This window comes from Coregonus clupeaformis, chromosome 34 (genome assembly GCF_020615455.1).
Source record: "Coregonus clupeaformis isolate EN_2021a chromosome 34, ASM2061545v1, whole genome shotgun sequence".
Taxonomy (NCBI): Eukaryota; Metazoa; Chordata; class Actinopteri; order Salmoniformes; family Salmonidae; genus Coregonus; species Coregonus clupeaformis.
In genome coordinates this window covers 17045238-17178019 of record NC_059225.1, presented here as the reverse complement: position 1 = coordinate 17178019, position 132782 = coordinate 17045238, and the positions used below count along the sequence as shown (strand labels likewise).

Here is a 132782-nt window from a genome sequence, read left to right as displayed (position 1 = left end):
CACATAGAAGGCAATTATGAACAGAAGAGAAACTCAGAACAGGTGTTTCATACTGCTATAAAATCAGTGGAGCGGTTGAAGTATACTGTTGCTGAATGAACAACGAACTACAGTAGATCATCCAGTCTTGGAGGTAGCTACACAGACCCGGATCGCATTTTAGTCCAGGAGTAGGTGGCTTAGCTTGGTCTTTGTCAAGAAACAGATGAGTATGATGCTAGAGGTTGCTTACCTGCTGGACTGTTGTGATTGGACGACAGGCGAGAAGGGGACACGTGCCCATTGGTGAGTGGCCTTGTCCCGGTGATGGTAAGCGAGGTCATGACTGCTGATTGGAGGGTAGAGTCAGTTGCACACTTGGCACACACACAGCGGCCAGAACTAATGCTTAGGCTTTTGCTCAGTGGGCTCAATTTTACACACGCATGTGACAAGGTTACGATTCCATAGCAATCTGTTTTCTAAGTTTGATTTCCGGTCAGTAAGACATCAAATCCCCTAGACGATTCCTGACCCTGTCTGTGTGTGAGGGGGAGAGACACACATCCAGCTGACCTGGGGGTCATCCCTCCATGTCAGGATCAGACAGCCATCTCTATAAACCTGCTGTCAACCTGCTGTAGCTAGAGGTCAGAGTTCAGGGCATTGTGTGTGGTTTATGTCTGTCTATCTGAAACACTGTCAATCGATATATAAACTACAAAACAAGAGGGTCGTGTCTACGCTCAAACACACACATACAGAGAGATGCACACTCACTATACTTGCACACTATACGCACACAGCACGCAATGAGCTAGTGTTTTTTACTTTCACAAGATATGTAAATGTAGGTAGATGCATTCCTCCTGATTCTCCTGATTCCTGCAGGCCGCCGCAGAACAGCAGTAACAAATCAAATCAGCCTGAACACGACTGCAGCAGAACCGTACAGAGAGAGTGATAAATGCCGGAGAAACAGAGTTTGAGAGTGGAGGGATGCCAGAAAGAGAGAGAGAGACCAATGGGATAAGTGAATGTTTTCGACTGTCTTCGAATGGAATTTAAGTCCCTCCATCTGATAAACTTGACCTCTTTTTATTTTAAATTAGCTTATTTTTGGTAATGACAGTTTAATCCATATCTGCATGGTTTGTCTATGAATTTAAGTCACAGACGAGCACATGTACCAGGCATACACCCGAAAGCACTGCATTACGTCATTATTTACATCAAAGTAAACAGAGTTTACGCATGTCTGGCCAGTGGTCTCTGTCTCTCGCACTCTCTCTCTCTCTCTCTCACACACACACACACACACACACACACACACACACACACACACACACACACTGACGTACATAAACACATACAGGCCCTCCAGAGGTTTATTCATAGACAGAAAATAGCGCTGAGGGAACATCAGACAACAAATAATAATAATAATATGCCAAAGCGACTTACAGTCATGCGTGCATACATTTATTTGTGTATGGTGGTCCCGGGGATCAAACCCACTACCTTGGCGTTACAAGCGCCGTGCTCTACCAGCTGAGCTACAGAGGACCACAATGTCACGGTTTCGGTCGAGGCTGCTCCTCCTCCTGGTTCGGGCAGGCTTCGGCGGTCGTCGTCCCCGGAGTACTAGCTGCCACTGATCTATGTTTCATGTTCGTTTGGTTTTGTCTTGATGTTGTACACCTGTGTCTTGCTAGTCCTCGTTAGTGTCCTATTTAGTTCTCGTTGTGTGTGTTTGTCTTTGTGTGTGATTGCTCTTCTGTTTCGTGTTGGAGCTACGTACTTCCCTCCAGTGTTTTGGAGAGGTTTTTCGCACATGTTAGTGCGCCATTTGTTTGACGCCTGTGTGCGCCGTTATTTCGCCTTCGGGCTTATTGTGCTTATTTTCTACGTGAATATTGCACTAAAGTCTTTTGGACTGAGCTTCTGCGTCCTGCGCTTGATTCATGCACCACACCCACCTTCAGCACCCCTTGACACACAAGCTATAACAACATGCTGTTATATCAGCAGAAGGGTCTATGATAAAGATGTTGGGGGAAATACTCCCATAATGGAGAGCATAAAAAGGTTGAAACAGACCCACTGACAAGAAAGAAGCTGAGGGGCACACAGGCTTTACATTTTACATTTACATTTTAGTCATTTAGCAGACGCTCTTATCCAGAGCGACTTACAGTTAGTGAGTGCAAACATTTTTCATACTGGCCCTGGAGTAGGGCTAAAGAGAAGGGTGCAATTGTGACCCACAATTCGGGGAGTTCCTGCATGTGGGCATTCCTTCATCTGCAAGAATCCCTCTTTATACTTCTATTGGTCCATTTTTAAGCTAGGACAAGCGAGAGGTGGGGCGCACTAGTACAGTAGGTAGCATAACATTGGATTCCAACTGCCGATAAACCCCACAGAAGACGAAGAAGAGGCAAGGGCGACAACGGTAGAAAGTGTCCTTCGCTCCCGCCTGTCGGGCACTGTTTTCCTGCAGTTGTGTTAACGATGGTGAGGGCAGGTGATCAGTGGCGGCTCCTGAAAAAATTCTCAGGAGGGGCAATTTTTCTGATGATTTAGGTGACCTACACACGTGCACGAGTCCGTGCACGCGATTCCAGATATCTTTACCTCTGAATAAACTGCCTTTATTATACCATATCCACCCTGTCCAAAGTCTCTACTTGGTCTCAGTTCTCCAGTAAACTTGTGATTATCAACAGTACACAACGGTAACAAACAATTGGGGGAACTCACGGGGCAGATAGTAACCACTTAAAAGGAAGCGATTCCCAAACCTTCCATAACAAAGCCATCACCTACAGAGAGATGAACTTGGAGAAGAGTCCCCTAAGTAAGCTTGTCCTGGGCCTCTGTTCACAAACACAAACAGACCCCACACAGCCCCAGGACAACAACAACAACAACAACAACACAATTAGACCCAACCAAATCATGAGAAAACAAAAAGAGAATTACTTGACACATTGGAAAGAACAAACAAAAAAACAGAGCAAACTAGAATGCTATTTGGCCCTAAACAGAGAGTACACAGTGGCAGAATACCTGACCACTGTGACTGACCCAAACTTAATGAAAGCTTTGACTATGTACAGACTCAGTGACCATAGCCTTGCTATTGAGAAAGGCCGCCGTAGGCAGACCTGGCTCTCAAGAGAAGACAGGCTATGTGCACACTGCCCACAAAATGAGGTGGAAACTGAGCTGCACTTCCTAACCTCCTGCCAAATGTATGACCATATTAGAGACACATATTTCCCTCAGATTACAGCGATCCACAAAGAATTCGAAAACAAACCCAATTTTGATAAACTCCCTTATCTACTGGGTGAAAAACCACAGTGTGCCATCACAGCTGCAAGATTTGTGACCTGTTGCCACAAGAAAAGGGCAACCAGTGAAGAACAAACACCATTGTAAATACAACCCATATTTATGTTTATTTATTTTCCCATTTGTACTTTAACTATTTGCACATTGTAACAACACTGTATATATACATAATATGACATTTGAAATGTCTTTATTCTTTTGAAACTTCTGAGTGTAATGTTTACTGTTAATATTTATTGTTTATTTCACTTTTGTTTACTATCTACTTCCCTTGCTTTGGCAATGTTAACACACGTTTCCCATGCCAATAAAGCCCTTAAATTGAATTGAATTGATAGTAAGGTCGCAATGACACAGAAAGCAGTTCAATGTCGGGGTACAGAGTCGCTCTCTTACCAGGATCGCGGTCCGCTCTGACCAGGGTGAAGGTGGCCGGCTCCACTTCTCTGTCCGGGACTCATCCAGCCAAGTCTCCCAGCTGTATTGGGATTCAGCTGCCAGCAGCGTTTTCATTATTTAGTCCGTTCGTAGCGGGTATGTACACGATCAACAAGATCAGTCCAAAACCAACCACTGGAAATCCATGGTTGGCAGAATGTTTGTAAACTAAGTCTACAAATTAAAAACATAAAATAACGCCGCACTGCAGGTCGCAACATAGACGCTGATAGCCGCCATTGTCTTAGTTACGTTCAACGTTACGTCACGTATGACGAAAGCGCGTAAGTGCAAGCCCACAGACACCCATAGAGAATGTATTGAAAGCTTTGAAATGTGAAAAAATAGATTTTACATGACAGGCTATGAGAGACTTCTGGGCGATTTTCAACTTGACTGAAATCGCCCCAAAAACGGGCGGGGCCATTTGAAGCACGACTTTAGCCTGATTTGACATTTAGTGGCTGGCAGATCAGACGTGAACACTGATAACTGCTGTTGCCGTGATATAATTGATTAGAAAAAAAATCCCTTCCTTTTCCCGTTTGGCAGTGCGTCGCCCATATCGCCCTATTGAACAAGCCGTCCCTGCAGGTGATAATACCAACATTCAAAAGTGTCACACAAGCATGATGATGTAGTACTCAAGGCAGGCGTTCATGCAGGAACCAATGAGATGCTTGAGGCGGGGGGGCGTTCATGAAGGAACCAATGAGATGCTTGAGGCGGGGGGGAGGGGAGGGGTGTTCATGAAGGAACCAATGGGATGTTTGAGAGGGGGGGGGGGCTGCAATCACACACTACTGGGGCTAGAGGCAAACAGGGGCCACATACATGGTTATACCTGGAGAGGCAGTTGCAGCACAAAGTTTGGCTCCATAAAAATATTTGGCTGGCTATTGTAGTCCCCTATGTAGTCATTTGGTCATGGTGCTGCACACATAGAAGGGAATGAGAAAAGAGAGCACTATAATTCCTGAAGCCAATTCAGGATTAATTTAAACGCAATTTACAGGTTCTTTCAGACTTCCATTTCACGCAGAAATCGGATTATATCATATTTTCTCCCGGTTCTCTCTCGATCCCCCTTTCCACGGCTCCAAATCTCTCCCCAGCGAGCCTTTGGGCATACATTTTTTTGGCTAATAACGGTTATGAAAACGCACACAACATTTTTACCAAGGTCTGAGAGCCTATTGAAAATGTGCTGCGCAAGATCTGCGGGGTACATGGCACGTGCAGTGAGCGGAGACAATTGAGTCTCATCGGAACAGAGGCACCAATTAAACGTTCACACATGCGCGTGTCAGATCCTATATGTTGCCCTGGATAAAGAAAATAATGTGACAAGGGTTTGTTCATGCTACATTTCTGAAGCAGTGAGAATATAAGAGAAGGGGAGAAGATAAGTGAACAGATCTCCATCCCAGTAACCTACAGCTCGACTTGGTTTGGCTCAGTAGTGTGAAAAGTGTCAAATACAGTGGGGAAAAAAAGTATTTAGTCAGCCACCAATTGTGCAAGTTCTCCCACTTAAAAAGATGAGAGAGGCCTGTAATTTTCATCATAGGTACACGTCAACTATGACAGGCAAAATGAGAAAAAATAATCCAGAAAATCACATTGTAGCATTTTTAATGAATTTATTTGCAAATGATGGTGGAAAATAAGTATTTGGTCAATAACAAAAGTTTCTCAATACTTTGTTATATACCCTTTGTTGGCAATGACACAGGTCAAACGTTTTCTGTAAATCTTCACAAGGTTTTCACACACTGTTTCTGGTATTTTGGCCCATTCCTCCATGCAGATCTCCTCTAGAGCAGTGATGTTTTGAGGCTGTCGCTGGGCAACACAGACTTTCAACTCCCTCCAAAGATTTTCTATGGGGTTGAGATCTGGAGACTGGCTAGGCCACTCCAGGACCTTGAAATGCTTCTTACGAAGCCACTCCTTCGTTGCCCGGGCGGTGTGTTTGGGATCATTGTCATGCTGAAAGACTCAGCCACATTTCATCTTCAATGCCCTTGCTGATGGAAGGAGGTTTTCACTCAAAATCTCACGATACATGGCCCCATTCATTCTTTCCTTTACACGGATCAGTCGTCCTGGTCCCTTTGCAGAAAAACAGCCCCAAAGCATGATGTTTCCACCCCCATGCTTCACAGTAGGTATGGTGTTCTTTGGATGCAACTCAGCATTCTTTGTCCTCCAAACATGACGAGTTGAGTTTTTACCAAAAAGTTATATTTTGGTTTCATCTGACCATATGACATTCTCCCAATCCTCTTCTGGATCATCCAAATGCACTTCAGACGGGCCTGGACATGTACTGGCTTAAGCAGGGGGACACGTCTTGCACTGCAGGATTTGAGTCCCTGGCGGCGTAGTGTGTTACTGATGGTAGGCTTTGTTACTTTGGTCCCAGCTCTCTGCAGGTCATTCACTAGGTCCCCCCGTGTGGTTCTGGGATTTTTGCTCACCGTTCTTGTGATCATTTTGACCCCAAGGGGTGAGATCTTGCGTGGAGCCCCAGATCGAGGGAGATTATCAGTGGTCTTGTGTGTCTTCCATTTCCTAATAATTGCTCCCACAGTTGATTTCTTCAAACCAAGCTGCTTACCTATTGCAGATTCAGTCTTCCCAGCCTGGTGCAGGTCTACAATTTTGTTTCTGGTGTCCTTTGACAGCTCTTTGGTCTTGGCCATAGTGGAGTTTGGAGTGTGACTGTTTGAGGTTGTGGACAGGTGTCTTTTATACTGATAACAAGTTCAAACAGGTGCCATTAATACAGGTAACGAGTGGAGGACAGAGGAGCCTCTTAAAGAAGAAGTTACAGGTCTGTGAGAGCCAGAAATCTTGCTTGTTTGTAGGTGACCAAATACTTATTTTCCACCATAATTTGCAAATAAATTCATTAAAAATCCTACGATGTGATTTTCTGGATTTTTTTCCCTCAATTTGTCTGTCATAGTTGACGTGTACCTATGATGAAAATTACAGGCATCTCTCATCTTTTTAAGTGGGAGAACTTGCACAATTGGTGGCTGACTAAATACTTTTTTCCCCCACTGTATGTCTATTCTATTCTCTCCTGCTGCATCATCCCTTCTCTGATGGGGACGAAAGGGTCCGCATACATAGGTTCGGTTTGCTCCTAGCCAGTGGCGACCCGTCATTCAGGGGGGGTTGCCTGTTTTGCATGTTATTTTGGCATTAATACGTGTCATATATCAGTTTGCAAACAATGTAGAAATTAATTAAAAATCATTGAGTTAATAAAGTTGCATACAAACATGGTTTCTTTTTTGCTTCCTTGAGTAAGGCAGCTCCAAAATGCAGGTGTTTCAGCCTAGCTCTGTGCTTTTTGTGGTGGTGGGGCAGCCAGCAGAAAATACAGAGTGTAGGGGTTGGTAATGTTCTCTAGTTGTGCAGTGATTGGCTCAGTGTTCTGTCACTCATGGGAACACTATGTCACCGCCAAATCTAAGGGTAGAGCTCGAAAAATTCAAGCCCCTTGGGTGCTGCCATAGAGTTACATTAGAAGTGCCCATCCAAGAAGGTTCAAGGTCATTGGCCACAGATAAAAAGAGCAAGTTATATCTACAGTAGCTTTGATTGGACTGATCATGTCAACATCATACTGTAACGATTCCGGCAGCCTGAGTCGGTTCCTGTATGTGTATTAGTTTTTCTGCTCGGGATCTCCAGTTTCCCGAGGGTTCTGGAACGCTCCCTGCCTGGTTGCCGGGCTACGTTGCTAGGCGGGAGCTCTCCTGATTTCCACACCTGCATTCCATCAGCAATCTGCACACCTGGCCCTGATCATCACCTTCATAAGCTCTGACCTGACATCCATTCCCTGCCGGATCGTTAGCCATGAACAGTATGTTTATCAGCGGATCAGTCCTAGAGCTTAGAGCATTAGTTTTGTTGTTTTGCACCTTGTTTGCTGGTTGTATGCTTACCTCCGTTTTTGTTCTCCCTACAGTCACTCGTCCGGAACCTTCACCCAACCTCTGCCTGATGGTCGGCGGCTGCCGAGCCATCATTGGACCAACCACTGCACCCTCTACAACTCATCCACGCCGCCCGCTCTGTTCCCTGGATTATTCAACATCACCCGTGGATCAGTTAAATAAACACTCACCTTTGACACCACTTACCTTGTCCTGGTCTGCTTCTGGGTTCTGGCTTAGTAAACCGTGACAGAACGATCCGGCCAGTATGAACCCAGCGGACCTGGACTCTGTTCGCCATGCCATTTCCCATCAGGAGAAGATGTTGGGCCATCATAGCACGGAGCTACAGGAGATCGCGTTGGCAGTTCGGAACCTTTCTACCGGTCTGACGGAGGTCCAGAACCAGCGCAAGTTTCCGGTGGAGGATCCACTACCGGTTTCACCCATCTCGCCTGCCGCTTCTGGAGCTGTGTCCTTCCGTGAGCCCAAGGTTCCGACGCCGGATAAATATGAGGGGAGCTGGGAAGATGCCGTTCTTTCCTTATGCAGTGTGGGTTAGTGTTCGATCTACAGCCCTACTCTTATGCCACAGACAAGGCTAGGATAGCCTTTGTGATTGAGTTGCTGCGTGGTCGAGCGCTGGAGTGGGCTTCAGCCGTTTGGGAACGACAGGACCCCTGCATGGCTTCATACCAGGGGTTCACGGCCGAGATGAGGAAGCTCTTCGACCATTCCGTCCGAGGGAGGGACGCAGCTAGGCGCCTGTTTTCGCTTCGCCAAGGAACTCGCAGCGTGGCCGACTTCGTGATCGAGTTCAAGACGTTGGCTGTGGAGAGTGGGTGGAATGAGGAGTCTCTGCAAGCGGCCTTTTACCAGGGTCTGTCGGAGCAGCTCAAGGATGAGTTGATCTCCTATCCGGAGCCTAGTGACCTGGACAGCTTGGTAGCCTTGTCTATTCGGGTGGATAATCGAGTCCGAGAGCGAAGGAGGGAGAAGCAATGGGTTCCGTCCAATCGATCAGCTTCTCAGGTTCCAGTCGGGTCGGTGATTGGACCAGAATACGTCGATCATCGTCCACCACACAGGATTAGTGGAGAGGTCCTGTCTCCCGATTCTGAACCAATGCAAGTAGGGCGGCACGGGTTAACCAAGGAGGAATGCCAACTCAGACGTAGGACTAACTGTTGCCTCTGCTGTGGTGGTTCGGGACATTACCTCGCCACCTGTTCCCGGCGGTCGTCAAACTGCGCGGCTCGCTAAAGTTGGGAGGACTTTTAGCGAGCCAGTTTCGACCTCTCAATACCTCTGTCAGACCCCGTTTCCCGGCTACCCTTATGAACAGGAATCAGAGCTTAGCGATTAACGCTTTTATCGATTCAGGTGCCGATGGAAGCTTTCTTGATGCCGAGTTGGTGGAACAGCTGGGGCTTTCCAAGGAGCAATTGCCGGAAGCCATTGAAGCGACCACTCTGAACGGCAGTAGTCTGGCACGTATCACGATGAGGACTGAACCGGTTAAGATGCTGTTGTCGGGGAATCATTCTGAGATGATTTCATTCTTCATTCTGCCGTCTTCCCATGTTCCTCTGGTCCTTGGATACCCCTGGCTGAAGGAACACAATCCCACGTTCGATTGGGTGACGGGCAAGGTAACGAGTTGGAGCCTTGATTGTCATGCTAACTGTCTCAAGACTGCCTGTCCCCATTCGGTTCCCAGTCAGGTGATTGAGGCTAAACCCCCAGATTTGTCCCTGGTTCCCGAGACATATCACGATTTGGGGGAAGTGTTCAGTAAGCAGAAGGCTCTGTCACTCCCTCCCCACCGACCATATGATTGTGCCATCAACCTGTTCCCTGGAGCTGTCTACCCCAAGGGAAGGTTATACAGTATCTCCCGACCTGAACGTGAGGCTTTGGAGACCTACATCAAGGAGTCCCTAGCTGCTGGTCTCGTTCGTCCCTCGTCATCACCCCTGGGGGCAGGATTCTTCTTTGTGGGTAAGAAGGATGGCTCTCTTCGACCGTGTATTGATTATCGGGGGTTGAATGACATCACGGTCAAGAACAAGTATCCCCTGCCCTTGATGAGCTCTGCCTTCGACTCCTTACAGGGTGCTACGGTGTTCACCAAACTAGACCTACGCAATGCGTATCACATGGTCCGGATCAGAGAGGGGGACGAGTGGTTGACGGGTTTCAATACACCGATGGGTCACTTGAGTATCAGGTGATGCCGTTTGGACTGACCAATGCTCCAGCGGTATTCCAGAGTATGGTGAACGACGTCCTGAGAGATATGATCGGTCTCTTTGTGTTTGTTTACCTGGATGACATTCTGATCTTCTCGAAGGAACCTTCCGACCACGTCCAGCATGTCCGGCAGGTTCTGCAGCGATTGTTGGAGAATCGCCTGTTCGTGAAGGCCGAGAAGTGCGAGTTTCACGCCCACACGACATCCTTTCTCGGGTACATCATCTCCAGGGGAGAGATTAGGATGGACCAGGAGAAGGTTAGAGCGGTTCTGGAATGGGCCCAGCCCGGTACGAGATTGCAGCTCCAGAGATTTTTGGGGTTTGCGAATTTCTACCGCAGATTCATCCGGGATTACAGCCGTGTGGCCGCTCCGTTAACTGCCTTGACTTCCAGTATCAGGACCTTCAAGTGGAATCCGGAGGCGGATCGAGCGTTTCTGGATTTGAAGAGACGATTCACCAACGCACCGATTCTCTCTCAACCGGACACGGCCCGTCAGTTCGTCGTTGAAGTGGACGCGTCTGATGTGGGAGTTGGCGCCATCCTGTCGCAGCGATGCTCCACGGACAGTAAACTCCATCCCTGCGCCTACTACTCTCGTCGCCTTTCGCCTGCGGAGAGGAACTACGATGTGGGCAACCGGGAGCTTCTCGCGGTGAAACTTGCCTTGGAGGAGTGGCGCCACTGGTTGGAGGGGGCGGAGCAACCGTTTATTGTCTGGACTGACCACAAGAATCTTGCTTACGTGCAATCGGCTAGAGCGTCTCAACTCCCGTCAGGCCAGGTGGGCGTTGTTTTTCGGACGATTCAATTTTTCCCTGACGTTCCGACCTGGATCTAAGAACGGCAAGGCGGACGCCTTGTCCCGGATGTTCTCCAAGACGGAAGAGAGTGGGTCCAAGACCGAGACAATTCTCCCCCGGAACTGCGTCGTGGGAGCAGTTATGTGGAAGATTGAGGAGGAGGTGATGGCGGCCCTTCGGACGCAGCCCGGTCCCCGTAACGGTCCACCCGGTCGGTTGTTTGTGCCTGAGTCGGTTCGTCCTGCTGTCCTCAAATGGTCCCACGCCAGCAAGATGGCTTGTCACCCTGGCGTGGCTCGGACGATGGCGTTTCTTCGCAGACGTTTTGGTGGCCTGCCATGGCCGAGGATACTCGGGGTTTTGTTGCTGCCTGTCCAGTGTGTGCGCAGAATAAGAGTACCAATCGGCCCAGCTCTGGACTACTTCACCCCCCTTCCTATTCCCCGGCGACCATGGTCGCATCTGGCCCTGGACTTTGTCACTGGGTTGCCCTCTTCTGAGGGGAACACGGTCGTTCTGACTATCGTGGACAGATTCAGCAAGTTCGCCCACTTTGTGCCAATTGCCAAGCTTCCCTCTGCCTCGGAGACGTCCGAGATCCTGGTTAGGGAGGTTTTCAGGGTCCACGGTTTGCCCAGTGATATCGTTTCCGACCGTGGCCCTCAGTTTACCTCTGCTGTCTGGAAGTCCTTCTGTTTGGCCATTGGAGCTACAGTCAGTCTCACATCTGGTTTTCACCCCCAATCTAATGGTCAGGCGGAGAGAGCCAACCAGAAGATGGAATCCACGCTACGCTGCCTTGTCTCTTCCAACCCCACCTCCTGGGTCTCTCAGTTGCCTTGGGTTGAGTATGCCCACAATACTCTCCCTACATCTGCCACTGGGATGTCTCCCTTCCAGTGCCTGTATGGCTACCAACCTCCCTTGTTCCCTTCTCAGGAGAAGGAGCTCTCAGTGCCCTCTGTTCAGGCCCATATTCGTCGTTGCCACCGGACCTGGCATCGGGCCAGAAAGGCACTCCTTAGAGTTTCGGACCGGTATCAGCTCCAGGCGAATCGTCGCCGGATCCCCGCTCCCACCTATACCATCGGAGATAGGGTCTGGTTGGCCACACGGGATCTTCCTTTACGGACTGAGTCTAGGAAGTTGTTACCGAAGTTCATTGGTCCGGTTGTGGTGGAGAAGGTGATCAATCCGGTGGCAGTTCGACTCAAACTACCGAGGACGCTCAGAGTCCATCCCACCTTTCATGTCTCCTGCCTCAAGCCTGTTTTCCTCAGTCCTCTGTTGCCTCCTCCGCCTCCTCCTCCTCCTCCTCGGATGATCGGAGGTGGTCCTGCCTACACGGTGCGACGCATCATGGATTCCAGACGGCGGGGCCGGGGTTTCCAGTATCTCGTGGACTGGGAGGGGTATGGTCCTGAAGAGAGGAGTTGGATTCCGCGGCGACAGATCCTAGATGCTGACCTCATTCGTGACTTCTACCGCCTCCATCCTGGCGCTCCGGGGAGTCCGCCCGGTGGCGTTCGTCGGAGGGGGGGTACTGTAACGATTCCGGCAGCCTGAGTCGGTTCCTGTATGTGTATTAGTTTTTCTGCTCGGGATCTCCAGTTTCCCGAGGGTTCTGGAACGCTCCCTGCCTGGTTGCCGGGCTACGTTGCTAGGCGGGAGCTCTCCTGATTTCCACACCTGCATTCCATCAGCAATCTGCACACCTGGCCCTGATCATCACCTTCATAAGCTCTGACCTGACATCCATTCCCTGCCGGATCGTTAGCCATGAACAGTATGTTTATCAGCGGATCAGTCCTAGAGCTTAGAGCATTAGTTTTGTTGTTTTGCACCTTGTTTGCTGGTTGTATGCTTACCTCCGTTTTGTTCTCCCTACAGTCACTCGTCCGGAACCTTCACCCAACCTCTGCCTGATGGTCGGCGGCTGCCGAGCCATCATTGGACCAACCACTGCACCCTCTACAACTCATCCACGCCGCCCGCTCTGTTCCCTGGATTATTCAACATCACCCGTGGATCAGTTAAATAAACACTCACCTTTGACACCACTTACCTTGTCCTGGTCTGCTTCTGGGTTCTGGCTTAGTAAACCGTGACACATACTTTCAAAATCTTAGCTAGCAGTCATGAATCAAGTCGACAATCTACTGGCAAATCCTTTTTTATCCTTGTCATATGTCAACAATGAGTGGTTTGGAAGGAGTCAGTGGCTAACTGCAAGCATTGCAAAGCAATCACTAGCCTGCTATTCAGTGGATTGGCTGTGGGGTCCCAAGTCTGGGTTTAAGGGTCTCTTTTCCAAGCTTAAAATGATAAACACTCAACATTGGCCATGCTGTCAATCCAGCATGATTTCTGCCACGCTCAAAACAACTGTTAACACGGAACTGGGAAATCTGACTTCAGTGAGATCAAGACAACTGGGAACTCTGGAAAAACGAGGTCAGACTGGGAAAATATGTTTTGAACGGTCATCCAACAAGTCGGGAACTTGGGCCTCTTTCTAGAGCTACAACCTGAAGATCTCTGACGTCATCATGATTCGACCTTGTTTTTTTCAGAGTTCCCAGTTGTCTTGAAAGTGTCATAAATCCAGAGAATGCCAGACTTTGATGACAAAGTTTAATGACAAAATTTGCCCACGAAGGACTGCCATGACACTTTCCTGTTCAAGTGAGCACAGCACAACAAGGTGAGTCCAAAAATGTATTGTATGCTGCTGCATAAAGGATGTAATATGCATTTACATTACATTACATTTACGTCATTTAGCAGACGCTCTTATCCAGAGCGACTTACAAATTGGTGCATTCACCTTATGATAGCCAGTGGGACAACCACTTTACAATTATTTTTTTTATATGCCAGGGAGATATGTATACTGTAGCTAAGAAAGTAATACTAACAGTATGTTGTGTAATAAGCTGTTAGTAGCCCATGTGCCTCACCCTAATTATTTGGTCTATTTCCCCCTCATAACTTAGCCTACTGTTCTGACTTGGTGGTGCACAAGTAGCCTATAACCTGTTTTAGAGAAATGTAATCATCCAATATTGTAAGAGCTTTCATTGTCTGCTTATATGCCCCCTTTATTTATCTTACGGTTCTGATTTGGTATACAGGGAGAACACTGTAAGAATGGCCCATGTTCTGAATTCTGTCGCTGTACATTTCAAAGGTGCTGAACAAATAGTTATATTGACTACGTCCGTCCTAGCTCGCTCATTAAAGTCTTAATCGAAATTACGGATTGCCTCTTATCCGCTTGTTGTCCCCTTCTGCCATAGTTTGTACATCTCAATTGTCAGTAGAAACCACATTTGTTTAAGCAAGTCAGCCATATCAGCTATGTTTTTTTTAAGGCAGTAAATGAGGCTGAATTAACTGTTTCGCTGCCAGACAATGCTCCCCTGATAGCCAGGTGTAGCAGTTGTAAGGTGTTGGGACTGCTGTTGGGACTCAGCTTGTAGGCCCTAACAGTTTGTGGGCACCGTTTGTCACCGTTATAGCGCAATTAATGTATTGTTTAGTGTTGTGTTGTGGCTTTGCTGGCATGCATCCCCCAAAAATTGGTTTGTTTGCCCGCCCCACCTAGATTTACATGTTAAAATCGCCACTGCTCCTAGCAGAACTAATTTTGCTACTAGGCGAAGTGAACATCAGTGCTCACATACTCCCTAAAGACCTTTGCTTGAAAAACAATTAAAAGCGGCCATATTACTGTTGTTTGTCTCTTTTGAGCAACAAGATCTCCAGAAACACTTCCTCAAAATAGTCCAAATTAATCTAAGATAAATCAAGAAATCTCTAATTAATTTGTATGTTTTGCCAATGAGTTCTTAGTCGCACAATTTTTCATCTAACTAAGATGTTTGATGCAGTATTTGTCAGTGAAAAAATGTGCATGAAAACTAATCGTCTCTCATTGAATGACAACAAACACTGCATTGAAGAATCCTGTCCATAGTTCCCACTCCTACTAAGAGTAGCACTGTTGACCAATCACTGATGAAGGGGCGTAGACTTCGGCTACCGAACTTCGACTTGCCTCAATAAAAATGTTTGTGTGCATGAACAGCTGAACAAAAAAAAATTTGCAGAACACCAAAACAAACAACAATGCAACCAATTGTTGTCATAATACATGCACAAACTGTTTCGACTGGGAAGTATACGGTGAGCTTTACATGTAAAGGACTTCACGCTGCTTGCTTGACAAGTACCGCTTCCTCCTGATACGGCTCATACTGAGGCTCCAACCCAGGACCTGTGCTTTGCAAGCAAACGTGACCGCTCTCCCGAAGCATTTTACCAGTCGCGCCACGTGAAAAGCTAGCTATTCGGAGGTGCAATTGGATACACTTCAGGCTGAGGGGTACGTTTTACACATCCCCGTGTGCTACATTCACCCCTCAAACGTACGCAACAGCGACCGAAGCATTGAGCTGAGCGCTACTGTACATCCGGGTCACGGCACCACTGTAAAGGACTTCACGCTGCTTGCTTAACGAGTACCGCTTCCTCCCGATTCGGCTCACACCGAGGCTCCAGCCAGGATCTCTGCTTTGCTAGCACACGTGAACGCCCTCCCGAAGCATCTTACCAGCTATTCCGCGGCGCAAGTGGGGGACACTTCTGGCTGAGGACTTTCCCCAAGTGCTACATGCAAACTTCACAAATATAATGACCAACAAGAATGTTCAATTCGAAAAATGTATCTGTATTACATCAACATCTTTGTATTACTACTTCATTGTGTAATGTAATATATATAATAACCCTGTGGATAAGGTTTAGACAATGTTTGAATGTGGCCCAGTGGCACCACCTTGTGGTTGATACATACACGCACAGATTACCATCTTTCCTAGGGAAGAAAATAACTTAATATTAAATGCAATTTATAAAAGATAATGTCAAGGCCATAGAATTAAGTTATTTATTGGAAATCCCCATAGTCAGCCTTCAGACATATTACATTGTTACACTGGCCGTGGTGTTCAAGACAGTCCAGTGATCTTTAGCTAGCCTGGTCCCATATACTATATGTGTTGTAGCCAACTCCTCAATAGATGTGAGGTCTTACATGACATCTTAGACATTACAGTAAAGGAACAGAGGAATTGACTAGGGCAGCAACAGACACAGGTTGACATTGATTGTCACGAATCTTGCCCTGGGAGGTAGAACTGAGCAATTTCCACTAGATCATGGATAGGCAACTCCAGTCCTCAGGGGCCTGATTGGTGTCACACCTTTGCCCCAGCTAACATACCTGACTCCAATAATCAACTAATCATGATCTTCAGTTTAGAATGCAATTAGTTTAATCAGCTGTGTTTGCTAAGGATGGGGAAAAGTGTGACACTACTCCAGCCCCCGAGGACTGGAGTTTCCCATCCCTGCGCTAGATGAACCAACTGCAAAGTAAAAATTGGCTATATCGTAAAATGTATGAAAACAAAACTGTGCTTTTTGGTCTTAATTGGAAGTTTGGGTCAGGCATTAGGGTTATGATTTTGTGGCTGTTCCAGTTAGAGACCACTGCCTCCATGACAAGATTCATGACAATAAATTCCAACCTGCACAAGACGGGAGCACCAGGCTAGGTAGCAGTTAGCTTTTTTCTCTGACAGACGGGGGTTTGTCACAAAGCAGGACCAAGGAGATACCAGACAAATAATATTCCTTAACATTCTAAAATAAGTTCATATTTTCTAGAAATAGGCATGGTATAATTGATGAGACAACCCATATTCAAGAATAGCTTAGGACATTTTTTTAATGACCTTGCTTAAACTGAGTGATGCTTTGTGACATCCCTCTGGTAGTGGGATCAAAACATAAACCCAACAGACAAACACACATGGGGAAACAATAGAAAAATGCAGACACTGTTGAAAAACAGAATGGGGGGGGTATAGCCTTCATTTAGGCATTGATCAATACAAACAAATCATTCTGTAATTGCAAAATGTCTTCGGAATACAATATAGAATTAAACAAATTAACATTCCAAAGGATACAGAGGCAACTTCAGGAGTAATTAGTGTTTCGTAATCAATAAAAATCCTATCTAAACTAATATAAAGAGTGATGTTAACTTTCAACTACTATGATACAGACCGCAAGACCAAACATAAAATGGTTTATCTTTTTATTGCAAATCCAGAGATTCTGTACTTGTAAGTAATTTCCACTCTGTGTGAAATCGATATAAATACATTAAAAAGATAACGTAAGAGATTGTGAGCAGCTGCAGTCATGGTATCAATGAGAAAGTGGGAGGGTCAACCTCCTTGAAATGTGGTGTGTATGTGTGCGGGGTACAGAAGTACTGTGTTGATTTTCGGATGTGTTGATTTTCGGCGCAGAGGGGAAAATCGCACCATCCCCTCTGGTAGAAGGTCCTTAGATCTGAAGAAAGAGAGGGGAAAGGAGAAAACAGAATGAGACGGAATTAAAAACACACTTCTAAGTTTAATCTTCCAGAAAACAATACAAATATAGATTTAACACTTACATCATCTATGTCCTCGTCATCATCTGCGATGTCATCGAACTGGATGTCTTCATCGTCCCCGGGACCAAAGGTGTCTGTTTCATTGATCTTGGCTAAGAGAGGGAGGACACAGGAAGAGGAGGAGTCAGAGAGAGAACAAGAAAGTGAAAACAAACCCAGGGATTGGGCAAGAAAGAGAGGTCAGCGGTGGTTATCATGGGCTGTGTGCCTCAATAATTTCAACTAGCTTCCTTTCCACATCGCCTCTCCTACATGACCACTATACGAACCCCATTAGCTGTTACCGTAGGGACAGCTACTCTTCCTGGTACTCACCGTGCTCTGGCAGTTCTCCGTAAGCCTTCAGACTTCTGGCCTCGTCTGCATTGTACTTCAGGATCACATCAGCTTTGTTGTCCTATAGGGGAGAGAGAGAAACCCAAACCTATTTTTATGATATTGACAAAAATGCAGACACCCTCTACAACAACAGCAGTGGTATGTTGCTGGTCATCTACCTGGTAATCTCTCAATCCCACCAGGACGATATCTGATGTGTTAATCCACACCTGAAAGAAGAGAGGAGAGAAACCACATCATAAGAATGCTTTTATGAGGAATTAATCAGATGAATGGATAACAATCTATAGGTTTGGTTAATATAATTAAATTCATTAGAGCCACTACAGACCGTAACAGTGTAACAGTTGACAGTCCATAGTGAAAAAAGCTTTGAGTCAGCATCAGTCAGGTTTTCCTCTGTGTATCAGTGTGTGAGTGTGTGTGTATGACCTTTTTCCTGAGTTTTCCTCGGATGTGGCAGAGCCGCTTCACTCCGTCAAAACACATGGCTTCCAACCTCCCATTACCCAACATCTTAATCACCTGGGCATACTCTACAGGAGAGAGAGAGACTCAACATCACAGGAGAGGGACACACCTACATACAGTATGTACTCTACAGCACAGGAGAGAGGGGGACACTGCCCTCACTGAATATGGCCACGCTGATCATTATGTTTGAATGCCTACACCTTCAATACAATACGTCTGCTCTAAAACAGCGCTCTATTTCTATCTGCATTCCAGAACCCTGGACAAAATGGAGCTGCACATTCTAGCTAGAGCACTGTTAGGAGCAGTTTAGGTATTCTACACAGGGAAGAGACTGGCAGTTCTTATTTTACAACATTAAAAGGAGTCTTATTTTAGAGCTGGTGTGGGTGCAGGCTTTTTCTCTAGCCAAAGCAGTAGCACACCAACTAATCAACCAATCATAGTCTTCAACAAAGACCTGGTTAGTTTAAATCAGCCATGTTACTGCTTTGCTGGAGCAAAAACCTGCACCTCACACAAGCCCTGGCAGAGACCCCTGCACTCACCCTGCCCGTCCTCTTTGAACACCAGCTCTCTCTTCTCGGACTCGTTCTCATTCTTTCCACGTCTACGATTCTTTCCTCCCTTACCTGGGAAAGAGAGAAAGAAATTCAGTCATATTAGACCACTTTTAGTCATTTAGCAGACACTCTCACCCAGACTGTATAAAGTGCTTTTAGAATGTATTCACACCCCTTGACTTTTTCCACATTTTGTTGTGTTACAGCCTGAATTTTAAAAAGCATTAATTTGAGATTGTGTGTCACTGGCCTACACACAATAACCCATAATCTCAAAGTGGAATGATGTTTGTAGAAATGTTTACAAATGATTTAAACATGAAAAGCTGGAAGGTCTTGAGTCGGTAAGTATTCAACCTCAACAGTACAGAGTTAAATATATAAACTAGAAATAGTGGCATGAGGAATAAATACAGTGAATAACAAATAAAGAGTAAAAATAACATGGCTATATACAGGAAGTATAAAATAACATGGCTATATACAGGGAGTAGAAAATAACATGGCTATATACAGGGAGTACCAGTACTGAGTCGATGTGCAGAGGTACGAGGTAATTGAGGTAGCTATGTACTGTACATATACAGTGCCTTCGGAAAGTATTCAGACCCCTTGATTTTTTTCCACATTTTGTTAAGTTTTTTAAAAATGTTTTCCTCATCAATACCCCATAATGACAAAGCAAAAACAGGTTTTTAGAATGTTTTGCTAATTTATAAAAAATAAAGTATTCAGACCCTTATCTCAGTACTTTGTTGAAGCACCTTTGGCAGCGATTACAGCAGAGTCGTCTTGGGTATGACGCTACAAGCTTGGCACGCCTGTATTTGGGGAGTTTCTCCCATTCTTCTCTGCAGATCCTCTCAAGCTCTGTCAGGTTGGATGGGGAGCGTTGCTGCACAACTATTTTCAGGTCTCTCCAGAGATGTTTGATCGGGTTCAATTCCGGGCTCTGGCTGGGCCACTCAAGGACATTCAGAGACTTGTCCCGAAGCCACTCCTGCGTTGTCTTGGCTGTGTGCTTAGGGTAGTTGTCCTGTTGGAAGGTGATCCTTCGCCCCAGTCTGAGGTCCTGAGCGCTCTGGAGCAGGTTTTCATTAATGATCTCTCTATACTTTGCTCTGTTCATCTTTCCCTCAATCCTAACTAGTCTCCCAGTCCCTGCCGCTGAAAAACATACATATATATATATATATATATATACACACACACACACACACACACACACACACACACACACATATATACACTGCTCAAAAAAATTAAGGGAACACTTAAACAACACAATGTAACTCCAAGTCAATCACACTTCTGTGAAATCAAACTGTCCACTTAGGAAGCAACACTGATTGACAATACATTTCACATGCTGTTGTGCAAATGGAATAGACAACAGGTGGAAATTATAGGCAATTAGCAAGACACCCCCAATAAAGAAGTGGTTCTGCAGCTGGTGACCACAGACCACTTCTCAGTTCCTATGCTTCCTGGCTGATGTTTTGGTCACTTTTGAATGGTGGCGGTGCTTTCACTCTAGTGGTAGCATGAGACAGAGTCTACAACCCACACAAGTGGCTCAGGTAGTGCAGTTCATCCAGGATGGCACATCAATGCGAGCTGTGGCAAGAAGGTTTGCTGTGTCTGTCAGCGTAGTGTCCAGAGCATGGAGGCGCTAACAGGAGACAGGCCAGTACATCAGGAGACGTGGAGGAGGCCGTAGGAGGGCAACAACCCAGCAGCAGGACTGCTACTTCCGCCTTTGTGCAAGGAGGAGCAGGAGGAGCACTGCCAGAGCCCTGCAAAATGACCTCCAGCAGGCCACAAATGTGCATGTGTCTGCTCAAACGGTCAGAAACAGACTCTATGAGGGTGGTATGAGGGCCCGACGTCCACAGGTGGGGGTTGTGCTTACAGCCCAACACCGTGTAGGACGTTTGGCATTTCCCAGAGAACACCAAGATTGGCAAATTCGCCACTGGCGCCCTGTGCTCTTCACAGATGAAAGCAGGTTCACACTGAGCACGTGACAGAGTCTGGAGACACCGTGGAGAACGTTCTGCTGCCTGCAACATCCTCCAGCATGACCTGTTTGGCGGTGGGTCAGTCATGGTGTGGGGTGGCATTTCTTTGGGGGGCCGCACAGCCCTCCATGTGCTCGCCAGAGGTAGCCTGACTGCCATTAGGTACTGAGATGAGATCCTCAGACCCCTTGTGAGACCATATGCTGGTGCGGTTGGCCCTGGGTTCCTCCTAATGCAAGACAATGCTAGACCTCATGTGGCTGGAGTGTGTCAGCAGTTCCTGCAAGAGGAAGGCATTGATGCTATGGACCGCCCGTTCCCCAGACCTGAATCCAATTGAGCACATCTGGGACATCATGTCTCGCTCCATCCACCAACGCCATGTTGCACCACAGACTGTCCAAGAGTTGGCGGATGCTTTAGTCCAGGTCTGGGAAGAGATCCCTCAGGAGACCATCCGCCACCTCATCAGGAGCATGCCCAGGCGTTGTAGGGAGGTCATACAGGCACGTGGAGGCCACACACACTACTGAGCCTCATTTTTACTTGTTTTAAGGACATTACATCAAAGTTGGATCAGCCTGTAGTGTGGTTTTCCACTTTAATTTTGAGGGTGACTCCAAATCCAGACCTCCATGGGTTGATAAATTTGATTTCCATTGATAATTTTTGTGTGATTTTGTTGTCAGCACATTCAACTATGTAAAGAAAAAAGTATTTAATAAGATTATTTCATTCATTCAGATCTAGGATGTGTTGTTTAAGTGTTCCCTTTATTTTTGTTTGAGCAGTGTATATATATATATACATACACTGCTCAAATTTTTTTAAAGGGAACACTTAAACAACACAATGTAACTCCAAGTCAATCACACTTCTGTGAAATCAAACTGTCCACTTAGGAAGCAACACTGATTGACAATACATTTCACATGCTGTTGTGCAAATGGAATAGACAACAGGTGGAAATTATAGGCAATTAGCAAGACACCCCCAATAAAGGACTGTTTTTGCAGGTGGTGACCACAGACCACTTCTCAGTTCCTATGCTTCCTGGCTGATGTTTTGGTCACTTTTGAATGCTGGCGGTGCTTTCACTCTAGTGGTAGCATGAGACGGAGTCTACAACCCACACAAGTGGCTCAGGTAGTGCAGCTCATCCAGGATGGCACATCAATGCGAGCTGTGGCAAGAAGGTTTGCTGTGTCTGTCAGCGTAGTGTCCAGAGCATGGAGGCGCTAACAGGAGACAGGCCAGTACATCAGGAGACGTGGAGGAGGCCGTAGGAGGGCAACAACCCAGCAGCAGGACTGCTACTTCCGCCTTTGTGCAAGGAGGAGCAGGAGGAGCACTGCCAGAGCCCTGCAAAATGACCTCCAGCAGGCCACAAATGTGCATGTGTCTGCTCAAACGGTCAGAAACAGACTCTATGAGGGTGGTATGAGGGCCCGACGTCCACAGGTGGGGGTTGTGCTTACAGCCCAACACCGTGTAGGACGTTTGGCATTTCCCAGAGAACACCAAGATTGGCAAATTCGCCACTGGCGCCCTGTGCTCTTCACAGATGAAAGCAGGTTCACACTGAGCACGTGACAGAGTCTGGAGACACCGTGGAGAACGTTCTGCTGCCTGCAACATCCTCCAGCATGACCTGTTTGGCGGTGGGTCAGTCATGGTGTGGGGTGGCATTTCTTTGGGGGGCCGCACAGCCCTCCATGTGCTCGCCAGAGGTAGCCTGACTGCCATTAGGTACCGAGATGAGATCCTCAGACCCCTTGTGAGACCATATGCTGGTGCGGTTGGCCCTGGGTTCCTCCTAATGCAAGACAATGCTAGACCTCATGTGGCTGGAGTGTGTCAGCAGTTCCTGCAAGAGGAAGGCATTGATGCTATGGACCGCCCGTTCCCCAGACCTGAATCCAATTGAGCACATCTGGGACATCATGTCTCGCTCCATCCACCAACGCCACGTTGCACCACAGACTGTCCAGGAGTTGGCGGATGCTTTAGTCCAGGTCTGGGAGGAGATCCCTCAGGAGACCATCCGCCACCTCATCAGGAGCATGCCCAGGCGTTGTAGGGGGGTCATACAGGCACGTGGAGGCCACACACACTACTGAGCCTCATTTTGACTTGTTTTAAGGACATTACATCAAAGTTGGATCAGCCTGTAGTGTGGTTTTCCACTTTAATTTTGAGGGTGACTCCAAATCCAGACCTCCATGGGTTGATAAATTAGATTTCCATTGATCATTTTTGTGTGATTGTTGTCAGCACATTCAACTATGTAAAGAAAAAAGTATTTAATAAGATTATTTCATTCATTCAGATCTAGGATGTGTTATTTTAGTGTTCCCTTTATTTTTTTGAGCAGTATATATATATACACACACACCTTAGACAGGTGTGTGCCTTTCCAAATCATGTCCAATCAATTCAATTTACCACAGGTGGACTCCAATCAAGTTGTAGAAAAATCAAGGATGATCAATGGAAACAGGATGCACATGAGCTCAATTTATTATTATTTTATAGATTTGCAAAAAAAAATACAAAACTGTTTTTGCTTTGTCATTATGGGCTATTGTGTGTAGGTTTTTATTTTTATTTAATCAATTTCAGAATAAGGTTGTAACGTAACAAAATGTGGAAAAAGTCAAGGGGTCTGAAAACTTTCCGAAGGCACTGTATGTAGAGGTAAAGTGACTAGGCAACAGGATAGATAAGACAGTAGCAGCAGCGTGTGGTGAGTGTGAAAGTGTGTGTGAGTGTGTCGCATCAGTATGTGTGTGTGTGGGCGTATCTAGTGTATGTGTGTGTTGGGGTGTCAGTGTAAGTATGTGAGAGTGTGTGGGTAGAGTCCAGTGTTAGTCCATAGTCAGTGCAAGAAAGTTAGTGCAAAAAAGGGTCAATGCAGGTAGTCCGGGTAGCCATTTGATTAGCTATTTAGCAGTCTTTTTTAGAAGTATTATGGCTTGGGGTAGAAGCTGTTTAGGGTCCTGTTGGTTCCAGAGTTGGTGCATCGCTACCACTTGTATGGATGATTTTCTAGTACATATGTTGTAGAATGAAACGCCTATATGCCTTAAATCAGGGTTCTTCAATTCCTGTCCTGGAGGGCCGAGACACATCTGTTTTTCATCCTCTCCTTCTAATCAGGGGCTAATTCAGACCTGGGACACCAGGTGAGTGCAATAAACTACCAGGTAGAAATAAAAAAACAGAAGTGTTTCGGCCCTCCAGGACCAGAAATGAAGAACCCTGTTTTAAATGTGTATGGATTAAGAACCAATTAAAGGGTTAAAACAGAGCAGAGACATTTCTTTAGTGCAAATGCTGTGCTTCTGATAAAGAATGGTTCCCTCTAACTCCCCGCAGCTGGTCTGGGTATGTCAATGACATGTGACGGAGATAAAACTTCTTGTTGTAACTGTGTGGAGATTGGAGTAACAATGGAACTAGTGTTATCACTTGTTTGTGCTTATGACCTGACACACATAGCCACATGCACATAGTCACAAGGAAAAACCATAGTGGCTCAGGGTCCTTGGAGGATGGCTGTTGGGTAAGGCTTAAATGTATGTCATGGACATGACATGTGTAAACCATGTTTAAGTATTAATTGATATGTTTTATAATGTGTTATGAAATGATAAGGGTAAAACAGAATGAACATGATTGATACTTTGTACTCCAGATGCATGCCTGGATAGTGAATATAGTCAATACAGAGTGTGATTGTTCTTTAACGTACGTATGTATATAATTTCTTGAGTCACGCCACCAATATAATGAGATACAGTGGGGGAAAAAAGTATTTAGTCAGCCACCAATTGTGCAAGTTCTCCCACTTAAAAAGATGAGAGAGGCCTGTAATTTTCATCATAGGTACACGTCAACTATGACAGACAAATTGAGAATTTTTTTCCCAGAAAATCACATTGTAGGATTTTTATGAATTTATTTGCAAATTATGGTGGGAAATAAGTATTTGGTCACCTACAAACAAGCAAGATTTCTGGCTCTCACAGACCTTTAACTTCTTCTTTAAGAGGCTCCTCTGTCCTCCACTCGTTACCTGTATTAATGGCACCTGTTTGAACTTGTTATCAGTATAAAAGACACCTGTCCACAACCTCAAACAGTCACACTCCAAACTCCACTATGGCCAAGACCAAAGAGCTGTCAAAGGACACCAGAAACAAAATTGTAGACCTGCACCAGGCTGGGAAGACTGAATCTGCAATAGGTAAGCAGCTTGGTTTGAAGAAATCAACTGTGGGAGCAATTATTAGGAAATGGAAGACATACAAGACCACTGATAATCTCCCTCGATCTGGGGCTCCACGCAAGATCTCACCCCGTGGGGTCAAAATGATCACAAGAACGGTGAGCAAAAATCCCAGAACCACACGGGGGGACCTAGTGAATGACCTGCAGAGAGCTGGGACAAAAGTAACAAAGCCTACCATCAGTAACACACTACGCCGCCAGGGACTCAAATCCTGCAGTGCCAGACGTGTCCCCCTGCTTAAGCCAGTACATGTCCAGGCCCGTCTGAAGTTTGCTAGAGTGCATTTGGATGATCCAGAAGAGGATTGGGAGAATGTCATATGGTCAGATGAAACGAAAATATAACTTTTTGGTAAAAACTCAACTCGTCGTGTTCGGAGGACAAAGAATGCTGAGTTGCATCCAAAGAACACCATACCTACTGTGAAGCATGGGGGTGGAAACATCATGCTTTGGGGCTGTTTTCTGCAAAGGGACCAGGACGACTGATCCGTGTAAAGGAAAGAATGAATGGGGCCATGTATCGTGAGATTTTGAGTGAAAACCTCCTTCCATCAGCAAGGGCATTGAAGATGAAACGTGGCTGGGTCTTTCAGCATGACAATGATCCAAAACACACCGCCCGGGCAACGAAGGAGTGGCTTCGTAAGAAGCATTTCAAGGTCCTGGAGTGGCCTAGCCAGTCTCCAGATCTCAACCCCATAGAAAATCTTTGGAGGGAGTTGAAAGTCCATGTTGCCCAGCGACAGCCCCAAAACATCACTGCTCTAGAGGAGATCTGCATGGAGGAATGGGCCAAAATACCAGCAACAGTGTGAAAACCTTATGAAGACTTACAGAAAACATTTGACCTGTGTCATTGCCAACAAAGGGTATATAACAAAGTATTGAGAAACTTTTGTTATTGACCAAATACTTATTTTCCACCATAATTTGCAAATAAATTAATTAAAGATCCTACAATGTGATTTTCTGGGGGGTTTTTCCTCATTTTGTCTGTCATAGTTGACGTGTACCTATGATGAAAATTACAGGCCTCTCTCATCTTTTTAAGTGGGAGAACTTGCACAATTGGTGGCTGACTAAATACTTTTTTTCCCCACTGTAAGTGACAGAGGCCCCATTTAGAGAAGAGCACGTAGCACTCGTGAGTAAACAACATGTGACACCGAAGGATGTTAATCAGTGATGTACATATAATGTAGTAACTGTGTAGGTTGTATAAGCATGACTTGTGTCTGTATAAAAGGAGAGCTCCGGGTCAGGGCAAGCAGTTGCTCCATGGACCAGCTCGGCTTTGTTACGCTTTAATAAAGTATATTCTGAATTCACAAGCTCTGGTTTTTTGAGAGATACTTTTGAGTTAAATATTTCTACCACACTTGCCGTGCAGTAGCAGGGAGAACAGGCTCTGGCTTGGGTGGCTGGAGTCTGACAATGTTTTGTGCCTTCCTCTAACACCACCTGGTATAGAGGTCCTGGATGGCAGGGAGCTCAAAAACAGTGATGTACTGGGCCATACGCACAACCCTCTTTAGCACCTTGCGGTCGGAAGCCAAGCAGTTGCCATACCAAGCAGTGATGCAGCCAGTCAAGATGCTCTCGATAGTGCAGCCGTCGAACTGAGGGCCCATGACAAATTTTTTCAGCCTCCTGAGGGGGAAGAGGCGTTGTCGTGCCCTCTTCACGACTGTGTTGGTGTGTTTGGACCATGATAGATCGTTAGTGATGTGGACACCGAGGATCTTGAAGCGCTCAACACACTCCACTACAGCCCAGTCGATGTGAATGGGGGCATGCTTGGCCATCCATTTCCTGTAGTCCAGGATCAGCTCCTTTGTCTTACTGGCGTTGAGGGAGAAGTTGTTGTCCTGGCACCACACTGCCAGGTCTCTGACCTCCTCCCTATAGGCTGTGTCATCGTCGTCAGTGATCAGGCCTAACACCAATGTGTCGTCAGCAAACTTAATGGTGGTGTTGGGAGTCGTGCGCGGCCACACAGTTGTTGGTGAACAGGGAGAACAGGAGGGGACTAAGCGCGCATCTCTGAGGTGCCCCCCGTGTTGTTGGCTATGCTCACTACCTGGGGGCGGCCCATCAGAAAGTCCAGGATCCAGTTGCAGAGGGAGTTGTTCAGTCCCAGGGACCTTAGCTTAGTGATGAGCTTCGAGGACACTGTTGTTGTTGAACACTGAGCTGTGGTCAATAAACAGCATTCTCATGTAGGTGTTCATTTTGTCCAAGTGGGAAAGGGCAGTGTGGAGTGCAATAGAGATTGTATCATCTCTGGATATGTTGGGGCAGTACGCAAATTGGAGTGGGTCCAGGGTGTCTGGGATGATGGTGTAAATGTAAATGTAAATGTGAGCCATGACCAGCCTTTCAAAGCATTTCATGGCTACAGATGTGAGTGCTACGGGGCGCTAGTCATTTAGACAGGTTACCTTCGCTTTCTTGGGTACAAGGGACTATGGTGGTCTGCTTCAAACATGTAGGTATTACAGACTGGGTCAGGGAGATGTCAGTGAAGACACTTGCCAGCTGGTCAGCGCGTGCTCCGAGTATGCCTCCTGGTAATCTGTCTGTCCCAGCAGCTTTGTGAATGTTAACCTGTTTAAAGATCTTAATCACATCGGTTACGGAGAGCGTGATCACACAGTAGTCCGGAACAGCCGGTGCTCTCACGCATGGTTCAGTGTTGCTTGCCTCGAAGAGAGCATAGAAGGCATTTCGCTCGTCTGGTATGCTTGTGTCACTGGGCAGCTCGTGGCTGGGTTTCCCTTTGTAATCCGTAATAGTTTGCAAGCCCTGCCACATCTGACGAGCGTCAGAGCCGGTGTAGTAGGATTCGATCTTAGTCCTGTATTGACGCTTTGCCTGTTTGATGGTTCGTCGGAGGGCGTAGCAGGATTTCTTATAAGCGTCCAGGTTAGTGTCCCGCTCCTTGAAAGCGGCAGCACTAGCCTTTAGCTCAGTGCAGATGTCGCCTGTAATCCATGCCTTCTGGATGGGATATGTACGTACGGTCACTGCGGGGACGACGTCGTCAATGCACTTATTAATAAAGCTGGTGACTGATGTGGTAAACTCCTCAATGCCATTGGATGAATCCCGGAACATATTCCAGTCTCTGCTAGCAAAACAGTCCTTACGAATTGAGTGTGTCACTGGTACTTCCTGTTTGAGTATTTGCTTGTAAGCAGGAATCAGGAAGATAAAGTTATTAATCTCTGTACCCCACACATACAGATAATTGTAAGGTCCCTCAGTCGAGCAGTGAATTTCAAACATAGATTCAACCACAAAGACCAGGGAGGTTTTCCAATGCCTCACAAAGGGCACCTATTGCATATCCCTTTGAGCATGGTATAGTTATTAATTACACTTTGGATGGTGTATCAATACACCCAGTCACTACAAATATACAGGTGTCCTTCCTAACTCAGTTGCCGGAGAGGAAGGAAACTGCTCAGGGATTTCACCATGAGGCCAATGGTGACTTTAAAACAGTCACAGAGTTTAATGGCTGTGATAGAAGAAACTGAGGATGGATCAACAACATTGTAGTTATTCCACAATACTGTCTTTCTATATGTGAATTATGTGAACATAACATGGTTCAGTCTGCTTTCCAACAGACACTGGGAGACAAATTCACTTTTCAGCAGGACAATAACCTAAAATACAAAGCCAAATGTACACTGGAGTTGCTTACCAAGACGACATTGAATGTTTCTGAGTGGCCTAGTTACCTTTTTTTATTTTTTTATTATTATTATTATTATTATTATTATTTTTATCAGCTTGAAAATCTATGGCAAGACTTGAAAATGGCTGTCTAGCAATGCTCAAAAACCAACTTGACCGAGCTTGAAGAATTTTTTAAAGAATAATGTGCAAATATTGTACAATCCTGGAGTGCTAAACTCAGAGACTAACCCAGAAAGACTCACAGCTGTAATCTCACATTATTTTTTAAATTATTCAGGCTGTAACAACAATTTCAATACATTTGCAAATATTTATAATAACATGTTTTCACTTTGTCATTATGGGGTATTGTGTGTAGATGGTGAGAGAGAAAAAAAGTTACATTTAATCAATTTTGAATTCAGGCTGTAACAACAAAATGTGGAATAAGTCAAGAGGTATAAATACTGTAATGAAACAGGCAGAGAGCGCGTCCTCGCGCTAGTTTACAACTCAGCGTTTTACAGGAACGCGCTCAACGGCCAAGCATGTTCGTGGGTGCAAGGTCGGTTCACTTCTGAACCAATGTAATGAAACAGCCAGGGGGCAGGTCTCAAACCCTCAACCTTCTAGCCCGAAGTCCAGCGCGCCATCGACTGTGCCCCAAAAGCATGCTCGCGTGGCAGAGTCGATATCCGCGCTTATAAACCCAGGATCGTTACAATACTTTCTAATGGCACTGTAAGTGTTTTTAACTACAGTAGCTATGTAAGGTAAAGCGTTTGAGTTTCCACTTGACCTGTGATTATCGAGCCCAATAGCTAGCTAACCTAAATACTATTTTAGGGTGTGATGTGAACCCCACATTCCTCTCTCCCTGTATCATCACAATCTACAAGAGGAACATGTGACTATGTTTTACAGGAATACAGAGCGCAGATATGCCATATCTCCTAACGTTACTACAGCCAGTACTTGAAACCTTCTTGTTAAATTTCTTCTGGCAAATGTAACTAGCTAGTTGACTGTGGTGTGAATGGGTTTGTTGTACACTGAGTAAATAACGTTATCTACCATCAAAATGCCGGTGTTAGTACCGTGATTGGCTAGCAAACCGGCTAGCTAGCTAAACGACAGAATTATATTAATTTGAGCCACTTCCCACAGTAAAATTTAACAAACAAAAAAGACAATATTGCGAGCTGGCTGCTGTAAACTTCACTTAGCTAGCTTGTACGTAACATGACTTCTGAACATGAACTCTAGCTAGTTAGTTGTTAACTTGACATTATGCTGGTTAGCTAGCTAAACTAGTAGTCTTTAATTCATTTGTGTCACGTTTTCACTACGTGTAGCTAACGTTAATCAGAGATGCCGGACACAGATAGCCACACATTCCGGGAAAAGACGGCAATTCTAACACTTTACCTTTATTCTTAGGCATCGTTTTTTACAGCTCAGATCTTCTTTTCGCCCCGTGGTGATGTGTTGTCGCTTACTGTTGTATGAACAATATTGAGAAAGAATAACGGGCTAATTTCTCCCGATACAATTCACGTAAAACCAATTCACAGCTGGTGTACTGGCATGCGCATTGTCATTTCCTACAAAATTATAAAGCTTTATTTACACATTGTGAAACAGCAAAACACTAGAGAACTGGAGCTATGCTAGCACAGAGTTTGTTTAATTTCCCTTTGATGCTAGCTAGCTACTGTCTTTATTTGATCATATCCGTTTCGGAAGGCAATAATAGTACACCTTTAAATTGTATTATGTTCATTTGAAAATATATGTGTAAATGTGGAATGGGCGAACTTTCTTGGCAATGTGAATGGACCACAGACACAGTGGAAACATATGGAACGTCTTTTACTAATCTTTTAACATTTTAAAATTATGGAACTGTGTACGTGTTTAGAACAATCAAACCAATCAATTCAATATACATTTTATATATTAATACATTTGAGGAAAATAATATAGCCTAGAGTAAATGGTCGTTCAGTAGAAACACTCCACTACAGTAGGTGGCGATCGTGCACATTTTCTGATGCTAAAACAGAAGAAGTTGCAACCTGCTAGCTATTTTAGCAATCCATGAATTAGCATTTTGGTAGCTGATTGTGGTTGATTGTACACATATCCAGGGATATTTCTGAATTCACCACTGTTCAAACGGCATAGCCAGATAGAGATAAAGTGGAAAGTCAACGTGCGGATAATAATTATTTACTCAACACTGTAGATAGCTTAGCCACAATGCTAACTAGGTTGTTGTTGCTAACAGTTGGCTAGCAGAGAGAGCAACAATCTGGGTCAGTGTGCAAACGCAGCTGTCACCTTGGTGACGACAAAATTAAGACCTAAAAAGTATATAACATTTTGGCTCTGTTTCATGAGAAAATAACTGGCTAAAGAAAATAACGCAATGGAAATCCATAGATGCATTGTTAGAGGATGCGCCAATAAATCGGACGCAATTATTCATTACAGTTTACCAGAGGAGCCACAGAGACGTCAACAGTGGCTACAGTTTATCAATGCAAGCAACTCAGGAGAGAATATTCCAGATGTTTCCCGCTTATGTGGCGACCACTTTACAGAAGAGTGCTTCACAAAACTTGATCTCGGTTTCACCACGAGGTTGATATTAAATCTTGATGCAGTCCCAACGATTTATTCCACTGATAAAACATCGGCGTATCGGCAACACACAGTGAGTATATTTGCACTAAGAGGCTAGCCTACAACTTTGTAAATGTGTATGTGTTTTTTGAAACGTAGCTAATTTAACATTGGACCCAACCTAAACTAGTGTGTAGGCTACTGCATCAAATACAGTATACTACAGGCTAGTAAGTTAATCAAAGATAGTATACTATAGGCTAGTAAGTTAATTTTGTATAATTTCAGCCAGTAGTTTTTAAAGTGGTGCTCACGAGCCAAAAGTGGTCCACGTTTTTTGTGTACTATGTCATCCAATTGTGTACAACGTCATCCATTTTGTGTGATATGTTAAGAATTTTGCTATTTGTATGATATCATATGAATTTTGCAATTAGTGTGATCTGTTACAAATCCAATTTGTGCAATATGTTTTGAATTTGTTGTGCTTAAGATCCCGGAGTGTATCTTTAATCAAGACAGTATGCTGAAAAGGTTATAGATCTTTTCCATGCAAAAGGACCCATGATCACCAACATGTGAAGTTAATAGGATCATGTCCAATTGGGTGTCAAATGAAAGCTGAGTCTATATTTTTGAGAAATTAAAGGCCCACACCAGAGGGCAATGCCGGCACTAATTCGATGTAATTCCAGTCCTATAGCGGAAATTGTCCTTTAGATTCCACCTCCGAAGAATAATGGAGGCAGCCAGCTTGGCTATGGCTGGTTCTGGAGATGGATTTGTCATAAGCATGTAGAGAGAACTTTGCCACAGATGGATAGGGGAAACCACTATCTTTGACTTTGCCATCTATTGTTATCGCCAAAGTTTTGGCCGCAAATTCTTAATAGAAAGAATAAGATGAAGCTCCGGTAATATGAATAGCCAAACTATTGAACGGTTTGGACTAGAGACTTATTTTTCTACATTGTAATGGACACGGTGCAACCTTTGGTAGGCTCATGAGGCCATGGTTCTCACAGCTAGGGGAAGTGAAATGAGCCTCCTGTAGCTCAGTTGGTAGAGCATGGCGCTTGCAACGCCAGGGTTGTGGGTTCGATTCCCACGGGGGGGGCAGTATGAAAAATGTATGCACTCAGGAACTGTAAGTCGCTCTGGATAAGAGCGTCTGCTAAATGACTAAAATGTAAATGATAGGCTACGATGACTTTGCTCGTGATGTATGTCGCAAATTATATGTAACAACACCCTGAGCGCATTTATTTATTTTTTGTCATTTTAGCAGACGCTCTTATCCAGAGCGACTTACAGTTAGTGAGTGCATACATTTTCATACTGGCCCCCAGTGGGAAACGAACCCACAACCCTGGCGTTGCAAGCGCCATTCTCTACCAACTGAGCTACAGGGGACACAAAGCGAAACACCAATACTTGATTGAACAACAGCACAAAATAGATGAACAAGTTTGTGGAATCTTCTTTCACGGCTGCCTTTTCATTATACACTGAACAGAAATATAAACACAACATGTAAAGTGTTGGTCCCGTGTTTCATGAGCGGAAATAAAATATCGCAGAAATGTTCTATACTCACAAAAGCTTATTTCTCTAAAATGTTGTGCACAAATTTGTTTACATCCCTGTTAGTGAGCATTTCTCCTTTGCCAAGATAATCCATCCACCAGACAGGTGTGACATATCAAGAAGCTGATTAAATAGCATGATCATTACACAGGTGCACCTTGTGCTGGGGACAATAAAAGGCCACTCAAATTTGCAGTTTTGTCACACAACACAATGCCACACATGTCTCAAGTTTTGAGGGAGTGTGTAATTGGTATTCTGATTGCAAGAATGTCCACTAGAGCTGTTGCCAGAGTAAACCGCATCCAACGTCGTTTTAGTGAATTTGGCAGTACGTCCAACCGGTCTCACAACTGCAGAACACGTGTAACCACGCCAGCCCAGGACCGCCACATCCGGCTTCTTCACCTGCGGGATCGTCTGAGACCAGCCACCTGGACAGCTGATGAAACTGTGTGTTTGCACAACTGAAGAATTTCTGCACAAACTGTCAAAAACCGTCTCAGGGAAGCTCATCTGCATGCTTGTCGTCCTCACCAGGGTCTTGACCTTACTGCAGTTCGGCATCGTAACCGACTTCAGTGGGCAAATGCTCACCTTCGATGGCCACTGGCACGCTGGAGAAGTGTGCTCTTCACGGCTGAATCCCGGTTTCAACTATACCGGGCAGGTGGCAGACAATGAACATAATTGCATTTTATCTATGGCAATTTGAATGCACAGAGATACCGTGACGAGATCATGAGGCCCATTGTCATGCCATTTATCCGCCGCCATCACCTCGTGTTTCAGCATGATAATGCACAGTCCCATGTCGCAAGGATCTGTACACAATTCCTGGAAGCTGAAAATGTCCCAGTTCTTCCATGGCCTGTATACTCACCGGACATGTCACCCATTGATCATGTTTGGGATGCTCTGGATCAACGTGTGTGACAGCGTGTTCCAGTTCCCGCCAATATCCAGCAACCTCGCACAGCCATTGAAGAAGAGTGGGACAACATTCCACAGGCCACAATCAACAGCCTGATCAACTCTATGCGAAGGAGATGTGTCGCGCTGCATGAGGCAAATGGTGGTCACACCATATACTGACTGTTCTTTTGATCCACGCTCCTACCTTTTTAAAAAGGTATCTGTGACCAACAGATGCATATCTGTATTCCCAGTCATGTAAAATCCATAGATCAAATCACATTTTTTTTGTCACATACACGTGTTTAGCAGATGTTATAGCGGGTGTAGCGAAATGCTTGTGCTTCTAGCTCCAACAGTGCAGTAATATCTAACAAGTAATAACTAACAATTTCACAACATATACCTAATACACACAAAACTAGTAAGGAATGGAATTTAAGAAAATATACATAGATGGACTAAGATACAGTAGAATATTATAGAATAGAATGCAGTATATACAGTTGAAGTCGGAAGTTTACATACACCTTATCCAAATACATTTTGGATTTAAACTCAGTTTTTCAGAATTCCTGACATTTAATCCTGTCTTAGGTCAGTTAGGATCACCACTTTATTTTAAGAATGTGAAATGTCAGAATAATAGTAGAGAGATTTATTTCAGTTTTTATTTATTTCATCACATTCCCAGTGGGTCACACGTTTACATACACTCAATTAGTATTTGGTAGCATTGCCTTTAAATTGTTTAACTTGGGTCAAACGTTTCGGGTAGCCTTCCACAAGCTTCCCACAATAAGTTGGGTGAATTTTGGCCCATTCCTCCTGACAGAGCTGGTGTAACTGAGTCAGGTTTGTAGGCCTCCTTGCTCGCACACGCTTTTTCAGTTCTGCCCACACATTTTCTATAGGATTGTGGTCAGGGCTTTGTGATGGTCACTCCAATACATTGACTTTGTTGTCCTTAAGCCATTTTGCCACAACTTTGGAAGTATGCTTGGGGTCATTGTACATTTGGAAGACCCATTTGCGACCAAGCTTTAACTTCCTGACTGATGTCTTGATGTTACTTCAATATATCCACATAATTTTCCTTCCTCATGATGCCATCTATTTTGTGAAGTGCACCAGTCCCTCCTGCAGCAAAGCACCCCCACAGCATGATGCTGCCACCCCCGTGCTTCACGGTTGGGATGGTGTTCTTCGGCTTGCAAGGTGCCCCCTTTTTCCTCCAAACATAACGATGGTCATTATGGCCAAACAGTTCTATTTTTGGCTTCTTCCTTGCTGAGCGCTCTTTCAGGTTATGTCGATATAGGACTTGTTTTACTGTGGATATAGATACTTTTGTACCTGTTTCCTCCAGCATCTTCACAAGGTCCTTTGCTGTTGTTCTGGGATTGATTTGCACTTTCTGCACCAAAGTACGTTCATCTCTAGGAGACAGAACGCGTCTCCTTTCTGAGCGGTATGACGGCTGTGTGGTCCCATGGTGTTTATACTTGCGTACTATTGTTTGTACAGATGAACGTGGTACCTTCAGGCAAACTTCCGACTTCAACTGTACATATGAGATGAGTAGTGCAAGATATGTAAACATTATTAAAGTGACTGTAAACATTATTAAAGTGACTAGTGTTCCATTTCTTAAAGTGGCCAGTGATTTCAATAGGCAGCAGCAGCCTCTAATGTGCTAGTGATGGCTATTTAACAGTCTGATGGCCTTGAGATAGAAGCTGTTTTTCATTCTCTCCGTCCCAGCTTTGATGCACCTGTACTGACCTCGCCTTCTAGATGATAGCGGTGTGAACAGGCAGTGGCTCGGGTGGTTGATGTCCTTGATTATCTTTTTGGCCTTCCTGTGACATCGGGTGCTGTATGTGTCTTGGAGGGTGGGTAGTTTGCCCCCGATAATGCGTTCGGCAGACCGCACCACCCTCTGGAGAGCCCTGCGGTTGCGGGCGGTACAGTTGCCATTCCAGGTGGTGATACAGCCCGACAGGATGCTCTCAATTGTGCATCTGTAAAAGTTTGTGAGGTTTTTAGGTGCCAAGCCGAATTTCTTCAGCCTCCTGAGGATGAAGAGGCTCTGTTGCGCTTTTTTCACCACACTGTCTGCGTGGGTGGACCATTTCAGTTTGTCAGTGATGTGTACGCCAAGGAATTTGAAGCTTTCCACCTTCTCCACTGCGGTCCCGTCGATGTGGATAGGGGGGTTCACCCTCTGCTGTTTCCTGAAGTCCAAGATCATCTCCTTTGTTTTGTTGACATTGAGTGAGAGGTTATTTTCCTGGCACCACACTCCCAGACCCCTCACCTCCTCCCTGTAGGTGGTCTCGTCATTGTTGGTAATCAAGCCTACTACTGTTGTGTCGTCTGCAAACGTGCTTGGCCACGCAGTCATGGGTGAACAGGGAGTACAGGAGGGGGCTGAGCACGCACCCTTGTGGGGCCCCAGTGTTGAGGATCAGCGAAGTGGATATGTTGTTTCCTACCTTCACCACCTGGGGGCGGCCCGTCAGGAAGTCCAGGACCCAGTTGCACAGGGCGGGGTTCAGACCCAAGGCCTCGAGCTTGATGATGAGCTTGGAGGGTACTATGGTGTTGAATGCTGAGCTATAGTCAATGAACCGCATTCTTACATAGGTATTCCTCTTGTCCAGATGGGGTGTGCAGTGTGATGGCGATTGCATCGTCTGTGGATCTATTGGGGCGGTAAGCAAATTGAAGTGGGTCTAGGGTGACAGGTAAGGTAGAGGTGATATGATCCTTGACTAGTCTCTCAAAGCACTTCATGATGACAGAGGTGAGTGCTACAGGGCGATAGTCATTTAGTTCAGTTACCTTTGCTTTCTTGGGTACAGGAACAATGGTGGCCATCTTGAAGCATGTGGGAACAGCAGACTGGGAAACGGAATATGTCCATAAACACACCAGCCAGCTGGTCTGCACATGCTCTGAGGACGTGGCTAGGGATGCTGTCTGGGCTGGCAGCTTTGCGGGGGGTTAACATGCTTAAATGTCTTAATCAGGTCGGCCACGGAGAAGGAGAGGCCACAGTCCTTGATCGTGGGCCTCGTCAGTGGCACTGTGTTATCCTCAAAGTGGGGAAAAAACTAAATACTGCCAAGTTTCCTAAGAGCTAGTCGCGAGGCTGCCATATTCATCGGCGCCAGGTATATTATTAGGGCCTAATGAATTTATTTCAATTGACTGATTTCCTTATTTGAACTGTAACTCAGTCAAATCTTTGAAATTGTTGCATGTTGCGTTTATATTTTTGTTCAGTGTAGGATAGACACTTGTGATTTCTAGCTGCATCAATCAAAGCAGTGGAGTGTGGTCAAAACCATTTATTTTAGGGCGACGGGGGGAGCGGGGTTCCAAAATGCAATCATATCACATGCAATTTTACCATTTATAAAATTGTATGTTTTTTTTTTTTTTTACAGACTAGCGCAAACATAAGTGAAACGTGTCAAATTATCCAATTCATTATGATTATTTGCTGGTAAAATAAAAAGTGGAGGTGCAAAAATATGTTTGCACCCCCATATTTTCATTTGCTCCATGGCTCAGGCAGCCAAGTGTAGGCTACAGTAAAAAGCTTTGCCAGAGACAGAAGAGGAAAAGAGACATCCCATTCGCTGTTTTTTTTCTGGTTCAATGTAATGAACTAAGTAGACCAGACCCAGCTGCTATTGCATTGGTGTCTATAGATGGGTTGGCTGACAACGTCACGAAAACAATTTGCGCGCTTCCATGGGGCAGAAGTCTGCCTGTTCTTGTGATTCTGGATAGCCAGATAACTAGCAAGAATGACAGGAATGGCTGAAGGATTGCAATATTTACCTGGAGCTAACCCTGCAGATAGCTCTACTGGGTGATAGTCAATAGTCAATCGATCAATAATATAATAATACTTTTAGCAAAAAACAATATTTTCAATTTACAATCTGTAGAAACAATGAGAATATAAGGGTTCAGAACTTTTGTGAAACATCACAGTACAGTTAAAAAATATATGGCAAATAGAAATCCAAATCCAAAGCACCCCCACAGCATGATGCTGCCACCCCCGTGCTTCACGGTTGGGATGGTGTTCATCGGCGTGCAAGTACCCCCTTTTTCCTCCAAACATAACAATGGTCATTATGGCCAAACAGTTCTATTTTTGTTTCATCAGACCAGAGGACATTTCTCCAAATAGTACGATCTTTGTCCCCATGTGCAGTTGCAAACCGTAGTCTGGCTTTTTTAATGGCGGTTTTGGAGCATTGGCTTCTTCCTTGCTGAGCGGCCTTTCAGGTTATGTCGATATAGGACTTGTTTTACTGTGGATATATATACTTTTGTACCTGTTTCCTCCAGCATCTTCACAAGGTCCTTTGCTGTTGTTCTGGGATTGATTTCCACTTTCCGCACCAAAGTACGTTCATCTCTAGGAGACAGAATGCGTCTCCTTCCTGAGCGGTATGACGGCTGCGTGGTCCCATGGTGTTTATATTTGCGTACTATTGTTTGTACAGATGAACATGGTACCTTCAGGCATTTGGAAATTGCTCCCAAGGATGAACCAGACCAGCTCTACAATCTTTCTTCTGAGGACTTGGCTGATTTCTTTGGATTTTCCCATGATGTCAAGCAAAGAGGCACTGAGTTTGAAGGTAGGCCTTGAAATACATCCACAGGTACACCTCCAATTGACTCAAATTATGTAAATTAGCCTATCAGAAGCTTCTAAAGCCATGACATCATTTTCTGGAATTTTCCAAGCTGTTTAAAAGCACAGTCAACTTCTGACCCACTGTAATTGTGATACAGTGAATTATAAGTTAAATAAATCTGTTTGTAAACAATTGTTGGAAAAATTACTTGTGCCAAAACTATAGTTTGTTAACATGACATTTGTGGAGTGGTTGAAAAACGAGTTTTAATGACTCCAACCTAAGTGTATGTAAACTTCCGACTTCAACTGTATATGTATGTATGTGTATATATATGTACAGTGAGGGGAAAAAAGTATTTGATCCCCTGCTGATTTTGTAAGTTTGCCCACTGACAAAGAAATGATCAGTCTATAATTTTAATGGTAGGTTTATTTGAACAGTGGGAGACAGAATAACAACAACAAAATCCAGAAAAACGCATGTCAAAAATGTTATAAATTGATTTGCATTTTAATGAGGGAAATAATTATTTGACCCCTCTGCAAAACATGACTTAGTACTTGGTGGCAAAACCCTTGTTGGCAATCACAGAGGTCAGACGTTTCTTGTAGTTGGCCACCAGGTTTGCACACATCTCAGGAGGGATTTTGTCCCACTCCTCTTTGCAGATCTTCTCCAAGTCATTAAGGTTTCGAGGCTGATGTTTGGCAACTCGAACATTCAGCTCCCTCCACAGATTTTCTATGGGATTAAGGTCTGGAGACTGGCTAGGCCACTCCAGGACCTTAATTTGCTTCTTCTTGAGCCACTCCTTTGTTGCCTTGGCCGTGTGTTTTGGGTCATTGTCATGCTGGAATACCCATCCACGACCCATTTTCAATGCCCTGGCTGAGGGAAGGAGGTTCTCACCCGGTATATGGCCCCGTCCATCGTCACTTTGATGCGGTGAAGTTGTCCTGTCCCCTTAGCAGAAAAACACCCCCAAAGCATAATGTTTCCACCTCCATGTTTGACGGTGGGGATGGTGTTCTTGGGGTCATAGGCAGCATTCCTCCTCCTCCAAACACAGCGAGTTGAGTTGATGCCAAAGAGCTCGATTTTGGTCTCATCTGACCACACACTTTCAACCAGTTCTCCTCTGAATCATTCAGATGTTCATTGGCAAACTTCAGACGGGCATGTATATGTGCTTTCTTGAGCAGGGGGACCTTGCGGGCGCTGCAGGATTTCAGTCCTTCACGGCGTAGTGTGTTACCAATTGTTTTCTTGGTGACTATGGTCCCAGCTGCCTTGAGATCATTGACAAGATCCTCCCGTGTAGTTCTGGGCTGATTCCTCACCGTTCTCATGATCATTGCAACTCCACGAGGTGAGATCTTGCATGGAGCCCCAGGCTGAAGGAGATTGACAGTTCTTTTGTGTTTCTTCCATTTGTGAATAATCGCACCAACTGTTGTCACCTTCTCACCAAACTGCTTGGCGATGGTCTTGTAGCCCATTCCAGCCTTGTGTAGGTCTACAATCTTGTCCCTGACATCCTTGGAGAGCTATTTGGTCTTGGCCATGGTGGAGAGATTGAAATCTGATTGATTGATTGCTTCTGTGGACAGGTGTCTTTTATACAGGTAACAAACTGAGATTAGGAGCACTCCCTTTAAGAGTGTGCTCCTAATCTCAGCTCGTTACCTGTATAAAAGACACCTGGGAGCCAGAAATCGTTCTCATTGAGAGGGGGTCAAATACTTATTTCCCTCATTAAAATGCAAATCAATTTATAACATTTTTGACATGCGTTTTTCTGGATTTTTTTGTTTTCTGTCTCTCACTGTTCAAATAAACCTACCATTAAAATTATAGACTGATCATTTCTTTGTCAGTGGGCAAACGTACAAAATCAGCAGGGGATCAAATACTTTTTTCCCTCACTTTATGTGTGTGTGTGTGTGTGTGTGTATATATATACAGTGGGGAGAACAAGTATTTGATACACTGCCGATATTGCAGGTTTTCCTACTTACAAAGCATGTCGAGGTCTGTAATTTTTATCATAGTGTGATGTCACGAGAGGCTGTGTCCTGGAGGGACGTTACATCCCCCTGAGATGGCTGCAAACCCAGACAGCTATGGCTCCATCTGCTGGTATGGTCGGGAACTCCACCCCTCTATGGCCAATCTTCCCACGCAGCTGAAACAAATCAGGAGCTGATGAGCTGAAGGTTTGGGGAAGGGAAGAGACACACTGAGGGAGTGTGTGGGGGGTGAAGAAACACAGTCTCCAACCTGGGCTCTCTGGAGGACAAGAGTGCTGCACGTCCACTTCCATGAGGAATATAAGGATTTGGAGATACTTACCTTTGGGAAATACTCACCTTTGGATATATGCACCTGTGGAAATACGTGTGGGACATTTGGAAGGACGTTTTGCTGGGTTGGCCACTAGCTGCAACGTCCGAATACAGTAAGACTGGGGAAACGTTATTTGAGCGAGGAGAGTTATGATTTTGGATGTGGAAGAGACATCCCTGAACTGTTAACCCTTAAAGAGCCACCAGAGAACAGAATTGTGTTATACTTTCGTTAGTTTCCCAAGACCTTTAATAAAATCCTTGTTTTGGTTGAACCTGGTCTCCTTGCACTACTTGGGCAATCCCGCTGAAAGCTGTGTAGCCTCTCGTGACATCACAGATGGTGGAGAATACAGGCACGCTCAAGCGTTAATAGTGCATGTCAGAGGAGGATACCGAAGGTTTGATCACCCAGTTTTCCAAGTTGGCCGTAGGCTCCCCGCCCGACTGAAATGGAGGACATATTGAAAGCCCTTGTTGCTGGCCAGCAAGCCCAGATGCAAGCAAACGTGGCTCTCTTGGAGGAGCAAAAGAAAGCCAACCTTCTGAAGGCAGAGGAATTGCAGTTGCAGAGACAGAGGGTGGTCCAAAATACCCGCCCAATAAAGGCAAGTGACTTTATATCTAAGATGGGAGCTACCGATGACATTGAGGCATACCTGCATGCATTTGAGGCCACGGCCACTAGGGAAGCCTGGCCCAAGCAACAGTGGGTTGGTCTGTTAGCCCCCTTTCTAACCGGGGAAGCGCTGAATGCTGTCCGGGACCTGGGCCCTGACCAGGTTACTGACTATGATGCCCTGAAGTCTGAGATCCTCAGCAGATATGGACTCACAAAGTTTGGTATGGCCCAGCGCTTTCACAGCTGGACCTTCCAACCAGACCAACCTCCTCGGGCGCAGATGCATGAACTTGTCCGAATCGCAAGGAAATGGCTGGATCCGCAGAGGAATACAGCAGCGGCGGTGGTGGAGGCCGTTGTGGTGGATCGTTACCTACGCGCCCTGCCTTATGAGGCAAAAAGGTTCATCAGTCAACAGGCCTTGACCACGGCTGATCTGACCGTGGAAGCTGTGGAAAAGTACCAGGCCACAGCGGAGATGCTGAATGCTTCCCGAAAAGACCCCAGGAGGGCGGCCCCACCACAAATGGGAAGAACCCGTCCAAAGGACCCCCAAGGTATCGAACCCAGCCACGTCAGGACTTATCCCGGCTCCAGGGGGAGCCAGAAACCAGGCGGGTCCAAGAAGAGTACACCAGGAGGGGGAAACTCGACAGTGTTACCGGTGTGGGGAGATGGGACATATCTCCTGGCAGTGTGGGAAACCAGCCGATGAACCTATGCCCACTGCGGAGTCCTCCAGCTCAGCACCCACACACCGTTTTGCCTCGCTCTTGGGAGTCGTAGATGGCGGCCCAGATCGACCCCCCACCTGCCCGGTAACTGTGAATCACCATGATGTGGAGGCCTTACTGGATTCTGGTAGCCGGGCCACCCTGGTGCGTAAGGATTTGGTGGGCCCAACGTGTCTGACCCCGGGGAAAGTCCTCCCAGTTTCCTGTGTCCATGGGGACACCAGAGAATACCCCATTACTGAACTTACAATGACCAGCACACGGGGAACCATACACACGACGGCGGGGGGTGGTTGATTCCCTCCCCGTCCCTGTCCTAATTGGACGAGACTGCCCAGCCTTTTACCCACTCTGGAGAGAGTCTCAGGAGAGGATAACCCGAGTACCTCGGAAACGGAGAGGCAAGACTCATCCTGGGAAGGCTCCGGTGCAATCCTCCGAGTTACTCACTCCCGCCCGGGTTCTGATAGGGATGGCAGGTGCCCAGACCGACACAGAGACGGAGCTACAGAATCTGGACAAAGAACTGTCTGGTCTGAAGGGGACCGCTGAGAGGTATCGTTTGTTAAAGCAACAGTTAGACATGAAGACAGAAGAGTTAGATATCCTCCAGGCTAAACTCCAACAGAGCTCCTTCCCTAAGCAACAGGAGGAGCTGGAGAGGCTGCGCAGGACCATCGAGGAGTGTGAGGGAGACCCTGCGCAGTAGTAAGGAGGTCCAGAAGAAGGCAGAGGAGAAGTACAAGGTGTTGGAGAACAAGATGAAGAATGCGGAGGCAGAGAGAGAGAAGGAACTGAAAGCTGCTCAACAGAAGCTAAACTCTGCTAAAACCAAGGCTGATGCGTTCAGTAAGAAACTCAAGGAGAGACAACAGGAGGCTGAGTCCCTGGTCCTAGAGTTGGAGGAGTTGAAGAGAGAGCAGTCTGGCAAGCACCACGGCAATGCGGACGCACTCTCCCGGCGTGATGCCTTCTTCGCTGCCTTTACCCCGACGAGGACGTCGGTCCCGAGGAGGGGGATGTGTGATGTCACGAGAGGCTGTGTCCTGGAGGGACGTTACATCCCCCTGAGATGGCTGCAAACCCAGACAGCTATGGCTCCATCTGCTGGTATGGTCGGGAACTCCACCCCTCTATGGCCAATCTTCCCACGCAGCTGAAACAAATCAGGAGCTGATGAGCTGAAGGTTTGGGGAAGGGAAGAGACACACTGAGGGAGTGTGTGGGGGGTGAAGAAACACAGCCTCCAACCTGGGCTCTCTGGAGGACAAGAGTGCTGCACGTCCACTTCCATGAGGAATATAAGGATTTGGAGATACTTACCTTTGGGAAATACTCACCTTTGGATATATGCACCTGTGGAAATACGTGTGGGACATTTGGAAGGACGTTTTGCTGGGTTGGCCACTAGCTGCAACGTCGAATACAGTAAGACTGGGGAAACGTTATTTGAGCGAGGGAGAGTTATGATTTTGGATGTGGAAGAGACATCCCTGAACTGTTAACCCTTAAAGAGCCACCAGAGAACAGAATTGTGTTATACTTTCGTTAGTTTCCCAAGACCTTTAATAAAATCCTTGTTTTGGTTGAACCTGGTCTCCTTGCACTACTTGGGCAATCCCGCTGAAAGCTGTGTAGCCTCTCGTGACATCACAATAGGTACACTTCAACTGTGAGAGACGGAATCTAAAACAAAAATCCAGAAAATCACATTGTATGATTTTTAAGTAATTAATTTGCATTTTATTGCATGACATAAGTATTTGATCACCTACCAACCAGTAAGAATTCCGGCTCTCACAGACCTGTTAGTTTTTCTTTAAGAAGCCCTCCTGTTCTCCACTCATTACCTGTATTAACTGCACCTGTTGGAACTCGTTACCTGTATAAAAGACACCTGTCCACACACTCAATCAAACAGACTCCAACCTCTCCACAATGGCCAAGACCAGAGAGCTGTGTAAGGACATCAGGGATACAATTGTAGACCTGCACAAGGCTGGGATGGGCTACAGGACAATAGGCAAGCAGCTTGGTGAGAAGGCAACAACTGTTGGCGCAATTATTAGAAAATGGAAGAAGTTCAAGATGACGGTCAATCACACTCGGTCTGGGGCTCCATGCAAGATCTCACCTCGTGGGGCATCAATGATCATGAGGAAGGTGAGGGATCAGCCCAGAACTACACGGCAGGACCTGGTCAATGACCTGAAGAGAGCTGGGACCACAGTCTCAAAGAACCATTAGTAACACACTACGCCGTCATGGATTTAAATCCTGCAGCGCACGCAAGGTCCCCCTGCTCAAGCCAGCGCATGTCCAGGCCCGTCTGAAGTTTGCCAATGACCATCTGGATGATCCAGAGGAGGAATGGGAGAAAGTCAAGTGGTCTGATGAGACAAAAATATAGCTTTTTGGTCTAAACTCCACTCGCCGTGTTTGGAGGAAGAAGAAGGATGAGTACAACCCCAAGAACACCATCCCAGCCGTGAAGCATGGAGGTGGAAACATCATTCTTTGGGGATGCTTTTCTGCAAAGGGGACAGGACGACTGCACCGTATTGAGGGGAGGATGGATGGGGCCATGTATCGCGAGATCTTGGCCAACAACCTCCTTCCCTCAGTAAGAGCATTGAAGATGGGTCGTGGCTGGGTCTTCCAGCATGACAACGACCCGAAACACACAGCCAGGGCAACTAAGGATTGGCTCCGTAAGAAGCATCTCAAGGTCCTGGAGTGGCCTAGCCAGTCTCCAGACCTGAACCCAATAGAAAATCTTTGGAAGGAGCTGAAAGTCCTTATTGCCCAGCGACAGCCCCGAAACCTGAAGGATCTGGAGAAGGTCTTTATGGAGGAGTGGGCCAAAATCCCTGCTGCAGTGTGTGCAAACCTTGTCGAGACCTACAGGAAACGTATGATCTCTGTAATTGCAAACAAAGGTTTCTGTACCAAATATTAAGTTCTGCTTTTCTGATGTATCAAATACTTATGTCATGCAATAAAATGCAAATGAATTACTTAAAAATCATACAATGTGATTTTCTGGATTTTTGTTTTAGATTCCGTCTCTCACAGTTGAAGTGTACCTATGATAAAAATTACAGACCTCTATATGCTTTGTAAGTAGGAAAACCTGCAAAATCGGCAGTGTATCAAATACTTGTTCTCCCCACTGTATGTGTGTAGATATATATTTGCGCGGGGAAAAAAACATGGGGGATTGGAAGTGATGCAGACAATTACATTGATGGAAGTTGCAATATAAAAAATACAAATACAAAAAGAATGACAAACTGCCATGTGGGGAATCGTAAGTGGCTTGTTTCATCTTGTTATTTATATACACTGCTAAAACAAATTAAGGGAACACTTAAACAACACAATGTAACTCCAAGTCAATCACAGTTCTGTGAAATCAAACTGTCCACTTAGGAAGCAACACTGATTGACAATACATTTCACATGCTGTTGTGCAAATGGAATAGACAACAGGTGGAAATTATAGGCAATTAGCAAGACACCCCCAATAAAGGAGTGGTTGTGCAGGTGGTGACCACAGACCACTTCTCAGTTCCTATGCTTCCTGGCTGATGTTTTGGTCACTTTTGAATGCTGGCGGTGCTTTCACTCTAGTGGTAGCATGAGACGGAGTCTACAACCCACACAAGTGGCTCAGGTAGTGCAGCTCATCCAGGATGGCACATCAATGCGAGCTGTGGCAAGAAGGTTTGCTGTGTCTGTCAGCGTAGTGTCCAGAGCATGGAGGCGCTACCAGGAGACAGGCCAGTACATCAGGAGACGTGGAGGAGGCCGTAGGGAGGGCAACAACCCAGCAGCAGGACCGCTACCTCCGCCTTTGTGCAAGGAGGAGCAGGAGGAGCACTGCCAGAGCCCTGCAAAATGACCTCCAGCAGGCCACAAATGTGCATGTGTCTGCTCAAACGGTCAGAAACAGACTCCATGAGGGTGGTATGAGGGCCCGACGTCCACAGGTGGGGGTTGTGCTTACAGCCCAACACCGTGCAGGATCTTTGGCATTTGCCAGAGAACACCAAGATTGGCAAATTCGCCACTGGCGCCCTGTGCTCTTCACAGATGAAAGCAGGTTCACACTGAGCACGTGACAGAGTCTGGAGACGCCGTGGAGAACGTTCTGCTGCCTGCAACATCCTCCAGCATGACCGGTTTGGCGGTGGGTCAGTCATGGTGTGGGGTGGCATTTCTTTGGGGGGCCGCACAGCCCTCCATGTGCTCGCCAGAGGTAGCCTGACTGCCATTAGGTACCGAGATGAGATCCTCAGACCCCTTGTGAGACCATATGCTGGTGCGGTTGGCCCTGGGTTCCTCCCTAATGCAAGACGATGCTAGACCTCATGTGGCTGGAGTGTGTCAGCAGTTCCTGCAAGAGGAAGGCATTGATGCTATGGACTGGCCCGCCCGTTCCCCAGACCTGAATCCAATTGAGCACATCTGGGACATCATGTCTCGCTCCATCCACCAACGCCACGTTGCACCCCAGACTGTCCAGGAGTTGGCGGATGCTTTAGTCCAGGTCTGGGAGGAGATCCCTCAGGAGACCATCCGCCACCTCATCAGGAGCATGCCCAGGCGTTGTAGGGAGGTCATACAGGCACGTGGAGGCCACACACACTACTGAGCCTCATTTTGACTTGTTTTAAGGACATTACATCAAAGTTGGATCAGCCTGTAGTGTGGTTTTCCACTTTAATTTTGAGGGTGACTCCAAATCCAGACCTCCATGGGTTGATACATTTGATTTCCATTGATAATTTTTGTGTGATTTTGTTGTCAGCACATTCAACTATGTAAAGAAAAAAGTATTTAATAAGATTATTTAATTCATTCAGATCTAGGATGTGTTATTTTAGTGTTCCCTTAATTTTTTTGAGCAGTGTATCTTGTTATGTTTTGAGGTGTTTTGACTGATTTCATGTAAATGCTAATATGGCTAAAATTCACTAGCTAGCTAGCTAACCAACAACTGTAACCATGTATTTGAGAGACAACAAGTAGTCGTTGTGCAAATTGATTTATGTTCTCAATAAACATTGGAGACGAAATATAGCTTACATGTTGTCAACAATCTAAGCCAACCTAATCTGTTTTGCCCCATGGTGGTGCGCGCGTCGTTTTTGTTGCTAAACAACCAACCCGTCTATGGAAGACGTTAAGTAGACCGGAACTGACCATTTTCTTCAATGGTAAATGGCCTGAGTGAACTACACTATGTGACCAAAAGTATGTTGACACCTGCCTATCAAAAATCTCATTCCAAAATCAAGGGCATTAATATGGAGTTGGTCACCCCTTTGCCACTATAACAGCCTCCACTCTTCTGGGAAGGCTTTCCACTAGATGTTGGAACATTGCTGCGGGGACTTGCTTCCATTCAGCCACAAGCGCATTAGTGAGGTCGGGCACTGATGTTGGGCGATTAGGCCTGGCTCGCAGTCGCCGTTCCAATTCATCCCAAAGGTGTTCGATGGCGTTGAGGTCATGACTCTGTCCAGGCCAGTCAAGTTCTTCCACACCGATCTCAACAAACCATTTCTGTATGGACCTCGCTTTGTACATGGGGGCATTGTCATGCTGAAACAGGAAAGGGTCTTCACCAAACTGTTGCCACAAAGTTGGAAGCACAGAATCGTCTAGAATATCATTGTATGCTGTAGCAATAGGATTTCCCTTCACTGGAACTAAGGGGCCTAGCCCGAACCATGAAATACAGCCCCAGACCATTATTCCTCCTCCACCAAACTTTACAGTTGGCACTATGCATTTGGGCAGGTAGCCTTCTCCTGGCATCCGCCAAACCCAGATTTGTCCGTCGAACTGCCAGATGGTGAAGCGTGATTAATCACTTGTGTGCAGCTGCTCGGCCATGGAAACCCATTTCATGAACCTCCCGACGAACAGTTGTTGTGTTGACATTGCTTCCAGAGGCAGTTTGGAACTTGGTAGTGAGTGTTGCAACCGAGGACATGGTGGCAAAACCCTTGTTGGCAATCACAGAGGTCAAACGTTTCTTGTAGTTGGCCACCAGGTTTGCACACATCTCAGGAGGGATTTTGTCCCACTCCTCTTTGCAGATCTTCTCCAAGTCATTAAGGTTTCGAGGCTGACGTTTGGCAACTCGAACCTTCAGCTCCCTCCACAGATTTTCTATGGGATTAAGGTCTGGAGACTGGCTAGGCCACTCCAGGACCTTAATGTGCTTCTTCTTGAGCCACTCCTTTGTTGCCTTGGCCATGTGTTTTGGGTCATTATCATGCTGGAATACCCATCCACGACCCATTTTCAATGCCCTGGCTGAGGGAAGGAGGTTCTCACCCAAGATTTGACGGTACATGGCCCCGTCCATCGTCCCTTTTGCTGCGGTGAAGTTGTCCTGTCCCCTTAGCAGAAAAACACCCCTGAAGCATAATGTTTCCACCTCCATGTTTGATGGTGGGAATGGTGTTCTTGGGGTCATAGGCAGCATTCCTCCTCCTCCAAACATGGCGAGTTGAGTTGATGCCAAAGAGCTCCATTTTGGTCTCATCTGACTACAACACTTTCACTCATTCAGATGTTCATTGGCAAACTTCAGACGGGCAAGTATATGTGCTTTCTTGAGCAGGGGGATCTTGCAGGCACTGCAGGATTTCAGTCCTTCACGGCGTAGTGTGTTACCAATTGTTTTCTTAGTGACTATGGTCCCAGCTGCCTTGAGATCATTGACAAGATCCTCCCATGTAGTTCTGGGCTGATTCCTCACCGTTCTCATGATCATTGCAACTCCACGAGGTGAGATCTTGCATGGAGCCCCAGGCCGAGGGAGATTGATAGTTATTTTGTGTTTCTTCCATTTGCGAATAATCGCACCAACTGTTGTCACCTTCTCACCAAGCTGCTTGGCAATGGTCTTGTAGCCCATTCCAGCCTTGTGTAGGTCTACAATCTTGTCCCTGACATCCTTGGAGAGCTCTTTGGTCTTGGCCATGGTGGAGAGTTTGGAATCTGATTGATTGCTTCTGTGGACAGGTGTATTTTATACAGGTAACAAGCTGAGATTAGGAGCACTCCCTTTAAGAGTGTGCTCCTAATCTCAGCTCGTTACCTGTATAAAAGACACCTGGGAGCCAGAAATCTTTCTGATTGAGAGGGGGTCAAATACTTATTTCCCTCATTAAAATGCAAATCAATTTATAACATTTTTGAAATGCGTTTTTCTGGATTTTGTTGTTGTTATTCTGTCTCTCTCACTGTTCAAATAAACCTACCATTAAAATTATAGACTGATCATTTCTTTGTCAGTGGGCAAACGTACAAAATCAGCAGGGGATCAAATACTTTTTTCCCTCACTGTATAGTGTATCTTCATTTATAAACTGGGTGGTTCGAGCCCTTAATGCTGATTGGCTGATAGCCGTTGTATATCACGGGTATGACAAAATATGTATTTTTACTGCTGTAATTACGTTGGTAACCAGTTTTATAATGGCAATAAGGCACCTCTGGGGTTTGTGATATATGGCCAATATACCACGGCCAAGGGCTGTATCCAGGCACTCCGCGTTGCATCGTGCATAAGAACAGCCCTTAGCCGTGGTATATTGGCCATATACCACACCTCCTCCTGCCTTATTTCTTAATTTTCCACCATCTTTGCTGTAACCAAAGGTTATGTATTATATTGCTCAGCTCAGTTGCGACTCGAACTTTGCAGGTGTTTCTGATTAATAAATAATGCCATGCTAGTGGGTGGTACATTTCAAATAAAACCTAGCCCTGAAACAAAACCTAGGCTAAAAATTATTTACACATCATTTCATAGGAAAATACAAGGCATTGACATTAATTTTCACGAAGCGGGCAGTTCCAGTTTGTCACTTCAAGCCCATACATATATATATAATACTTTGACTAAAATGATGACTTATTGACTTAAATCGTTGTGCAACATCATGGGTAAGCTCTGGCCATCGTATTTCAGTTCGAAAAAGTGGCATTCTACTGATGTGGCCTTTTAAGGCATATATGCATTTTCCATCCTAAAAAGTTTGGAAGAAGCAAAGGCTTTGATTTCTGGTCAAACAGATGAAAAAGGGGTCTTAGGAAACATCTGCCAGAAAAAGTATTAAAAGGTATTAGAAATACATCAAAATACAATCATGTTGAAGTAAAGACCCCTGCAAACTAATGTCAACACTTATATTTAGTTTTGGCAAAATGTTGCCTTGTGTAAGTTTAAGAAACTTGTCCTTGTGCCTTGAAATTCCATTACCAAAAACTGTATCTTGAAGATATTTTCTAATTTCTCTCCCTCATAAGGAGGGAGGATAATGAAAGTTCACAGAAGTAACAAGTAAAGGTAGACCTATCAATTAGTTATAGTGTTTTTACTGAAATCAATTTAGTTTGATTTTTTTGTTTGATAGGAATTTTTAATTGATTAGAACTTGAAATCCGTTACCAAATCAGTAACGGAATTTCCGAAAAATCTGTAATGGAATTTCGGCAATTGAATTGGCTACAATGGGAAATCATAGTAGTCAGAAACCACAGTTGGGTTCACAAGTTTGGACAGTACAGTAAAGAAAAGTACACTAATGTACTGTACTCATATACTGTGCTGTACTTCATCTGTACAAACTTGTGAAACATAGACGTCTATGATTGGTTCAGATTTGGTCTGGTCCAGTCTTAATCCGGAGCAGATATTTTACAGGTTTTAGATATATAAAAAACAGAGCTTTTACTGAAATGATTTTACCAAACGTTGCATCTGCACAGTTCTTCCAGTAAAGGTGTTATGGTAAAAATTGGAATTGCCCTATAGTAAAGAAGATGGTGGCGCATTGCTCCAAACATTTGCCGGCAATTAAGTAGTTCATTTCTTTCACCTTTCCCACTCTACACCACCAACAAAACCATATTTTTTGTTCTTATGGTATTTTTTAGTTCTTATTCTTAATGGCTATCTAAAATTGTCTTCCAGGCCTAGCCTACAGTTTCTTAAACCAAGTGTAGCCCAAACACTATAACTTTAATTTAATCATTTTGCCTCTAAATTAAACACTTCTTGTTCATCTCACAGGTGTCCGCTGAGAGTGCAAAGGGGACTGGGATGTTGGAAGTAAAAACGACTGGCATCAAGGAGGAGCCGGTGGACAGGGAGTTGGACTCGCAGGTGAATCGCTCAAACAATTTGTTGGGTTCAATCAACAAGTCGTTTAGTTCAATCAAAGAGGAAAATGTTGGGGAGGATGAGACCATTGCAGGGAGCTATGACCAGATTAGAGTGGTGGAAATAGAAGACTCAAACACAGGAGAGAGGAAGGAAGAGGGAGGAGAGTATGGGATGGAATACTCACACTCTCACCCAGATGAAGGAGAGGAAGGAGGCTATGATGCCATGGTAACAGAGATTGACAGGGAAGAGAGGATGAAGGAAAGGAGCAGAATAAAAGAATGGATGATGGAGAAAATGAATGTGACGGAGCATGAGGTGGAGCTGTTTGTGATAGAAAACTCAAATCCGGAGGAGGAGGAATGGAGAGAATATGTGGTAGGGGAGGAGGAGGAGGAGGGATGGAGGATGGAGGAGGGGGGAGAGATGTGGGTGAAAAAGGGGAGACGGAAAAAGCTTCCGGGGCCGCAGTGGTGGAGATGGGAGCAAGAGAGGAAGAAAACAGAGGAAGATGAGTGGAAGATGATTGCAGAGAGGGCGAGGGAGGAAGAGAGGGAGAGACAGAAAGGTCAGACTGTGGAGGAAGAAGAGAAGAAGCGAAAGAAGAAGAGAGTGGCAGGGTTCCGCTGCCCACAATGCACCAACACCTTCCAGTCCCGAAGCGAGTTAATGGAGCACAAGACCGGCTGCTGCAATGGTGAAAAATACACCTGCCCAGTGCCACTCTGCCCCAAACACTACACAACCAAGAGGTCCCTGAGGACTCACATCCGCTTCCACCGTGTAAAGGATGACAAGAAGAAGAAGAAGGCCTTGGAAACTATCCAGAAAGCCCAGGGAGCCCAGGAGCAGAAGACGAAGGCCTATGATGCTTACTTGAAAGCCCGGGAAACCCGGGAGCAGCAGAAAAAGGCTTATGATGCTTACCTGACAGCCCAGGTGCAGCAGAATCAATACCAACCCAGCCATAAGAAGAAATTCTTCTGCCCACTCTGTAACATATACTACAGAAACCAGACCAGCCTGGACAAGCACTCTCGTTGTCACACCAGTGTCCACAAGTTGACATTCCGCTGCTCCTTCTGCTCCCTGGATATCCTGCGAAAGTACACGACGAAAAAGCACTACGACACGGAACACCCGGGCAGGGTCCCACACTGTGAGGAGTGTGGGAAAACCTTTAACTCCATCGACAGCTTCCTAAAACATCAGGTTAGACACTTGTCCGTGACTCCCTACTACTGTTATGAGTGTCGTATCTACCAGCTGACCCAGAGGGGCCTCACTGCCCACCTGAGAAACCACTCTCTCAGACGCAACCAGGAGCAGCTGGACCAGCAGTCTAGCAAACTCAACATACCTGACAAAACAATGAATCATAGTACAGCCCCTCTGAAAAAAAATAGCTCCCCTCTACACAACAACCCTGCCTCTCTACAAGATGATAACGTCCATCTACAAGACATTAAAGAAGAAGAACTTCTAACCATAGAATCTCAATCTAGTTCTGTGTTTTAACCCCTCCCCTTTGTCCGATAACCACACCCCTCCTCTGACATGGAAAACTGACCTGGGAACTTTATCAGTGAATATTTCTGTACATGAGAACACTGAGCCTGGGATCAAATCCTCTAACTAGAGAACATCTAGTACTTGGTTGTTACAGAAGATGAACTGTTTTATCGATACAGACCGAATGGGAGAAATTACCTCCAAGCTAACTGTTATTTAGAGGTAGTCTAGGTTGGTGACAACAGGATCCTTATTGGATATCCGAATGAAGCCCACTTGTGCAGTATTTGTACAGTATACTGTTTTTCGATTGTAACACCAGTGTTCCACTAGTGTATACACCCTTATGTAAACTAGGGAAATGGTGTTTCCATAGCTAGTGCTGACAGTAGTAGCATAATCAACAATCTCTGCATTATCAAAACAGTTGCTTTGTGAGAAGGTGTTAAAGTCCACAGTTAGCCATTGTTCTGTAAATGTCAGCTGAAAAGTACCAGTGGCCTGGCTTTGGCCCCAGGTGAGAGCAGGTCCGCCGGAGCCACCCCACGTAGATAGAAACAGAAAAGACTGAGCCATATGTACAGTATTTGTTCGTCACTGTTACCTTGAAGGCCATGTGTCTTTTAAAACATTGTAAGCCCTTTATAAGCCCCATAATATCCTACATTATATGCATCTTCTCTTCTATCCTTAATTTCTGTCATTCATATAGAGAGAATTCAGTTGAATCTTTTGTATTCTATACATTTAGATCTATAGTTGTCTTACACAACATTAACGGTAAGTAGCTTTACGTAAAATGTGATGGTCACATTTATAAAATGTAATTTAGTGCTTCTGAGTTAAACATTTATGTTGGTATAGAGTATATTATTAGACCATACCTGAGCCTATGAGGTTTAACCTCTTTTCGTTCTGGTTCTGCACTTTTCTCTTTATCAGCGTTTTGTTTATTTCCTACAATACTCCAGGGTTAGTAGTACAGCACTATGGGTAGGGTTTGTGGGTGCAACATACCCATAGAAATGTATTGTATAGAACAAATACTTTGTCAAACATATGGGTTGTCTGTCATGAGGTTTAGTGTCATCTCTATTACATTTCTATCTGCAACACTCTGAATGTTTCACCTCACTGAATACACCCCATCTAGTCCCGTGTAGCTCAGTTGGTAGAGCATGGCGCTTGCAACGCCAGGGTTGTGGGTTAGATTCCTACGGGGGACCAGTACGAAAATGTATGCACTCACTAACTGTAAGTCGCTCTGGATAAGAGCGTCTGCTAAATGACTAAAATGTAAAAAATGTAAATGTATACAGTAGGCACTCTCTGGTCCAATAGGAAGAAGAGAGAACTCTCTCTGGGCCAATAGAAAGCCAAGTGAACTTTCTCTGGCCAATAGAGATTAACGCGAATGCCACTGTAGCCCTGCCCAACAAGGAGCCTTTTGATGTCGACTGGTTCCATTACTGATGCTTTGTTCTCTACACTATTGACATGTTCTGTCTGAATAAAAAGCCTTTCTATGGTATTTACTGGTCAGTGAAAAACACACGCAGTCATATACTGAAGGTCTTTTTATTATGTTCAATACAAAGTCCTACTGTGACACCAAAGAGAGGAGACGGTAGCAGCAGGGGGGAAGGGAAGGACTCTATCTCCACAGGGACAGTGGAAAGAGAGTGGGACACAAAAGGCCGGTTTCCTGGACACAGATTGTGCCTATTCCTGGACAGATTATCCATTGAAATTGCTTTTAAGTCTAGGACTTGGCGCAATCTGTGTCCAGGAAACCGTCCCAAAGAGAGAAGCAATGCATCTCATCTACTCTCAAAACAACACCATACAAACGTCTCAAACACACAACCTTACAGCTAAGCACTGTTAACAGTCAATCAGAAACGGAAAGACTGTGTGTGTTACAACACATCCAGAAGAGATCGAATAGGTAGTTCACCACTGGTCCAGGATCAGATTATTCGCTCAATAATACCGCTACAAATCATTGATAGCTACAGTTTTCTTCATTCAATTAGACAGACAGCGCTTTAAAGGGATTGACAAGAAGTCAGCATGTGCCAGCGGGCCCAGACAGTAACATACTAACATAGTAACACAACTGTCATGTCATTCCAGACAGCAGGTTAAATTCATCATAAAATATCACGTCCGTTCTATTCACACATTTCTACATCCAAGGGCCTCTCCCACCCCCACCTGTGTGCTTACATGACTTAGTTAATGGACTTATAAAATGCATTGTATTTCATCTCCTAGAAACCTGAGTTGCTCTACTAGTACATTAGTGACAGTTCAGTGCCAGACTCAGACACTTCACAGCTTCATCCACACACATGCCTTCAAATGCTCCTCGGAACCGGGAAATACAGTGCCCTCCGTAATTACTGGGACAGTGAAGTATTTTTTTCTTCTTTTGGCTCTGTACTCAAAAAGTTTGCATTTGAAATCAAACAATGACTATGAGGTTTGAGGGTGTTTTCATTCAAATCGGGTTAACCGTTTAGAAATTACAGCACTCTTTGTACAAAGTCCCCCCATTTTAGGGGATAAAAAGTGTTGGGACAAATTGTATTAAAAGTGTATTAAAGTAGTCAAAGTTAAGTATTTGGTCCCATATTCATAGCACGCAATGACTACATCAAGCTTGTGACTCTACAAATTTGTTGGATGCATTTGTTGTTTGTTTTGGTTGCGTTTCAGATGATTTTGTGCCCAATAGAAATTAATGGTAAAGAATGTATTTTGTAATTTTTTTAGTCACTTTTATTGTAAATAAGAATAGAATATGTTTCTAAACACTTCTACATTAATGTGGATGCTACCCTGATTACGGATAATCCTGAATGAATCGTGAATAATGATGAGTGACAAAGTTACAGATGCACAAATATCATACCCCCAAGACATGCTAACCTCTCACCATTACAATAACGGGAGGTTAGCATGATATATGCGTCTAACTTTCTCATTCAGAATTATCCATAATCATGGTAGCATCCACATTAATCCGCATTCTATTCTTATTTACAATAAAAGTGACTCCAAAATGACAATACATTATTTACCATTTCTATTGGGAACCAAATAATCTGAAACACAACCAAAACAAACAGCAAATGCAAACAGCAAACACATTTGTAGAGTCACAAGCTCTAGGCGTGCTATGAATATGGGACCAAATACTTCACTTTTAACTACTTTAATAATACACACATAAGTGAATTTGTCCCAATACTTTTGGTCCCCTAAAATGGGGGGACTGTGTACAAAGAGTGCTGTAATTTCTAAACGATTCATATGATATGGATGAACATACTCTCAAATTAAAGCTGACAGTCTGCACTTTAACCTCAGTCATTTTTTAAATCCAAACTTATTGAGTATAGAGCCAATAGAATAAAAAAATGCTTCAGTGTCCCAATAATTACAGAGGGCACTGTATAAGGCAGCAACATGCACACTGGGCAATCCACAGACTCGCTGCCCAGCTAACCCCCGCTTAACACTGGTCCAGAATAAGGTTTACCTTAGTGTCTGTAGAGCTGAGTTGGTGTGGACAGAGTAGGCTGTCCACTGAGCCATGATTGGACCTCATTCCCGTCACTCTGATTGGATGTTGTGGCTGACTGGGAGGAGCTTGTCTCAATATAGGGGGCGGGGTCAGTGGAACTATATTTGCTCTCACTCTGATTACATCACTAGTTTTGTCCCTGTCTGATGACTCGGTCACTAAAGAGGCTACTTAAGGTTTACACACAGAGCTACAGTTATACAGTTCATCATAAATTGGGTCTTAAATGCATATGCAGGTATCTCTTAAATGTTCCCAGAGGTACATACATACATACATACATACATACATACATACATACATACATACATACATACATACATATATATATATACAGCACATTCATGTTCCTGACACGTGTCTCTTGAGTATCTAGAGGCAACGCTGATTGTACAAAGCAAAGACTGGAGAGACGATACAATGTTAGAGTGGTCACCACTAGCCCTGGTCCAACAGAGCTACAGGCTGTAGTTCCAGCCCTAACAGGTTCTAAAGCCTGCATACTCTGTATCTCTCCAGCACCAGGGGTGGACACCACTGGGTTAGTTCATAACAGAGCAGGGTCAGGGGGGTCCCAAGTGCATCAGAGTTCTGTCCAGGTCACCTGAGGGACCAGGTCTGCCCGTCTGTGAGCAGAGCTCCGGCAAGGTTATATGTCTGAGGTGAAAGGTTAAAGGTCAGAGGGCAGTGGATGTGAGTTTCTTCACCCCCCTCCGTTGGGCCAGAGTAGAACATCCCACAGGGTCCAGGACAGGTGGGACGTTCCTGTTGAGGGCAGAGTAGGTGGCTGCCATGGCGCCCTGCACAAATCAAATCAAACTTTATTTGAAGTCATTAAGATATTGCAATACACATCCCTGTATATGAAAAATACAGTAAAATATAGTGAGACATAGTGTGTGTGTTACCTTGACCAGGTGTGGAGCGTCCTGTCTGGTGAGTGTGAATTTGGGCAGCTGGTTGCGTTGTGTTACCCAGGGATGACGCAACACCTGGCCAGCTGTCAAACGCTGGTGGGGGTCCACGTGTAACATCTTAGACACCAGTTCCTACAGGTCAGAAGTCAAAAACATTACAACATTATCACCCATTGAATATCGTGTTTGAATGTCGGTAACATTCCCTTGGCTTCGGTGTGTGTGTGTACCTTGGCCTCGGCTGAGACAGAGTTCCAGTATCCTCCGGTCAGAGAGAACTTCCCGCTACCGATCCGAGCCAGGATCTCCTCTGGAGTGTCCTCTAGACCATTGGCAAATGGAGTGAACCTGGAGAGGAAAGGAGAGGAGAGAGAATGGTAAACAATTGCGAATACACAAATAACCATATTCACACAGATAAAACACACACACAGCCTTACCCTGTCAGCATGGTGTAGAGTAGGACTCCTAGACTCCATATGTCACAGGCAGCATCATAACCCTGCTTCTTCAACACCTAGAAAACACATACTGTATGATTAGTGGATGAGAGGGTACACACACATAGAGAACATCTGAGGTTGAAAGAGAGAGAGAGAGTGTGGCATGGTACGTACCTCTGGAGCTACAAAGTTAGCGGTGTAGCATGGTGTCATCAGCAGGCCGTTCTCAGCTCTCAGCTGCTTGGCGAAACCAAAGTCACAGATCCTGATGGACTCAGCGTTCCCACTCTCATCCACATACAGGATATTACTGGGCTTCAGGTCCCTGTGCACCACCTGGAAAACGATCAACCGATCAGTCAATCACACCCACATCGACACATTGAAAGATAACTATGTATGCTGTAAAAATAAAGTATTGAGGCTCAGAAATGTATCAAAGTCCTTGAACGACACACACACATGAAACACACTCACCCCCTGTACGTGTAGGTATTCAACAGTCTTGGTGATGGTGTATAGGACAGCGCTAGCCTCCCTCTCTGAGAAGAACTTCTGCCTCAGTATCTTATCCAGCAGCTCTCCTCCCTTCATCAGCTCTGTGACCAGATACACTGTCCTGCCGTCATCAAACACCTACAGCAGAGACAACAGGGTTATAGCTGTACCTGTGTGTGTGTGTATGTATATGTGTGTGTGTGTGTGTGTGTGTGTATGTATAGTGTGTGTGTGTGTGTGTGTGTGTATGTATATGTGTGTGTGTGTGTGTGTGAAACTCACGTCCTTCAGTGTGATGATGTTGGGATGTTGTCCGTATCTCAGTAGAATCTCCACCTCCTCCGTTGGATCTCTCTTGGCCTTACTGATGATCTGGATGGAACACACACAATGTGTTGGAGTTGAAACCAAGACCAACTTATGTATGTATGGGTCTGAATACTAATGCTCAATGGGCAATATCAATGCTTTCTGCGGTGTGTGTGTGTGTGTCTCACCTTGACTGCGTACTCCATGCCAGTGGTCTTGTGTATACAGCGTTTGCAGACGGAGTATGATCCCACTCCTATATCCTCCTTCACTTCATACGCTTCAGAAAACTGGGACACATTTCTGTGCAGCTGCTACGTAAACATGAGCGACACAGATGTGAAACTACACATAACAAGACTGTGTGTGTGTGTGTGTGTGTGTGTATTCGTGTGTCTGTTTGTAAGAGCTCTGCTACCCGACCTGAGCCCTGTTTTTAAAAAATCAATAACTAGGATACGGGTCAGGCTTGGATATCATTTTCAAGAATGATTAAATTGATCACCAACATTTTGAAGCTGAGCGATTTGCTCCCTCCTGCTCTGCTGCTCAGTGTCTCTGCAGTCATAACTTATGATCATAAAATGGTGTCGCAAATTGCTTCAACCTCATAAAATACAAGATCAACCTCGGAAAATATAAGACAAGAACATTGTCTGAGTCGACAGGAGATATTATTTCACAGAAAATAATTATATTCTGTGAGTTTTGTCAGAATTTAGAGTAGCCAAGCGGAGCCGTTGCTATCGATACTCACACGCAGAGAGCGCATGGAGCAGCGCAAGTAGAGAGCGGGGGACAGACAAAGATGAGCAGCTAACGGACAAAGTTATTTCTGATTTCGGGTTCGGGCAGGGACGGGCCTTAAATTTGGCAGAAGCAATCTGGCAAGGGCAGGGTAAGGCCTGAATGTCGCGGGCATGGGTAGGGCTTACATTTCATGCTTGTGCAGGGCTCTAGGTGTGTGTGTGTGTGTGTGTGTACCTGTACTATAGCAGTCTGTAGTGGTTGTGCCTCTTCCTCTGTTGTTATGGCTACGAAGCTGAATCCTCGGAACAGCTGGTGGGCGTTGGCACTGGGTGGAACCCCTGGGGAATCTACACACACACACACACAGAAGACAAGCAAGTGGTTGAACTTCAACTGATGAATGAGTAATTGACAGATGGATGGATGGAGAGAAGAATGTGTGTGCATGCGTAAGCATGTGTGTGTACCTTTGGGTGTTTTAGCGGTGAACTCTGGGTCGAAATAGAAGGTGTCGTCAGGTCGTCCCGTAGCAGGTTTGAAGGGAGGGCAGAGCTCTCTAAGGAACAGTTTCTACAAACAGAGATAGAGGACACATTAAATAGTCTATACTGACACTACAGCGTCTGAAACGCAGTGAGAAGAGACATCACATCACACACTCACGTTCCAGTCTATGGTGCAGTAGAAGTGGTGTCTCTTGATCTCTTCCACTCCGTCTGGGCCGGCTCCTACAGAGAACAGAACAAGAAGTTACACTTCAGCACAGATCTAGGATCATATTAACTCCTTACCTTAACCATTAGGGGGAAAGCTTAACCCTGCCCTAAGATCAGATTGTGTTACCTAGCCTGTTAGTAGGGTTGCGTTTGAAAAGGTTCCTCAGGAGACTCTGGGCTTCGGAACTCAGAAACTGTGGCATCCCCAACTTAGCCCTGAGGAGAGGGACAGAGAGAGAGAGAGGGAGGTAAAGAAAGACAGGTAGGAATGCAGAAGAGGAGAAGGCAGTGATAGAGGGGAAAATAGAGAACATTAGAGTGTGGATATTGACACAGTCATCATATATCAACCTGTATTCAATCTGATTGAATGCTGAAGTCCATTCACAGTAATACACACAGGAAACTAACTCAGCGTTTTACAGAAACGATCTCAGCAGCCGAGAGAGACAAACATTCTCAGCATTTTCCACTGAGAGAGCGATACATGATTCTCTGTGTTCAAATATCTCTCACCCATTCCATCTCTCTCCCTTTTCTGCACCCTTCCATCTCTCTCCTCCTCCACCCTCCCTCTCTCTTACTCTACTTATCTCTCTCCCCCTTTCCGTCATAAACGTCAAACATTCCACTTAGCTAGCTCCATTATCTGCTTTTATCACTCTTCTAGTCTGTCCATCCATCCTGCCCTCCTGCTGAGCGCTACAAATACCTCCTCTAATATTAATCCCCCACTCTTTTCCCCTGGGCTGCCTCAGCATTTCAACCTGTGGTCCACGGACCGTCTGCAATTAAAAAATAAATATTTGTTTTCTTCCAAAAATAACAACAATTGGGATTGTTAACGGTATTATAAGCAATTTTACATTACTTTTTTTCTAATGTTAATAATAGGCCTTTAATCTGTTACATTAATTGATAACATTGGTGGTCCTCGAGCTTTTGACAGTGATTTGGTGGTCCCCGGAACAGAAAAGGTTGGGAACCGCTGGCACAGAACACACACACACACTACTCCAGTGAGATAATAATGGTCAAATGGTCAACCTTGTCAAAGAGACTCACTTAAGGATCATGGTCATGGTCTCCTTGCGGTCTTTCCCCTGGAATGGTAGCGTTCCGGTCAGCATCTCAAACTGGGATAGAAGGAAGATATATATTTTTTTATCACACAAACAACCTAACTACAACCTGTAACACAACACAAATAAGGAACTGGTAAATAAACCATATAAGGTTTGTGGCCCCGCCCCTCTCACCATTAGCACGCCGTAGGACCACCAATCAGCGCTGGTGGTGTGGCCTCTCCTGTTGACCACCTCCGGAGCCATGTACTCCACCGTCCCGCAGAACGAATAGGCCTTGTTCTCATGGTCTATAGACTCCTTACTGAGTCCGAAGTCTATGCGCACACACACAAACACACAGAGAGAGCAGTAAGCCTTGTTCTCATGACTCCTTACTGTCTGCAGTGAGAATACACACATGATCCATACAGTACACACACACACACAGGTCTGATATTGCCCACCTGTCAGCTTGATGTGTCCCTCCTCGTCTAGCAGAATGCTGAAAGGACACAAATTGATCTTTAGACAAAGATACTAAACAACACACACAATCTGAGTGTGTATGTGTGTTTGTGTGTGTGTACATGTGTGTATGTACTTCTCTGGTTTGAGGTCTCTGTAGATGATGCCCAGGCTGTGGAGGTGGTCCAGGGCCAGAGCCAACTCTGCCAGGTAGAACTTCACATCCTCCTCTGTGAACATCACCTACACAGGAGAGAGGAGGGTGAGACACACACACACACACACACACACCTCTAGACACAGACACACAGAGGCAGGTGAAACACACACACACATAAACACACACACACCTACACACAGAGGAGGGTGAGACACACACACACACACACACACACCTCTAGACACAGAGAGGAGGGTGAGACACACACACACACACACACCTCTAGACACAGAGAGGAGGGTGAGACACACACACGCCTTCACCTCTTTAGACAGTCGTGTGAAGAGGTCTCCTCCTCGTAGGAAGTCCAGGATGAGGTAGAGTTTCCCTTCTGTTTGGAATGCTGAGGAGAGACATCTGATTGGTTACCAGAGGACTTATGTTGTGATTGGCTACCTCACTGTAGTACTAAGCTGTGATTGGCTAACTCACCATAGTGCAGTTTAACGATGAAGGGATGGTTGACCTCCACCAGAATGTCTCGCTCCATCTTAGTCCTCACCCTGTCACGCACTGCAACACACACACACACACAAACTAATTAAACATACATACAGAGCATACGTCCTTCTAGGAACAAACAACTCACCTCATCTCTTTCCCCTCTACCTATCCCTCTCCCTCTCTTTCCCTCGATCTATCCCTCCCTCTCTATCTCCCTCTTGGCATGGAAGTCATTTGTCCAGATGGATGAGTAATTGAATAAAGGAGGGAAATGAAAAAACAGAACAAGAAAAGAGGAGGAAGAGGAATGGAGAGAGAGAGAGAGAAGAATCCCTCCACTGTAAGTGACTATGTGGTGTGTGTACGGTCTGTAGCCAACAGATGGTGATGGTGTTCTCTCTGAGATAAAGCAGTCCTCTCACACACAGGGCTTTCACGTTTCAAGATGACGGGCCATTGTATTTCAATAGAGGGGGAGACCCAGGCCTAGAGGTTCATGGGGGTTTGTGATGATTACCTAAACTTTTGGGGAGGCGCTGCTAACCTCAAACTTCAAATGAAATGTGGAACTTTTCACCACTCCAACGTCCAACCCTTCGGTGAAGCCCTGACAGTACGTCACACTGACATGATTCCAGAAGAGCAGAGTTGACTTTCTCTGCTCTGAAAACACCTCTCCTCTACCTCCCCTCTCTCTGTCCAACTCACCCCCCTTCTCCATCTTTCTTTCTCTCCCCCTTTCTGTCACTCTACCTCCCCTCTCTCTGTCCAACTCACCCCCCCTTCTCCATCTTTCTTTCTCTCCCCCTCTCTGTCACTCTACCTCCCCTCTCTCTGTCCAACTCACCCCCCCTTCTCCATCTTTCTTTCTCTCCCCCTCTCTGTCACTCTACCTCCCCTCTCTCTGTCCAACTCACCCCCCTTCTCCATCTTTCTTTCTCTCCCCCTCTCTGTCACTCTACCTCCCCTCTCTCTGTCCAACGCACCCCCCCTTCTCCATCTTTCTTTCTCTCCCCCTCTCTGTCACTCTACCCCCCCTCCCGCCATACAACTCTCTCTCCCTCCCTTCTCTCCATTTACGTCTACCTCCCTCCCCTCCCTCCATCTACCTCTCCATCCCTCATTTATTTATCTTTCTCTCCCGCCTCTCTCTCTACCTCCCTCTCTCTCTACCTCCCTCTCTCTCTACCTCCCTCTCTCTCCATCCCCTACCTTTCAGTGTGGCTTTCTTCAGAACCTTCATGGCGTAGAGCTGTCCTGTATCTGGACCTGTAGTCTTCTTGACCAGGAACACCTGCACGCACGCACGCACGCACACACACACACACACAGATAGAAGAAAACATTTATTCTACAGTGTTTTTGTGTGCATGGCAATCAGCACTGGGGAAAAAAGGTAAAAGATGAATGACACATGAACACACACACACAGACACACACATAATCGTTAAATTCATAAAGATGACAAGGTGTGAAGGGCCCTTACCATGTGGTTGCTATAGCAATGCTCTGTCATTAGGATAACTAATCGAGACATCAGTGGAAGATGATAATCAAACGCTGACGACACACAGACACACACACACACACAGGCAGACACACACAGGCAGACACACACACCTTTCCGAAGGAGCCTTGTCCTAGGACCTTGAGGAGCTCGAACTGTCGAGGGTCACCCTTCTCTGACCCCTCCTTGGTATGGTTGGTGATGTTGATCTCATTGACACTCTCCTCCTCCTGTTGGATAGATACACACACATACTGTATGTTATACACACACAATACACTCCAAATTAAACTTAGACACACAGTAAACCAACGATGGACAGCTAACCCAGCAGTTGCCATGGTGCCACCCCCAATCCTCCTGCTACCTCCCAGTGACTAATGACTTCTCACTGTGTGTGTGTGCGTGTGCGTGTGCGTGTGCGTGTATCTTTCACTGTCTCTCCTCTCCCTCCCCATCACTCATTCTAGCGCCCCTTCACCTCTCTCAGGGTTTTGCCCTGTCCTTCTCTCCACCTCTCCCTGAAAGCCAGAGAGAGAGAGAGAGAGAGAGAGAGAGAGAGAGAGAGAGAGAGAGAGAGAGAGAGAGAGAGAGAGAGAGAGAGAGAGAGAGAGAGAGAGAGAGAGAGAGAGAGAGAGAGAGAGAGAGAGAGAGAGAGAGAGAGAGAGAGAGAGAGAGAGAGAGAGAGAGAGAGAGAGAGAGAGAGAGAGAGAGAGAGAGAGAGAGAGAGAGAGAGAGAAACAGTAGGAAAGAGATGTGATATCACTCTCCACCTATCCCTCCGCACACCCCCCCCAACTCCACTTCACCCCCTCCTGTTTCACAGCTCATGTCATCAAAGCCCAAGTAGGGAATTTCACACCTCTGTATGCAAATGTGTACACATCTCCAGACCTCACTAACAGGATGAAGCTCTTATACGGCCAAAAAACACTCATATGAGCATACAGTACCAGTCAAAAGTTTGGACACACCTACTCATTCAAGGTTTTTCTTTATTTTGACTATTTTCTACATTGTAGAATAATAGTGAAGACATCAAAGCTATGAAATAACACATATGGAATCATGTAGTAACCAAAAAAGTGTTAAACAAATCAAAATATATTTTATATTTGAGATTCTTCAAATAGCCACCCTTTGCCTTGATGACAGCTTTGCACACTCTTGGCATTCTCTCAACCAGATTCATGAGGTAGTCACCTCGAATGCATTTCAATTAACAGGTGTACCTTCTTAAAAGTTAATTTGTGGAATTTATTTCCTTCTTAATGCGTTTGAGCCAATCAGTTGTGTTGTGACAAGGTAGGGGGGTATACAGAAGATAGCCCTATTTGGTAAAAGACCAAGTCCATATTATGGCAAGAACAGCTCAAAAAAGCTAAGAGAAATGACAGTCCATCATTACTTTAAGACATGAAGGTCAGTCAACACGGAAAATGTCAAGAACTTTGAAAGTTTCTTCAAGTGCAGTCGCAAAAACCATCAAGCGCTATGATGAAACTGGCTCTCATGAGGACCACCACAGGAATAGAAGACCCAGAGTTACCTCTGCTGCAGAGGATAAGTTCATTAGAGTTAGTAGCCTCAGACATTGCAGCCCAAATAAATGCTTCACAGAGTTCAAGTAACATGGTCAAATTGCTGCAAAGAAACCACTACTAAAGGACACCAATAAGAAGAAGAGACCTGCTTGGGGCAAGAAACACGAGAAATGGATATTAGAGAAGTGGAAATTTGTCCTTTGGTCTAGAGTCCAAATTGGAGATTTCTGGTTCCAACCACCGTGTCTTTGTAAGACGCGGTGTGGGTGAACGGATGATCTCCGCATGTGTATTTCCCACCGTAAAGCATGGAGGAGGAGGTGTTATGGTGTGGGGGTGCTTTGCTGTTGACACTGTCTGTGATTTATTTAGAGTTCAAGGCACACTTAACCAGCATGACTACCACAGCATTCTACAGCGATACGCCATCCCATCTGGTTTGGGATTAGTGGGACTATCATTTGTTTTTCAACAGGACAATGACCCAACACACTTCCAGGCTGAGTAAGGGCTATTTTACCAAGAAGGAGAGTGATGGAGTGCTGCATCAGATGACCTGGCCTCCACAATCCCCTGACCTCAACCCAATTGAGTTGGTTTGGGATGAGTTGGACCGCAGAGTGAAGGAAAAGCAGCCAACAAGTGCTCAGCATATGTGGGAACTCCTTCAAGACTGTTGGAAAAGCATTCCAGGTGAAGCTGGTTGAGAGAATGCCAAGAGTGTGCAAAGCTGTCATCAAGGGTGGCTATTTGAAGAATCTCAAATATATTTTGATTTGTTTAACACTTTTATGTTTACTACATGATTCCATATGTGTTATTTCATAGTTTTGATGTCTTGACTATTATTCTACAATGTACAAAATACTACAAATAAAGAAAAACCCTGGAATGAGTAGGTGTGTCCAGACTTTTGACTGGTAGTGTATATAACATTCATATGAACATTTTCAACATACGTTATGTACATTATAGCATACACTGAGTGTACAATACATTAAGAACATCTTCCTAATATTGAGTTGCACCGCCTTTTGCCCTCAGAACAGCCTCAATTCGTCGGGGCATGGACTCTACAAAGTGTCGAAAGCCCTCACCCTCTGAATAGCGCAGATACCCAATCTATGTCTCAATTGTCTCAAGGCTTAAAAATCTTCTTTAACCTGTCTCCTCCCCTTCATCTACACTGATTGAAGTGGATTTAACAAGTGACATCAATATGGGATCATAGATTTCACCTGGTCAATCTATGCCATGGAAAGAGCAGGTGTTCCTAATGTTTTATATAGTATGTACATTATATTACCCTTATGGACTTCTGTATTGACCTTGTCATATACTGAACATAGATATATATCATGCTAGTGTAGCTATGTTTATGTTATGAGTATCAGTGCCGCCTGGATCTGTAGTAGGGGGAGTTTCAGTTGGACACACGGAGATCTGGACACACACTATGTTGAGATATTTCCGTCTGTTTGAAGTGTGCGTGTGTGTGTTTGTGTTTGTGTGTGTGTGTGTGTGTGTGTGTGTGTGTGTGTGTGTGAGTGTGTGTGAATCACACCGCAGATGGAGGATCAGAGAGAGGCGACAGGATGCTCATGTAGCACCTCTTAATCACAGGATTAAAAAATGTACCGCTATAATCAAATCAAATTGTATTTGTCACGCGCACCGAAAACAACAGGTGTAGACTTTACCGTGAAATGCTTACTTACCAGCCTTTTCCCAACAATGCAGAGTTAAAAACAAAGAAACATTTACTAAATAAAAAAAGGAAATAGTAACACAATAAAATAACAATAACGAGACTATATACAAGGAGTACTGGTACCGAGTCAATGTGCAGGGGTTAGAGGTAGTTGAGGTAATATATACATGTAGGTAGGGGTAAAAAGTGACTTGGCAATCAGAATAGATAACAAACAGAGTAGCAGCAGCGTATGTGAAGAGTGTGAAAGTGTGTCAACAGTACAGTGGGGAAAAAAAGTATTTAGTCAGCCACCAATTGTGCAAGTTCTCCCACTTAAAAAGATGCAATATTTCTGGCTCTCACAGACCTGTAACTTATTCTTTAAGAGGCTCCTCTGTCCTCCACTCGTTAACTGTATTAATGGCACCTGTTTGAACTTGTTATCAGTATAAAAGACACCTGTCCACAACCTCAAACAGTCACACTCCAAACTCCACTATGGCCAAGACCAAAGAGCTGTCAAAGGACACCAGAAACAAAATTGTAGACATGCACCAGGCTGGGAAGACTGAATCTGCAATAGGTAAGCAGCTTGGTTTGAAGAAATCAACTGTGGGAGCAATTATTAGGAAATGGAAGACATACAAGACCACTGATAATCTCCCTCGATCTGGGGCTCCACGCAAGAACTCACCCCGTGGGGTCAAAATGATCACAAGAACCACAAAAATCCCAGAACCACACGGGGGGACCTAGTGAATGACCTGCAGAGAGCTGGGACCAAAGTAACAAAAGCCTATCATCAGTAACACACTACGCCACCAGGGACTCAAATCCTGCAGTGCCAGACGTGTCCCCCTGCTTAAGCCAGTACATGTCATTTGTGCATTTGGATGATCCAGAAGAGGATTGGGAGAATGTCATATGCTGAGATGAAACCAAAATATTACTTTTTGGTAAAAACTCAACTCGTCGTGTTTGGAAGACAAAGAATGCTGAGTTGCATCCAAAGAACACCATACCTACTGTGAAGCATGGGGGTGGAAACATCATGCTTTGGGGCTGTTTTTCTGCAAAGGGACCAGGACGACTGATCCGTGTAAAGGAAAGAATGAATGGGGCCATGTATCGTGAGATTTTGAGTGAAAACCTCCTTCCATCAGCAAGGGCATTGAAAGATGAAACGTGGCTGGGTCTTTCAGCATGACAATGATCCCAAACACACCGCCCGGGCAACGAAGGAGTGGCTTCGTAAGAAGAATTTCAAGGTCCTGGAGTGGCCTAGCCAGTCTCCAGATCTCAACCCCATAGAAAATCTTTGGAGGGAGTTGAAAGTCCGTGTTGCCCAGCGACAGCCCCAAAACATCACTGCTCTAGAGGAGATCTGCATGGAGGAATGGGCCAAAATACTAGCAACAGTGTGTGAAAACCTTGTGAAGACTTACAGAAAACGTTTGACCTGTGTCATTGCCAACAAAGGGTATATAACAAAGTATTGAGAAACTTTTGTAATTGACCAAATACTTATTTTCCACCATAATTAGCAAATAAATTCATAAAAAATCCTACAATATGATTTTCTAGATTTTATTTACTCATTTTGTCTGTCATAGTTGACGTGTACCTATGATGAAAATTACAGGCCTCTCTCATCTTTTTAAGTGGGAGAACTTGCACAATTGGTGGCTGACTAAATACTTTTTTCCCCCACTGTATGTAGTGTTTTTACATTTTTGTATTTTTATATTTTTTTTACCCTTATTTTACACGTAAGTTGACTGAGAACATATTCTCATTTACAGCAAGGACCTGGGGAATAGTTACAGGGTAGAGGAGGGAGGATGAATGAGCCACTTGGAAGCTGGGGATGATTAGGTGACCATGATGGTATGAGGGCCAGATTGAGAATTTAGCCAGGACACCGGGGTTAACACCCCTACTCTTACGATAAATGCCATGGGATCTTTAGTGACCACAGAGAGTCAGGACACCCGTTTAACGTCCCATCCGAAAGATGGCACCCTACACATGGCAATGTCCCCAATCACTGCCCTGGGGACCAGAGGAAAGAGTGCCTCCTACTGGCCCTCCAACACCACTTCCAGCAGCATCTGGTCTCCCATCCAGGGACCGACCAGGACCAACCCTGCTTAGCTTCAGTGTGTGTGAGAGTGTGTGGGTAGAGTTCAGTGAGTGCATAGAGCCAGTGCAAGAGAGTCAGCGCAACAACAAAAAAGGGGGTTAATGCAAATAGTCCAGGTAGCCACTTGAATAACTGTTCAGCAGTCTTATGGCTTGGGGGTAGAATCTGTTCAGGAGCCTTTTGGTCCCAGACTTGGCAATCCGGTACCGCTTGCTGTGCGGTAGCAGAGAGAACAGTCTATGACTTGGGTGGCTGGAGTCTTTGACAACTTTTAGGGCCTTTCGCTGGCACCGCCTGGTATAGTGGTCCTGGATGGCAGGGCGCTCGGCCCCAGAGATTTACTGGGCAGTACGCACTATCCTTTGTAGTGCCTTACAGTCTGATACCAAGCAGTTGCCATTCCAAGTGGTGATGCAGCCAGTCAAGATGCTCCAATGGTGCAGCTGTAGAACGTTTTGAGGATCTGAGGGCCCATGCCAAATCTTTTCAGCCTCCTGAGGGGGAAGAGGCGTTGGCCTTGCCCTCTTCACGACTATGTTGGTGTGTTTAGACCATGATAGGTCCTTAGTGATGTGGACACAGAGGAACTTGAAGCTCACGACCCACTCCACTACAGCCCCATCGATGTGAATGGGGGCGTGCTCGGCCCTCTGCTTCCTATAGTCCACGATGAGCTCCTTTGTCTTGCTGACATTGAGGGAGAGGTTGTTGTCCTGGCATCACACTGCCAGGTCTCTGACCTCCTCCCTATAGGCTTTGTATGCGTCTCTGTGTGGGAGTAACGGTGATCTAGAGTTTTTTCGCCTCTAGTTGCACAGGTGATAAGACGGATTTTAGTTTTTCTGCATTAAAATCACCAGCCACTAGGAGCACCGCCTCTGGGTAAGCAACACCAGCGCTCAACATACACAGGCACGCACACACACCACACACACACACACACAAGCACACACACAACCCCTCTTCTCTTCTACAACCACATCATTACTGTTTAATACCACCACAAATAGTGTATGCGTGTGTGTGTGTGTGTGTGTGTGTGTGTGTGTGTGGTTAAACTAAAGAGAGTCTATTCCAGCCTCCCCAGATCACTATAACTCAATCCCACTGTGGCTGCATGGGCCAATTCATTTAATTACATTAATTCAACTAATTAAGTGATCAGATCTAATCAAGCATCATTGTAAGGAAAAGAAGCCTGAAGACAAGATCAGAGAGAAAGAACTACACGGAGAACAGCAGCATCAAACACAAGAGAACAATTTTAGATGAAATGTTCTCTATCTTCCATGGAATAATCAACATCCATACACAAACACACACATAGTACCGAGGCAAGTTTTAGTCCTTGTCAGCTTTAGGACAGACAGTGGTAACCCGACACACACACTCCAGCATAGAGTTGCTGTACCCACACACACAGTCCTGTACTTACAGCCCCCTGGGGTTCGGAACACCCCCATCCTGCCCTAGTAAACAGACCCCAGTCCCGCTCCTTCTCGGTAGAGTTTCCAGTGCAGTTCCTGGTAAGGTCTCCAGTAAAGTTTTGGATCAGTAGACATCCTAGGGCCTTGAGTCTGCTAGTCAGAACACCCAGAGACAAACGCACTGCTTTGGCCTCAGTCATACCTAACCACACACTGTCCTTCGGATAGCTATGCACTGGATGTGTGTGTGTGTGAGAGAGAGAGAGGTAGAGTGGGTGGAAAAGTAAGAGGGAGCATGTTGGAGTGTGTGTGTGTGTGAGGGAGGTGTGTGTGTGTGTGAGACTCAGTCAGGGGGAACACCAGAGATCCAAACTGGGATCCCCCCTAAACCCCTCCTTAACCTCCTACCCTTAGCTTCCATCATGTGATCTGGAGATCCCCACCAAACACACACACACACCATACTGTACACGAGGACCAATGCCTGACTCCCACGTACTGCAAAGAATGCACACACGTGTCTCAGAATATGAGAGCGTAGCTGGGATTACAGACAGCTGTTGTGCGAGGCCTATCACCTTCCCCATGAGTGCTACCTCACTAATTGTCCCTGCACAACAAGAACCATGAGTCCTGTGGTTCCTCTGGGGGGACAGACCTCTACAACTAAACAGCTCAGTCTGAGACAGTCTAACCTACTAGTTCTAAACCACACTTTCTTCACTTGAACAGTGAGACTAGTGAAGATATTAAATACATTACTGTAGTGAATACAGTGTGTAGAAGAATAGACTGATAAAAGTAGTACTACAATAGTACTAGAGCATCAACAGCTCTGGAGCTGGTCTTTCTGTATTAAGCCTCCATGGATGTGTGTCTGTGTCTGTGTGTCTGTGTGTGTGTGTGTGTGTGTGTCTGTGTGTCTGTGTGTGTGTGTCTGTGTGTGTGTCTGTATGTGTGTGTCTGTGTGTCTGTGTGTGTGTGTGTGTGTGTGTGTGTGTGTGTGTGTGTGTGTGTGTGTGTGTGTGTGTGTGTGTGTGTGTGTGTGTGTGTGTGTGTGTGTGTGTGTGTGTGTGTGTATACGTGCATGTGTGTATTAGGCTCTAAGTCACTGTGTGGCAGTGGCTTCCATGGATTGTGAGAGAGGAATTCCAGGCAATCTGTGTCCCTAAACCACTTATGCAACCAAATGAACAGTGCACATACAAGCGAGGACACGCGCACACGCACACACACACACACACACACACACACACACACACACAGAGGGCTGATTGATGTGCATACTTGGGCCTAGGTTAGCAGCACATAACACATCCGCTAGGCTAGGTCTTTGGACACCGTCTCAGATAACACACACACTGTCCTTAGGTAACTGTTCATGGGGTGCTCTACAGACAGCGATAGGTTAACTAACAACCAATCAGAAAGGCAGCGAGAGAGGGCGAGAGAGATTATTAAGTATTGATGATGAGGAGCAGAGAGAGGACAGGTCAGCATAATTTACTCAGAAACTTAATTTATCTGAATTAGAATTCAATCTCTGCCGGCTCGGCCCCATTCCATTCTGACTGAGTGGAGCCTCCACCATGTTCATTACACCTATCCACTACTATTCACAGATCTGTGCAAGAAATGGAACACAGAACTAACACACGTTATACAGCAGGTCGGAGAGAGAGAAAAAACAGAGAGAGTATGATAAAGAAATAGACTGAGCGAGACAAAGGGAGAGAGAGAGAGACAGAGAGAGATAAAGAGAACAGGGGGAACCCCACAGTGCAGTGATCTACACTGGCTCTATTGTTCTTAGTCTGATCTCTGATCTCTCTCTCGTTAGAGAAATTACACTGGTATTACTATTCTCTCTCTCTCTCTCTCTCTCTCTCTCTCTCTCTCTCTCTCGCACTCTCTCTCTCGCGCGCGCGCTCTCTCTCTCTCTCTCTCTCTCTCTCTCTCTCTCTCTCTCTCTCTCTCTCTCTCTCTCTCTCTCTCTCTCGCTAGAGAAATTACACTGGTATTACTATTCTCTCTCTCTCTCGCTCTCACTCTCTCTCTCCCTCTCTCTCTCGTTAGAGAAATCTCACCGCTTCATCTGTTGCCAGCGGCACTTCTTAGGTCAGAGCAAGCCTCGTAATTATATCACACACACAAGTACACACACACATGCCTTTGTCTTAACAGAGAATAAGAATGTTTGCCCTCACCCAAAGAAAGAGACACTGAATGTGATTGCTTGGGAAACTAACACAGTCAGTATGAGAAAGCAAACGCTAACCGTTTGTGTGTGCGCGTGTGTGTGTTGCCAGAGCCCTACCCGTATATGGTTGTGTCTGATCCAAGACAAAAGCATCTTCAGCATTGTCCTCATATCACACACACACATCCACAAACGACGACGGAGAGAAACACATACCCAAGCATTGACAGGCCACTGAGTTCGAAAATGGACAGAAAGAGGAACGCATAGGAGTCTAAACACACACACACACAGAAGGAAGGTCTGCCCAGGAAGAGCCTACAGCTGCTGGTCACCGTGGTGATTAGAGCATGTCCTGTCCTTGCTCCCCTGGCAACCACATCTGCACAGGAACACACACATAATTCCTCAGAGGCTTTCCACTACCTCACACAAACACACCCACACCCCCACACCCACAAAGATACAGCGTTCCAATAGATATAAACATAAAATCCTACACAACAACCATGAAGATACTCAAAATATATAAACAGTATGTAAACTGTATACTGTATGTAAACTGTATGTTTCACTAGCACAGACTGTAATATGTTCCGGGATTTATCCGATGGTATTGAGGAATTTACCACATCAGTCACCGGCTTCATTAATAAGTGCATCGACGACTTCATCCCCCACAGTGACCGTACGTACATATCCCAACCAGTAGCCATGGATTACAGGCAACATCCGCACTGAGCTAAAGGCTAGAGCTGCCGCTTTCAAGGAGCTGGACACTAATCCGGACCCTTATAAGAAATCCCGCTACGACCTCCGACGAGCCATCAAACAGGCAAAGCGTCATACAGGACTAAGATCTATTCCTACTACGCCGGCTCTGATGCTCGTCAGATGTGGCAGGGCTTGCAAACTATTACGGATTACAAAGGGAAACCCAGCCGCGAGCTTCCCAGTGACGCGAGCCTACCAGATGAGCTAAATGCCTTCCATGCTCGCTTCGAGGCAAGCAACACTGAACCGCGCATGAGAGCACCAGATGTTCCGGACGACTGTGTGATCACGCTCTCTGTAGCTGATGTGAGTAAGACCTTTAAACAGGTTAACATTCACAAGGCTGCAGGGCCAGGATAAATTACCAGGACGCGTACTCAGAGCATGCGCTGACCAGCTGGCAAGTGTCTCCACTGACATTTTCAACCTCTCCCTGACCCAGTCTGTAATACGTAAATGTTTCAAGCAGACCACCACAGTCCCTCTGCCCAAGAACGCCAGGTAACCGTTCTAAATGACTATCGCCCCGTAGCACTCACATCTGTAGCCATGAAATGCTTTGAAATGCTGGTCATGGCTCACATCAACAACATCATCCCAGACACCCTGGACCCACTCCAATTCGCATACCACCTCAACAGATCCACAGATGATGCAATCTCTATTGCACTCCACACTGCCCTCTCCCACCTGGACAAGAGGAACACCTATATGAGAATGCTGTTCATTGACTACAGCTCAGTGTTCAACACCATAGTGCCTTCCAAGCTCATCACTAAACTAAAGGACCCTGGGACTGAACACCTCCCTCTGCAACTGGATCCTGGACTTCCTGACGGGCCACCCCCAGGTGGTTAGGATAGGCAACAACACATCCGCCACGCTGACCCTCAACACAGGGGCCCCACAGGGGTGCGTGCTTACTCCCCTCCTGTACGAACACCGTCTCCCTTAATGTCAGCAAGACAAAGGTTGAGAGCTTCAAGTTCCTCGGTGTCCACATCACTAAGGATCTATCATGGTCCACACACACCAACAGAGTCGTGAAGAGGGCATGACAATGCCTCTTCCCCCTCAGGAGGCTGAAAAGATTTGGCATGGGCCCTCAGATCCTCAAAAAGTTCTACAGCTGCATCACCGCTTGGTATGGCAACTGCTTGGCATCTGACCGCAAGGCGCTGTAGAGGGTAATGTGTAAGGCCCAGTACATCACTGGGGCAGAGCTCTCTGCCATCCAGGACCTCTATACTAGGTGGTGTCAGAGGAAGACCCAAAAAATTGTAGAATACTCCAGCCACCCAAGTCATAGACTGTTCTCTCTGCTACCACATGACAAGCAGTACCGATGCATCAAGTCTGGAACCAACAGGATCCTGAACAGCTTCTACCACCAAGCCATAAGACTGCTAAATAGTTAGTTAAATAGTTAACCAAATAGCTACCCGGACTCTCTGCATTGACCCTTTTTGCACTAACTTTTTTTGACTCATCACAAACGCTGCTGCTACTGTTTATTATTTATCCTGTTGCCTAGTCACTTTATTCCTAGTTATATGTACATATCTACCTCAATTACCTCATACTCCTGCACATCGACTAGGTACTGGTACACCATGTATATAGCCAAGTTTTCATTACTCATTGTGTATTTATTATAACTTTTATTATTACGTGTTATTACTTTTCTATTATTTCTATATTTACTTTCTCTCTGCATTGTTGGGAAGGGCCCATAGGTAAGCATGTTACCGTTAGTATACACCTGGTGTTTACGAAGCATGTGACAAATACAATTGGATTTATTTAAACGCTAGCCATTACTGGTGTTTTGTGTGTGTGTGTGTGTGTGTGTGTGTGTGTGTGTGTGTGTGTGTGTCTGTTTCCTGTCTAGAGGTTAACTTCCTGCTGATGGTACAGAAACAGAATCCCCCTGCATCTCCATGACAACAGACATCCCTCTATCACCACTTGAGGAAGAAAGAGGGAGTATCAGAATTACGCTCTAAATTTCAACAGTCTGGTTTTTTTAAAAGGCAGAATTTGTAGGGGAACAATACCTGTATTCTCAAAGTGTCTTAGAGCAGGAGTGCTGCTGGGATCAGTTTTGTCCTTTAGATCATAAGTATCTGGACGTGGATCAGCACTTACTCTGAGACGCTTAATGAATATAGGCCCAGAGTGTGACTGTGACAAGGTCATGTTGATTCAGATGGAGTGGTTCAGTAGATATCTGGCTCTGAGGGACAGGGGGATCCCTGGGTGGGGCTCTGGGGGACAGGGGGATTCATGGGTGGGGCTTTGGGGGACAGGGGGATCCCTGGGTGGGGCTCTGTTTGGCCTATGGCCCCTCACTTCCTCCTTTGCCCTCTCCTTCTTTCTCTGCGTCCGTCTCCTCCCTCTTTTTCTCTCCCTTTCCTCTTTCTTCTCTCCCCTGTCCCTCCCTTCCTGTCTCTCTCTCATAACTATCCTCCCTCTCTTTCTCCTCCCTCTTCTCTCGAGCAAAAGTGTCTGAGGGAAACTCCTAGAAAACCCCTCTGACCGTGTGCGTGTGTGTGTGCATGCGATATGATTGTTCTTAGAGAGTGTTCCGTTCAGGAAGTGTGGCGCCTGATACAGACATTGCATAACAATCCCACAATGCTTCACTCTCATGAAGAGCCCAATGCCGGCTGTCCCAGAATGTGCGGACCAACAGACACACTTGCACATTTACACACACAAACACACGAGTGCGCTAGTCCAGTGACCCTGCCCTTCAGAGGACTGTACCATGTCATCCTGACAGCAACCAGATGGGGGACATCTCTCTCTCGCTCTCTAGCTTTACCTCACCCTCTCTATCAATCAATACATCCACCTCTCTAGCTATCTCTCTCTCTCTCTCTCTCTCTCAATCAATACGTCCACCTCCCTAGCTAGCTCTCCCTTTACTACCACCCCCCCCCCTCACTCTCTCGCTCAGTACTGTGTTACACAATTAAATGAAAAAGAATATAGACAGAGAGTGTGTGCATTGCGTCATCCCCAGGGCAGTAATGAGCATGCATATGGCAGGTCCTTGCTTATGGGACAGGCTCATAGAGTGCGTGTGCTAGCGCTTGTGTGCGTATGCGTGTGTCTGTACCTTTGTGTGTGTCTCTTCACAGTCCCTGCTGTTCCATAAGGTATATTTGTATCTGTTTTATACATCTGATTCTACTGCTTGCATCAGTTACCTGATGTGGAATAGAGTTCCATGTAGTCATGGCTCTATGTAGTACTGTGCGCCTCCCATAGTCTATTCTGGACTTGGGAATTGTGAAGAGACCTCTGGTGGCATGTCTTGTGGGGTATGAATGGGTGTCCGAGCTCTGTGCATTCAGCTTGAAGTCAATCTCTCCTCCACTTTGAGCCATGAGAGATTGACATGCATATCATTAATGCTAGCTCCCCGTGTACTTTTAAGAGCCAGCCGTGCTGCCCTGTTCCCCATTTCTGGCATCTGACCATGACTGAACAGTAGTCCAGATCTAAGAAGGTGAATTTAAGTGGGACTACACTGCTCTCATCACCCCACAGGGGATCATCGACACGGCTGATTAGCCGTCCTCAAAAGACCACTTCCAAAACGAGTGAAAGTAAACAGACAACTAAGAAGAAAGACATTGTGACCTCTTGTGGACAATTTGAGCCTTACATCTAAAAGGCCATCCGAAAGAGAAGGCCCAAACGACCCCTTTCCACGAAGGCCTTGTTCCAACAGAGATACACGACGAAGACCTCCAACACGTAAATACATGCATTACTTTTCTTCCCAAACGGGCAGCAGTTCGTGGCAAAGTATTAGGATTACTGTGAGGGTAGGTCCATGTGTATCCAAGTGTTTTCTCTCTCTCTCTCACTTTAACTCGCCATCTTTTGTAACAAGTGTCATATTGTGTTAGTCCACTAGGGACCCGTTTTCATTGCATTAAGTTTCTAATCCCTACCTATACCGTGTTTGTATCTTGTGTAATCATTTTTAATTAGTTAGTAAATAAATAATTAAATCAATTTGTGTGGTACAGAATGATCAGTAAGACCTGGGTTCGTGCAGACTTAAAGAGTCTACGACTTTCAGAATGAGACTGATATGAGGTAAATGATTAATAAATGACTATTAAACGATAAGAGATATCTAGATATCTTTAGAGTTAATTTGGGAAACGGTAACTCGTTAAACAACGTTTTCTGTGGTGCCCCAATGAGTTAATTGTTACATGATTCATTTAATCTAGTAACAATTAAACATAGTAGGTAATTATTCGATAAATAATAGTCATCACAATAATGAATGTCACATCACGACAATAGTGTTGTTAAGGCAGAGCAGCGCTTTATTATGGACAGACTTCTCCCCATTTTAGCTACTGTTGTATCAATATGTTTTGACCATGACAGTTTACAATCCAGGGTAACTCCAAGCAGTTTAGTCACCTCAACTTGCTAAATTTCCACATTATTCATTACAAGATTTAGTTGAGGTTTAGGGTTTAGTGCATGATTTGTCCCAAATACAATGCTTTTAGTTTTTGAAATATTTAGGACTAACTTATTCCTTGCCACCCATTCTGAAACTAACTGCAGCTCTTAAGTGTTGCAGTCATTTCAGTCGCTATAGTAGCTGACGTGTATAGTGTTGAGGCATCCGCATACATAGACACACTGGCTTTACTCAAAGCCTGTGGCATGTTGTAAGTAAAGATTGAAAAAAGTAAGGGGCCTAGGCAGCTGCCCAGGGGAATTCCTGATTCTTCCTGGATTATGTTGGAGAGGCTTCCATTAAAGAACACCCTCTGTGTTCTGTTAGACAGGTAACTCTTTATCCACAATATAGCAGGGGGTGTAAAGCCATAACACATACATTTTTCCAGCAGCAGACTATGATCGATAATGTCAAAAGCCGCACTGAAATCTAACAAAACAGCCCCCACTATCTTTTTATCCTCAATTTTTCTCAGCCAATCAGTCATTTGTGTAAATGCTGTGCTTGTTGAATGTCCTTCCCTATAAGCGTGCTGAAAGTCTGTTGTCAATTTGTTTACTGTAAAATAGCATTGTATCTGGTCAAACACAATTTTTTCCAAAAGTTTGCTAATGGTTGGTAACAGGCTGATTGGTCGGCTATTTGAGCCAGTAAAGGGGGCTTTACTATTCTTAAGTTGCTAAATTACTTTTGCTTCCCTCCAGGCCTGAAGGCACACACTTTCTAGTAGGCTTAAATTGAAGATATGGCAAATAGGAGTGACAATATCGTCCGCTATTATCCTCAGTAATTTTCCATCCAAGTTGTCAGACCCCCGGTGGCTTGTCATTGTTGATAGCCAACAATCATTTTTTCACCTCTTCCACACTCACTTTACGGAATTCAAAAGTACAGTGGTTGTCTTTCATAATTTGGTCAGATATACTTGGATGTGTAGTGTCAGCGCTTGTTGCTGGCATATCATGCCTAAATTTGCTAATCTTGCCAATGAAAAAATAATTCAAGTAATTGCCAATATCAGTGGGTTTTGTGATGAATGAGCCATCTGATTCAATGAATGATGGAGTCGAGTTTGCCTTTTTGCCCCAAAATTTCATTTAATGTGCTCCAAAGCCTTTTACTATCATTCTTTATGTCATTTATCTTTGTTTCATAGTGTAGTTTCTTCTTTTTATTTAGTTTAGTCACATGATTTCTCAACTTGCAGTACGTTTGCCAATTGGTTGTGCTGCCAGACTTATTTGACATACCTTTTGCCTCATCCCTCTCAACCATACAATTTTTAAATTCCTCATCGATCCAAGGGGATTTAACCGTTTTTACATTTGATTGATGGCCCTTTGAGATCTAGAACAATCTGGCTAGAAAACACACACACACACCACTCTCCGAGGGTGTCTCAGGGGGAGTTGGGATATGCAAAAAACTAATTTCCTATTCACACATGAGTATAATACACACTTGTACATGTATGAAATAGGACTACTATAAGCACCCACCAAATTATGTATTATTATTATTTTACACGTACATATATGCACGCACAAAAGCACACACACACACACACACACACATATGTCTTATGGTTGATAAAGGCTGAATAATTGAAGATAAGGGTGTTAAGACTGACTAGTCGCTGAAACACCTGACTGCATAGCCCCCCCAACATTTTTTGGGGGGGGTATGATATATATGCCTCTGTAACTTTCTCACTCATCATTATTCACGATTCATTCATGATTATCCATAATCATGATCAGGTCCCGTGTAGCTCAGTTGGTAGAGCATGGCGTTTGCAACGCCAGGGTTGTGGGTTCGATTCCAACGGGGGGCCAGTATGAAAAAAAATATGTATGCACTCACTAACTGTAAGTCGCTCTGGATAAGAGCGCCTGCTAAATGACTAAAATGTAAAAATGTAAATGATAGCATCCATGTTAATGTAGAAGTGTTCAGAAACATATTACATTCTTATTTCCAATAAAAGGGACTCCAAAATGACACAATACATTATGTAACATTCATTTCTACTGGGCACACAACCATCCGAAACAAAACCAAAACAAACTGCAAATGCATTCAACAAGTTTATAGAGTCACAAGCTTGATGTAGTCATTGCGTGCTAGGAATGGAACAAAATACTAAACTTTTGAATGAATGTAATACACTATAAGTGAATTTGTCCAAATACTTATGACACCTTCAAATGAGGGGACTAGATACATAAAGTGCTTACATTTCTAAACGGTAAAACAGATGTGTATGAAAATAACCTCAAATAAAAAGTGACATTCTGTAATGTCACCTCATATAAAACATTTGATCTCAAATACAAAAGTATAGAGAGTACAAAAGTTTTAGCTTCACTGTCCAAATAAATACATAGGGGAGAGAGTGTGTGTGTGTGTGTGTGTGTGTGTGTGTGTGTGTGTGTGTGTGTGTGTGTGTGTGTGTGTGTGTGTGTGTGTGTGTGTGTGTGTGTGTGTGTGTGTGCGTGCGCGTGCGCGTGCGCGTGTGCGCGTGTGCGCGTGCGTGCGTTGGCGTTTAAAGAAGCCAGAGAAAGTCAGTCCAGATGGCCTGAGAAGATTAAATACCATCTGCCAGCGAGCGCTGGACACACAGCCAATCCCTCTCTGTCTCTCACGGACAAATGCATGCACACACACAAACTATAATACACATTACATACACACTCTGCATAGGGACTACAACACACAGGGTCAAATACACACAATTTAAGATGTGCTTGATTTAGCCTCTTTTGGGACAGTTCCATTGTTTCCATCATACCAGGCGATCCAAATCAAGTGTTTGAAAGAATTTGACATACATAAATGACCCAGATCTGACACACAAACAAACAGATACATACAGATACACACAGATACCCCTCGATGTCATGTGTGTGTGTGACTCTAGGGACATTAGTAATAATACCTGCTTAGCTCTTCTCAGATGGCAGATCTATAAGCCATCTCCTCTGCATTTAAATATCTATACATACAGCTGACACACATACATTTACATGCTACTGTTATTTTACTGCTGCTCTTTAACTATGTGTTATTGTCCCGAAGCAACTCCTGCGTTGTCTTGGCTGTGTGCTTGGGGTTTCTGTCCTATTGGAAGGTGAACCTTCGCCCCAGTCTGAGGGCCAGAGCGCTCTGGAGTAGGTTTTCACCAAGGACCTCTCTATACTTTGCTCCGTTCATCTTTCCCTCGATCCTGACTAGTGTCCCAGTCCACAGCATGATGCTGCCACCACCATGCTTCACCGTAGGGATGGTGCCAGTTTTCCTCCAGATGTGACGCTTGGCATTCAGGCCAAAGAGTTCAGTCTTGGTTTCATCAGACCAGAGAATCTATTTTCTCATGGTCTGAGAGTCCTTTAGGTGCCTTTTGGCAAACTCCAAGCAGGCTGTCATGTGCCTTTTACTGAGGAGTGGCTTCCGTCTGGCCACTCTACCATAAAGGCCTGATTGGTGGAGTGCTGCAGAGATGGTTGTCCTTCTGGAAGGTTTTCCTATCTCCACAGAGGAACTCTGGAGTTCTGTCAGTGACCATTGGGTTATTGGTCACCTCCCTGACCAGGGCCCTTCTCCCCCGATTGCTCATTTTGGCCGGGCGGCCAGCTCTAAGAAGAGTCTTGGTGGTTCCAAACTTCTTCCATTTAAGAATGATGGAGGCCACTGTGTTCTTGGGGACCTTCAATGCTGCAGAAATGTTTTGGTACCCTTCCCCAGATGTGTGCCTCGACACAATCCTGTCTCTGAGCTCTACAGACAATTCCTTTGACCTCATGGCTTGGTTTTTGCTCAGACATGCACTGTCAACTGTGGGACCTTATATAGACAGGTGTGTGCCTTTCCAAATCATGTCCGATCAATTGAATTGACCACAAGTGGACTCCAATCAAGTTGTAGAAACATCTCAAGGATGACCAATGGAAACAGGATGCACCTGAGCTTAATTTCGAGTCTCATAGCAAAGGGTCTGAATACCTATGTAAATAAGGTATTTCTGTTTTTTATTGTTAATACATTTCTAAAAACCTGTTTTCGCTTTATCATTATGGGGTATTGTGTGTAGATTGATGAGGACATTGTTTATTTAATCCATTTTAGAATAAGGCTGTAACGTAACAAAATGTGGAAAAAAGGAAGGGGTCTGAATACTTTCCGATACACTGTATGTTTATTTATTTTCAGTTTTGTACTTTAACTATTTGCACATCATTACAACACTGTATACATACATAATATGACATTTGAAATGTATTTTGTGAGTGTAATGTTTACTGTTAATTTTTTTAAAATTGTTATTTCACTTTTGTTTATTATCTATTTCAATTGCTTTGGCAATGTAAACATATGTTGCCCATGCCAATAAAGCCCCTTAAATTGAAATTGAATTGAATTGAGAGAGAGAAGTGTGTAGGCCCCGTGTAGCTCAATTGGTAGAGCATGGCGTTTGCAACGCCAGGGTTGTGGGTTCGATTCCCACGGGGGGGCAGTATGAAAATGTATGCACTCACTAACTGTAAGTCGCTCTGGATAAGAGCGTCTGCTAAATGACTAAAACTGTAAATGTAAATGTAGACTTACGTTACAGGACATAGAATCGTCCTCTCCAATAGAATCCTCCAGAACATGTCGATGGGCATCCTACAACAACACAATAAAGAACTATTAGTTATTGTAACATGTCCATTTTATTTAAGGTCAACACAATTTCTAAATACCTGGTGTTGCTAGTTGTAATGAATCCCAAAGAAACAATGTTGTAATTTATTACTGTGTCATTACCATTTTACCACATAGCTAAATACTTGGGAATGGATGTACTGTCAAATATAGTGAAACTGTTGAAGTGATTTTGTACTGGAGCTGTAAGGTCACATGCTTCTGAATATGAAAGTGATTGGATCAGTCAGAATAGACTGAGGCTGTAACATTATCATTATTATTCATAATAGTAGCACTTATCATTATTATTACTTAGTTCAGTGCAGCAGTAAGCCTGATAAACATGTAACAGGATGATTGAAAGATAAAGAGAGGGAGAGAGAGGGGGGGGGAGAGAGAGAGAGAGAGGGAGAGAGAGAGAGAGAGAGAGAGAGAGAGAGAGAGAGAGAGAGAGAGAGAGAGGAGATGACAGGAGAGGGAGACAGAGAGGGAGAAAATGTGAGATGGAGGGATATGAAGAGTGGAAAGACAGAAAGTCATCTCACAGCCTCTGTCATGAAAGGGTTAATGTCTCTCTGTCATGGTTTACTCTGTTTCTCTCACACACAGTGTATGTGTCTAATGGACCAGTATTGCCTGAGGGCTGAACAGTCTAAAAGTCTACCTGCTGCCGATACTCTACGATTGTTCACTTGCTTACATGAGTAGGAATGATTGAGTGAGTAAATTAGTGAGTGGATGAGTGAGTGAGAGTTCTGTTGTGCCCTAGAAATATTCTGACAACTTCCCTTAACTAATCTCCCACAGAGCACAGAGAACACACACACATTTTTAACAATAATCTGTTCTTCCTCTGGTTATGGAGCATGAGAGACAGAGAACAGAGAAAGGGATAGATAGAGAGCGGGGGGCTGTGTACAGTACACTAGGGTATAATTATGAATCAGTTGTGAATAAGAGGATGTCTTCAGACATTCACACGCGGGCGACTCTACTCACTTCTCTTTAAACACGTCACGCCTGCTTTAACCGCATCATCCAGGAAACACACATGCCCGCTGAAAGCCGCATCCTAAATCGTGTGGTCTGTCGGATGACCGCCCCCTCGCCTTTCTCTATTATCCGAGGCTCAGCAACTTATCCATTTGGTTTTAGTAGCCAGCCTCAGCCCCGTGGTGCTACGCGTTTGCTTATATCTATGAAGTGCTGCTCAGAGACAGTCAACGTGACGCTTCAATATAATAATCTGTTCACATCAATTCACACAGACAGTATTCTGGTGATGGAAATTAATACTCTCTCTCTCTCTCTCTCTGTGTCTGTCTCTCTTTCTCTCTCTCTCTCACACACACACTCACTCACCTCGCTTGCCGCCCGCCCCAGTGACATCTTCTGCCAGGGATCTGGCAACTGTGCCAGGGGCATCTTGGCGCTCGAGCTGTCCTGGTTTCCTCTGATCTATTCTAGTGTTGTCTATTAGTTAGAGCGCTAAAGCTTCGCTCCAGACAGGACTGTAGGCAATCACTGTAGTAACCTAAAGCTCTGTTCTATTCTAGTAGGCTATCGCGTTAGCCCCGTATCAGAAGACAAGGAGTTTCTAAAGCAGGGGCCGTCCCTTCTTTCTCTAGCGGAATAATGTTCACTACATTACACTAGCTGAGCTACGTAACGCCTTTTACGGAAACTGTCTCGCTCTCCACTTTCGCCCTTGTGTCACTATGGCGTGTTTCCACTGCTTATTCTCTCTCTCTCTCTCTCTCTCTCTCTCTCTCTCTCTCTCTCTCTCTCTCTCTCGCTCTCTCTCTCTCTCTCTCTCTCTCTCTCACTCACTCACTCACTTCCGTTTTGTCCCAATATGGCGCCGGGTGTCTTACCTACCTATCAGACTGCCGAGTCACGCCTGCGTCCTCTTTGGGGGCGGGGCCCGCTTATAACCGGAGTACCGGACACCTCATCCAAGCAGGACACAGGCAGGTGAGGGGGCTTTCTCTAGGAGTTGCGCTCTAGCCGGGATGGGCACGTGAGACAGCGGGGGAGAAGAGAAGAGGGACTTTATTATATGGTGAAGGTGGTGCTTTGTAGGCTAACGGTTCTGTAACCATGAAGAGCCCACAGCCAGAGTGCAGAATATGACTGATCAACACAGAGCTATTCAGGAGATGAACTGAAATATGCTGCAGGTTGTGTGTTGAAAATGATCTATGATATAGATAAGGCTATAATAATTATATGATGTAGATAGGCGAATCATAGGCTTTATCATAGGCTACAATTTGCCCCAACATAGTATACCTTAATATTAGCAGTTTAATTGCCACCCTTGACTTTGGAGGGGTCTGTCTCTGACTGTATGAATCGTTTGTCACCAGTTAAAGTTTGATGTTGGAGGTCCTTAGGAGACTGCTTTATTATGAGCTATTTCTAGTCTATCCACTGTATGGGCCCTATGAAGGATAATGAGAACCATGAACTGACACAGAGTCATTATCTGTGATTAAAGAGGTGTGTGTGTGTGACTGAAGATGTGCCGTGGGCGGGAACAGTATAATTACAACCCAACTACACCAGAGATATTTATACTGGACTGCCAGACTGAACTTGGTGACAGAACATTAATCTCTGTCTTCTCTCCTCAAGATACAGCTGGACTGTCTGGGCATGGACTAGCGCTGTGGTGACATCTGCTGGTAGATGATGTTTTAGATTCATGGATGTAAAAGGAACTGGATAGGTGGAAGCAAAATTGTTCCATCTGAGTAACTAATCTAATCTGGTACATTATTAGTTCCATCTGAGTAACTAATCTAATCTGGTACATTATTAGTTTCATCTGAGTAACTCATCTCATCTGGTACATTATTAGTTCCATCTGAGTAACTAATCTAATCTGGTACATTATTAGTTTCATCTGAGTAACTCATCTCATCTGGTACATTATTAGTTTCATCTGAGTAACTAATCTCATCTGGTCCATTATTAGTTTCATCTGAGTAACTAATCTCATCTGGTCCATTATTAGTTCCATCTGAGTAACTAATCTCATCTGGTACATTATTAGTTCCATCTGAGTAACTAATCTAATCTGGTACATTATTAGTTTCATCTGAGTAACTAATCTCATCTGGTCCATTATTAGTTCCATCTGAGTAACTCATCTCATCTGGTACATTATTAGTTTCATCTGAGTAACTAATCTCATCTGGTACATTATTAGTTCCATCTGAGTAACTAATCTAATCTGGTCCATTATTAGTTTCATCTGAGTAACTAATCTAATCTGGTCCATTATTAGTTCCATCTGAGTAACTAATCTAATCTGGTCCATTATTAGTTTCATCTGAGTAACTAATCTAATCTGGTCCATTATTAGTTCCATCTGAGTAACTAATCTAATCTGGTCCATTATTAGTTTCATCTGAGTAACTCATCTCATCTGGTCCATTATTAGTTCCATCTGAGTAACTAATCTAATCTGGTCCATTATTAGTTCCATCTGAGTAACTAATCTAATCTGGTCCATTATTAGTTCCATCTGAGTAACTAATCTAATCTGGTCCATTATTAGTTTCATCTGAGTAACTCATCTCATCTGGTCCATTATTAGTTCCATCTGAGTAACTAATCTCATCTGGTCCATTATTAGTTTCATCTGAGTAACTAATCTAATCTGGTCCATTATTAGTTCCATCTGAGTAACTAATCTCATCTGGTCCATTATTAGTTTCATCTGAGTAACTAATCTCATCTGGTACATTATTAGTTCCATCTGAGTAACTAATCTCATCTGGTCCATTATTAGTTTCATCTGAGTAACTAATCTCATCTGGTCCATTATTAGTTCCATCTGAGTAACTAATCTCATCTGGTCCATTATTAGTTTCATCTGAGTAACTAATCTCATCTGGTCCATTATTAGTTCCATCTGAGTAACTAATCTCATCTGGTCCATTATTAGTTTCATCTGAGTAACTAATCTAATCTGGTCCATTATTAGTTCCATCTGAGTAACTAATCTCATCTGGTCCATTATTAGTTTCATCTGAGTAACTAATCTCATCTGGTACATTATTAGTTCCATCTGAGTAACTAATCTAATCTGGTACATTATTAGTTCCATCTGAGTAACTAATCTCATCTGGTCCATTATTAGTTCCATCTGAGTAACTAATCTCATCTGGTCCATTATTAGTTTCATCTGAGTAACTAATCTCATCTGGTACATTATTAGTTCCATCTGAGTAACTAATCTCATCTGGTCCATTATTAGTTTCATCTGAGTAACTAATCTCATCTGGTACATTATTAGTTCCATCTGAGTAACTAATCTCATCTGGTCCATTATTAGTTCCATCTGAGTAACTAATCTCATCTGGTCCATTATTAGTTTCATCTGAGTAACTCATCTCATCTGGTCCATTATTAGTTCCATCTGAGTAACTAATCTCATCTGGTCCATTATTAGTTTCTGCACACAGAACTATGCAGTGTCATCAGACACAAACAACTAACACATCATACAGTCTCTGCCAATTTTATTGCTTCAGTCAAATCACAACAAACTATTACAATCGTTCAGTTTTTAATTTCTTCTGTTAGTGCTTGGATCGGTATCTGCTCCTCACAGAGAGAGGGATGGAGGCCAGGGTAGAGGGAGGAAGAAAGTTAGAGGAGAGAGAAATAGTCTACCATTACTGGGCCCTTTTTCTATGATGATATAATGACTTTCTGTATGATGTCTCGTTAGTTTATCTATCTAGTCAAAGTGCAACGGTGCTACAATAACATCTGGGTCAGAGGTAATACATACTAACAGTCAGAAACCTTACTGGGAGATGAACTTGGTTTAACCTAGAACCACCCCCCCACACACTCCCTTAGCCGGGGGTAGCCAACCCTGGTCCTGGAGAGTTATAGGGTGTGTAAACTTAGTAAGTATCAGCGTGAACACACCAAATCCAGCTAATCAATGTCTGATTGAATCAGGTGTGTTAGTGCTAGTCTGGAACAAAAGCCTGCCCTAAGCCATACACCTCCAATCTACAGACAGGTGGTCCCTCAGTGTCAGGAGAATACATCAATATAAAACTACATAGTATACTCTATACAGTGTCAATAAATACCAGTGACGTCACAGTGTCAGAGGAGACAGACTGGTTTAGATTGCTGCTACAGACTGAACTCTGACCTACAGGTTCATGACCTCCTGTCATATAGTGCATTTAGAGACAATTGATGAGGGAATAAGAGAAGGGAGAAGGAGGAGAGGAGGAGTAGACTTTCACCCAGGGGTTGGTGTTGCAGAGGGTAGGAGGGGATGTGTAGCTGTTGGACTGTAGTTTGGTCCAGGTGTGTGTGTCTAGCTGACAGACTTCAGTTTGACCCAGGGGTTGGTGTTGCAGAGGGTAGGAGGGGATGGTCCAGGTGTGTGTGTCTAGCTGACAGACTTCAGTTTGACCCAGGGGTTGGTCCCACGGACCTCCATGGGTGGATTGTTGGCGAAGATGTGGTTGCAGAGATCGTCCAATGGCGGCTCAGGGTCAGAGATCGCGAACTGGGCCGCGTCCTCTATCACCTTCCTGATCTCTACATCTATCTCCTAATGGTAGGGAGGAAGGAGGGAAGGAAGAAAGAAAGAAAGAAAGAAAGAAAGAAAGAAAGAAAGAAAGAAAGAAAGAAAGAAAGAAAGAAAGAAAGAAAGAAAGAAAGAAAGAAAGAAAGAAAGAAAGAAAGAAAGAAAGAAAGAAAGAAAGAAAGAAAGAAAGAAAGAAAGAAAGAAAGAAAGAAAGAAAGAAAGAAAGAAAGAAAGAAAGAGGAAATAATGAGGGAAGGAAGAAAATAAAGAAAGAAAAAGTGAATTGGACCACCTGTGTTTGTGTCTATGTGTGTTTGTGTCTATGTGTGTGTGTGTCTGTGTGTGTGTGTCTGTATGTGTTTGTGTCTATGTGTGTGTGTGTGTGTGTGTGTGTGTGTGTGTGTGTGTGTGTGAGTACCTTGATCTCCTCCACAGAAGCCATGTTGTTGGACAGCATACGCTCCTTCAGCATGGTTATGGGGTCACTCTTACTGCGCACTTCCTGGATTTCCTCACGTGAACGGTAGCTACAGAACGTTACATCACACACAAGAAGAAGAAGAGGAGTTAGACCTAATTAGCAGGGTTCGGCTCCAGCCCTTTGTTGATGAGAGAGAGAGAGAGAAACACACACAGAGAGAGCGATAGAGCAAGAGAGAGCTTGCGCACCCCGGAAAGGAAGCGATGGTAGAGTATTATTTGGCATGTCCCAAACCAACACTCTACTACACTGGGTGAGCCTAGAGGACAGGCTAAATTGGAGAGTGATGTAGAGTGGCTACACAAGGTGGAGGGCAAGAGAGAAGGAAAGAGTGAGAGGGAGAGAGAGGTGTGGTGAGGAGTGAGGGGGCGGAGCGAGACCAGGGGTCAGGTGACGGTCACAGGGTCACAGGGTCAGGAGTCAGAGATCACATCTCACCTAACCCCGGGGTCGCTCATGCTGTGTCCATGGTAACGATAGGTCTCCAGCTCCATCACAATAGGACCCTGGCAGAGAGGTTTCAAAGCCAGGAGACTCAAAAAGCTAGCCAACGTTGCTATGACACTGCTGAATGACCTGATCAGGGAATTCTACACGCTTGGAAAGTGGAGACTTCATAAAACATAAAAAAGTTAACATTACTGGAGACACTTTGCAGCAAAGATATAGAACTGACATATGGTCTGTGCCTTGCAGTTTTGGAAACCGCGTCTCGTTTGCTAGCAAAGACATTTGAGTTGGTTAAACTGGGACCAGTTACAGTTCTGTCCTGTAGTCTCTTCCACAGAGTGTCTTTATTCTACTGGTCACTGAGCCTCCCTCTGTCAAGCAAGAGGCACTGGTGTGATGGTACAAACTGATCAGCCCTCTGACATTAGACTGTCTGAGACAAAGTGATTCTTAACACTCTTCATGCTCTTAAACCAGTTACTTTTTAATCTTTGCACAAATCAGAACTCATCTTCTCCAGCTCTACAACCCATCATAGCTCACCTTCCCAGCTCTGCAGTGGTCTGCAGCGAACTTGATGGCCTCCCTCACACACAGCACGTCCATGCCATCCACCTACACCACAGGGACATAGGGGTTAATATAGCAAAGATACACTCACTGACTGTGTGTGTGTGTCCTACCTTGATTCCAGGTATATAGTCTCCTCTCTTGAAGTACTCAGTGCTAGCGGAGGACCTCTCTACAGACGTCCCCATGCCGAACTTGTTGTTCTCACAGATGAAGATACACGGCAGCTTCCACAGAGCCGCCATGTTGAACGACTCAAAGATCTGGCCCTGATTGGACAAGAGAATAGATGATGTTGATGATGATGATGATTGAATAACTTAATTGTAACCGTTAGATAGATCTCACCTGGTTGGCTGCTCCGTCTCCGTACAGCGCCACGCACACCTGGTTGTTTCCTTGGTACTGACAGGCTAGGGCCACACCTGCCCCCAATGGAACCTGTAGACACACAGAAACACACAGTGAGAATGCATTGGTTTGTGTGTGTGTGTGCGTGTGCGTGCGTGTGCATGAGTAAGTGACCTGTTCAGATAGTTACCTGAGCCCCCACGATTCCGTTCCCTCCATAGAAGTGTTTAGCGTACATGTGCATAGAACCACCTTTACCCTTGGCCACACCCCCTCTACGACCTGAGAGAAGGGGAGAGAGAGTGAGAGAAAGAGATCACGAGAGAGAGACAGAAAGAATGAGAGAGAGAGAGACAAAGCGTGTGAGAGAGAGAGAGAGAGTGAGAGGAAGAGAGTGTGTGAGAGAGAGAGAGATTGAGAGAAAGAGAGACAGACAAAGAGAGAGAGAGAGAGAGGGGGGGGAAGAGGAAGAGAAAATGAACAGAGAAAGAGATTAGAGATCTATTTCAGGTAGAAGTTGCAGAGATCTAAGATCAGTTCATCTTCCTTACATCCTGACTGTAACCATTAGGGGGAAATAGACATCTGACCTTAGATTAGTGTCTAGGTGTATCCCACCTGTGAGTTCAGCCAAGATCTCTCTTACAGACACGCCCCTTGTGAAGGTGTAGCCATGGGCCCGGTACGCCGTTATCAGGTGGTCTGTTGGGTTGATGCCTGCCTCGATGCCCATCGCACACGCCTCCTGTAACACAACCAACAGCAGCTAGGAGAGAGGAGGGGAGCGTGTGTATGTTCTTGTGTCCCTGAGACTGTGTTTATATGCTCATCTAATGTGTGTGTTTGTTTTGTGTGTGTGTTGTGACCTGTCCGTCATAAAGGTGGCAGAAGCCTCTGATGATCTTCTGCTTGTAAAGCTGGTCAGCCTTCAGCTCCATGCGTCTCATGGTCTGCATGGTCCTGTAGTACTGGAGGCCCTGTTCTCTTGTCAACACCGCCGTCACAGAGGGGCCCTCCTCCAGACGGTGCAGCTCACACTTCTATTGGAAAGTACAGGGAAGGGAGGTAGCTTAGTGGTTAAGAGCGTTGTGCCAGTAACCGAAAGGTCGCTGGTTCTAATCCCCGAGCCGACTAGGTGAAAAATCTGTCGATGTGCCCTTGAGCAAGGCACTTAACCCTGATAGCTCCTGTAAGTCGCTCTGGATAAGAGCGTCTGCTAAAAATGACTAAAATGTAAAAAAAAAGAAAAAAAAAAAGGAGACAGACAGCTCAACCAACCAATCAGATAACAGTTTGAAGAAGGAAGTTCCCTTGTCATATCTAGGGCTTGTTAAGCAGGGTGCAGTAAAAGTGTATGTCGACTCACCTTGATGTCAAAGCTGGCCTGTGGGGTGAAGTCAGCGAAGGAGCGTGACGACACCACCATCCTGGCCCCCTGCAGAGAGAGATTGACACAAGTGAGCGATACACACACAGGAAATACAAGTCCAATAGCCACCCTCCTCCCCAGGCTAAATCCACCCCTGCCCTGGGCCACAGTGTGAAAGGAAGACTGGGGATTCTGTAGAAGGAACGTGGCTGTTTGAGGTTCAGGTTTCTCTGTTTGGATCTGGCTGGCTGGCTCTAACTAGGTCTGGGTGCTCTGGTACTAACTGTCTGTATTGGTGGTTGTCGGGGTGTTGCTGGGGCAGGCGGTGAGGTTATATCGACGTATTCGGACAGACCAATCAGCAGCTGGGGCACAGAGGAACCATCCAATCAGACCAGAGCACTGCCAGAGGAGTCTGACAGCTGCCCTAGTAGGGAGGAGCAAAGGTTTGGGACAAAGCAGACTAATCTGTAGTCAGAACAATCACTATCACTACCTACCACAGCGCACCAAAGAGTCAGGCAGTGCCTCTATCAGTACACACTAGGCTGTGTTCTATATGAGCTGTTTTGTGTTCATGGTCTTACAGGCTATATCAGGCCTACAGGACAGGCTGCACAGTAGAGCTATGAGCTCCTTACCTCTGACACTGTTTGGGCTCCCTACAAGAAAGCCGGGGAGAGCGAGAGAGCGGGGGAGGGTGATAGAGGGAGGGAGGTAGGGAAAAATGAGTCATTGGGAGAGAGAGGAGAAAGTGAGTGGTGTCTAATAATTCATCTTTAAAACACTAGGGGAACTTGTGCAAAAATTCATATAGCCCCTAGGGCCTAATATCTTTCTAACCATGAAAGGTGAGAGAATGCGGCTGAGCGGGTGTGCTGAAGTTCACAGAGAACATTACAGAGGACAGTCTACAGACCAGAGGCAGACAGCCAAGAGATTAGTACACAAATAGCACCAACCATCACTAGCCTACACACCATCATTACAGTGCCACCGTGCGGCAAACTTGTAGAAGCCGCAGGTACAATGAAGCATCTAACTAGCATGCGGAAATCCCTCGTTGTGCCCTTATACCGGCGCACAAACATTAAGCACCATGGAGAGCGCCGAGATAAGCGCGAACCACAGCCACTGTTTTGTTGATGTTCTTATTCCCTTTTCCCCTGTTCTTTATAATTGTGAACTTATAGGAAATAAATAGAAGAGTATTGCAATACTCTTTGGTATCCCGATACACCCTACACATCTTTGTTGAAAAATGAATCTGGCAGAATAGAGCATGCATGGACAGGCTGTCAATGTATGTAACAACTCATATGAACAATACCCGCAGTAGACAGCTACAGTAAATCGATTTGGGTATTGTGTTGTTGAGTTCGGACTGAGTGACCATGTTATCAGGCCTACATCTACAAGGTCAGCACTGCTAGCTGGGACTGAAGCTACTAGTAACCTCTCATCCGGCAAGTCTAGCTAGCTAGCTTGTTATTTCAGTGCGAAATCACCTAGCTAGCCTTCAGCACCATGGACAGCCGCACGCAGGTTGTCAGTAGGCTACGTACCACATTCTTGCTGGCGTTGCCCAGTCGGAACACGTTCGAGATGAGGGTCAACATATTTTGCATGCTACTGGACACTCTGCTCTACCAGTACAGAACAGCAGACATAGCTAACAGATTAACGTTGACAACACAGATCAGCTGACACTTCTTGTGCTGGGTCGGGTGGCCAACTACAACTATCCCGGGGTTGGCCAATACGTAAGGAATTTACATGATGATAATAAAGATTATAAACTACAGGTGCATGCCTGCACAGAAGTACACCTGCATTCTTATCGTTCAATATCTAGGCCTTGACCTCTATTTCAGTTATTGCCTGGCTGTATCCTTAAATGTTCTAACATTTTCACTGCTCTTCCGGCATGGGAAAAATCAATAATCTCCAGCTGCTGTCAGTCTCAGTAGCTCCCCTGGAACTTTCTCTGTCATCAGAGGAAAATAGTTTATTCACTTATTTCTACTTCTGTGATTCTGCTGAAGCGTCGGACAGCAAGAAGGAGCATTGCCCACAGGTCCCCGGCCGTTCCCTGCACCTGAGAAAGGCAAGAGTGAGTCCGACCTGCCATTCACCTGATCTCACTCTCACCTGTGCACAGTATAAATTAGCCTACAAATGCCTACATACAGTATGTACGGCGGTAGGTAGCCTAGCGGTTAAGAGTGTTGGGCCAGTAACCTAAAGGTCGCTGATTCAAATCCCCGAGCTGACTAGGTGAAAAATATGTCGATGTGCCCTTGAGCTAGGCACATAACCCTATTTGCTCCAGACATGGTGGGTACAGCAGTGGTTAATGAACAGTTCAATCTGTATGACTACAGAGGAAGATTCCTGGAATTGTGAGTACTTCAATCTATCTGGTTTCAGCTCATCTCTTAGAGCTGGAGTAAGAGACCGATCATTTTTTAAATGAAAGTTGTGTAATGGTCCTTCGAGAATTACCTATCCCTATACAGTTCAGTAAAAGTGTGTGTGGTACATTTGTCTGTCCCACTGAGGTGATAGCATTCAGTGAGTGTGCCGTCGGGGCCGAGGTGGTCGCCTGCTCTACAGACTCCCAGTTCACATCCCTGGCCTGGTACAAACTCTAACTCCTGACCCCGCTATACAAATACAATTTCATTGGTAGATTGATTGGTTGGTTGATAGGCGATATGCACAGGCGAGCATGACGTATTTCCGGTTAAATCTAAGGATGGATGTAAACTTCCGGTTATCGTAGAATGCTGTGCTACCGTATGCTAGCATTGGATGCTTGTCGTCAAAAACATCCGAAACGGTTAATTTTCGTCGTTGTTGTTGTTTATCTTAATGTTTTTACTTGTAATACTTCGTCTTGACTTATAACACGATGACGTGTAAACGTACGAAAGTGTCCTTTGAAAAACGGGATGACAGCTCTTCCAGCCATCACTGCTGTGTGCCGCAATGTACAGTGTCTGCCAGAGGCAATTCTTCTGTTAGTTTTTTTTACTTTTCCCAAAGACAGTGAATTACATAAACGGTGGGTGATTAACATTCGACGAGTCAACTTTCTTACAACAAACACACGAGTCTGCAGCCGACACTTTCTAAGTGAAGATGTGATAGAGCCTCCGACTCCAGCTGGGCGCAGACGTCTGAAGAAGGGAGCTGTTCCAGTGCTGTTTCAATGGATGGTTTCAAAGTGTAGATCTGGAATAACAATATCAGGAAAAGTAAAGGGTTCACTAGGAAATACACCAGAATCTAACAGCGATTAATAACATTTATTTCACAACACATTGTAGTCTGCCTATTTAATTGGACTCTGCATACCTAATTCCGCTTGCCGGAGTAGCATCTGGTTTGGGCTTCACTACAACCATGGCATCCACAGGTCCTGGCTTCACTCCCTATTTATTTATGAGATGGTATTAGGAGAGCTGCTAGTATGCATGTGACACAACTGTCTGGTATTGAAATGATACAAACCATTGTTCGTGGTTTATGCCACTTCTGCTCTGTTTCAGTGCACGAAAGTACAGGAGGGACGACAGACATGTCACATTCAGAGTAATGGGCAGGCTGATATAGTAATGCAACCAAATGATTGCATATCCCACACCCAGCCACACAGGAACAGTAGCTTTTAACAAGCACAACTGGCTGTGAATCACGCAATGTCATCTGAAATACACAGAAGCATAATTTAATGGGTTTTGAAAGACGAGGGTCTACAGCAGCAGGAGTAGGAGCAAAACTTGTTCTTTCTACTTTTTACTGGTGTAAGCAACTTATCTACTGTCTCGTGTCACTTTTGTGCTTTCTGCATCACTTTCCTACTGTCTTGCACCACTTGGCTATACTGTCTCCCACCACTTACCTATTGTCTTGTGCCATTTACCTACCTTCAAACAGTATTGGCAGAGCAGTAGGTGAGTGGTGCAACATTGTAGCCTAGTACCAATAACAACAGTAGAGTGAAGGTTTTGCTCCTAATTCCTCTTGAAAAGTAGAAACATCAAGTACAAAAGCAAGGAAGTTGGGCCATATGTTTATAAAGAAAGAAGTAAAGATGACAGGACAGTTTTGAGTAGAACATCAGCAGTTTGAAGAATAGCTGAGTGGAATATGTTACTGTCATTGCAGTCATCAAGTCAGGAAAAAGTAGTAATCTCATTATTGTTTACATTTCAAACCAAACTCCAATTTGTTTACAACAGACCCAACAGCAAAGCATGGCAATTCCCACTCAGCTACCCTGGTCTGTATTAGGCTACCACTGTTCAGCTATCGTGAAAACCACTAAAGTTCTAAAGTGTTCTCTTAGCAATGGCAATCAAAGCTGTGGTAACATTAACCGAGTAAAACATGTGTTGAACGGAACCTTGAACAAGATCAACAGAACTTTGAACGTGTCACTTAATCTAGTCCTACTCTCAGGTGGCTTTAGTTGCTTCATTGAGCGGTAGCAGTGGGCTCTCACAGAGATCTCATTTGTAGCCCTGTTTTTACCTGATACTTTCATAAAAGTACAAACGCATGAAGTGAGAGGTATATACACATGATTAAACTTTATTTAAAGCATGATTAACCTGAAGCAGGACGGAGTCATGACTTAAAACACCAAAGCAAGGCTTCTAGCTAAGGCTAGCTAGCGTTAGCATATTACCTTCAAAGTTGCAAAGAAAATAAGAAACGTAAAATGTGAAGCCTTTATCCAGTTTGCTACGTGGATGTCCGGACGACTCTCCGTATATCATTAACAGATACTTTAGGCAACTCCAGCAAACACCTTGTAAACTTCATCTCTGCCATCATAACGGTCTACTGTCACTGTCTAATGTTTTTTTTCCGGTAACCGGAAATGCCCAAGCATCCTTACGCCAATGCGGAAGTGATGCGTGAATAGAGCCTATTGATGAAAACAGAATCAACACTCTCAGGAAGCAGGGTGGGCTGGGACCAATGAGAATCCCTCTTCTCTCTGACATCACTCACCAGATCGCCAAGGACTTCGGAGTCTACATGGAAGGCCCGGGAAACACACTCAGGCAGGATTAACACACACACACTCAACCAATTCCCGCACAAAAACATAAACACATTACCTGTGTGTCTCCTCTACCACTCCTCTTCTCCAGGGGTCTGTTCATCATAGACAGTGTACCCTGAATAACCTCCCAGTAGGACGTTCTGTAGACTAGACCCTGCGTCTGGTCCTGGCTTTGAAACACACAGACACACACCTCACAGGTAGGGCTCTCAGCGCACACAACACAGGACGGGCAGTGTTGACCCCAGTGTGTGTTTATGTGTCTCTCTGTCCTGTTGTGTCTAGCTGGATAATACCATGTGATGACTAATCAGTCCTGTACCAATACTAACAGAGGGAAGTTATTCAATGAGATCAACACTGAGGAGGCCTTGAAAGCCCAGTGGCCAAAGCAGGAGCAACCATAGGGCAACCCCAACACCCAGTAAGAGAGACACTGAACAGCTGACCAACCAGTCAGATCAAGTTTCAGCTGTTGATTAACCAATTAGTGTCAACCCAAATTGCCTGTTCATGTGGTCAAGTAATTGAGGATGAATCACCTTTCTCATGTTTTTACCTGTAACTTCCTTTTACCACCACAAGATGGCGATCAAACTCCTCTCTCTTTTGTCAGCGTAATGAAATCACATTGTAGTTTATACAATGAATCAATTTAATATTTGAATTATGGTTCCTAGCACTGAAGGTGCAGGAACCCTATCATTATTGTAAACGAAAATGGCATTTCCAGACCAGTTGATGGCGCTATAGCACACTTTAGGGCTATAACTTCTGGACTGTTGAATTAGTCATGCAATTTTGTAAATATGATGTACATAAGGACAGTAGAATATGGCAGTGCTATGCGGGGGTTGTGACTAGATGGAGTACAGCTACGACCAGAAGTTACTTTTCATAGCAGGTTAGGAGAGTCATTTAGCTAATCCTTTCCCTAACCTTAACCTCAGTCTCCTAACCTGCTACAAAAAAAGTAACTTACATTTTTACATTTTAGTCATTTAGCAGACGCTCTTATCCAGAGCGACTTACAGTTAGTGAGTGCATACATTATTTTTCATACTGGCCCCCCGTGGGAATCGAACCCACAACCCTGGCGTTGCAAACGCCATGCTCTACCAACTGAGCTACATCCCTGCCGGCCATTCCCTCCCCTACCCTGGACGACGCTGGGCCAATTGTGCGCCGACCCATGGGTCTCCCGGTCGCGGCCGGCAACGACAGAGCCTGGATTCGAACCAGGATCTTTAGTGGCACAGCTAGCACTGCGATGCAGTGCCTTAGACCACTGCGCCACTCGGGAGGCCCAGACTTCCAGTCGTAGCTGTATTCCCCAGTCAAAACCCTATGCACGACTATAAACAGAGCATTGTGGGGTTCCGGCCTTGTGCTAGGATGACCCCGGAATGCTGCTTGCAGCTTCAATGAATGTAATATCTGTATATCTATTCTGTTATGTTCTGAATGTTTAACTTCATTGAAAAGATCCCTCTGGTAGACTCAGTCATTCACATCAGCTGGTCTAAATACTGGATTATATAATTCCCCTGGATCTGGGATGATCTAGGGAGAGAGACACAAACATCACTCTCCCTGATTAGAATGAATAGAGCTGACATGATGTCCTATTCTACATGACAGGCAATCATATCTGTTCTACACAATACATTTCTATCTGAACATTCTGGAACGCAGCACCCTGAACAGACTTTAGCCAACTCATCAACCTTCACTTGAAGAAAATAAAACTGTTTTCTACTCAGTCGAGTTGACTTTTAACGTGTGTATGGACCTTACAACAGCGTCCTTGAATTGATGAAAGCTGAACGTGAGTAATAGACGGATACACCTGAATCACAATGAAGGATACATGTGTTAATTTATTGCAAATATGTGTTCATTTATTACATCACTTTGATCGAATAGAGCAAAGATGCCCCTTTCCCTTAAATAACTATCTCATGCGTACACACAGATGAAGATTATATAAAAAAGAACATATAACAAATAAAAAGACCCAGTATCTGCGTTTGTGCGTTTTAAAGCTGTAAGACAGTGTAGCATGAATAACGTTTTGACAAAATATAAAATCATGTTGATATAGAAAATATGAAGCGATAACACAGTCATTATTGACATCTGTGTTCCCAAACCAGGATACCATAACGTAAAGACTCCAGAAGAATAATAGTCAGTATCAACCACCAAACAGACCTATACCAGACAGACATCATGCATATATATATATACTTTTTTTTGCTGAGTTATATATATATATATATATATATACACACAGTGGGGAGAACAAGTATTTGATACACTGCCGATTTTGCAGGTTTTCCTACTTACAAAGCATGTAGAGGTCTGTCATTTTTATCATAGGTACACTTCAACTGTGAGAGACGGAATCTAAAACAAAAATCCAGAAAATCACATTGTATGATTTTTAAGTAATTCATTTGCATTTTATTGCATGACATAAGTATTTGATCACCTACCAACCAGTAAGTGGTCCTCTGTAGCTCAGCTGGTAGAGCACGGCGCTTATAACGCCAAGGTAGTGGGTTCGATCCCCGGGACCACCCATACACAAAAAAAAAATGTATGCACGCATGACTGTAAGTCGCTTTGGATAAAAGCGTCTGCTAAATGGCATATTATTATTATTATAAGAATTCCAGCTCTCACAGACCTGTTAGTTTTTCTTTAAGAAGCCCTCCTGTTCTCCACTCATTACCTGTATTAACTGCACCTGTTTGAACTCGTTACCTGTATAAAAGACACCTGTCCACACACTCAATCAAACAGACTCCAACCTCTCCACAATGGCCAAGACCAGAGAGCTGTGTAAGGACATCAGGGATAAAATTGTAGACCTGCACAAGGCTGGGATGGGCTACAGGACAATAGGCAATCAGCTTGGTGAGAAGGCAACAACTGTTGGCGCAATTATTAGAAAATGGAAGAAGTTCAAGATGACGGTCAATCACCCTCGGTCTGGGGCTCCATGCAAGATCTCACCTCGTGGGGCATCAATGATCATGAGGAAGGTGAGGGATCAGCCCAGAACTACACAGCAGGACCTGGTCAATGACCTGAAGAGAGCTGGGACCACAGTCTCAAAGAAAACCATTAGTAACACACTACGCCGTCGTGGATTAAAATCCTGCAGCGCACGCAAGGTCCCCCTGCACAAGCCAGCGCATGTCCAGGCCCGTCTGAAGTTTGCCAATGACCATCTGGATGATCCAGAGGAGGAATGGGAGAAGGTCATGTGGTCTGATGAGACAAAAATTGAGCTTTATGGTCTAAACTCCACTCGCCGTGTTTGGAGGAAGAAGAAGGATGAGTACAACCCCAAGAACACCATCCCAACCGTGAAGCATGGAGGTGGAAACATCATTCTTTGGGGATGCTTTTCTGCAAAGGGGACAGGACGACTGCACCGTATTGAGGGGAGGATGGATGGGGCCATGTATCGTGAGATCTTGGCCAACAACCTCCTTCCCTCAGTAAGAGCATTGAAGATGGGTCGTGGCTGGGTCTTCCAGCATGACAACGACCCGAAACACACACAGCCAGGGCAACTAAGGAGTGGCTCCGTAAGAAGCATCTCAAGGTCCTGGAGTGGCCTAGCCAGTCTCCAGACCTGAACCCAATAGAACATCTTTGGAGGGAGCTGAAAGTCCATATTGCCCAGCGACAGCCCCGAAACCTGAAGGATCTGGAGAAGGTCTGTATGGAGGAGTGGGCCAAAATCCCTGCTGCAGTGTGTGCAAACCTGGTCAAGACCTACAGGAAACGTATGATCTCTGTAATTGCAAACAAAGGTTTCTGGATTAAGAGTAGACTTGGAGTATGGCCATCCCTCAACAGAGCCAGAGGAGCCCCTGCCTCAGCCTCCCAGGCTCTCCCTCCAGCAGCCAGGCTGAGGCAGGGAAGAGATGCCTGCAGCAGTGCCTCCGGAGGTCATCAGAGGTCCCAGACAGAGGTTGGAACCTCCTCAGCCAACGGCAGCACTAAGCCCAGAGTCACTGGTTCCAGACCCCACCAGCCCTCTACTGCTGTCTCCTCCAGACTGCCCTACAAGTCCCAGGGTGTCCCCAGGAGCATCCCTTCCAAGGCCAGTGTCCACAATGAGCACAGTGGCAGCACAGGTAACGTACAAGTTTCTGCAGGAGCAGCCCAGGGGTGTGTGGGAAGACCAGCCTCATCCAAGACCACAGTGTTAAAAGCAGGATGCAAAACTACAGCGTCGACCAATCAGGTGCCCTCAAGGTCCAGAGCCAGCACTCTGAAAAGAACTGCTTCATCAAGACTTCTTCGTCCTGCCGCTGTATTACCTGTGGACAAGAACAGACCGAGGGCGACACCACGGAGCCACCCACAGCCTCAACAGCGGTCACCAGTACCATCGCCGCCCCAGAGCAATAGGCATCCAGACCTGGTGCTGGCGGAGGGCAGGGCAGCAGGCACGGAGAGCTACCGGGCACCATGCGAGAGGAAGAACCAGAGCCCCCAGCAGCTCCAGGGACTCCTGGCTGCCAGTAACAGGACATTTGAGGCCATTGTGGTGGTGCTGCAGCAGACCCTGGCAGAGCGTGATGAGGTCATTAAGCAGCGCAGGGACCTGTCCCAGGAACTGATGACCTTGCAGAAGGACTCCCTGTATCTGGAGCAGGAGGTGGAGAGCCTCAATGTGGTGCTGGATATCAATAACAAACAGCTGCACCAACAGGACCACAAACTGATGCAGATGGACACACTGACAACTGTCCACAGAGCAGGCGGTGCTGCAGGAGTATCTCCACAAGGAATCCAAGGTGAACAAGCGTCTGTCTATGGAGAATGAGGAGCTCATCTGGAAGCTGCACAACGGGGGACCCGAGCAGCCCCCACAAGATGTCCCCCACCTCCCCCTCCCACCATTCCCTCGGCCTCCAATCACCTCGCAGCTCTGCTGTCTTCACCAGCCCCATCCAATCACCTCGCAGCTCTGCAGTCTTCTCCAGCCCTCCCGTCTCACCCAGATAACAGCAGCCTACCGCTTCCAGGAAGCAGACACTCTTTCTCTCCTCTGATTGGACTGGGTCCAGGAAGCAGCCTCTCTCGCTCTTTTCTGATTGGACAGAGTCATCCCTCCGTACTTAAGAGCTATATTAGCTGACCGGGATTGCCGCATGTCATCCAGAGATGGCTACAATATTCCTGAATGGCTCTACTTTCTGTTGACACTTACTGCAGATCAATGACTGTATGAGAAAGGACTGTTGCACAGAAGCACTTACTGAGTGAGACAGCCTCTTGTTCTCTCTGCCTTGTCTGATATCATAGGACATCTGTCATAGGGTTAGGGTTATTATAGGACATCTAGCATAGGGTTAGGGTTATTTTAGGACATCTATCATAGGGTTAGGGTTATTTTAGGACATCTGTCATAGGGTTAGGGTTATTATAGGACATCTATCATAGGGTTATTATAGGACATCTCAGGACTATATAATGAGACACTATATTTGTTAATCTTTCTCAGTGGTCGGCAAAAGCTTGTTGCTGGTTTTCCCTCTGAAGACACACACACACACACACCAGTGTTATGGGAAGGAGTGCCGTGGCGTTGGTGACCAAATGCAGACCTGTGTGTTGACTGACTGAGAATATGCACTGCTCCTGTCTGTCATTATATTGCTATGAGAATCAGCATGGCTAGGAGTCCAAAAGTAACATTGAATCTTCTCCCATGATTTGGGAATCAAACATGAATCCTGTAATCTATATATTAATTGAGGAAAATTAGATAAATATAAACCCTTCTACACACATACTACTCAATACCATTGTATTCACTGCTCATAGATCATTCATTTCGCTTTTATTGATGCATGCACCACATGCTACATGCAATTATCTTCATGAATTGGATATTAGTAATCATTTCCTGTGTTTTTAAAAGGTTAATGTCGTTTCCATGGTAATTAATGGGCGGTCTGCGCTTCAGAACTGTACTTTCTTTCTGTTATTACCCATCTACAGGTTATATAGACCTCTAACTGTTCAGTTCGATGGCCTGAGGACTCAAAGCTGTGTTTTTAATGTTGGTTGGTTTGTTTGTTTGACCATGGGACCAATTCAAATGAATGTTTGTGCATGTTTGATGACCTGTTGTCTAGCACCCCTCCCTCACCCAATCCTCTTAATACAGCTTTAAAATGGGGGTCTTTACAAAGATGTCACTAAGGTTAAAATGCGAAGAGAATCAGTGTCCACAATGAGCACAGTGGCAGCACAGGTAACGTACAAGTTTCTGCAGGAGCAGCCCAGGGGTGTGTGGGAAGACCAGCCTCATCCAAGACCACAGTGTTAAAAGCAGGATGCAAAACTACAGCGTCGACCAATCAGGTGCCCTCAAGGTCCAGAGCCAGCACTCTGAAAAGAACTGCTTCATCAAGACTTCTTCGTCCTGCCGCTGTATTACCTGTGGACAAGAACAGACCGAGGGCGACACCACGGAGCCACCCACAGCCTCAACAGCGGTCACCAGTACCATCGCCGCCCCAGAGCAATAGGCATCCAGACCTGGTGCTGGCGGAGGGCAGGGCAGCGGGCACGGAGAGCTACCGGGCACCATGCGAGAGGAAGAACCAGAGCCCCCAGCAGCTCCAGGGACTCCTGGCTGCCAGTAACAGGAAATTTGAGGCCATTGTGGTGGTGCTGCAGCAGACCCTGGCAGAGCGTGATGAGGTCATTAAGCAGCGCAGGGACCTGTCCCAGGAACTGATGACCTTGCAGAAGGACTCCCTGTATCTGGAGCAGGAGGTGGAGAGCCTCAATGTGGTGCTGGATATCAAGAACAAACAGCTGCACCAACAGGACCACAAACTGATGCAGATGGACACACTGACAACTGTCCACAGAGCAGGCGGTGCTGCAGGAGTATCTCCACAAGGAATCCAAGGTGAACAAGCGTCTGTCTATGGAGAATGAGGAGCTCATCTGGAAGCTGCACAACGGGGACCCGAAGCAGCCCCCACAAGATGTCCCCCACCTCCCCCCTCCCACCATTCCCTCGGCCTCCAATCACCTCGCAGCTCTGCTGTCTTCACCAGCCCCATCCAATCACCTCGCAGCTCTGCAGTCTTCTCCAGCCCTCCCGTCTCACCCAGATAACAGCAGCCTACCGCTTCCAGGAAGCAGACACTCTTTCTCTCCTCTGATTGGACTGGGTCCAGGAAGCAGCCTCTCTCGCTCTTTTCTGATTGGACCGAGTCATCCCTCCGTACTTAAGAGCTATATTAGCTGACCGGGATTGCCGCATGTCATCCAGAGATGGCTACAATATTCCTGAATGGCTCTACTTTCTGTTGACACTTACTGCAGATCAATGACTGTATGAGAAAGGACTGTTGCACAGAAGCACTTACTGAGTGAGACAGCCTCTTGTTCTCTCTGCCTTGTCTGATATCATAGGACATCTGTCATAGGGTTAGGGTTATTATAGGACATCTATCATAGGGTTAGGGTTATTTTAGGACATCTGTCATAGGGTTAGGGTTATTATAGGACATCTATCATAGGGTTAGGGTTATTTTAGGACATCTGTCATAGGGTTAGGGTTATTATAGGACATCTATCATAGGGTTAGGGTTATTATCCTCCTGAGACCCAGCCCATTGACTTATGTCCACTGTAGTGGACATTTGAGTTTCATCCCTCTTCTTGGAATCTTTTGTGCAAGTCTCTTAATTCCTGATGTACTGTACAGAGGACATCCTGGGCTTTTCCGTGATATGTCATTTGATTGGCTGGGAGGCCGGGAACCGCCTCTATCTTTCCTTTCAAAATGGACGGCATAGGAACAAGCACATTTTATGGAAAGATGAGAGGTAAGTCAAATATTGTTTGTCTATGGTTTTGTTACTATGATAATCATATATTTTCTTGTTCATGAAGGTGTTAGGAATCATATATTTAGTTCTGATAGCAACTAAATTATGTATCTTTTGAAAGATTTGCCATTTTATGAATGTCAATTATAGTGGACATCAGGACTATCTTCATGTAAATAATGACTCCACATTGTCGTAGGAAACAGAACTGAAGCAGAAATAATTATTTACCGAATAGTCGAGGGAGATTCAGATTTGGAGTTGTCAGATGATGAGAGAGATGAGGATAAGTTTCAACCAGTGATACAAAACGGTGATGAAGAAGAGGAAGACCATGCAGAAGGCTCAGTTGAAGGGACAGATGCAGACACAGATACAGACAGGGATGAACAGGAAACTCGTCGCCCTCTGTGGGCCAGGAGTAACATGTATGTTTGATGCAGTTCCACAATTTTAAATTCAGCTGCATTGAGTATTTAAACTGTTATTACTTATCATTTATTATTATTTTTTCCTTCATATCAGATTTGCACCTGTGTTACCTGGGCTTCCTGTGTGTCAAGATGACCCTACAACACGTGCAGACTGGAGTCCAATTGAATACTTTTCACAGTACATTGACAACAAGGTCTTTGAAGATTTGGCAACATACACACATCAAAGAGAGCTGCAAATCAAAAGAGTGTGCATGAACACCACGCCACAATAAATAAAAATCTTCTTGGGCATTTCAGTCCACATGGCCTGCCTTGGCTATCCCAGAATTAAAATGTTTTGGGCCAACAAAACTAAAGTGCCAGTCATAAGTAGCAAAATGACTAGGGATAGATTCTTCAGGATAAGAAATTCCCTCAAGATTGTCAATGACCTGGCTGTAACAGAGGAAACAAAGAAGGCAGATATTCTTTGGAAAGTCAGGCCAATACTCGATCGTGTGCGCCAAGGCTGTCTCAGCCTTGCAAAGCCAGAAAGGGTCTGCATTGATGAGCAAATCATCCCATTCACAGGCCGTTGTCCAGTCAGGCAATATGTTCCCGGCAAGCCAAACCCTACTGGCCTAAAGGTCTTTGTCCTTGCATCCCCAAATGGTCTGATGCTTGATTTTGAAGTCTACCAAGGGAAGAATACCTTTACAGTCCAAAGGTTAGGAGTTGGAGCTGCAGCAGTTCTACGCATGGTTGAATCTGTTCCAACAGGAAGCCACATATTCTTTGACAGGTACTTCACAACCATAGATCTATTGGATGCATTGCTGGCAAAGGGCCTTCCTGCAACTAGAACTATAATAAAGAACCGTGTCCCAAAGCTGTGCCAGCTGCCAGTAGACAAACAGTTGAAAAAAGAGGGGAGAGGAACATCAGTGTCAGTGGCCAGAAAGAGTCCTGAGCTGGCCATCACAAAATGGTTCGACAACAAACCAGTGCTCATGGCATCCACTGTACATGGGAAAGACCCAGAAGACATCTGTACCAGATGGTCCCAGAAAGAAAAGCACCTGGTCCAGGTTAAAAGACCAGCAGTAATTAAGCAGTATAATGATAACATGGGTGGCGTAGATCTTTGTGATCGCATGCTTAGCTTCTATCGTATGTCAAGCAGGACCAAGAAGTGGACATCGCGCGTGATCAGTCACTTCTTTGATGTTGCCATCACCAACTCCTGGATACAATACCAGTCTGACAGCAAAGCTCTGCACAGACCATCCAAGAACACACATCAGTACCTGGACTTCAAACTACTCCTAGCTGAGGAGCTGTTGGAGAGTCCGGAACTGGAAAACAGCTGTGAAGAGAGTGAGGATGAGTATGAGCCACCATCTAAAATGAGGATCCCACAACCAGAGCCATCTGTGCGCAGACTAGGAGCCATGCACATGCCTGAGATGATGGATACCAAGCATGCAGAAAGATGCAGAAATAAGGGCTGCAAGAGCAAGACGTACATGAGATGTACCAAATGCAAGATGTTCCTCTGCATTACCAAAAGAGAAATTGCTTCCAGGACTTTCACCACTAACAAAGAAAATACTAAGAACAAAATGAAGAGTGAAGGAAAAAGCTAGATTGGATTCAGTTTGACAGAAGGAAAAAATCCAAAATAAATCTGTTACACATTAGTTATATGTTCATTGTTCAAATAACACTGAAAGGATTCAAGGGGACCAATCAAAGGATATGGACATAACAAAGTGTTAAGCTTTAATAGTAAAGCTATCCTTGCGAAATGTAAGGAAAAGGATTCAAGAATGATTAATGTGTATTGTATAATCAAAATGTCTGTATTCTTGGATAATAATCAATCTACAGCCCAAAATGTATGTATTCTTAGTTCATAAAAACTCTGTAATAACTCTGTAAAAATGTGTATCTACCAAATGTCTCTCTTTTCATACTCAAATGATCCTGTTGTCCACTACAGTGGACATGCTGTAAAATAAAAAATAAAAATTAAAATTAAAATGTGGAAATTGTAGGATGCTTTTTTTTAACCCTAAACAGTTATTGAATCACAAAAAATATGATTAGGAAAAACAATATTTTCCTTGGTTCTCAGGAGTATAGGACATCTATCATAGGGTCATTATAGGACATCTCAGGACTATATAATGAGACACTATATTTGTTAATCTTTCTCAGTGGTCGGCAAAAGCTTGTTGCTGGTTTTCCCTCTGAAGACACACACACACACCAGTGTTATGGGAAGGAGTGCCGTGGCGTTGGTGACCAAATGCAGACCTGTGTGTTGACTGACTGAGAATATGCACTGCTCCTGTCTGTCATTATATTGCTATGAGAATCAGCATGGCTAGGAGTCCAAAAGTAACATTGAATCTTCTCCCATGATTTGGGAATCAAACATGAATCCTGTAATCTATATATTAATTGAGGAAAATTATATAAATATAAACCCTTCTACACACATACTACTCAATACCATTGTATTCACTGCTCATAGATCATTCATTTCGCTTTTATTGATGCATGCACCACATGCTACATGCAATTATCTTCATGAATTGGATATTAGTAATCATTTCCTGTGTTTTTAAAAGGTTAATGGCGTTTCCATGGTAATTAATGGGCGGTCTGCGCTTCAGAACTGTACTTTCTTTCTGTTATTACCCATCTACAGGTTATATAGACCTCTAACTGTTCAGTTCGATGGCCTGAGGACTCAAAGCTGTGTTTTTAATGTTGGTTGGTTTGTTTGTTTGACCATGGGACCAATTCAAATGAATGTTTGTGCATGTTTGATGACCTGTTGTCTAGCACCCCTCCCTCACCCAATCCTCTTAATACAGCTTTAAAATGGGGGGTCTTTACAAAGATGTCACTAAGGTTAAAATGCGAAGAGAATCAGTGTCCACAATGAGCACAGTGGCAGCACAGGTAACGTACAAGTTTCTGCAGGAGCAGCCCAGGGGTGTGTGGGAAGACCAGCCTCATCCAAGACCACAGTGTTAAAAGCAGGATGCAAAACTACAGCGTCGACCAATCAGGTGCCCTCAAGGTCCAGAGCCAGCACTCTGAAAAGAACTGCTTCATCAAGACTTCTTCGTCCTGCCGCTGTATTACCTGTGGACAAGAACAGACCGAGGGCGACACCACGGAGCCACCCACAGCCTCAACAGCGGTCACCAGTACCATCGCCGCCCCAGAGCAATAGGCATCCAGACCTGGTGCTGGCGGAGGGCAGGGCAGCGGGCACGGAGAGCTACCGGGCACCATGCGAGAGGAAGAACCAGAGCCCCCAGCAGCTCCAGGGACTCCTGGCTGCCAGTAACAGGAAATTTGAGGCCATTGTGGTGGTGCTGCAGCAGACCCTGGCAGAGCGTGATGAGGTCATTAAGCAGCGCAGGGACCTGTCCCAGGAACTGATGACCTTGCAGAAGGACTCCCTGTATCTGGAGCAGGAGGTGGAGAGCCTCAATGTGGTGCTGGATATCAAGAACAAACAGCTGCACCAACAGGACCACAAACTGATGCAGATGGACACACTGACAACTGTCCACAGAGCAGGCGGTGCTGCAGGAGTATCTCCACAAGGAATCCAAGGTGAACAAGCGTCTGTCTATGGAGAATGAGGAGCTCATCTGGAAGCTGCACAACGGGGACCCGAGCAGCCCCCACAAGATGTCCCCCACCTCCCCCTCCCACCATTCCCTCGGCCTCCAATCACCTCGCAGCTCTGCTGTCTTCACCAGCCCCATCCAATCACCTCGCAGCTCTGCAGTCTTCTCCAGCCCTCCCGTCTCACCCAGATAACAGCAGCCTACCGCTTCCAGGAAGCAGACACTCTTTCTCTCCTCTGATTGGACTGGGTCCAGGAAGCAGCCTCTCTCGCTCTTTTCTGATTGGACCGAGTCATCCCTCCGTACTTAAGAGCTATATTAGCTGACCGGGATTGCCGCATGTCATCCAGAGATGGCTACAATATTCCTGAATGGCTCTACTTTCTGTTGACACTTACTGCAGATCAATGACTGTATGAGAAAGGACTGTTGCACAGAAGCACTTACTGAGTGAGACAGCCTCTTGTTCTCTCTGCCTTGTCTGATATCATAGGACATCTGTCATAGGGTTAGGGTTATTATAGGACATCTATCATAGGGTTAGGGTTATTTTAGGACATATGTCATAGGGTTAGGGTTATTATAGGACATCTATCATAGGGTTAGGGTTATTTTAGGACATCTGTCATAGGGTTAGGGTTATTATAGGACATCTATCATAGGGTTAGGGTTATTATAGGACATCTATCATAGGGTTATTATAGGACATCTCAGGACTATATAATGAGACACTATATTTGTTAATCTTTCTCAGTGGTCGGCAAAAGCTTGTTGCTGGTTTTCCCTCTGAAGACACACACACACACCAGTGTTATGGGAAGGAGTGCCGTGGCGTTGGTGACCAAATGCAGACCTGTGTGTTGACTGACTGAGAATATGCACTGCTCCTGTCTGTCATTATATTGCTATGAGAATCAGCATGGCTAGGAGTCCAAAAGTAACATTGAATCTTCTCCCATGATTTGGGAATCAAACATGAATCCTGTAATCTATATATTAATTGAGGAAAATTAGATAAATATAAACCCTTCTACACACATACTACTCAATACCATTGTATTCACTGCTCATAGATCATTTCGCTTTTATTGATGCATGCACCACATGCTACATGCAATTATCTTCATAAATTGGATATTAGTAATCATTTCCTGTGTTTTTAAAAGGTTAATGGCGTTTCCATGGTAATTAATGGGCGGTCTGCGCTTCAGAACTGTACTTTCTTTCTGTTATTACCCATCTACAGGTTATATAGACCTCTAACTGTTCAGTTCGATGGCCTGAGGACTCAAAGCTGTGTTTTTAATGTTGGTTGGTTTGTTTGTTTGACCATGGGACCAATTCAAATGAATGTTTGTGCATGTTTGATGACCTGTTGTCTAGCACCCCTCCCTCACCCAATCCTCTTAATACAGCTTTAAAATGGGGGGTCTTTACAAAGATGTCTTTAACTGCCATAAATGTTATTCATGTCATTATTAATGTTATTCATGTCATTATTAATAGGTTTTACATAATATCATTATTATTTGTACAACTTGTATTTTGAATATTGATTTTGCTTGTATTTATGTGATAGAATGTACAGATAGTTCCTATGTTGTGTTGGGACGCTTTTAGTGGTGACAAGTTCCAGACATCGCGGTAAAGTAGCGGCGGTAAAGTTTAGTACTCTGAAAGATAAGTTAAATTAACGAAGTGTTTATTTACAAGTATTCTTGTTTCTAAGTGGACCCATTTCCCTCTCAGTTGTGTGCAGCCAGCGAGGTGTTCATTATGTTAATTATTTGTCGCGCATATTTACGTGCAAGGTTTCTGTAACGTGAACGCCAACTTGTTTTTTTGTGCATGTGTTGAAATGTATTTAAACAGTTCGACGGTGGATTGATAACGGTGGAGAATTTAGTAGAAGAATAAATCCATCAGTAACCAGAACAGCGGCGTCGTGTATTTCCTGGAGGGAGTGATAATGTCACTAAGGTTAAAATGCGAAGAGAATCTAAGCGTGATGGACGTGTGTTTTGGATATGTCACAAATTAGTACCTGTTTGGATGTGGAGATTATTGGTGTGTTGAAAAAACGATTTAATATATGCAATTAATAAGTCCTATTATGAAATAAAATAAATAAAATAAATATATAAATAAATAAAAATTAATAAAATAAAACAAAGGTTTCTGTACCAAATATTAAGTTCTGCTTTTCTGATGTATCAAATACTTATGTCACGCAATAAAATGCTAATTATTTACTTAAAAATCATACAATGTGATTTTCTGGATTTTTGTTTTAGATTCCGTCTCTCACAGTTGAAGTGTACCTATGATAAAAATTACAGATCTCTACATGCTTTGTAAGTAGGAAAACCTGCAAAATTGGCAGTGTATCAAATATCAAATACTTGTTCTCCCCACTGTATGTATGTATGTGTATATATATATATATATACAGTTGAAGTCGGAAGTTTACATACACTTAGGTTGGAGTCATTAAAACTCATTTTTCAACCACTCCACAAATTTCTTATTAACAAACTATAGTTTTGGCAAGTCAGTTAGGACATCTACGTTGTGCATGACACAAGTAATTTTTCCAACAATTGTTTACAGACAGATTATTTCACTTATAATTCACTGTATCACAATTCCAGTGGGTCAGAAGTTTACATACACTAAGTTGACTGTGCCTTTAAACAGCTTGGAAAATTCCAGAAAATGATGTCATGGCTTTAGAAGCTTCTGATAGGCTAATTTACATCATTTGAGTCAATTGGAGGTGTACCTGTAGATGTATTTCAAGGCCTACCTTCAAACTCAGTGCCTCTTTGCTTGACATCATGGTAAAATCAAAAGAAATCAACCAAGACCTCAGAAAAAGAATTGTAGACCTCCACAAGTCTGGTTCATCCTTGGGAGCAATTTCCAAACGCCTGAAGATACCACGTTCATCTGTACAAACAATAGTACGCAAGTATAAACACCATGGGACCACGCAGCCGTCATACCGCTCCGGAAGGAGACGTGTTCTGTCTCCTAGAGATTAACGTACTTTGGTGCGAAAAGTGCAAATCAATCCCAGAACAACAGCAAAGGACCTTGTAAAGATGCTGGAGGAAACAGGTACAAAAGTATCTATATCCACAGTAAAACGAGTCCTATATCGACATAACCTGAAAGGCCGCTCAGCAATGTGAAGCATTTATTTGGGCTGCAATCTGAGGTGCAGTTAACTCTAATGAACTTATCCTCTGCAGCAGAGGTAACTCTGGGTCTTCCTTTCCTGTGGCGGTCCTCATGAGAGCCAGTTTCATCATAGCGCTTGATGGTTTTTGCGACTGCACTTGAAGAAACTTTCAAAGTTCTTGACATTTTCCAGATTGACAGACCTTCATGTCTTAAAGTAATGATGGACTGTTGTTTCTCTTTGCTTATTTGAGCTGTTCTTGCCATAATATGGACTTGGTCTTTTACCAAATAAGGCTATCTTCTGTATACCACCCCTACCTTGTCACAACACAACTGATTGGCTCAAACGCATTAAGAAGGAAATAAATTCCACAAATTTACTTTTAACAAGGCACACCTGTTAATTGAAATGCATTCCAGGTGACTACCTCATGAAGCTGGTTGAGAGAATGCCAAAGCTGTCATCAAGGCAAAGGGTGGCTACTTTGAAGAATCTAAAATATATTTTGATTTGTTTAACATGTTTTTGGTTACTACATGATTCCGTATGTGTTATTTCATAGTTGATGTCTTCACTATTATTCTACAATGTAGAAAATAGTAAAAAATAAAGAAAAACCCTTGAGTGAGTAGGTGTGTCCAATCTTTTGACTGGTACTGTGTGTGTGTGTGTGTGTGTGTGTGTGTGTGTGTGTGTGTGTGTGTGTGTGTGTGTGTGTGTGTGTGTGTGTGTGTGTGTATGATATATATATATATATATATATATGGTACATATTGAGGTTAACAAATGAATAGATACCTTGTCATGCAAGTAGACACACACACAAACACGCAGAGCGTACGGTAAGGAGGGCGGGGGCGGTGGCTGGACACTAAGGCTTTGGCAGGCAGTTGTTGTGTTGGGTCAGGGTTCGTCAGTGTTCATCACGTCTCACTGAGACTCCAGTGTCTGGTTAAAGTGTCTCTTTCCATCCAGGTACAACATGGACTCTATGGAGACAGACACATACGGCCAATGTTAGACTGTGTGGAATCTACAGTAAAAACATTACAATAACTTTAATCTCTTTCTGTTGGCACAAACGTTCCAGTAACAGTACCTCCGTAGCTCTGCAGTACTATGTTAGGGTTAGAGTTTAAAGGTCAGGGGTTAGAGGTCATACCTCGGTAGCTCTGCGGTATTATTGCTGAGTTCACGGCATGTCGGAAACTCGAAGACTCTGACATTTCCAACTTGCTTACTCGTTGTAGAAAGATACCCGAGACAACAGAAGGTTAAGAATCAACCAATAGGAAGCTCTACGCAAATAATGTTCATTTTAACTAGGATGTCCTGAGTTTCCGACATGACTTGAATGCGGCATTAGTTAAGGTTAGAGTTAAAAGGTCAGGGCTTAGAGGTCATACCTCCGTAGCTCTGTGGCACTATGTTGGGGATGTCTTTGTCTGTGACGAAGGTGAAGTGGAAGACATTAGTGGTGTTGTGCTGCCGAGTCAGGGGGTCAAGAACCTCTGTATGAACTCTGACCTGGATGTACTTCCCCTGTGTGTAACACACCTGCAGAGAGAGGGACGTTTCAGCACTGAAACTGGAGCAGATCATATAACACACAATGCATATGCTTGTGTGTGCACACACCTGTGACGAGAGCAGGAGTAGGGACCCAATCTCTACAGGCTTCTGGAAGAGGATATCGTCCACGGCAACCAGGTTAGGCCGACACCCCCTGGAGCAGAGAGAGAGAGAGAGAGAACACACACACAATGAGGATGCGCAGGTGTATGTGGTGGACCGATACAAATGTATATCTTCTCATTTGTACCGGTCCACACAACCCAGAAAACCTAAATTGGTTTTGTGAATGTTCAGGGAACGTTATTGGGACAATCATATAAGTCAAAACATTACACTATAACTTTATGAGAGTCTTGTGGGAATGTTCCTTGTTTGATGTTGATGTTATTCAAAACACCCATAACATCTCCATAAACATTAACAGAACATTCCTGTAATATTTTCGCAGAACCAATTTCATTAAATCCAGACATAATTGCTGAGGTGTGTTTAGGGTACGTGTCATAAGGTCACAATGTAACTAGGAATATTCTCGGTTTGCTGGGAACACACTCGCTCACTCACCCATAGGCGCATGCGTTAGCCCAGCCCAGCTCGTAAGCTTTCCTCATTAGAAACCCTCCAAAGATCCTGTTAAAGATATTCCTCTCCTGAAAAAACACAAACACACCTTACTCAGCACAAAGTAGAAATGTTTCAGGTTGTAAATATCTCTGCCTCCCTCTCCCCTCTCCCTCCTTCCCTCTCTCTAACCTGTGGATGGCAGATCTCCAATCCTTTGACTTTGGCATCCTCCATCCATACTGAGTTAGGAGGCAGAACTCTGCTACGGAAACTCACTGTCCTACAGGACAACAGACAGACAGACCATCACCACACACTAAAGGATTTTATGATGTGTGTGTTGTCATAATTAAATTAGGTAACACTTGTAATTGGACAGTGAAGCAAAAAAAAAAATACATAATATTTTGAACAACTTATGATTCAGTGAGTTTGCTCTTTTTAGATTTTTATGACTTATAAATGTAAGTGTTTGTACAATGGGTGCGAATAGTCAATTAAGATTGTCGCTACCTTAAGTGAACTTTTATCTCATTTTACTGGGAACATCAATGTGACAGCAATTTGATATGACAAAATATGACTGCAATAAGTCCTGTATGGTCACGTGTATCCTGAAAGTGATCATTGTGATTTAAAGATACACTATGGAAGTTTAGTTGCTTATAGTTTACGTTAAAAAAATATATTTATGTGTGTGTGTGTATATTTGTGTGTGTGTGTGTATATTTGTGTGTGTGTGTGTATATATATATATATATATATATATATATATATATATATATATATGTGTGTGTGTGTGTGTATATTTGTGTGTGTGTGTGTGTGTGTGTGTCGTACTTGGTGTCCAGGGTGTTGAGGAACAGGCTGTGTACGATCTTCCTCTCCTCAGCAGTAGGGGCCACCTTCAGCAGAGACGCTGTGCTCAGCTCTATACGACGCGTCTTATTGACTGGAGGGAGACACACACACACACACACACACACACACACAGTAAATAATAGAAACAAACACACAGTAATATATACACATATGTATGTAGTGCATCTTACTCTCTCCCTGTTGAAACAGTTCCTCCTCCTCAGGCCCCTCTGGCTTCAGAGGGTTAACAAACGCTGCCCTGAGAGAGACAGAGACAGACAAAGCAATAGAGACATCAGTCATGGATGGATACTATGGATGATTGGATGGACGGTTGGATGGATGGTTGGATGATTAGATGGATGTTGTATACCTCTTGTTCTCAGGGTCCCTGGCCACCATAACAAACGTAGCATCTAGAACTGGAGTGTAGGCCCCGTCATAGTACTGTACATACACACAGAAATAACATCACTATTGTGGACATTAGTATATTACTGTGTGTGTGTGTGTGTGTGTATGTGTGTGTGTACCTGAGACATGTGCATCTTGGCTTCGATGGAGGTCTTCCCCACCCAGGTCACGTGACCAGTGAACTTGATGTCACAGTCAGGGTGGATGATGTGTTTCCTCATGTCTGTGACATCACATACAGGGAAAATTAGCCACAACTACCAGAATGCAACAGTAACAAACTTTATATATTCAATGACACTAGGAAAAGGTGTCCATGGATTAGATTTGAGAAACACTGCACTGGTCTATACAGTCCATCCTGGTGTTTTATCAGGACTGTTGGGCGTCATACCTATCTTGTCCACCAGGGCAGTGACGATGGACAGAGGAGATCTCGGAAGTGCCTTGTTATGGGTGTGAGAGTAACAGATCAACACTGAGTGGGGAGAGAGAGAGAGAGAGAGAGAGAGAGAGAGAGAGAGAGAGAGAGAGAGAGAGAATAGTAATACCAGTGTAATACCATGTACCAGTTTGTTGTTGAGGTGATGGTGATGATGTCATATGGTCCTACCTGCTAGACTGTCCAGATCCTCCAGGATACGGCCAAACCTGGAATACAGACACCAGACTGAGACGGGGGAAAGGAAGTGTGTGTGTACGTGTGTGTGTGAGCGTGTATCTGCATGTATTACCTGACACCTTTGTGGTAGTTGAGGTATTTCTCTCTAAGTGTAGGGTCTGTGCCCAGGGGAAGGTGGACCTCTATGTAGCTGTCCTTCATCCTGCGGACAGGAAGCTCATCCTGAGAACCAGCCAGCTGATTGGACAATGACAAACGGTCAGCTAACGCCTGCTGGTGGTCTCTACAGGATGGGAGATAGGGAAAGAGAGATACATCAGGAATGAGCTGTGAGTTTAACAAGGTCATAAACATCTATAACAAGTAAACACAGGCCTTCCTGTCATGGTATCAATATCTCATTACAAAGTAGCTTTACTGCTTCTGTTACTGTACCTCCAGTTAGTGGACGCTCCCACAATCTCTCTCAGCCTGTTGCGCACTGAAAAACAACCACACAGTTGATCAGCTCTGAGTGTGTGTGTGTGTGTACTGATTCTGTGCTCAGAACAGAACGTGCAATGGGAATCATATGACCTCAGACAGAATGACAGCAGCAAGCTACAGAGAGTACATTTTACATTTAAATTTACGTCATTTAGCAGACGCTCTTATCCAGAGCGACTTACAGTTAGTGAGTGCATACATTAATTTTTTATTTTTTCATACTAGCCCCCCGTGGGAATCGAACCCACATCCCTGGCGTTGCAAACGCCATGCTCTACCAACTAAGCTACATCCCTGCCGGCCATTCCCTCCCCTACCCTGGATGACGCTGGGCCAATTGTGCGCCGCCCCATAGGCGAGGTCTGGGAAGGATACACAATATCAGCTCCACTGTTGTTCCAGCTAGCATATGGAGCCACTGAGTGGCTTTGCGCTGCAGCTCGAGGGTGTGCACGCAATGGGGAGAAATCAGTAGTGCACTGACAAGGTAATCAGGTGTAATTTGAGATTTGCCTATTGGTTTGTGGCCCACCTGACTGGCGTCACTGTGATGTCATAATGTTGAGACGATATTAAACAAGACACTTGAGGGAGAGAGAGAGATGACCAAGACAGCAACCAGCTCAAGACATCCTGAGGGTCCATCTCTGATGAAAATACAGTCAGTATAGAGAACAGTGAAGGTCTATATTCTATAGAATAGGGTACAGCAGCATCGTTAAGAGGTGCCAGCCACTGCCACAGGCCACGGGTGCATTCATAGTTCAGTCTGTAAGAAACGGAAGAGGGAAACAAGGCTGTACAACCAGCTCAACAGACCACATGTTGCTGGATATCGAGAGAGAGAGAGAGAGAGAGAGAGAGAGAGAGAGGAGAGCGTTTGTGTTCAAGGCAGTGTGTTTGAGAGACAGCTAAACTACATGCAGGCAGGATTAAGTTGAATTAAGACTGAATTAAGTAAGTGTTTTATACAATTAGGATTCAGGTTACCAACACATCATTGGACATTAGCAAGTGAGCATTTCCTGTGGAGACACAAAACAAGTCATGGGTTAGAGGTCAGAAGAGGAGACTAGATGGAGTCTCAACGTCCTCTAGTCTTGCCATCATACCCCAAGAGCAATCAATCAACAAACCAATATATAAATCACTTAATCAGTCAGTCAATCAGTCAGTCAAGTGTGTATGGCCTTACCCTCAGACATGTCCAGGCCCTTCCCCTGCAGAGATACAGGCCCCAGGGAGAACGTCCTGGTTGTCAGGGACGCCACCGACCTTAGCAACCGGAACCTGTGGAATGGAAGGAAGAAACACTGACATGTCAACACAACAAGCCCACAACATTCTAACTCACAGCTCAATCGCTTAAACCTATTAATAGACGTGCATGGGAATCCCAGATGTCAGTCAAGTCCCTGGCACATAGCCCACTGATACTGCTAGCTGCAAGCTACAGCTGCTCAGGGGGATATTAGGTCAGTCAGACACCCAAGACAGAGGGAGCATCTCAATATCTACAGCAGCGCTATGTATTTAGAAGAAGCCTACAATAACTTCCCCTCCTTGGCTCTTTTGCTTCATCTACATTGATAAATAAAGAACTCGACATGTGAAAGCAAATACCTGGTAGGCATCCACCATGTTGATTTGACCTATCCTATTATTCTTAGATAAGTGCAGAATCAGCAGCTGTATAAGAAGAGATGAGAGGAATCTACTTGAAACTATTGAGATGCAGCCTCAAGCGACATGTCTTGACAGCTGGTTGTCGCTGTCAACAAACAGAATTAGGCTAGTAGACAGACTAGCGCTGAACAAACTATCTTGCTAGATATTTAGTCAGACAGGATAGAATGAAGCCAGGATAGACCTTTTTGAAGCCTCTGATTTATCACTAAGCAGGTTTCCATTCAACCTTTTAATGCGAGTAAAGTACATGTCAGATAAAAATGTCACGACAGGCTGATGGAAACAAAATACGCTAGACAAGATGGGATCTTTTTGTTTCTGTCATATTAATTATGCAAGAAAGGTCGGAAGAAACGCTTTTATGCGCAAATATTGATATAATAACCATCATATCGATGTAAACTTGGGAGTCACGCGGTGACATGTGTGGGCCTCCTACTACGACTCGCCGGGAAAGCATTCAGTTTATTATGCTACAATAAATTATGATGAACTTCACAGGGTGGTGAAAGTGCAAGTTGATGAGCTTGATGCTCCTTTCCAATAAATATCAAGGATCGTACTCTGGTGACAATCATCGATTCTTGGCTGCCGTTTGACAAATAGAAATGTTGTCCATAATAATATCACCATATAACCGCACTGTAAGCGAGCTGTTGGCTAGAGCACACGTGCCAATACCAGAGTGGGCACACTCGCTATATAACGCAACATTTTTTGTGAGAAAACCATCAGTAAAGCTGAAAATGCAATGGAAACCCATTTCACTTTTAATTATTTTAATGGGAATTTAACTGCAACAAGTATTTTTATGTGCACTACGTCATCACGCAGCCTTTTATCCGCAACAAGTCAATTTGATCGAAACATCTCTGGTTGGAAAATGCTCATATTTCGTTTTTATGAAGATTTTTTGAATATTCGCATGAAAATCTGTCACCAATTGGATGGAAACCTTGTTGACAGTAAAACTGACGCCCGCTCTGTAAACATTTCCCAGTTCCCCCCAGCATGTGGGCTGGCTCACCCAAGAGCTGGCCACATTTCATAGGATGAAAGGTGTTAGCTAATAAAACAGATTCACTTTGCAAATTCGCCTCCAATCTAACCTCTAAACAATGTCCTTGAAAATCTCTAGCGATATATTTAGGTTAGAAGGACTTGGTTTGAATAAAACAAGGTAGCCAGCTAGCTTACTTTTCTGTCAAATCAACTGGTCTAGCTGACCTATAATAAATTACAATGAGTTAAATAGTGTTCCTTCCAAAAATGGGTAATTAAAATGTTAAAAAGCAGCTTTTCTGTGTTGGAATGGTGTGGGCGTACCCCAACAACAGAATGGTGTGAGTGTAATATACCAGTCATTAAAGATATTAATGTGAGTAGACCGCTGATTGGCCAGAGGATGACATCATCCTCTATGAGGAAATAGCAAGCATTTTTGAAATGTCAATTTGAGGAGGATTTTGAGGTGTTTTTTCTCCAATATATGCTTTGGCCACAAATACGAGTATAGGACGAGTAAACAACATTCATTGGGTACAAGTTAACAGAATATGAACTTTTAAAAGCGACTCATAAAGGTAGGCCCGGGCCGCAAACTAAAATCACTGCTTTCTTGGAAAAACAAGTAGCTAGCTGTTTTCAATATAGCTTTAGGGCAATTCCACGTTAACAGAATGACGCTGAGATTTTTCACATTAAAAGTATGCCAAACAAAACCATTGATTGCAAAGTTAAACCAACCATACATCTCTATGCACAAGGACTACTTTTAACAAATTCCACCGAAAACTTTACAAAAACATATTTACTCGAAGAGCAGTGCAGATGTCAAGTTTGGTAACAGAATGACGGTAAAATCTCCCTCCGTTTTTTGGGTGTCAGCCATGATTTGAAACCTTGAGATTGAAAAAAAATATATTTTGGTTATTGAGCCACAGTAAATTAAGTGGATTAACACCCGGTAACAAAATGGCATCATGGGTCCCTTATCTGTACTATACAGAAATGCATAATTCTGAATGTCATTCTCTTCCCGGTGATGTATCCTGAATAAGTACACAAAGGTAATTTAATATCCCCTTTTAATATCCCCCTTTGCATGTTTGGGTATTATTCTACACACTGGATATTATTCTAATGAGCTCCGCCCCCAAACAAGACCCAATTTGGTTGGTCCAGACCGGACCAAATCTGTACCAATCATAGATGTCTATGTTTCACAAGTTTGGACAGCACAGTCCAGAACAGTAGAGTTTGGACAGCACAGTACAGAACAGTAGAGTTTGGACAGCACAGTACAGAACAGTAGAGTTTGGACAGCACAGTCCAGAACAGTAGAGTTTGGACAGCACAGTACAGAACAGTAGAGTTTGGACAGCACAGTACAGAACAGTAGAGTTTGGACAGCACAGTACAGAACAGTAGAGTTTGGACAGCACAGTACAGAACAGTAGAGTTTGGACAGCACAGTACAGAACAGTAGAGTTTGGACAGCACAGTACAGAACAGTAGAGTTCAGTACAGTACAGTAAAGTAGAGTTCACAACTCAATCGCTGGTTGAAGAATGTTTTCTGCCCCTCCCAAAATATAGAATTTGTAGATAACTGGCCCTCTTTCTGGGACTCCCCCACAAACAGGACCAAGCCTGGCCTGCTGAGGAGTGACGGACTCCATCCTAGCTGGAGGGGTTCTCTCATTTTATCCATGAACATAGACAGGGCTCTAACTCCTCTAGCTCCACAATGAGACAGGGTGCAGGCCAGGCAGCAGGCTGTTAGCCAGTCTGTCAGCTTAGTGGAGTCTGCCACTAGCACAGTCAGTGTAGTCAGCTCAGCTTTCCCCGTTGAGACTGTGTCTGTACCTCGATCTAGGTTGGGAAAAACTAAACATGGCAGTGTTCGCCTTATCAATATCACTGGAATAAAGACCTCCATTCCTGTCATTATTGAAAGAGATTGTGATAATATCTCACATCTCAAAATAGGACTACTTAATGTTAGATCCCTCACTTCCAAGGCAGTCATAGTCAATGAACTAATCACTGATCATAACCTTGATGTGATTGACTGAAACATGGCTCAAGCCTGATGAATTTACTGTGTTAAATGAGGCCTCTCCTCCTGGTTCCACTGGTGACCATATCCCCCGCGCATCCCGCAAAGGTGGAGGTGTTGCTAACATTTACGACAGCAAATTTCAATTTCATTTTCTTAGTTTTTACTGCGTTTTCGTGTTTTGAGCTTCTAGTCATGAAATCTATGCAGCCTACTCAATCACTTTCTATAGCTACTGTTTACAGGCCTCCTGGGCCATATACAGCGTTCCTCACTGAGTTCCCTGAATTCCTATCGGACCTTGTAGACATGGCAGATAATATTCACATTTTTGGTGACTTCAGTATTCACATGGAAAAGTCCACAGACGCACTCCAAAAGGCTTTTGGCGCCATCATCGACTCAGTGGGTTTTGTACAACATGTCTCCGGACCTACGCATTGCCACAGTCATACCCTGGATCTAGTTATGTCCTGTGGAATAAATATTGTGGATCTAAATGTTTTTTCCTCATAATCCTGGACTATCGGACCACCATCTTATTACGTTTGTTATCGCAATAAATAATCTGCTCAGACCCCAACCAAGGATTATCAAAAGCCACGCTATAAATTCTCATACAACCCAAAGATTTCTAGATTCTCTTCCAGACTCTCTCCACCTACCCAAGGAGGTCGGAGTACAAAAATCTGTTAACCACCTAACCGAGGAGCTAAATTGAACCTTGTGTAATACCCTAGATGCAGTCGCACCAAAAGAAATTAGCTCCCTGTTATACAGAAAATATCCGAGCATTGGAACGGAAATGGTGCTCCACCAAACTGGAAGCCTTCCGACTAGCTTGGAAAGACAGTACCGTGCAATATCGAAGAGCCCTCACTGCTTTTCCAACCTAATTGAGGAGAATGAAAACAATCCCAAATGTATTTTTGATACTGTCGCAAAGCTAACTAAAAAGCACCATTCACCAAGAGAGGATGGTCTTCACTTCAGCAGTGATGAATTCATGAACTTCTTCAACGAAAAGATAATGATCATTAGAAAGCAAATTACGGACTCCTCTTTGAATCTGCGTATTTCTTCAAAACTCAGTTGTCCTGAGTCTGCACAGAACTGCCAGGACCTAAGGTCAATGGAGACACTCAAGTTGTTTAATCCTGTATCTCTCGACACATTCATTAAAATAGTCATGGCCTCTAAACCTTCCAGCTGCCTACTACTGAAAGAGCTACTTCCTGTGCTTGGCGCTCCTATGTTGGACATAATAAATGGCTTCCTGTCTTCCAGATGTGTACCAAACTCACTAAAAGTGGCAGTAATAAAGCCACCCCTGAAAAGCCAAACTTTGACCCAGATATAACAAAAACAAAAAACAAAAATCGCCTATATCGAATCTCCCATTCCTCTCAATTTTGTTTTGAAAAAGCTGTTGCCTTCCTGAAGACAAATAACGTATACGAAACACTCCAGTCTGTTTTAGACCCTATCATAGTACTGAGACTGCACTCGTGAAGGTGGTAAATGACCTTTTAATGGTCAGACCAAGGCTCTCCATCTGTCCTCGTGCTCCTAGACCTTAGTGCCGCTTTTGACACCATCGATTACCACATTCTTTTGGAGAGATTGGAAACCCTAATTGGTCTACACAGACAAGTTCTTGCCTGGTTTAGATCTTATCTGTCGGAAAGATATCAGTTCGTGTCTGTGGATGGTTTGTTCTCTGACAAATCAATTGTACGTTTCAGTGTTCCATCAAGGTTCTGTTTTAGGACCACTATTGTTTTCATTATATATTCTACCTCTTGGTGATGACATTGGGAAACACAATGTCAACTTTCACTGCTATGCGGACGACACAAAGCTGTACATTTTGATGAAACATGGTGAAGCCCAAAAATTGCATACCCTGGAAGCCTGTGTTTCAGATATAAGGAAGTGGATGGCGGCAAATGTTTTACTTTTAAACTCAGAGAAAATAGAGATGGTAGTTATAGGTCCCAAGAAACAAAGAGATCTGCTGTTTGATCTGACAATTAATGTTGATGGTTGTGGTTGTAGTCTCTCTCTCGTCAATATTATTTCACCCGGCTGGTCATCTATGAATGTTTAAACAAGAATGATCTGGCCTTAATGACCATGTACTCTTATAATCTCCACCCGGCACAGCTAGAAGAGGACTGGCCACCCCTCAGAGCCTGGTTCCTCTCTAGGTTTCTTCCTAGGTTCCTGCCTTTCTAGGGAGTTTTTCCTAGCCACTGTGCTTCTAGATCTGCATTGCTTACTGTTTGTGGTTTTAGCCTGGGTTTCTGTATAAGCACTTTGGGACATCTGTTGATTTCATTTCATTTGATTCAGCACATTACAGTACAATAAAGTAAATTATACTGCACTCTACTCTAGTGTGCTCTACTGTACTGTGCTGTACTAAACTCTACAGTACAGTAATGTACTGAGCTATACTCTACTTTTCCTTACTGTACTGCACTGTGCTCTACTATACTGTACTGTGCTGTCCAAACTTGTGAAACAGACGTCTACGACTGGTTCAGATTTGGACTGACCAAATTTCAACTACTTTTCAACGTCCATGGACGTCTGGTGTCGGTCGGTGCTCAGTGGGTGAGAGGGCTGGTTACAGTAAATGGAAAGGGGGGGGGGGGGGCATGGGTAGGTGTCAGTAAGAGCCGAGAGAGAAGAGAGAAACAGGGAGAGAGAGAGGGAGGGGTTGTCTAGACTGTTTTCATACTACTGCTTTGACCACCACGCAACAGAAAGAGAAAGAAAACAGTTAGGCTATGAGCAGAACATAACAATATGCCAGTGGAAGGGAGGACAGTAGCATATCACCCAACTGTGGTTTGTGACTACTATGAATTCCCTGTAGCCAATTCAGTTGCAGTCATTCTGTTACAGATTTTTATGGTCATTCTGTTAAAGATTTGGTAACACAATGGCGCATTTATAAATCATAAACCAGTGTTGCGACCCTTCCCCCCTTTTGTTCCATGCTGGCTGAAGACCTAGCTAGCCAGTAACTAGCTAACACCAGACACAGATGAAAGTGGAAACATAAGTATCTTGCCATAGATGAATAGTGTAAACTTTGAATTATATTTGCTGACACCCTACAGTCAAATTTAGACACCAGTAAAGTAGCTATCTAGCTATATAAACCACGCCCATCTGCAAACACACCTTCTCTGATGTTAATACTTATTTAAATTAGGTAAGAGAATATTACGTTACCATTGGTGTATTAAAATTAGTTAGTGTGATGTCACCCTATCTCCTTAATAATCCTGCCTCCTGAATTTTTATTTTTATTTTTTTTATTTCACCTTTATTTAACCAGGTAAACCAGTTGAGAACAAGTTCTCATTTACAACTGCGACCTGGCCAAGATAAAGCAAAGCAGTGCGATAAAAACAACAACACAGAGTTACATATGGGGTAAAAACAAAACAAAGTCAAAAATACAACAGAAATACATATATATACAGTGTGTGCAAATGTAGCAAGTTATGGAGGTAAGGCAATAAATAGGCTATAGTGCAAAATAATTACAATTAGTATTAACACTGGAATGATAGATGTGCAAGAGATGATGTGCAAATAGAGATACTGGGGTACAAATGAGCAAAATAAATAACAATATAGGGATGAGGTAGTTGGGCGGGCTAATTTCAGATGGGCTGTGTACAGGTGCCATGATCGGTAAGGTGCTCTGACAACTGATGCTTAAAGATAGTGAGGGAGATAAGTGTCTCCAGCTTCAGAGATTTTTGCAATTTGTTCCAGTCATTGGCAGCAGAGAACTGGAAGGAATTGCGGCCAAAGGAGGTGTTGGCTTTGGGGATGACCAGTGAGATATACCTGCTGGAGCGCAGACTACGGGTGGGTGTTGCTATGGTGACCAATGAGCTAAGATAAGGCGGGGATTTGCCTAGCAGGGATTTATAGATGGCCTGGAGCCAGTGGGTTTGGCGACGAATATGTAGTGAGGACCAGCCAACAAGAGCGTACAGGTCACAGTGGTGGGTATTATATGGGGCTTTGGAGACAAAACGGATGGCACTGTGATAGACTACATCCAATTTGCTGAGTAGAGTGTTGGAGGCTATTTTGTAAATGACATCGCCGAAGTCAAGGATCGGTAGGATAGTCAGTTTTACGAGGGCATGTTTGGCAGCATGAGTGAAGGAGGCTTTGTTGCGAAATAGGAAACCGATTCTAGATTTAACTTTGGATTGGAGATTCTTAATGTGAGTCTTGAAGGAGAGTTTACAGTCTAACCAGACACCTAGATATTTGTAGTTGTCCACATACTCTAGGTCAGACCCGTCGAGAGTAGTGATTCTAGTCGGGTGGGCGGGTGCAAGCAGCGTTCGGTTGAAGAGCATGCATTTAGTTTTACTAGTGTTTAAGAGCAGTTGGAGGCTACTGAAGGAGTGTTGTATGGCATTGAAGCTCGTTTGGAGGTTTGTTAACACAGTGTCCAATGAAGGGCCAGATGTATACAAAATGGTGTCGTCTGCGTAGAGGTGGATCTGAGAGTCACCAGCAGCAAGAGCGACATCATTGATATACACAGAGAAAAGAGTCGGCCCAAGAATTGAACCCTGTGTCACCCCCATAGAGACTGCCATAGGTCCAGACAACAGGCCCTCCGATTTGACACATTGAACTCTATCTGAGAAGTAGTTGGTGAACCAGGCAAGGCAGTCATTTGAGAAACCAAGGCTATTTAGTCTGCCAATAAGAATGCGGTGGTTGACAGAGTCTAAAGCCTTGGCCAGGTCAATGAAAACGGCTGCACAGTACTGTCTATTATCGGTCGCGGTTATAATATCGTTTAGGACCTTGAGCGTGGCTGAAGTGCACCCATGACCAGCTCGGAAACCGGATTGCATAGCGGAGAAGGTACGGTGGGATTCGAAATGGTCGGGTGATCTGTTTCTTGACTTGGCTTTCAAAAACTTTTGAAAGGCAGGGCAGGATGGATATGGGTCTGTAACAGTTTGGATCTAGAGTGTCACCCCCCTTTGAAGAGGGGGATGACCGCGGCAGCTTTCCAATCTCTGGGGATCTCAGACGTTACGAAAGAGAGGTTGAACAGGCTAGTAATAGGGGTTGCGACAATTTCGGCGGCTAGTTTTAGAAAGAAAGGGTCCAGATTGTCTAGCCCAGATGATTTGTAGGGGTCCAGATTTTGCAGCTCTTTCAGAACATCAGCTGTCTGGATTTGTGTGAAGGAGAAGCAGGGGGGGCATGGGCAAGTTGCAGCGGAGGGTGCAGAGCTGGTGGCCAGGGTAGTGGTAGCCAGGTGGAAAGCATGGCCAGCCGTAGCAAAATGCTTGTTGAAATTCTCGATTATTGTAGATTTATCGGTGGTGATAGTGTTTCCTAGCCTCAGTGCAGTGGGCAGCTGGGAGGAAGTGCTCTTATTTTCCATGGACTTTACAAATATCATCTAATTTCACGAAAAACATGATTTTGACTGTTCATTACCTTTGAATAATTTCTGCAAAACAAAATATAAACGTTGATATTAGTTGGCAGGGGTCTTTAGTTCAACATTATTGTGTTTTTATGTATTTCTAATACCTTTTGACTTTTCTAATAGATGTTTTCTAAGACCCCTTTTCCATCTGTTTGACCAGAAATCAAAGCCTTTGCTTATTACAAATGTTTAGAATGAAAAATGGTTGCAAAATGCATATATGCCTTAATTTCTCAAAACTATACTCAGCGTTCATTTGACACCAAATTTGATGTGCTCTTATGAATTTCACATGTTAGAGCTCATGGTGCTTTTTTACAAAGAAATGCACTTTCGCTAGCTAACGTTACTACACTAGCTAACTAGCTTTACCATTTCTGTCAAATCGACCGATTTAGCTAGCTCTTCTCCACTCCCACACTCACCTCGGTGACAGCATTTCCGTGTGCTATATGAAGATGTTTGAGAAGTTAGATGAATTTGCTAAATACCAAAATACAACTCCAAAACGGGGGGACAGATTAAGCTAATCTTGCCAAGAGTGACAGCAGTGAAATTGTAGATGCTTTCCTGTGGACATTTTCCCTTGCCTGTACGTACCGAACTATAAAAGATAAGTGCGCAATTATTTTGGGGATATAATGCATGGTGTAAAAGCGCTCATAATTTCACTCTAAAATTCTTAGACAGAGCTATGGATGCAAGGACTGATCATTAAAGAGATTTTTTAAAGTGTTTTATTTTAATCATTGAGGCTATGTTTGTTAACAATTATATTAACAAGCTTTATATTTTGGGTTGTGATGGGGTACCAGTTTAACTTAAAGCTCATGAGGCATTTCTAAGTTATATTCTGCTAGAATCAATGGGTATATTCCGTATATATCACTTTAAAGTCAAAAAATGTATGTACCAATGGCAAATTGCCCACTTAACCTCCCTGTATGTGAGTGCATTATGGCCTCCGCCAAGAGGTCTGCAACTTTATGGCACAGCTGCCCTGTAACTGCAGTGCCACTGATTCAAGCCCCTCTGTCTCTTTTCCTTGAGATAGGGCCCAGTTTGAGAGGAACATTAGACATCTGTTGGATCTGTCACATAGTTTATTTGTTATTACCATCTATAGCTCCTCATTATGCCTGGGTCATGATGAGGCCTTTGTCATTAATAGTAGTTTTCCACATTCAATGAGCTATTCCGGGTTGGACTCAGGGCTGTAACATGGAAAAACCCACATTCCAATCCACACTCTCACCTGTGAGGGTCAGTGGGGTGGGCCTGGGGGGCAAGGTGAGAGAGAACAAAGTCGATAGACTGCTTTCGATGGGGGGTGTCAATTACTAGACAGTCTTCTGATAACATGTCTCCAGCACATTCTAAAATGTTGTCACATTTTGACCTGGTAGATGGATAAGAGCAGTGTAACTGGTGGGACACGGCTTTGCAGGGAAATTCTTATTGGATGGACAAACTTGCTGTTGTTGTAACAATTCAAGAGTTAGTTCACCTCTAAATTAAAGTTTGAAGATCGATTTATTGTCAAAGAGTATAAGCATATTTTTATGTGAGTGTAATTGAATAGTTTATTTCCAAAACGCTATATACACAAATGTTTCACATTTGATATTTTTTCATCCGAAATTATTGCTTAGTTTATGGGTACCTTCATGTGTGTGTAAAATATTACTATTCTCAGATTTTTTTATTCATAGATTTTAGATGTGAATTAAAATTTGTTTTTTTTTGCAAAACGCTATAAATCCATTGTTCAGCTGGAATGGAATGTTCATATGCTGTATATTTGACTGTAATATGTGGTTGTCTCACCTAGCTATCTTAAGATGAATGCACTAACTGTAAGTCGCTCTGGATAAGAGCATCTGCTAAATGACTAAAATGTCAAATGTAAATGTTTTACATACAGATCTCATGTTACAGTGTTGAATTGTTTTTAACCTTTTACTGCAGTGGGCTAAATCCGGGTCAAGCAGAGTGTTTCGTGGTAGTCTTAAACAAATCTTATTTGAAACAAAAGCATACACCTCACACACATTGTTATGGGCTTTAAAAAAAAGATACCTATACCATGTCAGATATAGAGTTGAAACATTATCATTTGTCTCTCTGAAATGAAACCATTAAAAAAGTGATAGGTTTTAAACATATACAGTGGGGAGAACAAGTATTTGATACACTGCCGATTTTGCAGGTTTTCCTACTTACAAAGCATGTAGAGGTCTGTAATTTTTTATCATAGGTACATTTCAACTGTGAGAGACGGAATCTAAAACAAAAATCCAGAAAATCACATTGTATGATTTTTAAGTAATTAATTTGCATTTTATTGCATGACATAAGTATTTGATCACCTACCAACCAGTAAGAAATTCCGGCTCTCACAGACCTGTTAGTTTTTCTTTAAGAAGCCCTCCTGTTCTCTACTCATTACCTGTATTAACTGCACCTGTTTGAACTCGTTACCTGTATAAAAGACACCTGTCCACACACTCAATCAAACAGACTCCAACCTCTCCACAATGGCCAAGACCAGAGAGCTGTGTAAGGACATCAGGGATAAAATTGTAGACCTGCACAAGGCTGGGATGGGCTACAGGACAATAGGCAAGCAGCTTGGTGAGAAGGCAACAACTGTTGGCGCAATTATTAGAAAATGGAAGAAGTTCAAGATGACGGTCAATCACCCTCGGTCTGGGGCTCCATGCAAGATCTCACCTCGTGGGGCATCAATGATCATGAGGAAGGTGAGGGATCAGCCCAGAACTACACGGCAGGACCTGGTCAATGACCTGAAGAGAGCTGGGACCACAGTCTCAAAGAAAACCATTAGTAACACACTACGCCGTCATGGATTAAAATCCTGCAGCGCACGCAAGGTCCCCCTGCTCAAGCCAGCGCATGTCCAGGCCCGTCTGAAGTTTGCCAATGACCATCTGGATGATCCAGAGGAGGAATGGGAGAAGGTCATGTGGTCTGATGAGACAAAAATAGAGCTTTTTGGTCTAAACTCCACTCGCCGTGTTTGGAGGAAGAAGAAGGATGAGTACAACCCCAAGAACACCATCCCAACCGTGAAGCATGGAGGTGGAAACATCCTTCTTTGGGGATACTTTTCTGCAAAGGGGACAGGACGACTGCACCGTATTGAGGGGAGGATGGATGGGGCCATGTATCGCGAGATCTTGGCCAACAACCTCCTTCCCTCAGTAAGAGCATTGAAGATGGGTCGTGGCTGGGTCTTCCAGCATGACAACGACCCGAAACACACAGCCAGGGCAACTAAGGAGTGGCTCCGTAAGAAGCATCTCAAGGTCCTGGAGTGGCCTAGCCAGTCTCCAGACCTGAACCCAATAGAACATCTTTGGAGGGAGCTGAAAGTCCGTATTGCCCAGCGACAGCCCCGAAACCTGAAGGATCTGGAGAAGGTATGGAGGAGTGGGCCAAAATCACTGCTGCAGTGTGTGCAAACCTGGTCAAGACCTACAGGAAACGTATGATCTCTGTAATTGCAATCAAAGGTTTCTGTACGAAATATTAAGTTCTGCTTTTCTGATGTATCAAATACTTATGTCATGCAATAAAATGCTAATTAATTACTTTAAAATCATACAATGTGATTTTCTGGATTTTTGTTTTAGATTCCGTCTCTCACAGTTGAAGTGTACCTATGATAAAAATTACAGACCTCTACATGCTTTGTAAGTAGGAAAACCTGCAAAATTGGCAGTGTATCAAATACTTGTTCTCCCCACTGTACATGTCTGTCATTGAACAACCCCATCCCATGATTAGATAGTGAAAAAACACACCAATCTCTTTCATAAGTTATTTAAACAATAAAAGCTAATTTAGCAACATTTCTGAAAATGGATGTAGCGTTTTAGAAATAAACTATTCAGTTGTACATGTAAGTGTAAGTCCTAGTCATATGGCACCACATAATTAACATTCTATATTCCACCTCAATTGCTACATAAATGCAAACACTTGAGAGTAAAGTCGTGACCAATGATGTGTATAAACCCGGGATAACTGACAGGGGGCGCTGTATTGAAGCCACCTCGCAGCTAATATTTTGGAAGCTATAGAAATGCATGTATTAATGTCAACGTTCGTTTTTTACACGTTTATTCTATTACAGACACTTTAATGCATACTTTTAAATTATGTGAGCTACACATAAAAATAACAAATGAAAAAATATATAAAAACATTTTCCTCGAAATATTTTTTGGAGAGTACTGTAGAATTCCATTCATTCCTATGGAGGACTGCTCCTAGAAGCGTCAGCAATCCAGGGTTTATATAAAAGTAATTGGTCGTGAATGCACTGGCTACAATCCAGTAACTACATAGCCTACTGAGCTTGTATTATCGGTCATTCCACTGTAGTCTTGGCATGTGCAAAATCTATTAAACCAATTTCTGTAGATAGAATTCCACTCAATATATTATGTAGAATTCCACTATGTAGAAATAATTAAAGACATTTAAAGAAAAAAGTGCTAAAATACAGAGTAGGCTAGATGCAGTGCAAAAACTATCATTTGAAGCTGTTCTCTCGTTGCCTGGCTACCCATCCACATCACATGGCCAACTGACGTAGTGAGCAGCAGAATGGCCCTACTTCACTTGTGAAATAAGGCCATTACATTCAGGGTGAGTCGTCAGGCAAGTTATCTCGTGACCGGAGAAAACAACAGAGAAACTCGCGACGTGTCGTAGATCTTTCGTTCCAATTGGCCAGAAACTGCGGAGTTCCGGTTAACCTCCCCAACCCCCACGGGCCCGTATAAAACCGTGGTGCGAGACAAAGAACGATCCAGTCCAGCTGATCCGACCCAGATAGGTTCCTGCTGCATGTAAACTCTCCCGACATAGGCGTCAGGATCCCAGACTGACTGCGGAGGTTTAAACTCCTGGGACGCGAATGAAGAAACTTCTCCTGCTTCACTTCACATACAGAGGTTTAGTGAGAAAAGGAAAAAAGAGTAAAAGAAGAAAATGGACCGTTTTAAATTGCGGAAAGCGGAACCCAAAGATGTGCCTGACATACTGCGACTCATAAAGGTAGGCCGTAAACAAAACAAAAACGTTGACAAGGAGAATAAATAAATGCACTGTCTATTGTTTTGCTTAGATTTACTACATTTTTGTTTTGCGAAAGTTGTTGGAAAGTATAGTGAAGTATATGCTTAGCATGCCCTACACACCCATCGGCCCTCGCCCTGAACTTGACCCTTCATTTGTTGTTGTTATTTTGTAGCCTTGGTTTAGCCTAGACGAAACCGTTCAAAGAAACTCCGCAAACTTGTGTCTGAAGGTGACATAAATACCGACGATTTCCGCTGGATATCCGTCGGTATCACAGTTGGCTCTGTAGTTTGTTCATTGTGTTTACGTTGGCAACGAGCCCGGTTTCCTCCGTTTGATGATGTTCATAAAGTTAAACGTTGTTCTCTGTCTGTTGACGGTCACTTATCTCAGTCAATGATAAACGTTCCCCATTTTACTTGCTCTTGGTTTTGAATCTGACAAATGTTTCTGCTTCTGTTTAGGAACTAGCTAAATATGAAGAAATGGAAGATCAAGTGATACTGACTGAGAAAGGTGAGTGAATGGAACTAAAACCATTTATGTCTTGTTTACCCTGTGATTGACTGCATACAGAGCTTATATGGCGTTTATAACGGTTGTAATAACAGATCTGCTCGAGGACGGATTCGGTGACCACCCATTTTACCACTGCCTGGTGGCGGAGGACCCCAGTGAGCAGCAGAGCAGCAGCAACAACAACAATGGTCTGCTCAACAACAATGGTAAGAGATCTCCCTCCCCCGCTATCCCATGGAGCACACCTGTAAATCTCAAAGGATTGGATGGATATGTTGACTGTGACATAGACATGTATTGTATTATAGCAAACCATATCAGATGGGCTTGACTGTAACATTGCCTCTCAATGCATAGCAGAACATTTCTGCCCCCTGGGGACCCCTGGCATGTAGTTACTTCCCCTATGCCAAACATAAATCAAACCTGTTATCCCAATTTGTACTGTATACAGACACATCTCATTCCTCAGTTATATTGTCAGTGTACACAATGACATGATAGTTGGTGTCCTGGAGGAGCCCAACACTTTACTTTGGCACAT

The 132782-nt window shown here is 44.5% G+C and overlaps 6 protein-coding genes across 12 annotated transcripts in view; 2 read left to right on the top strand and 4 right to left on the bottom strand.

The window, feature by feature from the left end:
- Positions 1-16947: 16947 nt before the first annotated feature.
- On the bottom strand, positions 16948-30327 carry LOC121549803 (eukaryotic translation initiation factor 1A, X-chromosomal). The gene is made up of 7 exons (XM_041861694.2): positions 30139-30327; positions 18692-18775; positions 18102-18205; positions 17828-17878; positions 17646-17727; positions 17331-17422; positions 16948-17224 (listed from the first exon to the last, which is right to left on the bottom strand). Exons 1-7 carry the CDS (start codon positions 30152-30154, stop codon positions 17219-17221), a joined length of 435 nt encoding a protein of 144 aa, XP_041717628.1. The 5' UTR covers positions 30155-30327; the 3' UTR covers positions 16948-17218.
- A 25838-nt stretch (positions 30328-56165) lies between these two features.
- On the bottom strand, positions 56166-84582 carry LOC121549804 (ribosomal protein S6 kinase alpha-3). 5 transcript variants are annotated; one of them, XM_041861697.2, is made up of 22 exons: positions 84181-84582; positions 82738-82797; positions 63961-64077; positions 63553-63634; positions 62329-62409; positions 62160-62239; positions 61813-61919; positions 61676-61713; positions 61404-61546; positions 61210-61280; positions 60272-60360; positions 60092-60156; positions 59896-59998; positions 59663-59775; positions 58867-58992; positions 58652-58741; positions 58349-58507; positions 58046-58207; positions 57869-57945; positions 57659-57776; positions 57420-57560; positions 56166-57311 (listed from the first exon to the last, which is right to left on the bottom strand). In XM_041861697.2, the coding sequence occupies exons 1-22, from the start codon at positions 84241-84243 to the stop codon at positions 57189-57191; spliced, it is 2208 nt and encodes a 735-aa protein (XP_041717631.1). In that variant the 5' UTR covers positions 84244-84582; the 3' UTR covers positions 56166-57188. The 5 variants fall into 5 exon arrangements, with proteins under 5 accessions (XP_041717631.1, XP_045066412.1, XP_041717632.1 ...); XM_045210477.1 differs by lacking the exon at positions 84181-84582 and adding an exon at positions 83818-84143; XM_041861698.2 differs by lacking the exons at positions 82738-82797; positions 84181-84582 and adding an exon at positions 73071-73149.
- Positions 84583-87333: 2751 nt separating this feature from the next.
- Positions 87334-93332, bottom strand: LOC121549805 (pyruvate dehydrogenase E1 component subunit alpha, mitochondrial-like). 3 transcript variants are annotated; one of them, XM_041861699.2, is made up of 12 exons: positions 93177-93329; positions 92253-92273; positions 91609-91677; positions 91109-91282; positions 90861-90987; positions 90433-90524; positions 90240-90332; positions 90005-90160; positions 89865-89936; positions 89310-89377; positions 88809-88917; positions 87334-88414 (listed from the first exon to the last, which is right to left on the bottom strand). In XM_041861699.2, exons 1-12 carry the CDS (start codon positions 93237-93239, stop codon positions 88250-88252), a joined length of 1209 nt encoding a protein of 402 aa, XP_041717633.1. In that variant the 5' UTR covers positions 93240-93329; the 3' UTR covers positions 87334-88249. The 3 variants fall into 3 exon arrangements, with proteins under 3 accessions (XP_041717633.1, XP_041717634.1, XP_045066277.1); XM_041861700.2 differs by lacking the exon at positions 92253-92273; XM_045210342.1 differs by lacking the exons at positions 87334-88414; positions 89310-89377 and having other exon boundaries at positions 88815-88917; positions 93177-93332.
- A 10934-nt stretch (positions 93333-104266) lies between these two features.
- LOC121549807 (piggyBac transposable element-derived protein 3-like) lies at positions 104267-107937 on the top strand. The gene is made up of 2 exons (XM_041861703.2): positions 104267-104574; positions 105103-107937. Exon 2 carries the CDS (start codon positions 105317-105319, stop codon positions 106637-106639), a length of 1323 nt encoding a protein of 440 aa, XP_041717637.2. The 5' UTR covers positions 104267-104574; positions 105103-105316; the 3' UTR covers positions 106640-107937.
- Positions 107938-112617: 4680 nt separating this feature from the next.
- LOC121549533 (acyl-coenzyme A thioesterase 9, mitochondrial-like) lies at positions 112618-127185 on the bottom strand. Its single transcript, XM_041861328.2, has 15 exons — positions 127033-127185; positions 117554-117648; positions 116308-116353; positions 115985-116155; positions 115864-115901; positions 115645-115728; positions 115370-115473; positions 115210-115283; positions 115028-115095; positions 114816-114927; positions 114165-114255; positions 113976-114061; positions 113475-113562; positions 113243-113393; positions 112618-112825 (listed from the first exon to the last, which is right to left on the bottom strand). Exons 1-15 carry the CDS (start codon positions 127044-127046, stop codon positions 112767-112769), a joined length of 1281 nt encoding a protein of 426 aa, XP_041717262.1. The 5' UTR covers positions 127047-127185; the 3' UTR covers positions 112618-112766.
- A 4132-nt stretch (positions 127186-131317) lies between these two features.
- Positions 131318-132782, top strand: part of LOC121549808 (diamine acetyltransferase 1) — a 3473-nt gene continuing 2008 nt past the window's right edge. Inside the window, exons 1-3 of the mRNA XM_041861704.2 lie at positions 131318-131695; positions 132184-132235; positions 132331-132444. Coding sequence (XP_041717638.2) covers positions 131630-131695; positions 132184-132235; positions 132331-132444 — 232 coding nt within the window. The 5' untranslated portion in view covers positions 131318-131629. The remainder of the gene's footprint in view (positions 131696-132183; positions 132236-132330; positions 132445-132782) is intronic.

Bases quoted from the DNA above. Each gene is read 5' to 3' on its own strand.
- LOC121549807 (XM_041861703.2), top strand. From the start codon at position 105,317: ATGGCCTGCCTTGGCTATCCCAGAATTAAAATGTTTTGGGCCAACAAA.
- LOC121549804 (XM_041861695.2), bottom strand. From the start codon at position 70,854: ATGACTGAGGCCAAAGCAGTGCGTTTGTCTCTGGGTGTTCTGACTAGC. The intron at 60,157-60,271 runs GTAACACAATCT...TGTTCTCTGTAG, and splicing joins CAACCCTACTAACAGGCTAG to GAGCCGGCCCAGACGGAGTG. The intron at 59,999-60,091 runs GTGAGTGTGTGA...CTCTGTTTGTAG, and splicing joins ACTGCACCATAGACTGGAAC to AAACTGTTCCTTAGAGAGCT.
- LOC121549533 (XM_041861328.2), bottom strand. The intron at 116,354-117,553 runs GTAAGGCCATAC...GTTGTTTTTCAG, and splicing joins GGGCCTGGACATGTCTGAGG to TGCGCAACAGGCTGAGAGAG. The intron at 113,394-113,474 runs GTGTGTGCACAC...CTCTCTCTGCAG, and splicing joins TACTCCTGCTCTCGTCACAG to GTGTGTTACACACAGGGGAA.
- LOC121549805 (XM_041861699.2), bottom strand. From the start codon at position 93,239: ATGCAAAATATGTTGACCCTCATCTCGAACGTGTTCCGACTGGGCAAC. The intron at 92,274-93,176 runs GTACGTAGCCTA...GCTTTCTTGTAG, and splicing joins GCAACGCCAGCAAGAATGTG to GGAGCCCAAACAGTGTCAGA. The intron at 88,415-88,808 runs GTACTCACACAC...CCCTACCATTAG, and splicing joins CTTCTGTGGAGGAGATCAAG to GAGATAGATGTAGAGATCAG.
- LOC121549803 (XM_041861694.2), bottom strand. The intron at 17,879-18,101 runs GTCATACACACA...CTCTTCTTTCAG, and splicing joins GAGGAAAACTCAGGAAAAAG to GTGTGGATTAACACATCAGA. The intron at 17,728-17,827 runs GTAGATGACCAG...TCTCCCCTATAG, and splicing joins TGGGATTGAGAGATTACCAG to GACAACAAAGCTGATGTGAT.